General features: G+C 37.4%; 3 protein-coding genes across 3 annotated transcripts; 2 read left to right on the top strand and 1 right to left on the bottom strand.

Annotated features, from left to right (window-relative positions):
* The first annotated feature begins 7,285 nt into the window (after nucleotides 1–7,285).
* On the top strand, nucleotides 7,286–25,319 carry Gycbeta100B (guanylate cyclase soluble subunit beta-1-like). Its single transcript, XM_034980546.2, has 15 exons — nucleotides 7,286–7,423; nucleotides 9,992–10,035; nucleotides 10,124–10,197; nucleotides 10,801–10,901; nucleotides 11,562–11,680; nucleotides 12,278–12,433; nucleotides 13,039–13,192; nucleotides 13,785–13,939; nucleotides 15,130–15,261; nucleotides 15,374–15,456; nucleotides 21,153–21,323; nucleotides 22,062–22,299; nucleotides 22,501–22,638; nucleotides 23,172–23,329; nucleotides 24,067–25,319. Exons 2-15 carry the CDS (start codon nucleotides 10,033–10,035, stop codon nucleotides 24,185–24,187), a joined length of 1,803 nt encoding a protein of 600 aa, XP_034836437.1. The 5' UTR covers nucleotides 7,286–7,423; nucleotides 9,992–10,032; the 3' UTR covers nucleotides 24,188–25,319.
* A 3,876-nt stretch (nucleotides 25,320–29,195) lies between these two features.
* LOC117992833 (glutaredoxin domain-containing cysteine-rich protein CG31559-like) lies at nucleotides 29,196–139,689 on the top strand. The gene is made up of 5 exons (XM_034980543.2): nucleotides 29,196–29,426; nucleotides 74,052–75,752; nucleotides 111,827–112,060; nucleotides 132,834–132,899; nucleotides 136,529–139,689. The coding sequence occupies exons 2-5, from the start codon at nucleotides 74,232–74,234 to the stop codon at nucleotides 136,703–136,705; spliced, it is 1,998 nt and encodes a 665-aa protein (XP_034836434.1). The 5' UTR covers nucleotides 29,196–29,426; nucleotides 74,052–74,231; the 3' UTR covers nucleotides 136,706–139,689.
* On the bottom strand, nucleotides 57,716–62,730 carry LOC117992700 (uncharacterized). The gene is made up of 2 exons (XM_034980409.2): nucleotides 58,588–62,730; nucleotides 57,716–58,553 (listed from the first exon to the last, which is right to left on the bottom strand). The coding sequence occupies exon 1, from the start codon at nucleotides 62,485–62,487 to the stop codon at nucleotides 59,089–59,091; it is 3,399 nt and encodes a 1,132-aa protein (XP_034836300.2). The 5' UTR covers nucleotides 62,488–62,730; the 3' UTR covers nucleotides 57,716–58,553; nucleotides 58,588–59,088.
* Nucleotides 139,690–144,179: the final 4,490 nt, after the last annotated feature.

Raw genomic sequence — 144,179 nt, 5'->3', positions numbered from 1 at the left:
GAAGAAAACAATGAGTGACTTGAAAAGCTTATTCTATTTTCATAACGAAAAACAGACTAAGACAGGTATTTTAATTAGCATTACGCTTTTGCTTAATTGCTTAGGAAAGCTGACCTCTTTCTATTCATCTTCTAATGAACACGAGTGCTGTGGAGAGACCATGTAGAGACTTTTCAGAGTGCATTTCTATTGAAGCGGACTTTAATCAAACGCAACGTAAAGTGTTTTCCAACAGTATAATCACTGTGTCTTTTTAAACAGTTTCTATAGGCGTTACGTACACAGATATTCACATCGTGTCGACGGATTAGTGACTCTTTACAAGTGCCACTGAGAATGCTCTGCGCTGTAATTAGAACGCAGTTTGTGGGAACGCTGTGTCATAAATGAAAATTGTTGGTACTTTTGCACTAATGAAGAGTTTGAGTTTTCACCGTAAAGGTATGATTCCGAACCACGCTGCACGTAGCAGCGCTGCCGCAACAGTGCTGTCACCAGCTGTCACAGTCCTGCTGCTGCTGCAGCGCTGCTGCGTGCAGCGTGGTTCGGAATCATACCTTTAGTTCTCAAAATGGGTGAAGCCGCGGGCGGTTGCTAGAATTGCAGTACAGCGTATCCAATCCAATCCATCAGCCTGTTTGCGTCCACTGCTGGACATAGGCCTTTCTAAGAGCGCGCCAAATTGGCGCTGCTCATTAGATGTAGTGCCCATACTGACCACGCTGGGCAGGCGGGTTGGTCAGCGCAGGGCTGTAGGCTATTTCGCACCAGTGACGCTGCTGCCCGTCTCTGGTCTGTATTATTTAAAGCAAGCCATATGGAATGGCTATCCCGCCATTCTTCGGTCGTCATATCCTCGTCCGCTGATTCGCAGGGGGCACCACGTGCAGTGAGGTTGACATTTGGGGTGCTAAGATGTTAGCGCACCCCCTTACCGCCCTAGTACAGCGTATAACGTGATCATAACATTAGATCACTAATCCAAGTATAATTTCCAGTTACTGCTTCACTCTAAATAAAAAACTGGCCAAGTGCGAGTAAGACTCGCGCACCGAGGGTTACTTAGTATAATCGTACTTTTTTGATATTTTGCACGATAAATCAAAAACTATATGCACAAAAATAAATAAAAATCTGTTTTAGAATGTAAAGGTAAATGTATGGTATGGTACCCTACATGGTATATTAATCTTACTATGAAAATTACTAATTATTTGTTCATGAAGCCATTTTAATTTTTTTTGTGATGTGATCAAAACTTCACGGTTTTCGGATTTTTCCCCTTACGTGTGCTATGAGACCTACCTACCTGCCCAATTTCATGTTTAATATTGTAGGTCAACGGGAAGTAACTTATAGGTTGCTTGATAGACAGACAGACAACAAAATGAGTAAGTAGGCTTTTTCTAAGGTCTAGCCCCATTATTATGGTATGTATGAATGGTAGATAGATAAATTGCGTACTACGGAGCTACAATTTAGCGGTCCTTGAATGAAACAACTGTGACTTTACTTAGCCATAGTCGGATAAAATGAAGCGTGCTATATAGGTGGTAAAATGAAATTTAATGCCATCATAAACCCGATTGGGTGATAATAATTATTTTATGGACTCTATGGACATGATGCTATGAATATGTAGTGTCGCAATACGTTGAAAATAATGGCGTAATAAACGTTTATTGACTTCTCGGCCCATTGATTGATTTTATTTGATGCGGAAGCGTTGATAGCTTAGTGGTTTAGATGTTGGCCTTCTATTCAGGAGATCCCGTTCGATCCTTCTAACTTTAAGGAGTTATGTGCATTTTATAATAAATTAAAATCATCGTGAGGAAACGTGCATGCCTGAGAGTTCTTCTATAATATACAATGTTCCTAAAGCTTAATTTGCTATAATCCGCTGAAACAAGTCGAATCTCTATGGTGCAACATGCAGCATGCTACGTGCACCGCCCGCCCTCCCAATGCTAACCATGCAGGAAAAACCAGCCACCAGGCAAGCAATATGCACCACCGCCACGCAGCACCACACAAATCCTTAAAAAAACTCGACGCACGTTTCGGCCTGACACCAGAGCACCCTCAGGAGATGTAGACCTTAATTTCAATTTCAATTTTGTTATGTCGATGTCAATTGATGATTAAGTAAACAACAATTAACTGTCATCATCATCATCATCAACCCATCGCCGGCTCACTACAGAGCACGGGTCTCCTCTCAGACTGAGAAGGGTTTTGGCCATAGTCTACCACGCTGGCCATGTGCGGATTGGTAGACTTCACACACCTTTGAGAACATTATGGAGAACTCTCAGGAGTCAGGCATGCAGGTTTCCTCACGATGTTTTCCTTCACCGGTAAAGCAATTAACTGTACCTACGTATAAAAGCCGAATGAACAAGAAAAATTGTGTAAGATTTTTCCCTAGTACTTAATTTCCTCACATTTCCAAAGGAAAAATACATCTTTGTAAAGACAGCACTTTGAAAAAACAACAAAATGGAAGGTGGGGAAAATACAAACCGCTCCTGAGAGCTTTTCATAAAAATTATGGCAATTTAAAAAACTAAGCAAGCTTTTGTATCAATCTGGTACAAAGGGGTTGGAAATGTTCTTTTATTTTGAAAGACAAGAGGCTTTTATGGTAGGTATTTAAATACTTGACACGTCTTGTAATTTAACAGACATTTACAGTAGCCGGCAGGAAATATTTTACATCGACATTTAGAAAGAGAGTTCGGCTTCGTAGAGCGGTGTCTTTGTCACTCATACCTATGTGACGTTTTGTCGGTCTCAACGACAGACACGATGCTCTACGAAACCGCTTTCTCTTTCTAAAGATTGATGCATCCTGCATCAGATTTCTATTTTTTTCGGCCAAACTTTTTTACGATTCAGATATGCGTAGGGATAATAATATTATAGTACAGATATAGGTTCGTGATTTCCTTGTAAAGTTTTTCGTTAACCTCGTTTATCAAAGACCTAAATTTAGAGTCAAGAATCTATTCGACTGTTTCTAAGCTAGCTTTAACTTTAGCAGTAGTCTAGAACTCACAAAATGTTCTAACTTGAGGAGTTTGTACAAGTAACAGTGTATCGAAGTACTCAACTCAAGCAAGCAACTACAAGCAGCTCTTACAGTTTCCACGTGAAATTAGTCACAAACATCGGAAAAGTTTATGCACTTGACAATCTTGAAGAGGAATTAGTTGCAATGATGGGAAAAAGAGTTTCCCTTGGAGTTATCTTTAATTGAAAATATTGTTGCAAGTATTTGATAAAGTTTATAGATATAATAGAAATGTTATTGAAGGGGGCTTGTTTGCCATTATTGAAATATTTTGTATACTTTCAGTTTTGATATAGAATTATAACAAGTTATATTCATTGTGATTTGCAATTATCAGAAAAAATAATACGTCCTGTACATCCTTCTGTAAGATGTTATGAGGTTACTTATTGTAAGATTTGGAATAATTGTTGCATATTTCAGAAACTCTGAATTGAAAATAATACTAAGAAACATGGAAACGTTTTCTATTTCTTACGTCGTAATTAAATTTTAAGCACCAAATCGTAAAATCCTTGTTTCTGCTATTGAAACTGATCGATCTTTAGAATTTTAGTCAATGCAAATATTCCCCTGAACACTCTTTTATTTTGAAAACTATCCACCATAAATTGTACCAAGTAAGTAAGTGCACCATTGTAGGGTACTATTGCTAGTTTTAATTGTAGTTTTAATTATTAGTTGTAAGAATTATTGTACTTTTAGCTTATTGAGTAATTAATTTAATTATTATAGATTTATGCAAGGAATGTCTTAGTTTATGTTTTACTATTTAGAAGTTTTAGAATAAGCATGTTGAGTTAGCCTGTAAGTGAGTATACATTGATAGTCCTAAGTTTATATAAGTCGTCATAATTAGTTTTCTTTGTTTACCGTTGGCTACCTATTAAATGAAATAAAATAAAATAAAATTGCAGTACAGTTTAAAGGAACGTAAGGAGTTTCCAAGGACAATAAAAACTAGTACTTAGCCATCCTTGGAACCATCGATTGACACTGCATGCTTTAGCCGCAGCCTCGAAGAAATTTCATTAAGCTGCATTCCACATAGCATGCAATATTTTTCCTTCCCACTCCACAAGTTTCTAATACCATAAACTTTAAACTATTTACGTTAAAGATAGACGGCCTCACTAATACACAATACCCCGATTATCATCTCAACCTGTCGCGGACTATATAGCATTCACATTGCTCGGGGACATGCGAAAAAGCAATTTGCGGTCCAGGTACCATGCCTAATATATTAATTTCCGTCATGAAAATGAGATTTTTTGAGGAAATTAATACTGTAGGTATCTTCGATTTTTCGCGTTTATTGACTGTTCCGGAATTCCTATACTATAAGTAAGTACAAAAAGATATTATGATGTTTTATTTGTAACTAGCTGATGCCCGCGACTTCGTCCGCGTGGAATTAGGTTTTTAAAGATCCCGTGGGAACTTGGCATTTTTTTTAATTTTTCTCTCCGTAAGAACCATCCTCGTACTTCAAGGAATATTATAAAAAAAGAATTAGCGAAATCGGTTCAGCTGTTCTCGAGATTTGCGATCAGCAACACATTCAACGATTCATTTTTATATATAGAAAGATGCATTGCGTACTTTTAGAAAATACAGGGTTTTAAATTTTTTTCGCGTTGTTTTGTGGTATCTTGTCAGTAATCAGTTTATTCACCTGTCTTTGTTTATGCTAGCGTTCTAATAACAACCTGTATAATGTGGACTACCTGCGATAAATGTAGGTAAATATTGTGACTGTTAACGAGGCCTTTTGATGGGTTATTTGAACTGGCCCAGTTTTCCGGCGACTCTGTTAAGTTTACGTTGCCGCCAAAACACTATACCCCGGCTTTAATTACTTCGTTTTATGGGGATACTAAGTAAATAATTGAATAATAAATCTTTTTTGTGGAAAACAATGAAATTGAGACTGTAATTAATCACTCCCTAATCTTATACCTACTGTATGTATGGGTAGGTATATTATACAGATGAGAAGGATTGTGGATAAAAGAAAAATATTATTGATAATATTGAAATTGGTTATACTGGTTTACTAATGATTAACAAAAAAACGTATAACAAATGATCATTTCACCAAAAAAGTTTCAAAAACTAATCAAATCACAAACGTCGTATTCCGCAAACATAATTTTATTAAAAAATTGACAAAAATATAGGGAAACGCCCCGCACACCCGCACGCCACCCGCGCTCGACCGGACCGGGTTAGCGCGGGGGCTGTGCGGGTGTGCGAGGCGTTTCCTCTCCAATTGCCATGTCGACCTGTCGCGGGCTATAGGTACAAGTTATAACTCGCCCACTCCTTCAAATGGCACAACCCAACTTTTTACGCTCCATACTTTTCACACAATGTAGAAATTTTATGACGTCATAAACCCCTAATGGTGTTGCCCCGACATTATTTGTAGAGGGTTCCCTGGTAGGCGGCCACTAAAAATGTTACTATATTTGTTAGGAAGGTATTTTTCTGATTTAATTTTTGCTAACAAAATTTATCAACCTACCAGTTCAAAGGTCAAACCCCAGCCGTTGCATTATTGCCACTATTAGATATACCTACTCCTAGCACAAGCTTTACGCTTTATTAGATTGGAAAGGGGAATTTTACTCATGATTAGCATAGCATGGGTTTTGTAAAAAAAACCGGTGAAGTGCGAAAGGGTATCTTGTACCCAGTGGCGTGCACAGGGTTTGAAGCCAGGGTATGCATTAGTTAAGTAGGAACCTGTTTACTGGCATGTCATAATGAAAAATATGCATTGAGCTAAACAACTGGGGTAAGCAGTGCATTTATGCCTCTATGACCTGCACGCCACTGCTTGTACCATCGTACAAGATATGAGAACCCTAAAAAAAAATTGTATGGAAAATTTCTCAGCTCATTGAGTAGAGTATATGAAATAGTTATCGCGACTTCGTCCGCGTGGACTACACCAAATCCCTATTTTACCCATTTAGAGGTTAAATTTTCAAAAATCGCTTTCGCATTTATTATTATAATATAATTATTATAGTGATAATTTATTGCATAGGTATCACTTCTTGTAACACTCTCTACCATCCTTGACTGAAAAACCGTTTATCACAACTTATAATAATATTAATTTATGGGCGGAAACTTTTCTCTAGAAAAGTGTCAGGAAGGAAGTTCACTTCATGAATTTTAATGAAGCTCCATACTTCATCTTCGCAAAGTATTCATCCTTAATGGATCGGCCGCACCTACAAGCTGTCTCTTGCTAACTTTAATGGACTTTGCGATGTTCAGAAAAATACATTTAAGGAGTTAGTCTTCTATCCATACCTCCATATCCATATTCCATACCTATTCCATACTAATATTATAGGTAAATGCGAAAGTGTGTCTGTCTCTCTGTCTGTCTGCTAGCTTTTCACGGCCCATCCGTTTAATTGTGAAAGGTATAGAATTGCTTGCATCCCGAGGAAGGACATAGGCTACTTTTAATCCCGAAAACTCAAAGAGTTCCCACGGGATTTTAAAAAACCTATTTATTTATTACTTACTGCTTTATTCCCGCGACTTCGTCCGCGTGGACTACACAAATTTCAAACCCCTATTTTACCCCCTTAGGGTTGAATTTTCAAAAATCCTTTCTTAGCGGATGCCAACGTCATAATAGCTATCTGCATGCCAAACAGCCCGATCCGTCTAGTAGGTTGTTTGAGCTGTGCGTTGATCAGTCAGTCACTTTAATTAAGGCGCAGTACAGGAAAGTTTTCTTAATTTCCTGTTTATTAACTTACCTTATCATCGATAAATAAATTAAATTTTGTTCCTAAATATTTACTTTAATAATTAATTAACTTGAGTCTTTATTACTATTACCTACTTAGTTCCAAGTATTTCTCAGAAATTTTCATAAGGTGGCACTGAAAAGTGAAACAACCTACTAGCGACATCTAGTGTGAGATAGCGCATAGCTATGGTTAAGGAAAACTCTGTTAGATGTCAGTACGTCTTTGAAGAAAATATTGAGTGAAAAACATCGACGTTTTTTGAAAAAATACGAAAAGTATTGTCTTATATGCTATTTATGCTTAATCTTAAGATTTAATTGTGTGGTATAGTTAAAAATTATTTTATAAGAAAGATTTTGTATGTGAGAATTTTGTGATTATAATCTGTGGTTACTCAGGATTGGTACGGCAGTTTGCGCCAAACTGCTGGTGCGTGCAGTTACGTATAGAGAACGTAATTCACGGCCTGAGTAAAAACAAACACAACGTAACCATAAATATATGGCTTCAGTGCTGAAAATTGTGAAAATTTCAAAACCAGTTCATTTAAAGTGAAAAAAAAGGTAAGACATATATTTTTTTTATTTTATACACTTGTTTTTTGGAGTTTCAGCAAACTTTATAGTCATGTAAAAAGAAAACTGTAGATATTTATTGTTTTTATGATTTAAATTTAGTTTGAATGTGTTTAAAATCCAGGACCTATTCTATTAATTTAATTAGGTAAGTAAGTAGGTAACTTAGTTGTCAGATACCATTATAAAAAATATACGTAGGGTACCTATTTATTTTTTGCTAATTTATCCAATTTATCTTTGTTATAATTGTTTATCTATAATTAATTTTAATTAAATATATTTATCAATTTCTAATAAAACTAGATATTTTTATCTGCGCCTTTTGAAATTTTCACGCGCAAAATGCATATAACGCCATCTATCGTCAAATAGGTTGTAGAATCTTCGCTTCTACATACATGAAAACCTTGGTAGTGCCTAGTGCGAAGTGCGAACCACGAACCAGCCATGCTGCCTTCCAAGCCAGTACAACCTTATTTTTACATACTAGTATTTCCATATTTGCAAAGATGGCTCAAATTGGAAATCATAAGTGGAAAACTAGCAAAAATAAATTGTCTGCCCTATGGAAAATAAACAAGGGTTTAAGTAGCTATCTAAATTTTCTTAATCCCAATCCATACTTAATATTACAATTAATGCGAAATTGTATCTGTCTGTCTGTCTTCTAGCTTTCACGGCCCATCCGTTGAACGGATTTCGACGAAGTTTGGTACAAAGTACCTGGTTTCGACATAACTTGCATCCCAGAAACGGGGTTCACTAATGAATGACAAAAAACGTATGACAAATTATCAGTTCACCAAAAACTTTTGAAAAACTAATCAAATCACAAACGTCGTATACCGCAAACATATCATTTTACAAAAGATCATTTGTCAAATATTCTATTCACAAATGTTTAACTTTCCAAATTTTTAAAAATTTATTATTTCACCAAATAATTTGTTTTTCAAATTCGCGATTTTACAAAATAATAGATGATAAATTTATTATTTGATAAAATAACTAATTAACAAAAAACATACAAAAAGTCTGTTTTGCATACATATGCAAACCCCTATGCAACGCATCAATAATATCATGGGGCTCCTTTTTTCTGGGTGCGAAAAAAAGAAATAACCCACGAAGGGGATGGCGGGGTCTCAGACCCCGCCATCCTCTTCTAACCTAACCGTTCCGAGTTGGAGTGGCCCAAGTCCCGAGTTCGCTTCGCTTGCTCTTGATGGTGGGAGCGGGGGTGGATGAGAGAGACCCCCCACCATAGTGGTGGTCTCTTTTCGTCGACCGGGGCCCGTCGACGGAGCCCCGCTTCGCGGGGCTCCTTTTTTTCTGGGTGGTAAAAAAAGAAATAACCTACGAAGGGGATGGCGGGGTCTTACAGACCCCGCCATCCCCTTCTAACCTAACCGTTCCGAGTCGGAGTGCCCCAAGTCCCGAGCTCGCTTCGCTCGCTCTTGATGGTGGGAGCGGGGGGGAGGAAAGAGACCCCCCACCATAGTGGTGGTCTCTTCTCGGCGACCGGGGCCCGTTGACGGAGCCCCGCTTCGCGGGGCTCCTTTTTTCTGGGTGGTAAAAAAAGAAATAACCCACGAAGGGGATGGCGGGGTCTTACAGACCCCGCCATCCCCTTCTAACCTAACCGTTCCAAGTCGGAGTGCCCCAAGTCCCGAGCTCGCTTCGCTCGCTCTTGATGGTGGGAGCGGGGGGGAGGAAAGAGACCCCCCACCATAGTGGTGGTCTCTTCTCGGCGACCGGGGCCCGTCGACGGAGCCCCGCTGCGCGGGGCTCCTTTTTTCTGGGTGGTAAAAAAAAAATAACCCACGAAGGGGATGGCGGGGTCTGTAAGACCCCGCCATCCCCAAGTCCCGAGCTCGCTTCGCTCGCTCTTGATGGTGGGAGCGGGGGGGATGAGAGAGACCCCCCCACCATAGTGGTGGTCTCTTCTCGTCGACCGGGGCCCATCGACGGAGCGGAGGAGGGGCTCCGTTTTTCTGGGTTGAAAGAGACCCCCCATTATAGTAAGCGGTCTCTTCCGTCGGCCCGGTCGACATAATATAAAAGATTTGAGTGAATTCTTAAAGTATTTATCAAACAGTTCATTTTATCAAAAAAAAAGTGCGATATGTTGTTTTACTAATTAACACGATTAAAGAAATCAATTGTTTCTCAAATGATATTTTATGAAATAACAATTTGTCTGGTAATTTGTTTTATCAAATGAATTATTTGTAGAAACATAAGTTTTATAACGATCATAAAACGATTCATAATTTTGCCAAAATTTGTTTGGGAAATGAAACTTTGTCATTTGTTTTTTGTCAATTGATCGGTCACCCAGAAACGGATATAAGTAGGCTATATTTATCATCCTGGAAAATCAAAGAGTTCCTGTGGGATTTTTAGAAACTTAATATGCTTTCACAAATTATTCACAAATTATACCTATCACTAGCTATTACCCATTACCCGCGTCTTTCTCCGCGGGTAATGGGTAATAGCTAGTCCCAAAAAGATCAATATTACAATAATAATATTCAGTTCTTTTTTGCAGATTTGAGGGAACTGTAATCGAACAATAATTTCTTAAAAAATGGTAAGCTATAAATTACGATTTTATTGACTGTAGGTATTTTGTGAACGATGTCGAAGAAGTATAATAAAAATTAAATAATTTATTACAGTACGGATTTGTGAACTACGCATTGGAATTGCTGGTGACGAAAACCTATGGCGAAGAAATATGGGAAAGAATCAAGTAAGTCGAAACAGTAATCATAATACTGATGACAGGTCCTTATTTAGGTTCTACCTAACTAGCAAAACGAGTTAGACTTTATATATCCAACTGCCTGTTTAGTGTTTAGTCATTTAGTCATTTATTATTCTTGCATTCCAATATTGATAAATTATTAATATATATTATTACAATATAGAAGCCCCGTTGGGGCACAGCAATTTTAGTTTACGTCAACATACGTAGGCCTTTTCGCACGCCACATAACTTCGACCGTCCGTTGTGCCAGATCCTTATTTCCACGCACATGCAAACTGTGGAACCAACTCCCATCGGTGGTGTTCCCACTAGATTACAACATGGGTTTATTCAAGGGGCGGACTATATTTTTTTTGGTATCCCGGAAAATCAAAGAGATCCCGCGGGATTTTGAAAAACGTAAATCCACGTGGACGAAGTTGCGGGCATCAGCTAGTCCAAAATGAACCACCTATGACCTATCCTACTACGCTCTGTCATGAACCAGGCTTAAGAAGTTAATTTTACCTAATAACTACTATACTACTATACTTAGGTACAATAGATGTTGGTGCCTACTAAAAAAATCGAATTACCTGATTTCAGGAAAAAGGCAGAAGTGGCTATGGAGGGATCTTTCCTTGTACGACAGATATACGAGGATGAGATTACGTACAATCTCATAACTGCTGCTGTTGAAATTTTGGGTGCGTATCTACGTAATTGTAGCTATATCGTTTCACTTGAGACTTGAGACGGCTTATGAGAAAGGGTGCGGGTTGCGGGATAATATGAATAATGAGAATGAAAGAATTCAACATTGCTGGCCCAACCCCCCCCCCCTCGCAGCCTGCACCCTAACTCACAATCCGTCTCAGTCCAGTCTCAGTCCAGCTCATCTTTTTTAATAAAAACACAAAAATGTATATTATATGCATGTCCGTTATAGACTTTGAAACCAACTAATTGATGTGCCAAACCGTTTTCATTAGAGAGGCAATAATGCGAAGATGGTTTATTTTTATTTTTAGCGTAGTATCACACTTCGGGTATCCGACAGTAATAAAATGTGAGGCAATCTCGTAATTTGAGATACTTAACTAAGTAGATATTTTTAGTTGGCATATAAAACTGATCAATTCATACTAATATTATAAATGCGAAAGTGTGTCTGTCTGTCTGTCTGTCTGTCTGTCTGCTAGCTTTTCACGGCTCAACCGTCAATAGAGGTAGCTTGCAACCCGGGGAAGGACATTGGCTACTTTTTATCCCGGAAAATTTAAGAGTTCCCACAGGATTTACAAAAACCTAAATCCACGCGTACGAAGTCGCGAGCATCAGCTAGTTCATAATAATCCATCTTACAGAGAAACCTGCAGACGCTATTTTGGAACTCTTCGGCATGACTTTCTTTGAATTTTGTCAAGACTCCGGATATGATAAGATTCTTCAAGTTCTAGGCGCTACGCCACGTGATTTCTTACAGGTAGAGTTTTATTATTCATATTTAACTATACGTTATCTTAAGTTATTTGCTACTCCATCTGTTTCTTATTTCATCATCATCTCAACCCATTGACACACAAGTCTTCTCTCATCTCTCAGAATGTAAAGTTTACACTTTGCACCTAATTGACCAAGTGAGGATTGGTAGACTTCACACCTTCAAGACAACGCTCTACAAAGTAGAAATGTCATTTTAAAGACCGATGTACATTATTATCTGTCGCGTACTGTTCGTAATTTGCTCTTCTCTACATAGTATAAAATAAAGTCGCTTCCCGCTGTCTGTATGTATGAACGCGTAGATCTTTTAAACTACGCAACGGATTTTAATGCGGTTTTCACCAATAGATAGAGTGATTCAAGAGGAAGGTTTATAGCTATAGTTCTCAAAAAATAAGAGATCCCATGTTAATTAGATCGGAAAAAATCCTCTCATTTGAGAGTTTCCGAGGCAAATACACCTGAATGACACCACATTAGTATCTACATTGCACCCATGCGAAACTGCCGCGGGTCGCTAGTAGGTAGATATAACATTATGATTGTAAAATCAGCTCAGCTCATATAAATCCTACAGAACTTGGATGGTCTGCATGACCATCTCGGCACTCTTTACCCTGGTATGCGTGCTCCATCGTTCCGTTGTACCGAAAGACCTGAAGATGGGGCGTTGGTCCTGCACTACTATTCTGACAGGCCTGGCTTGGAGCATATTGTCATCGGGATTGTAAAGGTATACTTCACAGTATTTTCAATTAATTATAGAAATAAGTATAAAGAACCCCAACAAAAAGCAAAAGAGCCACGGATTCCTGGCCAACTAAATCTTCCTCGTCTGTTCGGCAGTTTTGGACGTCATAAAGTGAAATTTTCTCTAAGTAATGATGAATGGGGAAGGGGGGGGAGGGTATCAGGGTCTTAATTCTTTCCTGACAAGAGAGTTTATTGGGTAATTTTCAATTTGACAGTGAGATAGAATATATATTTTTTGTTTTAATACAGGAAAAAACTTTAAGCGAAAGGGATACGAGCTCCACCATAGCAAAACATCATGGTTTAAAGCATCTTTTAAATGGTAAAAGTGGAGAGAGCTGACTGAACTCCTTATCCATACTAATATTCTAAATGCGAAAGTGGGTCTGTCTGTCTGTCTATATATCGAGAACCTTTTCATGGCACCCGTTCTGAAATCAATTTCTGGCTACGGCCATGGACGTGCGAGGCATCCTCCCGCCTCATACCCCGTTTGCCATCTCGACTTGTCACGTACCATACCTACTTATCGAATCCATCAGTTACAATCTCGCTTCCGGATTTAAAAAACTTAATGTATTTCAGACGGTGACCAGCAAGCTGCACAAGACGGAGGTTCAGGTAGATATTTTGAAGACAAAGGAGGAATGTGATCATGTCCAGTTCCTTATCACGGAGACATCCAACCCTGGACGGGTATCTGTACCAGAGATTGCAGAGATCGAAACTTTGTCACTTGGTAAGATTTACCAAATACCTCTTATCTCCAGCACCGCTCCACTACCGCAGGAACCTACTCAGTTATGCGTTATGTTATGACGACGCTGCGGTCAACCCAACCAGCCAGCCAACTGGAAGGAAGGTATGTAAAAAACGCCAGCCGAGAGTCGACCGGAATACCCACTAAAACCCAAAAAAACCCACCTGCGCGTCGCCTGGCGCCTGGCAATCAACTATCAACCCAGCCAGAGACGTCCCCCCACCTTCCTTCCTAAGCGCACCAACTAGCCCCCCCACCCCTCCGTGGACCCAACGGGCGCTTCACTTCACTTCATTCACTGTGCCCTCTGCTAGTCAGCGGAGAAGAAACCTCCCCCCAGCCAGGTCATAGCCAACAATATACCCGAAGAGAATTAGCCATGTTACCGGGGTATACCGGTCCGAAGACTGCTCTTCCCCTCGGACGTATGGCAGGCACACTAAGAGGTTAGCTAGTTCCAAGTAGGAGATCGACGTCTTAACCACTAGATTATTACAGCCCTAATGTTTGATTTGTGAAATTACTGAAAATTATTTTTAGAATTTTCATCATTGGTTGTTGCACTTTTCAGAACCAAAGGTCAGTCCGTCGACATTCTGCCGAGTGTTCCCATTCCACCTGATGTTCGATCGCGAGCTGAACATCGTGCAAGCCGGGCGCACCGTGTCCCGTCTGCTTCCCAGAGTTACACGACCTGGGTGCAAGATCACTGATGTATTGGAGACGGTAAGTTGTTTTTTAGGGTTCCGTACCTCAAAAGGAACAACGGAACCCTTATAGGATCACTTTGTTGTCTGTCTGTCAAGAAACCTACAGGGTACTTCCCGTTGACCTAGAATCATGAAATTTGGCAGATAGATAGGTCTTATAGCTGACATTCGGGGAAAAATATGAAAACCGTGAATTTGTGGTTACATCACACAAAAAAAATTTAATTGTGGTCATAAACTAATAATTAGTATTTTCCATTTTCGAAGTAAGATAACTATATCAAGTGGGGTATCATATGAAAGGGCTTCACCTGTGCATTATAAAACAATTTTTTATTTATTTTTATCCACCATAGTTTTTGAATTATCGTGCAAAATGTCGAAAAAATACGACTGTAGTACGGAACCCTCGTTGCGCGAGCCTGACTCGCACTTGGCCGGTTTTTTTAAATACAATTAGTGTGGGCGCTGGCGGGTCACCTGATGTTAAGGGATTACCGCCGCCCATGAACATTTGCAGAACCAGAGGAACTGCTGATGCGTTGCCGGCCTTTCAGGAATATGTTGATCTGACATAAATCACATTTTAACTGTCTTAAGACTGAGAGAGAGTGAGTTTGTTGTGGGCTCTTCTCAGACCTGAGCGCGTACTTTTCTTTTCTACATTTCTACACGGCATTTTACCGGAGCTAAATCGCTTGGCAGCACGGCTTCGTCGGTAGGGTGGTAACTAGCCACGGCCGAAGCCTGCCACCAGACCAGACCAGAGAAATTATAAAATTCCAAACCCCTGCCGGGAATCGGACCCGGGAACTCCCACTAATAAGACCACAGCGTTAACTACTGCGCCAGGGAGATTGTCGAAGTTTAATGAATCCAAGGATAATATGGAGTCAAAAAAAAAATTTAATATATAGACTAGCGCTTGGCTGCAATCAGACCTGCTGGCAAGTGATTATGCAGCCTAAGATGGAGCGTGCTTGCCTGGAAGATGCCTATTCACTCTTGTATTTATCTTGTTTAGAAAATTGAGGGGGAGGTTGAATTAAAGTTTTCCTTTCCGTAAAAACCACCCTCGTACTTCATGGAATATTATAAAAAAAGAATTAGCGAAATCGGTTCAGCGGTTCTCGAGATTTGCGATGAGCAACACATTTAGTGATTCATTTTTATATTGTAAAAAAAAGATTACCTTACTATTTTCAGGTCCGTCCACATTTAGAGATGACGTTTGCGAACGTTCTGGCGCATATCAATACTGTGTATGTGCTAAAGACTAAATCAGAGGAGATGACTGTTACGGATCCTCATGAAGAAATCGCTTCATTGCGTTTAAAGGTAATAGCGTATAAGTTGATGGATGAGGAAAACCTAAATTCACGCGGAGCATCATCTAGTAGCTCTGTATTATTAAGAAATGCAAATTTATATCATTCATTGTTTTTCTCAGGGTCAAATGCTTTACATACCAGATACAGACGTGGTGGTGTTCCAATGCTACCCCAGTGTTACTAATCTTGATGATTTGACTCGGTAAGTACCTACATAGCTTCTATTGCAAGAAAACTTCAAGACTTTTTCATGATTTAGGAATTCGTGTTTTGGTGATTCTCAAAAAGCCGTTTTATAGAATTAACTAGCTTTGACGGCTTGTCTGTGTACTGCGAATTCCTCACTAAGTTAAGTTAGATGTAAACACAAAGGCAGCTCTGATGAATGTATGAATTTTTCTGCGCGCTACAGCGCGGCGTAGCGGGCTTGCATACTGTATAATTTATAATACTTTAGTATAAATAATATGACAATAAAATAGCCTGCATCAAGTGTATAGAAAATATAAATATAATTTAATAATCACAAATCACAAGATGACTTTTTCTAACTAAGACTAATGACACGGACCTCTTGTATCAAGATTGACACAGACTATGTATACTCATAACATCTCCCTTTTTCATTTTGTTTTGTTTTTTAAAACATTAACTTAACTTATGAAGACATTAGGACCAACACAATGTGTGACAATTTTATAAAAATTTACATACTGACATTTGACATAACATTTTAACTTATAGACTGACAGTGGTACAACTATAGTTTGAAAACTTAAAATCTACTTTCACAAATTATCCTTAATCATAGCAATCTTGAAATCTAACTGGGGGTTTGACCTGTCTACCACTTATTGTTGTCTTTATTCCCTTATCTTTACTTTCTTTACAATCTTCCATTCTCATTTCCTTCTTTGGACTGACATGTTTATTACTGACTGGACTTTCTACTTTGTTTTCATGAATTGTATCCTTAGTTGGACTTGAAGAATGCGAAGATAGCAAGTGCTGGCGATTTCTTCTGTATGTAGACCCATCTGGAGCTTCAACTATAAATGATCTAGGTTGATCACATTCCTTGACAATTTTTCCCGGTTGCCATTTTGACTCTGGTGACTTTTTAAACATAATTTTATCTCCTTTGTTGACATTAGGCAATTTTTTTGACTTTTTATCATAATAAAACTTTTGTTTATAATTATTCTGTTGTTTTATTTTCTTATATATCCTATGACTCATTACTTTAGGTTCAAGGTGTTTTACAACAGTAGGTATAAGTGTTCTGAGACGACGGGACATCAGTAACTCAGATGGAGATGGTAGGTTGTTTCTAGGTGTAGTTCTGTATTGCAATAATGCAAGATATGGATCATCACCTGACTCTGCACATTTAGTAAGTATGCGTTTTACAATTTTTACTCCAGACTCCACTAATCCATTAGAACGAGGCAGGTATGGACTAGATGTGGTATGAGTTATATTCCATGACTCTAAGAACTGTTTGAATTCTTGGGAATTATAAGGCGGACCGTTATCCGTGTTCGCAAATACAGGAATTCCGTGGCGACTGAATATAGGTTTCAGCGCATTTATCAGAGCTTTGGCTCCCGTTGAACTGACATTAGCAATTTCAATATAATTTGAATAATAATCTTCAACGACAAGTATAGTTTGATTTTTGAATTTTAAATAATCCATGCCCACTTTTTCCCAAGGAAAAGAACAAATTTTATGTGACATAAGAGGTTCAGGTGGATTAGCATTCCTGTGTGATAGACATATTTCACAATTTTCCACACACTGTTGTATATCATGTGACATTAAGGGCCAATATACAACTCCTCTGGCAAAATTCTTTGATTTTTCGATGCCTTGATGACCACTGTGTATTATTCTCAAAATTTCTGACCTTAATTTTGTAGGTATTATAAGACTGTTACCTTTTAATAATAAATTACCGACAGCATGGACTTCATGACGACAATTCCAATAAGGTAGGACTAGTTTATTGACTTCTGACTTTCTATCAGGCCATCCTTTCTGATAGTATTTTTTCAGTAGCTGCAAACATTCATCACTTTCCGTAGCCTTGACAAGCCACTGAAGACGTTCTTCTGAAATAGGTAAGTTTTTTACTAGCATATTGACATGCACCATGACATCTTCATCCAACTCATCTTCACTACACTCAGGTAAAGCTGCACGTGATAAAGAATCGGCAATATACATTTTAGTGCCAGGTTTGTATTCAACCTTTAGGTCGTAGGACTGTAATCTCAGCATTAACCTCTGCAGACGTGTTGGGACTTCAGCTAAAGGCTTTTTAAATAAAGTAATTAATGGACGATGATCTGTTTCTACTGTGACTATTTTACCATATAGATATTGATGAAATCGACTACATCCAAAGACAATGGCATATAGTTCTTTTTCAATTTGTGCCATGTTTTTCTGACTTGACGTTAATGTTTTAGAAGCATAACAAATTGGATGATTATCTTGAAGCAAGACTGCACCGACTGCTGACTGACTTGAATCGACTGACAAGACTACTGACTTTTTGACATTATAGTGTGATAAGACTGGCGCTTGACAAATAATATTTTTTAGACGTGTAAATGTAGCTTCATGACTCTCATTCCATGACCATTCGCTTGACTTTTTTAATAACAGACGTAGAGGTTCAGTTTCCTCTGCCAAATTCTTAATAAATCCTCCCAGATAATTTAAAATTCCTAGAAATCTTTGTAGATCCTTGAGACAGACAGGCGACGGCATATCTTTGATAGCCCTGACTTTATCTGGGTCGGGGGACACTCCATTTTTTGAAAATATATGTCCTAAATATTTGACTTGTGTATGACCAAATTTACACTTACTTTTATTAAACTTTAGGTTGACTTCTTGAGCTTTTTTAAACACTCTTTGTAGATTTTCATCATGTTCTTGACGATCCTTGCCATAGACTAAAATATCATCAGCATACACCATGACTCCAGGTAGTACACCAAATGTTTCTGTCATAATTCTATGAAATATTTCAGGGGCACAGTTGATACCAAAAGGTAATCTCTTAAACCTGTACCGGCCAAATGGGGTGTTGAACGTACACAACATTGAACTTTCTAAATCAAGACAGATAACCCAAAATCCACTGCTAGCATCCAGCGTAGAAAAATATGATGCTCCATGTAGCTTGGATCGCACAATATCAATAGTAGGTATTGGATAATGTGATCTACATATCGCTTCGTTCAAATTTCTTGGGTCAAGACAGACTCTAAGTTGACCATTTTTCTTTTCGACTAAAATAAGTGAACTCACCCATGACGTTGGCTCGGTAACCTTGGTGATGACATCCAGACTTTCCATATGGTCCAATTCCTTCTTCAGTCTATCATGTAATGAGAATGGAACTTTCCGTGGTGGATCAATTTTGGGACGGACATCTTTATTGACAGTAATGTGACACTCACCAGGTAGACAGCCCAATCCATCGAATACAGATTTATACTTAGACAAAAGACTCTGTAAATCATTATTATTATTAATATAATATGACTGTAAATGTGACTGAACATGACAATTATTTTTATAATGTGACTGTGACTGACAATTATTATTGTTAACTTGACAATTATGAGACTCGGACAGAGTTTGACTATCACTTGTGACTGGATTTGACTCATAGTTCTGACATATACTTTGACAATGACTTGTGACTGTGTTTGACTCATAATTCTGACATACACTTTGACAATCATCTGACTTGGCTATATTAAAGACTCTTTTAATAAGACCTAACTCTGTACATGTAGTTTTACCAATGACAGTTGGAGACGACACATTTGCTATAATAAAATTAATTGTTTTTGACTGAGATTGACTATTTATATAATAGGTACATTCAAGCTTTTGTTGACCTAATATTGGAATACTATTTCCACAATAAGACGTTACTTTGGCATGACAAGGTGACAAATTCTCAATGACATTTAATGACTGAAACAAATTATATGACATGACATTAGCATCACTTCCTGTATCTAAAATACACTGTACATTTATGTTATTAATTAAAAAATTAACACTCCAATCTGCATTTGTAGATAGACTTGAATTTAAATGCCCGACAAATAAACAGTTTGACTCATTACCTTCATATGTATCATTATCCTCTTGTTGTACATATTTCACTTGTTTAGACTTACAAAATGCTGCATAATGACCTAAAAATGAACACTTTTTGCACCTTGCATTGCGCGCTGGACATTTAAATCGATGAACTTGTCCACACCGAGTACATATATTCCTATTTTGAGACTGTGATCTATTTCTTGACTGAGCCATTGTTCTTGACTGCGACCTTGCCCTTGACTGTGACATAGACTGACTGAGTGACTGACGTTGGAAGAACACATTAGTAGATTCCTTGAATTCGGCTGCATGAGACTTTGCTGACACTATAGTTTTTGACAGATTCCTTGCCCGTTCTAGGGTCAAATCCTCTTCGAGTAAAAGTTTTTCCCGAACATGTTGATAATTTTCATGCATGTTAGTGATATAAATATCCTTTATCATTCTTTCTTGTAAACTCTCGAATTCGCAGGACTTACTTTTGTTTATTAAACGTGTTAAGAAGTCTTCCAGACTTTCACCTACATTTTGTTTTGTTGTAAAAAACTTGTAGCATTCATAGGTTATGTTTCTTTTCGGCACAAAATATTCTTCAAATTTCTTTATTAGTTGACTGTACGTAATTTCTTCTATGTCTAGACTGAAAGTGTTGAATATTTCCAGGCATTCACTGCCTATAAAATGTAAAAATACTGCGACTTTTCTTGTATCAGATTCCTCGGAAAGGCCACTTGCCTTTAAAAATATGCCAAATGCTTGTTGCCACTTCTTCCAATTAACTGCACAATTGCCCTCCAGGCTCATAGGCTTAACGTTTCCGACTATATTGAGCCTTTTTGATGTGACTTCGGTGACATTTGTTTGTCCTTCGTGCTGTCTCTCAACTTTTGTGTCCGGCATGGTTTTTTCCACGACACTTCTGACACCATGTATAATTTATAATACTTTAGTATAAATAATATGACAATAAAATAGCCTGCATCAAGTGTATAGAAAATATAAATATAATTTAATAATCACAAATCACAAGATGACTTTTTCTAACTAAGACTAATGACACGGACCTCTTGTATCAAGATTGACACAGACTATGTATACTCATAACACATACGTCAGCCTAAAAGTATAGTCGGTGACAGGTCTAGATGGGAATCGGTGAGGGAACGCCCTGCACACCCGTACAGCTCCAGCTCTAACTCAGTGCGGGCGAGCGTGGGTGACGTGCGGGTGTGCGGGGCGTCCCCCGTCTTTATATCTCGATTGCCATCTCAACCTGCCGCGGACTATACCTATGTTTTGGTAATAAAAAACCGGCCAAGGGCGAGTCAGACTCGCGCACCGAGGGTTCCGTACTACAGTCGAATTTTTCCGTCATTTTACACGATAATTCAAAAACTATGTATGATGCATAAAAATAATAAAAATCTGTTTTAGAATGCACAGGTGAAGACCTTTCATATGATACCCCACTATCAAGTGGGGTATCATAGTTATCTTAGTTCGAAAATTGAAAATACTAATTATTAGTTCATGACTTCAATTTAATTTTTTTTGTGCGATGTGTGTATTCAGGTTTTCAGATTTTTCCCCGAATGTCAGCTATAAGACCTACCTACCTGCTAAATTTCATGATTCTAGGTCAACGGGAAGTACCCTGTAGGTTTCTTGGCAGACAGACAGACAGACAACAAAGTGATCCTATAAGGGTTCCGTTTTTCCTTTTGAGGTACGGAACCCTAAAAATGGCTGATTCTTCTACAGACGTGGACTATGCATCTCGGACATTCCACTCCACGATGCTACAAGGGACCTGGTGTTAATGTCTGAACAGTTCGAAGCTGATTACAAGTTGACTCAAAATCTGGAGGTTCTTACTGACAAGCTCCAGCAGACCTTCCGAGAGTTGGAAGCTGAGAAACAGAAAACCGATAGGTGAGTGAGTTGCTTACTTCCTCATCATGATCAACCCATCGCCAGCTCACTACTGAGCACGGGTCTCCTCTCACAATAAGAAATTTGAGCTTTGGCCATACCTACCTACTTAGTGAACCAAATTTCCATTTCCATTTCCCCAATTTCCACCATGCTAGCCACTACTAACTACTCACTACTGAGCGCAGAACCCTCTCAGAATGAGATGGGTTGGGCCAAAGTTACCACACAGGCCAAGTGCGGATTGGCAGACTTCACACACCTCTGAAAACATCATGGAGAACTCTCAGGCATGCAGGTTTCCTCACGATGTTTTCATTCACTTGAAAAATTTTCAGGTCTTGGAAAATGGCTTTTCAAAGGCATCCTTCCTTCTTTTTCATCATCATCATCATCATGGCATCATTTTCCTTCTTTCCACGCACGTGCAAACTGTGGAACCAACTCCCATCGGCGGTGTTCCCACTAGATTATAACATGGGGTTATTCAAGGGGCGGACCAACAAATTCCTAAAAGGCCGGCAACGCATCGGCGGCTCCTCTGGTGCTGCAAATGTTCATGAGCGGCGGTAATCACTTAACATCAGGTGACCCGCCTGCTCGTTTGCTCGCTATATCTATTTAAAAAAAAAAATTAAAAATGTTACAACAAAAGTTAAAGTTAGCCTTATCTAATTACCTGCTGTTCAAATCATGCCCGCGTGGAATGGAATCGTTCTATTTCTTATGTATTTTCAGATTGCTATACTCAGTGCTACCAATAAGCGTGGCTACCGAGCTTCGTCATCGCCGCCCCGTTCCCGCGCGTCGGTATGACCCTGTTACCTTGCTGTTCAGTGGGATTGTGGGCTTTGCCAACTACTGCGCCAGGAACATCGATCACAAAGGCGCCATGAAGATTGTCAAGATGCTCAACGATCTATATACGGCATTTGACGTCCTTACTGATCCGAAGCGGAACCCTGACGTCTACAAGGTGAGTTGACTTTCATATGCCTACTGAACGGATCGGGCTGAAATTTGGCATGCAGATAGTTATTATGACGTACGTAGGCATCCGCTAAGAAAGGATTTATAAGGATAGGGTGAAATAGGGGTTTGAAATTTGTGTAGTTCACGCGGACGAAGTCGCGAGCATAAGCTAGTAAGTAAGATTTCTAATTAAAATGTATTTCAGGTCGAAACAGTTGGTGACAAATACATGGCGGTATCTGGTCTGCCAGAATACAAAGTGGCGCACGCTAAACACATTTCACTGCTTGCTCTTGAAATGATGGATCTCTCTCGTACAGTCACTGTAGATGACGAACCAGTGGTACGTACTAAATTTTTTGAAGTTTCTCTCAAAACATTTATTAGATCGACATAAATTTTCTCATGCTGAAATCGCTGATATAGAACTATCGATTATTTTTTTGTAAAATCTGCGTGATATCTCTATCTATTGATTAGGATAAGCTACATTACTTTTTAATGGCATTTCGACCTCAAATTAAACATGTAGGGTGATTGTCTAAAACCTGCATCAATCATTATTACAATCTCAAATGTTCTGATTGGCTGAATTTGTGCGATTCTTGTTGCAACAATGCATTGTGGCCAATAGTGAGCGAGCATTAACCAATCAGAGATGATTGCGATCGTGACATTGTAGCTGTCAAACAACCGCGGTAGGGCCACTGGGTACCTTAAAGTCAAGAGTGAATAGGTGCAAGGCAAGTGGGCTCCATATTAGGCTGCATCATTACTTTCCAGCAGGTCTGATTGCAGCCAAGTGCTAGTCTATAAATTAAAAAAAAACTTTTAATTACGAATATGATTTTTTAATTTATTCATTTGTTTCTTCAGGGTATAACAATTGGTATCCACTCTGGAGAAGTGGTAACTGGTGTGATTGGTCACCGAATGCCACGTTATTGTCTCTTTGGTAACACAGTGAACCTGACAAGTCGGTGCGAGACTACTGGTGTCCCAGGGACTATCAATGTCAGCGAGGATACTTACAGGTAATTAATATAATTATCTGTGGATCCAACTCCCTTAGGCGTTGTTCTTACTATAGTCGGCGCATTTTAAACAGAAAGATAACTCGACGACTCAGTTTAAAATGCGTCGTAGATTTCAATAGATATAGGATTATTCAAAGGGCGGATCAACAAATAACTGAAAGGGCGGCAACGCATTTCTTCTGGCACAGCAAATGTTCATGGGCAGAGGTAATCACTTAACATCAGGTGGCCCGCTATGTTTTTATTAAAAATCGTCGTAGAGGCTGCTCAGATCTGATCTTTGGGCTATATTGACTAAACAAAAATCAATAGCGGAACCTATACCACTTATTAACTCTTGGATACAAGTTTTTCTTAGAAACCAAGGAACGTAATAAAACATTAGAAGCAATAAGTTTATTTTAACTGTTTGGTGGTATTAGAATATACAAACCTATTAATTCTTCTGTTTCGACTTTTACCTTAGATACTTTGACTGTGATTTTTTTACAGTAGGTTTAGTACAGTTAGAGTTTTTGCCAATTTTCCACGTGGAAACTTGGCAAAAATTCAAACATAAATATATAAAAAACAGTGCAAAACAGTAATTCTATCAGCTCCCTGTTGCTTAACATTTTTATTACTTGGAGAAAAAGATCTACACTTCCTTATTTATAAAGATCAGATTTCTAGTTTTATGAACATGCAGATGCACTAACCACCTAGCTCTTATCTCGTTAAATCAATTTTTTCAGTTACCTGATGCGTGAAGACAACCACGACGAGCAATTTGAGCTCACCTACCGCGGCCATGTCTCTATGAAGGGAAAGGCTGAGCCGATGCAGACGTGGTTCCTGACAAGGAAGAACGCTTAAAGCATAGATCATTATATTGCACTGTAGGATAAAGTATCGAAACTATCACAGTCTGTTTATACCAAATACCAAACCACATACCAAATATAAAGATAAATAATATACCAAATATACTAGCGCATTATATCCATTTGAATCAAAATATGAACTAGAAGATATAATCTCTATGTATTCATTAAGCTTTATAATAAGCTTCAGACAATCTAAATAATATTAGGCTGCTTCCAAGATTTCACTATTTTTAAAAGCATCTATCTTAAAAATTAAGAGAGTGTAATGTTTTAACTGTCACCTTATTTATGCTTATGATATGAACAGCTTAAACATAAACAGCCTTACAAATAAACCCATTATAAAATGTTATACTAAGAATATACATAGAATAAGCGAAATGTCAACAAATAAACTCTGAATAGTCTAAACCTACCATAACGTCGGCGTATCTCTTCATACTAACACTATATGTGTTTCAGTATTCAGTAAATGATTTAGTAAATCATTGATTTTTTACATTTAGAGCGGTTACGCACTGCATCCGATCCGAATCCGTGAAAATACGTTCCGAAATAGTCATAGTAGGTACTATTCTATATTTTATATGGTAGCTTACGCACTAGATGCAACTTCTGTCATCCGATTTCTCTCCGTCATACTTAAGGATACCTAGGAATTATGATGACACTAAGTAGCTTGGATTTGGATCAGAGGTCGGATTAGTGCGTAAGCAATATCCGAATTCGGTCCGAGTTTTCATATCCGTGTTTTCACAGATTCGGATCGGATGAGTGCGTAACCGCTCTCAGAGGTTCTAAATATCGTAAATTAATTATTTAAAGCTATCCAATAATTATTATTATAGCAAATAAGCCTATTTCTTGAAGGCCTATTTTTAAAAAGGCCTAATCAGGACTAATCTCATAATTTATTAATGTTAGTAAGTAAGAATTTGGATTTTATCACTGTTTATTGCTGTTATTATTTTTCTAGTCATTTTACATTTTATTCAATTATCATATCTGGTATAAATAAAATATTATTATAACCGTTATCATTATAATATTCTAATTTGTCTCTAGTCAAACTGAGATTATTATCAAATATCAATGGAAATAAAATATTATTAAATGTCGTATTTATTTTTGTTTTCTTTATTTATTCTTCTGCTAGCTATACCACTATAGTAACCACAAATTCAGGGATTTCAGATTCTTCCCCTTATGTCTGCTATAAGACCTGCCTACCTGCCCATTATTTTAGGTCAACGGGCAGTAAGTACCCTGTAGGTTTCTTGAAAGACACGACAGACCGACAACGAAGTGATCCTAGAAGGGTTCCTTTTTTTAATTTTGAGGTACGGAACCATAAAGGCTGTTATTTTACCAATTGACAAAAAATTACAGAAATTGATACGCGTATTTTTCAAATTAAATGGAAATTCAGAAGATGGGATCAATAAATCCTGACAGAAAAATTATTTCCATGTACCTGTTACTCATAAAGAGAAAGGCATTTTAGATAAATCTCGTATCGTTCCAATCTTGATTTTGGCGGTTTCTTGGAACGGTTTGTATCAACTTAACCGGATGGCCGAGGTCGTCCGTCGACATTCCTTGCTGCTTATTTTTTAACCGACTTCAAAAAAAGGAGGAGGTTCTCAATTCGTCGGAATCTTTTTTTTAGGCGTTAGTATGTCCAACGGCCTTTCGAGGTTTTATGCGTGATTTTTAAAAGATTAAGGTGTTTATAGTTTTATGAAATTAAAACACTTTTAATGGAATGAAGGTAGAGGGCTACTACGGAAGTTGTGATTATGATATTGCGATAGTTATTACATCGTCGTCATTATCATCATCAACCCATCGCCGGCCGGTCAAAAGTGATTTCGACCGGCCGGGAATTGAGTACGAGACTCCTCTTAGAATGACAATGGTTTGGTCATAGTCTATCACGCTGACTAAGCGTGGATTGACAGACTTCACACAGCTTTGAGAAATGCAATGCATGCACAGGCATGCATGTTTCTCTTCACCGTTAAAGCGAGTGTTATTTAATTTCTTAAAACGCACATAGCTTTGAAAAATTAGAGGTGCGTGCCCGGGATCGAACTCCGGACCTCCCAAATATGAGGCGAACGTCATAACCACTAGGCTAGCACGGCTAACGAAAGATAATTAATAGGATTTTATTATTTTAAAAAATATTGCTTTAATAAAATACTTAATACTTACACAAAATCAATATGTACTTAGATTTTTAAAGCCCAGTAATGCATAATTCGACTCTGTTATGCAGAAAGGATCCAACCCACATAACAGTTTTGGGTATCAACTCAAAGTTCAAACTAAAGTTAGACATCAAAACTGGCTTTACGTTGATTGGATTCTTTATGCGTAACAAGGTCGAAATATAATAATTAAGTTTATTTCCCTTCATAAATTAATACCATGTGATTTTAATTTTTTTAATTATATCGTAATATACCTTAAAGCTAATCAGAACGTAAATTTTAACGGCAAGTTATATTAAAAATATACGAAAACTATTTCATAGTTAAAATAAACATGACACAGATAAATACATGGACAGAGAATAGAATAAGGTACAGTTATGCAAACCATAGACGCACTGCACAAATAAGTGTTCAGTTACTTAAGTATTTGAGACCTACTCATTAACTGGTTTCGAAGCTATTCTAAAATTAGGTGATTCGATCATCATGAGGTTGTATAAAGGACATACCTGCATTCCTTCGATGGGAATGTTATGTATTATATATTATGTAATATATTATTTTGTAGTATGAAATACGATAGAAAAACGACCTTCATTCCTCTTATAACCAGAAGAAAGGTAATTTTTATGAATATAACATAAACCAAGTACCAACATGCCATGCCGGTCCCAACTCGATGTGTTTTAAAATCTATGGTAAAATTTCTGATCAAATTAAAACAATACCTAGGGAGTAATATTGTATTTACTAATTCATTTAAAATATTTCTGATAAAGAAAGTCTAGTCAGTCACTATAGAGAAGAACATCATAATATATTTTATCCTGGTCGCTTTTAATTTGCAGTTAGTGAACCTAGAATCATGAAATTTATTGGATAAAGTCCCACGCGAAGGGATATTTACTTAAAAATATGTTATAATAAACATTATTATTTTATATATTTATTTATGTGAAGATAGTGATATTTCTACAATGACGAAGAAATAATTTAGAAATTGATATTTATTAATAAATTGAAATCAGTTCAAACAATACATTAAATCGAAGTAAATCTTAAATCATATTATAAAAATTATTTAATATCAAATCAATATCTTTACCAAGATGAAATACTAAAGAACCATCAAACCTGTAACGAATCAAGATCTACTCGTTCGACCACTTTTTTTTTATTAACAGTAATTCGGACTGCGCGGTCAAAGTTTGCGTCGCCTCTCTTGTGTAATTTTTTCACCTTCAACATTCATTGCTATTTTAATAACTACCATTACAGATCCTTTACTAAGTAACGGTTCAATGTATTGTGAATAAAATTCTCTATCTTCAGATTTTAAATTTTAGTGTCTAATTGGTAAATGGCTGTTTAGGCTACATGACATCATCATGCATTTGGAATCGTCCACACTTATCTCATTATAATTTGCATGATGCTTTGCGGATTTTTTTATTGTTGTTAATTTCAAAGAATATTCGCGGCTGTTTTAACTTAACAACAAAAAATTCAAATTCAATATCGCTTGTGGTTTGTGTTACTTACCTACTTATAGGTTTTTCTTTTATTAAAGTATTCTCCGATCCATTCCAGAATTTCACACTCAGTATTTTTGATTTAGCTTTTTAATTTTTACAAAGCCTTTGGTACTGATTCTGAGCACAACTATATTTTAGAGCATTCGCATCCTCTTCTTACTAATATAACATGAAAAGGACAGACATAGTTTGACAGTTTTAAGTTTAATTTAGAGCCGTCAAATCTCGTGACTTTAGCTGCCAGTCGCGAGCGTATCGGTTAAATTTGTAGCGTGCACTAAAATTTAGAGTCTTTAAATGTAAAATTCATGTTCTGGCCCTTTTTAGCAATATTAAAAAGAAAAGGATTCAGATACTCTAAATTTAGTTGAGCGAAATTTATTTTTTATTTTCTTTATTTATGACCGCAGTCCTTGAATGTAGTTTTTGAAGATTGGTCTACAATAAATCTGATCTTTTAATTCTCAAATTCTCAAAGACATCTCTAAATGTGAAGCAATCCGAACCTACAAAAGATGGTGACTCTAAAACTTCGGTAGGAACGGTGAGCGATCAGAAGTGTTGTTCCAAATGCTATGAGGAGGATAAAGTAGGTATGTATGGGTAACTGTCCACGACAGGACGGTAAAAAAAAAATGGTAAGTCCATTAATTAAGATTTCGGTAGATTTTTATTTGATTGTAAGTATGTTGTTCGTTTTGTTCTGCTCAGATGATGATGAGATTCAGTAGGCTGTACCAAGAGTCGTGGCTCTATGATCTAAATTGTGAAATGAATATTTAATTCCACTTTACAGTAGATTAAGTAATCACATCATTATCAAAGTAAATTTATGCCATTATTCATATCTCTCGTCATGTACTGATTAACTAATGCATTCTTAAAATGTAGCTATCTCTTATTTCAATAAGCTTAGGCTGGATTGCAAAATTTAATCTTAAGGCCTTTCGGGTATGGGTTCCTATCTATCGTTGAAAAAAATATAACAGAACATGTTTATCGCAAAAAAGTCAACTCGTGCGCATATGAAGGCGACCCAGGTGTCACTTATTTTGCATGATTGAATGGCTCAAGGAACAATTTTATGCTCTGTATAATTGCGTGTTGTCACGATGCACGAAGGTCGATAATTGGCTGTCACTTCATAGAGTCACTTGTCGATTTGAATGGAGAAGGCACACCGTTTCAACTTAATCGTCACTTAAGAAACTACCTCAACCAAACCAGTCAGTTTGTGTCCGTCACCTGTGCATGACGCACGCGCAGCGCTCCGATTGGCGGATTCGAAATTTCATTACGTTAAAAACAAGCCGAGGCGGCCAATTGCGTTCGATTTCTTATTCGCGACTTTTACATTACATATACAGAGTGTCCCGTTAGTGTTGTGTATGTGACATTGAAAACTGTTTATGACAGTTGATTGTGGTTTGAATATTCCATCAGGAGGTTGGATGTTTTCTTTTTATGTTATATGGTAAGCCATTTTTAATTAACTATTAAAAATAAAAATTACCTCATCAATGGTCTTTATAAAAGCTACTACGATTGAGAATTCATAAAACGCAATTTAGTACACAAGAATAATCACGGAATACCATCATCGATATTTTAATTTATGTACGCTTAAGATTCATTGACTCACGATAATGAACGCAAGGTAGGTAGATCCGGTTACTGACATTTGCGAAAAAATAATTTTAGAATACAGACGTATTATTTAACATAATGAGGAAAATGTTAATAAAGATATTAACTTAATCGGCGTGATCTTTAAAATTCATAATTAAGTGATCACATAAAAGAATGCAAACGTATAAATTACTTGGATGCCAAGAGAATCTTTGCATTTCTAAGTAGGCTTACTTTAGTAGCACAAACATTTTAACATAAACTCCGCATGTTCTACTTCCAGCTATTTTCACTACCTGCCAACGAGATACGCTCTGTTAGACACCAAAGATTCAATTTCATTATGGGAAATCATTATTCAATCATAACAAACAAGCCTATGCCAGATCAAGTGTGAAGGAATCTATTAAGATCGTATCTACGATTAATAGATTAATAAATTCATCGTTTCAAATTTCTTTTATATTCTACTTTTTTGTTAACACGCTTTAAAAATTTATCGTTCCCCGCAGCATCATTAAATTAATCTTCATAGAAAGTGATGCTTGGATTTAGACTGATTTTAATATCTGTTATAAAGCCATTTAGTAGTGAAAGTTTAGAACCTCTTAATTTTAGATAGTAGGCAAATTTGAAAATATGCTTACGATCCATAAAATCGTAGATTAGACTATTTTCTCTGACTTTTGTTGCACCAATACTTGAAGAAGAAATAATTAAAAAGTCATTAGCGTAATATTCTAAAGATGAAATAGAAACGGTACCTACTAACTATTATAAAAGAAATTGGAAAATTTTAGAATATACATCCTTTCTATTTCTGTAAATACAATATAGCTAACCGAAAAGTGCATATGGATTAGGTGTTTTAAAAATACCGTAGGAACTCTTTAATTTTGTGAGAAAAAAGCCTATGTCGTTCCCCGGGATTTAAGCTAACTGTGTACCAAATTTCATCAGAATCGGTTAAACTGTTGGGCCGTGAAAAGCTAGCAGACAGACAGACACACTTTCGCATTTATAATATTAGTATGGGTATACCTATGCTCGAATGTTTTTAAATATACTTACAAGACTAGTAGCTTGTATGTGACAAGTAGCAATTATCACGTTTTGTTGTGACATTATCACATATTCTATACATTGACACCAATACACATGGTCATTTTACTTGTAAGCAATTGTGATTCCGTAAAAACACGTAGCAGGTACGTATAACTATAAATACCTGCATACTCTGTACCAATCACAACTATTGCTAAACAAAGGAAATTGCCATGTCCATAGGCGTGATATAAGAATAACATAAAAATATGATACGGCTGAGAAAAATACGAATCAACCTGTATTTTATTTGGCAATTCAATAAGATTGCCTGATTGACAACTATTTGGTTCGAATTTCCAGAATTTTCTTTCATTTTGAACCATTTTTATACAGTGCGGCGTATATAAACAATCCAACGTCATCATCATCATCATCATGATCAACCCATCGCCAGCTCACTACAGAGCACGGGTCTCCTCTCAGAGTGAGAAGCGTTTTGGCCATAGCCTACCACGCTGGCCATGTGCGGATTGGTAGACTTCACACACCTTTGAGAACATTATGGAGAATTCTCAGGCATGCAGGTTTCCTCACGATGTTTTCCTTCACCGTTAAAGCAAGTGATATTTAATTACTTAAAACGCACATAACTCCGAAAAGTTGGAGGTGCGTACCCGGGATCGAACCCCCGACCTCCGATTAGAAGGTGGACGTCCTAGCCGCTAGGCTATCACAGCTAATCCAACATATTGGCACATATTGGTTTCAAATAAAGCTATAGTTTCAAAAGGCGCTAATCTATAGATCTCTCAGGCACGCACCAAAAGACAAAAACACCAATAGATTAGTTACTTAGTTATGAAATCAAAAGAGATAAGGAGCTCAGATAAGCCAAGATGCTTTCCTAACGAGTGGGGAATTGCATAATTTCTGAGAAGTTACTTCGGGATTTTCCTACATTATGATGACAGATCTTTCACCAAAATAGCTATTTAAATGGGAATGCCGATATTTGGCCCAGAAGTGCCCCCAGCATATTCTTATTGTGAAAAATATATAATATTTGTTCAAATTTTTTAATTTTTTAATACTTATGTATGATACATGTAAATACATGTATGATACATGTATGATACATGTAAATACATGTATGATACATGTAAAACCATTTTTCAAGTGGAAAAACCTTACCATACGATGCGTTTGTACAATTTGGAAATCGATCCTTTGGAAAATCCATACTAATATTATAAATGCAAAAGTGTGTCTGTCATTCTGTTCGTCTGTCTGTCTGTCTGTCTGCTAGCTTTTCACGGCTCATCCGTTAAACCGATTTTGACGAAATTTGGTACAGATATAGCTTACATCCCGGGGAAGGATATAGGCTACTTTTTATCTCGGAAAATCAAAGAGTTCCCGCGGGATTTTTAAAAAACCTTAATCCACGCGAACGAAGTTGTGGGCATCATCTAGTAAAGAATAATTTGTAACATTGAAACTCTCCCTTATTATATTATATACTGTTGATTCCATATAGTTTCATGTGTGATCACCTAAAGGCCAAATTTACTATGGCCACCTGGCATTCCCCTTTGACCTTCTTAGTACATCATCAACTAACAAGGTAACTAAATGATTAAACCTATCTGATCTAGATTGGTTATCATATTGTCAAGTAGTTTGTGGCCAAAACTAATTAATTTGAACATATTTATTAGCCAACTAACTTATGCTCTTGACTTCGTCCGCGTGGACTATACAAATTTCAAACCCATTATTTCACCCCCTTAGGGGTTGAGTTTTCAAAAACCCTTTATTAGCGGATGCCTACGTACTAATAGCTAACTGCATGCCTCAGCCCAGTCCATGCAGTAGTTTGAGTTGTGCGTTGGTAAATCAGTCAAATAGTCAGCCAGCCAGTCAATCAGTCAGTCAGTCACCTTTTCCTTTTATTATATTTAGATAATGTATGAAAATCTATGTTCGTATGCATGAGGTCATTCATACTGAGCTCTCACACTGAGGTGCGCGTGCATACTCGAGTGGAAAGTGTTAGCCGCAATTTGAATAAACTTATGAATAATATTATTTTTTTGGAAACCAAAACCAACTTCTACGTCAACTTATCAGTGCATTTATTCAGCCCGCCGTGACGGTCTGTTGGATAGGTTTCATCTCAAAATTGCTGAAAGGTATTAGGTTTTAGAATACTTTCTCTTAATATTATATTCTTCTAATATGTTCCTATATTCATATTAAGACCTAAAGGCACCCGCGTGCAGTCCGGGCAGGCCAGCTACTTTAGATACTAATACTGAGTTGTTCGTAACAAATTCTAAAATTTAATTGGGGATTGAACTTATTTAATCACAAGAATTATATGAATTCTCGTGAATAAATTAGTTAATCACCATTTAATTTTTTTAATTTGTTACGATCAACTCAACGTTAGTAGGTTATTAAAATTACTTTTTACTTATTAAAATACACTTTTACTTTAATGTTTTTCCTTTCTTTTAATTTGGTATTGCTTAAATAATATTTCTTATCTTTTAACTTTTTATTGACAGTTAGGTACCTACTGAAAATACTTTTTATTTATTTTTGTTGTTGTGGAGTTTCATCTTCCTTTTCCAAAGATGTTCATTCAGGTCTTGAGCCTTATTTTATAAGATAAATGATAAAAATAAAATTATTTTTTAAATCTGTTTGTCCATTTTCATAGTTAGAGTCATACTTAGTTATATTGGTGACTGAACGTGATCAGAGGCACCGAGATTGCGTGGCAAATCCTATTTTAGTCTTTGTTTACCTACTCACTGCCGTACTCAGAGTCGCTTAATCGTTACTTAAGTTTACTTAAAACGAGGCAGAGCTATATCTCTCACATAAATCTGTCTCGTTTTAACTCAATCTTAAGTAACAATTAGCGACTCTGGGTACGGCAGTTAGTCTAGTTTGTAGTAGTCGATAAATTAATAGAAACGTAGATGAAGAATGAAAAACAACTTTTAAAATGAATCCATAACCTTTTCTTCAGATTCGACATAACTAATTATGGAGTAGGTAATAAGTATCAACCGTTAAAAAAAACTTTTATATTAAAGTGTAAGTAACTTCTCTATTTTAGAAGTCGGCTAAAAATAATATAAACTTTAGATGATAACATCTAAATTAATTTTATGAATGTGTGTTCCACATTTGCTTGCTTTCAGTTAGCAATTTCATTTTATTATACAAGTTATACCTAGTAGTGAAATTTTATACTATCACGGTAAACTTTTTTGCTGGTTTAGCGAAAGTGTTTTACGTTTATTTCGGAGTTCAGACTTCTTCGAAATCTTATGCAACTGTTGATTTGATACAAATGTTTTATTATTCGTGCATTATTATAAAAGTATCTCATATTATGATTCATTATTAAAATGTTTTCATTTTTAAAATGCTGACTTTGTTGTGGGCTCTTCTCAGACCTGGGCGCGTTTGGAACCCTCGTAACTTTAGTCTTAAGTTCGCGTAAAAATTATCACCACTATATCATCTTACAAATGCAACAACCGACTATCAAAAGTGTAATTTTTTACCTATTTTGAATAAACCATTAATTGATTTGATTTGAAAAGCTTTTTATTGCTTTAACATAGACGTTAAACAAAGGTGCAGAGGTAATTGCGATCATCATACTGCTTCATAATGAAAATCACTTTTAAATCTATCTTCTTCTTCTAAATATATAAAAGGAAAAGGTGACTGACTGACTGACTGATCTATCAACGCACATCTGAAACTACTGGATGGATTGGGCTGAAATTTAGCATACAGCGCTATTATGACGTAGACGCCCGCTAAGAAAGGATTTTTGAAAATTCAGCCTGTAAGGGGGTAAAATAGGGGTTTGAAATTAGTGAGTTCTATGCGAATGAAGTCGCGGGGATAAGCTAAAAGTGATTTTGATTGTCAAACAGTATGATGATCGCAATTAGGTAGGTACCTCTGCACATTTTTCATGCATCAATTAAAAGATTTAATTGATAAAAATTCACTGAAGAATACCATCATCATCGTCACCCCATCGCCGGCTCACTACTGAGCGCGAGTTTCCTCTCAGAATGAGTTTAGCTATAGTCCACCACACTGACCAAGTACCTGCGGACTGACAGACTTGTCACACCATTGAGATATCTCTAACTCTCAGGCATGCAGGTTTCCTCACGATATTTTTCTTCACCATTAATGTACGTGATAAATTTTTAATGCTCACCTACCCTCCGAAAAAGTGAGAGCTGCCTGAACCCCTGATCTCCCAAATAAGAGGACAATGACTTAACTACCTACTAGGTTATCATTGCAAGAATATTAAAAAATCAGCCAATTATTATAACTGCGATCAACGCTATGTGATAATCACTTAGCGTTGATCGCAGTTCGGCGCTAGGAGTCGCTAATCGTTACTTAAGATTGAGTTAAAACGAGACAGATTTATGTGAGAGATATAGCTCTGTCTCGTTTTAACTAAACTTAAGTAACGATTAAGCTACTTCTTCTTCTCTTAATATATGGCTTTTTTCAGTGCTATGTCAGCACAATGCACTTTGCCAGTCTCAAGTAGCTTGAAGGAGACAGAGGAGATTGGCCGGTAAAAATGTGCAGTTAAAATCTTAAACTGTTTACTGTAATAGAAGGGTTAATTTATTGTTAGTGACATAATATAACTATTACATAAAATATTACAACTGGAATCACAGAGACAGCTACGCTACTCTGAGTGCGGAAGAATGACAACTTTCATGCTATGAGAGCAGTTTCCTCCAACCGACCGCAAACCTAAATTTATTCCGACATTCCTCATTTGATAGAATAACTTATTACCATCGATGAACTTATTACGCGCTAGATACAGGTGGTTAGGTAGGTCTTAGCATATTACTACATTCCCTACTAATATTGTCAATATGAAAGCGTGTGTGGGTTTTTCCTTCAATCAAGCTGCAACGAAGGAACGGATTGATATACCTAATTTTTTGATTTTTTTTGGTAGTTCAATTCCTGGAGAGTGATATTGGTATTTTTTTTCCGGAACCAAAAGCTTTTCGTGAGATTTTTAAAAAACCTAAATCCCCGCGGACCAAGTCGTTGGTATAGACGCTAGATTTAGCTATGCCATAGCTTATCACTACCGCAAACCTACATTTATACCGACATTCCTGGTTTGATAGAATAACTTATTGCGTGCTAGATACAGGTGGTTAGTTAGGTATAGGTCTTAGTATATTACTACAATCCCTACCTACTGATATTGCAAATACAAAAGTTTGTTTGTGGGTTTGTTGGTTTGTCCTCCAATCACGCTGCAACGAAGCAATGGATCGGCGTAAGTTTTTGCATGGATATAAATTAAAGACCTGGAGAAGGACATAAGCTGTTTTTACCCGGAAAACGGGATTTTGAAAACCTAAATCCACGAGGACGAAGTCGCTGGCATCAGCTAGTCACTATCCATATTATAAATGCGAAAGTGTGCTTGTTTGTTGGTGTGTTCTTCAATCACGCCGCAATGGAGCAACAGAGTTCTTGCATGGATATACTTAAATACCTGGAGAGTGACATATGCTACTTTTTGCAAGGAGGCAAACGAGTTTCCATGGGATAATTAAATCCATACCTTAGTAGGTGTCTGTGTGTCTGTCTGTATGCTAGCTTTTCACGGCCCAACAGTTTAACCGATTTTAATGAAATTTGGTAAAGAGTTAGCGTACATCACGGGGAAGGACATAGGCTACTTTTTATCCCGGAAAATCAAAGAGTTCCCATGAGATTTTTAACAACCTAAAACCACGTGGACGAAGTCGCGGGCATCCTCTAGTACCTAAATCACCGCGGACGAAGTCGTGAACATCAGCTAGTAATTTATAAAGTAGGCTACTGTCTCACCTCGTTTTGAAATACTAGTTATTACCCATAGCTTAGCTTAACTGGAATATTGACAAGATGCTATTAAGTGTAAGACGACACGTTATAATACAGGATGTTCCTATTTTCACCCAATAGAAGTTCAGAACGGTTAATTTTGAACTAATTTTTGAAAACATATAACTCAAAATATGGACCATTAATTCCCTCTTAAGTTAAATTATTACTTTTCCCTGAATTTTCTCTCCCCCAGTCGAGTTTTTTGTTATTCTTATGTTTATTCTATTTGTGAAAACTTGTCATTAGCTTTAATCTTCTTCTGTTTTTACCTATTCATTTTTTCATATTAGCTGTAAGTTTTCCTGTTAAATAAAATAAAATAAATTAAAATAAAATAAAATAAATAAATTTCTCAGAGATGAAAACTTACTTTTATAGCTCAAATACGTAGGATTCTTTTAGTGGATACAAACATAATATTTACATGAATATGAGCATCCTAACGATTATTTTATACTAGATGATGCCCGCGACTTCGTCCGCGTGGATTTAGGGTTTTTAAAATCCTTTGGGAACTCTTTAATTTGCCGGGATAAAAGTAGCCTTTGTCCTTCCCCGGGATGTAAGCTAACTCTGTACCAAATTTCATCGAAATCGGTTAAACTGATGGGCCGTGAAAAGCTAGCAGACAGACAGACAGACACACTTTCGCATTTATAATATTAGTATGGAAGTATGGATTAGGATTGATTTCCTATAAAGAAATCTACTCATGCGTGGTTTAATTCCGGAAAAAAGAAACTACTTATTATACTTAACAACATAAAATTTTCATAGTGTAAAAACACCCATAATTTTAAATTCCTCACCAATGAATTATTGGTTTAAAAGCTATAGCCGTCTCGCTTCAGTCGTTACGTGTAAGGTTTCGATGGGAACCCGAGGCAAAACAAAAGAAAGAAAAGAAAATAAAAAAGAAAGAAAGGATACGCGTCACCGCCCTTACTTGTTCCTGACCGATGCGATGGGTTAATGTACTCAACGATAACTTTGGATATGGCATTTACGAATTAATTTGTTTTTATTATATTTTTTTCATACAAATAAAAAATATTAATGACAAATAATGTGACGTATTTAACTTAAGGTCATTGACCTATACTAATACATATGTATAGTACGCGACCCACACAATTTTAACACAATATTTTGAATTCTACACATTGAAAATTTAAAGAAGAATGGGGCTTTGATTATGTGCTAATATTGTAAGGTGTAATCAACAGTTAACTAGAGCCTGAGATAATACAGCTCGACCCAAATATCATGTAAGCGAAGCCTAGGTCAAAGCTAGCACGTAGATAAACAGACTTACATGCACATGCAGCAGATAATTTTAATGCACAAGCAATGTACCATTTGCATACCGCTAAATGCGGGACGCATCGTGTAATCAAGATGTCAGATAGAGATAATACCAGGCAAGCTGCATGTCAACAACCTGTTTGAATATGATTATAGAATTAATAGTCCAGTGCGCTCTTTACCAGAGCGAACTAGTGGAGAAAGAACTCGCCATATATGCTCTATAAATGTCAACTGTCATGCCAAAAGTACGGTTTACCCGTGCGTGCGGTTTACCTAGAATTAGGATGTATAAGAATTATTACTTCCTACAACTACAGGGTTTACTTTGCAAATATGGCTAGACATTTCTCAAAATTTACGGGTTACTCCTTATAATATTTTATAGGCTTCCTAGACTAGTTGCAAATTATATCTATAGGTAAATCCACTTACAATATTCTGGTATTTCGAAACATAAATATTGTTTATTGATTTTTTCGTTAATTTATCGTCATAGCTATTTATTTTACCAATAAAGTAAGTTTTTTTTAATTTAAATTCAAAAATTCTTCGTCGATGAAGGAAGCCTGAGCTAGGGAGTTGTATTCATTATTATTTATATTAATCGATTTTTCGAAAAGAATTTAATTTTGAAATAAATACTTTTAAACAATGTAATCTTGTATCAAAATTTTGTAAAACTATAACTTTTTCTAAATTAAAATATATAATATTAAATTGCATAATACATAATTATAATTGATTATGTATTTTGGTAGAGCGCACCAGGTATGCAATTATCATATCCATCTTGGGCGGCAAATTTATGCATCGATGGAGGTTCAAAGTTATGACTTTGGAACCTGTTTCTGGCTCCAGGGTCCAACGGAATCAAGGACAACCATTTATTTCAACATTCCTCGAAGTTATTTGCCAATTTCAATCTGGTTTTACTGTACATGTTTAACATATTATTGAATATTTAACATAATATTATTGAATATTTTATATATTTTAAAGTGAGAATCAGTGTCATAGGCAGTTAAAAGGTTAAATCGGCTATCAAAATAACTTCAATAAAATAATTTGTTTTAAATGGTTTTTCTGTTCGAAAACTGTTTATTATATTATATTTTCTTGTATATTGTAAATTTTTTTACGCAAACTAATGAAATAGCTTTTATTGGAAAGTATTAGGTAGGTAAAGCTTTTTTATAAAACTAAACATTTTTTTACCTATATCCATCCAAAAAATCACGTCAATCCGTTGCTCCTTTGCGACGCTATAACTAACAAACTCACTTTCGCATAATTACAATAATTTGGATAGATGAGTTTGAGTAATGATGATTTTCAGTTACTATCCATATTTGGTGACGTTAGCAGTATATTTTATAAGAAACTAAAATAAAAAAAATAAAAATCAAAATCTATTTATTTGTTGAAATAGGTATGCATGTAAGGTGTTGGATACAATTTTTATGTCACAATATTTCATGCCTATGTGGTGTACAAAAGATTAAGATTGAAGAGAAAGATTGTGTGGGTATTCTTTGCTCTTTAGGGAAGGCCTAAGTCCAGCAGTGGACGTCCAGGCTGATGATGATGATGATGATGATGGATGATTTGAGATTTATGACAGAATAATTATTTCGAGTTATTGTGTTATAGCAAGCAAAAGGGTTAGCTCACTATTTTTCCATTAAATAGCGCAAACAATAGGAAGAGAACACCATAGAAAATTTCACTCGCTCCGGTCGATTGAGCGTGCGATTGTCGAAATTTTTCGATTCAACCACACCTTTACCACCAACAATTGTATGTGTTTCCCAAACCATTGCGTGTACACGTCGTTTTGTAATAAAAGAACGTATTGTTGCTTTTAATACACAATATTTAGTAAAAGCAGAACAGTTTTAATTGAATTCATGCTTGGAATTTTCTGCTCTTAAAGCTCGAACAATTTTTAATCCATACTAATACTCGTTTAATTATAAATTTGAAATCGTTTAATTATAAATTTGAAAGTATGTCTGTCTATCTGTCTGTTACTTTTTCAACGCTCCACTGCCGAACTGATCTTGACAAAGTCTGGCACAGCTTAGTGAAGAAAGGACGGATAGGTACCTTTTTTTTATCCCAGAAAATCATGAAGTTCCCACGGAATTTTAAAAACCTATTAGAACTCATTTTAGGTATATCAACTTATTGATTACCTATTTAAAAAAATCTGCATAGATGTCAGGCATAAGCTAGGTTAATGTAACCATTCATTTTACGAATTTTTTTTGTAACAACAACATAAAAATAACATAATATTATTTAAAATGTCAAAAAAATTGTATGATTTTGTAGTAAAATTTTTTATTTGAAGCTAACATTAAAGCTATTTTTACTATAAAATACTAATATTAGTCATATGACTAATTCTACACTGAATACCTACGTTATTATGCAGAGTATAACATAAAATGTCGAATATAAGTATATGGTCGAAAAAAACCTTCAAAAACACCATACCTGTTAGACCACTTTATTACAGCATATTGTATAAAAGCTGGACTGTGGTCCCAACAGGTTCCCAGGTTGTTGACCTTAGGCATCCTGGACTTTCTTTTGCCTCCGTAACTTTAAATTAAGGTTCCGATAATAAAAACTGGTCATGTAACGACCCACCGTGAAAACGCAAACTATTGGATGTGGTATTACTATATTTTGTAGTGAGATTTTTAAAGTTTGATTAGCAAGTACCTACCCATAATGTTATCTAATGATATTACATCTTATATTTTTGAAAATGTATTCATAATTTGATTATCTTTATCATTCTAGCTTGATGATATTACTTTTAATGCAAATGATTGAACTCAAAAATGACGAGATTTTATCGACATAAATGGAATATAGGCATATTATTATTTGAATTGATTTAGACCGTATATCGATTGTTTAGTTCCTATTATATTTATTGTATACCTACCTACTTGTCCAAGCTGATTTCAAGCTTATTATTATGTTAATCATGTCCGCGTGGAATGGTGCCAGGAATGCTGTATTTCGCCGCTGAATCGGTAATCGCTAAATCTTCCGAAATGGCTTTATTAGAGCATAACCTCTGATTACGAAACCTGTCGTACGGCATTATCGGCCAAATTTTACGGACAAATTATCCTATAAATCGTTTATCGGTCTAAAGTTTTAAAGGTTGCAAATAATTAGAAACCTATTTTTTATTTGACTCATCAACGCCCAGTCCAAAGCCTTGGATCTAGAAAGTGGTTTGATAAAAAAACTCACCTTTAAAATGTTGATAAGGAATAACGTCAGATTTTTTGATATTCTAATGGAATAGAGAATAGAGAGGATTAATATTTTCGTCGTGGGTGGTCGCTAGTTTGTAATATACCAGTTCTGATCTATAGTATATTAGTTGGAGAACTATCAGCCGCACTCAGTGTCGCTTAATCGTTACTTAAGGCATTAATTAGTATGGATAAGGGCGCCTTAAGTAACGATTAAGCGACTCTGAGTGCGGCTGTAAGTCACAGATACCCCGAATTCATCATCTTCCTAATTTAAACTTAATAATTTTAAATAATTTTAAATACATATCTTACTTTATTTGATTTGATTTTAAACTTACTTACTTGTAAAACACTCATCATTTTTGATACGCCACATCTATCTTTTATTCTTATACTTCAAAGTCAAGATGAAGTAAGGACAACGTATTCTTGAAATTGCCTAAGAATTATTAAAATGTAATCTTCAGTTTTTTTCTGACCATAATCACATTTTTACCCACGGTCTGCCTTCGTCATTATAAATCACTAGCTTACGCTCGCGACGTCGCCCGCGTGGACTGCACAAATTTCAAACTACTATTTCACCCCCTTAGGGGTTGATTTTCAAAAATCCTTTCGTAGCGGATGCCTACGTCATAATAGCTATCTGCATACCAAATTTCAGCCCGATCCGTCCAGTAGTTTGAGTTGTGCGTTGATAGATCAGTCAGTCAGTCAGTCAGTCACCTTTTCCTTTTATATATTTAGATTAAATAATATAAATACCGATCGGTATCTGGTCTTTTAAATAAAATGAAATAAAAAAACTGTTTTGTCTACAAATGATCTTAAAAATAATAGACATTTTCATTGAATGCCAAAACAAAACATTTTATTACGGCGGTATTTTATTATGACATCCGAATTATCAGCCAAACAATAAATCTATTTCTTCTTTATCTGGCAATTTACTAACATAACACTTGGTAGTTATTACGTGGTACGATACGTTCACAATATTCTTGATGACTACCTATATAAAGTTAAGCTGTGGACACATTGCTGGTAATATATTGTTATATATTAAGGCCTACAGGCTACAATAAAATAAGGCTAATCTATTGTAAGTCGTTGACTTTTTTTAGATCCGTGCTAATAGTATAGTGGTACTGATTCTGAGCGCAACAAAATTTTAGAGTATTCGCATTCTCTTCTTACTAATGTAATAGGAAAAAGACCGGCACAAATTAACAGTTTTAAATTTAATTTAGAGCTGTCAAACTTCGTGACTATAGCTGCCAGTCACTAGCCTATTTGTAGCGCACACTAAAATTTTGAGTCTAAAAATGTAAAATTCATGTTTCGTTCTTTCTTAGCAATATTAAAAAGCAAAAGATGCAGGTACCAACTCTAAATTTAGTTGTTGGGCCGTGAAAAGCTAACAGACAGACAGATAGACACATTTTCCTATTTATACTTAATACTAGCTGATGTCCGCGACTTCGTACGCAATGGATTTAGGTTTTTCGGGATATTCTCGTGGGAACTCTTTGATTTTCCGGGATAAAAAGTAGCCTATGTCCCTTTCCAGGTCTTTTTTTTTTTTTTTTTAATAGATATAGCGAGCAAGCGAGCAGGCGGGTCACCTGATGTTAAGTGATTACCGCCGCCCATGAACATTTGCAGCACCAGAGGAGCCGCCGATGCGTTGCCGGCCTTTTAGGAATTTGTTGGTCCGCCCCTTGAATAACCCCATGTTATAATCTAGTGGGAACACCGCCGATGGGAGTTGGTTCCACAGTTTGCACGTGCGTGGAAAGAAGGATCTGGCGCAGCGGACGGTCGAAGTGCACCAGACACCCAAATGGTGAGGGTGAAATTCCTAAACTATACCCATAAGTCTTAAACTATACCCATGCAAAAAATCACGTCATCTGTTGCTCCGTTGCGACGTGATTGAGGGAAAAACCAAAAAACAAACACACTTTCACATTTATAACAGGGGTAGTGATTAATATGGAGTGTCGATATGGAAGTCTGCCAGCTACAAAATCGCAAATGAGTCCTTATCCTAAGCAGCACAGTTACGCACTGGCGAGCTAAAAATTCTCTATTATTATTCGTTTCTTTAGTGAAAGTGGCCCGTATGTCATTTTTAAAACTTTGTTTACGTACGTGTACGAAACAAATCGCTTGTCACCACAATCGCCTTATGAATATTAATTGAGGAGGGTTTTTCTTTGGATTCTTGTTCGCCGCAACGCTGCAATGTATCCGTTGCAACTTGGCGTATTGAGATGCTTAGTGGTAGTCAGTAAAAAATATACCTACCCAAGTATGAGTAATGAGGAAATGGTTGCTATTCACATCTGGATTAGTTTTTTATTTACTTGTAAACAAAGAGGTAGGTACCTACCTAAGAATAAACTGGTTTATGGTAATTTATCGTCTATAAGTAGCTATTATTAATGTAAGTATATGATGATGATGATAAGGATGGTTGAGTCCTTTTGTTCTCTCACGGAACATAGGTCTACAGCAGTACTTTTCCATGTTCCAACCATGGCAGCAGCCACAGAAACAAGGTATTTGGCTGCTGCCTTGGTTTTACGAGAATCTCCCTACTCTATGAACCTTCCCCAAGTGTTGGTTAGTCCTCTTTTGACCGACAGGGGTTAGTAAGGGATGATTTTTCAAGTTATTTTTGATATTTTGATTGATATTTTTTATATAAAGAAAAAATACGTAGGTAGGGTATGTACCTATTTCAGGATTTTTGAAAATTCTACCCCCACGCCAATTCTAAATCCACTTCTAAATTCCACCCAAGCGAAGCCGGGGCGGGTCAGCTAGTCACATCATAATATAGTGAGTCATATCCGTTGTCTAACAAGTAACAAGAAATAGACAAATATTTGAGCAGGATTCGAATTTCCGTTGTCTATCTAAAACAGATAAAATTTTGTATTGCTAAAATGCTTATTGTAATTTGTATCATTTTGAGGTGCTTTTTATGTTCCGGTCACTTTCATTATATGTTACTTCCTTTAAAGAACGAGTTTATTATAAGCACCTTCTATCTAATCTTGCAAAATCTTAGCTTTAGTTAGAAGAACATCGCTTTATATGAAACTCGTCTTGATTTTTATCAGCCACTGAAAATCATTCTGCTATTACCACCAGCGCCATTCGGAGGCTCCGTTTCTAATATAGTGACGAAAACTTAGCTAGGTTAGGTAAATTAGCTAGATCAGCCTCGCGAGGTACAATTTTTTTATTATAAGCACCTACTATCTAAATTTGCAAAATCTTAGCTTTAGTTAGAAGAACATGAAACTCATCTTGATTTTTATCAGCCACTGAAAATCATTCTGCTATTACCACCAGCGCAATTCGGAGGCTCCATTTCTAATATAGTGACGAAAACTTACCTAGACATCAGTGGCAATGCGACAGAACATTTGCTGTCTTTCTTCTTCTCCTTCTTATTTTGTTTTGTGGCTATTGCTGTCTCTCTGTAGCCGCTGTTACGTGTGACGTTTGACAGCACTTATCGCGAGATTTACGCCGGTCGCAAGCCGGTCGCGAGATACGTAGATAATCATAACCACCCCGCGCGGGTGTGGTGGCGCTCATTAGGGAAGGCTTATGCCAATAGCTTACACCCACAGGCTGATGGTGAAGATGATAAGGATGACTAGATGTACATCAACCAACGTGATGCTGCCACGCTTTATGTGGACCCTGCTATAGATTTCGTCTGGCTTATAAAATATGTCGCCAAGGAAACAATAAGATCGTATCGTGACAAAGAAGCATTCATTTTCACAGACTCAGTCGGCTAACGGCAGGTCGTTCACACCTTTTCGCAAACAATATTGGCACATAATGAAATTGGGACTTTTTTCTGCGTAACTGTAAGAAGATCGCTAATAAAACGGTCATACTCATCCAGCAGCCCAAGCATAGTCAGTGTGGCAACGTTTAACTACACGGCAAACGCCTCGAACACCCGTACAGCCCCTGCGTTAAGCCGGTGCGGGCGAGAGCGGGTGACGTGCGGTTGCGCGGGGCGTCCCACCGCCTCATACCCCGATTGTCATCTCGACCTGTCGCGTATATAGTATACTATGTGGATGATGCCCGCAAGTTCATCTACGTGGATTTACTTGTGGGAACTCTTTGATATTCCGTGGTAAAAAGTAGCCTATGTCCATCTCTGACATGCAAGGTTGGTACTTACCAAATTTTGTCGAATATTCTGTTGGTAACAGATAGGCAGACACACATTCGCATTTATTATTATTAGTATTTAAGTATTGGTTAAAGCTTCTTTTTTGTATTATTTTATGGGTTTTAAAGACTTAGTAAGTATTCTTCTACTCGTCTATGCTTTTATTTTTTAACCTTGGGTTTTTCATGTGAGCCTATAACTTATGCATACAATGTTTTTTTTTTCAATTGTTATTCAGTCATGCAGTATAATATTATCATACCTACAATAGAAATATTCCATCAGATTGACTGTCAGAATAATTCCGGCATTCATATAACACGGTTCATTGGTCTCAAGTGTGGACTTGTGGTATGTCTAAAAGAATTTTTAGGGTTCCGTACCCGAAGAGTGCCAACGGGACCCTATTACAAGCCTCCGCTTTCCGTCCGTCTGTTTGTCTGTCTGTGATTTCGTGAACCGTAACAGGTAGAGAGTTAAAATTTTCACTAAACGTGTATTTCTTTTACCACAACTGCAAATGTGCTATGTACTGTTAGAGTGTGAGTTCTATCGTAAGTCGTAACGCACCGATCAGCGATGTGGGCACACACACAAGAAGATAAATTAGGTACAGATAACTCCCCCACCCGTGGTTTCCCCGCACAAACAATAGTGGGGCGCGTCTTCGTGGATTGAACTATCTATATCCTCCTGTTTTGAAATTCCAACATTTTTTTAAACTAAATGGCTGTTGAATTTGTTAGTACCTAATGTTGTTTAAATAGTTCACAGAACTACAACAATAATACTTTTGTATTTGTATTTGAATAATACCAATCGCAAGCAATATAGTTTTTTGCTGACTCGTACATGATAACATGAATATATCCGCAAATCGGTTAAGTTTGATCCGTCGCTACTCACGACTCAAGAAGGCCACCGATACTAAAATATCAATAATCGTGCATATGCTTATAATAAAAAAACCTATTAAATACCTATTAATAGGTATATCGAACACTGTGTCCTTTTTAATACACATAATACGTCGGTCGGCCTTAAAGTAAGTTAAGTTCCACTTCCTTAGTTTAATTAATGAAATATACAATAATGTCTTTTTAGGGTTCCGTATCCCGTATTCTGTAGGGATCACTTTTTTGACTGTCTGTCTGTCTGTCTGTCAAGAAACCTATAGGGTAGGTTCTTCCCATCCCATGACCTAGATCGAAACTCGGCATCAGGATTGGAGGACGAAGGCTTAATTAAGTACTAACTCATTTTGAGAAATTGCACCTAAATACTTCTGGCAAGAATAGAATAAATTTTTTGAAATATTTTTCTGGATTTTCCGAATAAAACTGCCTAGCATTTGACCCCATCAAACATGAAAGCTATAGGCTCTCTGAAAATTTCGTCAAGATGGTTAATGTTAAGTGAAAAATTAGACAAAAATTTTTGCTTTTTATAATATTATCATGTATTAGGATCTATATGCAACTAGCTGATGCCTACGACTTCGTCCGTGTGGATTAAGGTTTTTAAAAATCCCTGGGGAACTCTTTAATTATCCAGGATAAAAATGATTCTCCAGGATCAGATGTTTAACTATATCCATGTAAAAAAATCACGCCAATTCGTTGCTCCATTGCGACGTGATTGAAGGACAAACCAACAATAATAAACAAACAAACAACCACACTTTCGCATTTATAATGGGTAGGACAATATGGTTAGTGATGCACAACAGACGGAAACGTTTAAGTGCGGAAACCAGCCCACAGTGAAGATAGAATATGGGTAGTGACAGATATACCGGTCATCTAGGGTTGCCAGGTCGCCAAACCTAATAGCCGGACAGACCAGCCAGTTTGGCCGGACATTTGGGTAGAAAGGCCGGACACCCTACATTATTGAGGATTTTGTGTCTTAGTATTAATAGGTACGACAAAAAAAATGTATGTAAAATCAAGCTTTTTATTATTATTGTCATAAATCTTGTTGTCAGGCGGCACTGCCGCCTAGCTACGGGAGCGACCGTCAGTCGACTCGCCTGCGCTCGGCCACGCTCGTTTGCGAAATGTAAAAAGCCTGACAAAATTCGGACAAGCCGGACACCGTTTATTTTGGCCGGACACGCCAATCAAAAAGCCTACCTATGTCCGGCTTTATCCGGACGCCTGGCAACCCTACGGTCATCTATCACGCTTTCAACATGATTATAAGTTTGAATCCAATACTGCAACAGTATTTACCAATCATAACTGCCTGCCTGACTGACTGACGGTAACTCACAATTCCATTGAGCAATACGTAACACTAATGAGGCATAATTACGAACTATGTCATTAATGGCTCCCCGAATTGAAGTCGATGTTGTATAACGATTTCTTTATCGAATATTCGGTCGGATTTTCAAGAGAAAGCTAAGGTACTTGTAATATGCGGTTCATTGGGACATGGCACGCAAGGTTTAGGTATGGCGGTCCATAGGAAAATTTTATAACTCTTTCCTATATTAATGTACCTATTCCAAGCTCTGCTGGCGTATGATTATAAATACTTGTTGTACGATGAAAGAAAATGTCATGTGATAAGGAAATCTGCATGCCTTTACATTTCATCTGCTACCTCAGTTAAAAGGATTGGTCTCTACTTCGCTCCGACCTCATCGGAGACCAATCTCTAATTTAAGCGCTACCCTAAGGTTGCCTGGAAGAGATCACGCTAGTGATAAGGCCACTATGCTATGGTGTGCAATCTTTACTAATATACTGATAAAATAATATGATAAAGTGGTAAAGTTTGTAAGTTTGTTTATAGGAAGTAATCTCTGGAATTGCTGAACCGATTTTGAAAATTCTTTTACCAGTAGAAAGGTACCTGAGTGACATAGGCAATATTTTACATTCAAAAAAATTAGAGATCCCTACAAAATTGTATTAAGCTAGCAAAGAATATTTTACTTTTTACTCGACTGCCCAAAAAACGGAGGGTAGGTACGTAATGTTTTCAGGATTATGTAGGTACTAGTTTCAAGATTATATACATAGCTACATGTCTGTACCTACGTACTTATATGAGTTGTTTTATTACACTCAAACTTCTAAATTCCTGAACAAGTATGGATGTTTAGGGTATGGTTAGAATCCTTACATCATCCCGAGTGACACTGGCTATAATTTTTTTGAAAAAACTCAATATGACGGCTGTATCGATTTTCAAACGTGAAAAAAATGTTTCAATTATTTTGACTTAATAAACACCAGACCGAATGCTTTGCAAACAAAAGTTTTCGAATTTTTCGAAAGCTTTTTAAATTATTGTCACTTTTACTTTTCTTTGAGTTCTGCCTTCACCCGTGGTTCCCTATTGTGGAAACGAACCTTAGACAAAACATTACTATATCAAAATTCCAAACCATTAAATCCCAACATCGATGATTCAAACCTTATTGTCAGGATCCCGTGTTTTTGTTGCATACGTACAACCACCACAAAAGATGTGATAGTTCTCTAAAATAGACAGGCAATTCTGATATCTCTATCTAACGTGATACTGACTTTATTGGCTTAAAAGTTTTTCATAAAGTGAATTTATGTTGTGCTGTGGTATTCATAACAATGTCCTGGAAAGTATGGATGGGCTCAGGTAGCATTTCCGCTCGATTACTCACTGCTTTGAATACACCTTTTAAGCAATGGAAGCGCTTTTTATTATTTACTAGCTGATGCCCGCGACTTCGTCCGCGTGGAATTAGGTTTTTTAAAATCCCCATGGGAACACTTTCATTTTCCGGGATAAAAAGTAGCCTATGTCACTTTCCAGGTCTTTATCTATACCCGTGAAAAAAATCACGTCAATCGGTTGCACCGCTGCGACGTGACTGAAGGACAAACTAACAAACCAATAAACCAACAAACAAACACACTTTGGCATTTATACTAAATATTAAAGGTACTGATTGTTTTCATACAAACTTCTATCCCTATCTATGTTTATCGGCATCATAAATCCTATCGATTATTTCTAAACAGTGAAAAAGGAGATCGCCCGTGAACGAGCCCTCTTTTGTGGCGTCGGCGTCGTGTCAAAACTTAATTTTTTTTTTTTAAATGTGTTATTTTTTTACGATTATGTTTTATAACGACTTTTTTTCACTCTATTACTGAAAATATCCACAATTACAGTCAGAATCGTAAACATCCATTTATTTTGAAAAAGTATTAATTAAATATAACCTCAATATCAGCAATATAAAACAAGATTTCTTTATAACCACGGTGAATAAATAGAAATCGTTTGCAGAATATAAAGAGTTAATTATTTGTCTACAAAATAAAATTAAAACCATGGTGACATAACAATTATATTAGGGGGGGGCCCAAAGCTCCTAAGCAAATGGGCAATCTCTTTTGTTCGCTTGACCATATCTTGTCATTTATATCGATGCCTTTGAGTGAAATTTGATAACTTCAATCGGTAGATACTTACTTTTTACCATGTCGCATTCATGATGAACACATAACTACTCCTTTGCTTTGCGCAATCGGGTAATTATAAATAATAATCAAGAATCAAGCAAAAACTAGACTAAAGCCGCAAATCGGTCAGAGTTGATGAAAGCAATACGTGATGCCATTTTTAATGACGACTGCTAGCGACTTGTCAATGGACGCACGTTTACTTTCAAGTTCCAAGCCAAGGTGCTTTATAATAACACAGTTTGATAAAAAATCAGTAGGGAAATAATCTAAAACACACTAAAAATATTTAGCTTAATTTTATGCAAACCCTAAACACGCTAAGTAAGAAGACGATTAGCCAATGCTATATAGCTTTTCTCGGTTTACCTACCTACATGAAGAAATCCTACTAATATTATAAATGTGAAAGTGTGGATGTTTGGATGTTTGTTACTTAATCACGCAAAAACGGCTGAAGTGATTTGGATGAAATTTGGAATGGAGATAGATTATACCCTGGATTAACACATAGGCTACTTTTATCCTAAAGGGACTCCTTTCAATAATATATTTGAATTATAATATTATATTTTTTTAAGGTTTTAGTTTTAGTTTTGTAAATTAATGTGTTTCTGCAAAATAAAGAAATTGAATTGAATTGAATATTATACAAAAAGCGTAAGCTTAACCCTAACTTAGCTTAACTGTGGTGCCCGTACCGTCTTCGTCCGTATCGTTTATCGTTGCTTTACCCAAGTGCATAAGTGCATAATATTATCAACTGTATTATATTTGCTAAACTGTGTTCTTTACTTGTGCGTGTATTCTTTGTCTGTATGTGAATGGTGGATCATGATGGTTCTATTTTTAAATGTTCAAACGAGGACTGCATTCGATTGATATTATACCTGTTTGAGCTTTAGAGCTAAATTGTTGAGTTTGATTTTATTTATGAGATTTTCGGAGAGAGAAAGGTTCGAGAATAGGTACTCATTTTTTCAATTTTCATGGCAGCCATTTTGAATTTTTATTCTTTGTTGTTGTTATAGCGGCAACAGAAATAGGTAAGTACACATTCTGTGAAAATGTCAATTCTCTATCTCAATTAATATGTCTCGTGTATCTGGCTGAGATACAGCCCGTTGACAGACAGACGCACGAACGGATGGCCAGCGGAGGCCAGGAGCCAGGAGTAATGTTCTCAAAGGTGTGTGTCTACCATCCGGTATTGGCAAGCATGGGCCGGTGATGTGTTGAAATGGTGATAACAAAGCTTATGTAAAGCTTCATATGCACTATTGTCGTACGGTATCCCTCCTATCACAACCTTGAGGCTTAGTTGGCGACACAGACCACCACCTATAGACGCCTAATAGCCGGACACCTCCGATCGCCAAGCTTTGGCAATAACATTTTACGATTTTGTGTTCATGCAAAACCTTGTATATGCGTACTTTTGAGGTTTTAATTCTCTGTGGTTGGTGGAGAAAGGAGAATGTAAGACATGATTGACATGGCTAATATTCTGTTTTAAAAAATAGGTATTGCCGTTAATATGCACAAACATAGAGAATGGACTTATTTTTAGTCTCAATAAGTAGCTTATTATTCAGTTATTAATACAGAAAACAAAAAAAATCCTCTATTTCTCCGCAGCAAAGCAACTAAAAAAAACCTGATATGCCAGAACCCGTAAGCGTAAACTAGTAAACAGCAAGCTTATTAATTTTCTTAAAACTGGTCGAAAGCCTTGTTAATAGCCTTCACAGTGTAAACTTGTTCTGTCGCTTGTCTCATACATATTTGTAGCGCTAAAAATATATGTTTTATGCGCAGATGTCTGTTAACGCGTCGGTAACATCGGTGTATAGTTGTATATACCTGTTACCTATCATCATCATCATCATCAACCGATAGACATAGTCTCTTGCAGGGACTTCCACACGCCACGGTCTTTCGCCGCATCAATCGCTAGATTGAAGCGGCGTAAGGCCGTGGAAGACGGTCCGTCCATCTGCGTCTTCCGGTGCGAGGTCGCCATTCCAGCACCTTGGGACCTCATCGTCTATCGGTTTTGCGAATTATGTGCCCTTGCCCTGTTCAAATATCTCGAAGACTATCGATATCCGCCCATACATGTGTAGGACAAATTTGTTGCATTTTAGCTCCCCTATCTTTTCTTGCAAGGAATACGTCGAGTTACTAGTAACCCTTTAGATCACAACCTAAGATCTAACTAGAAAAACTGTTCACAATAATGATTTTAAATATTCCGTCTATTTTAATCTTAATGGATTAAATATAGGTTAAAAAATTCAAATAGTATATTTGAATTTATATATCTAATACACTAGTTTGTAAGTAGGTAAAGAACATCTTAAAACAGATAATATTTAAGGTAACGTCACAGAATATATAACAGTTCTACGTACCTACACGCAGTGGTGTGCAATAGAGGCATAAATGCACTGCTTACCCCAGTTGTAATGGCTCAATGCATATTTTTCATTATGACCTGCCAGTAAATAGGCTCCTACCTAACTAATGCTTACCCTGGCTTCAAACACTGTGCACGCCACTGCCTACACGTAAATTGTTATAGAACCTCATAGAACCCATAAGCATAGTGTACATGTACACTACACATGCAGAACTAAATGATTAAACGAAAGCGACATACGGACAAATTGATTGCCAATCACCGTTAATAGGAGATTCGATTCAATAAGTAGTCACGACTTTATAAGTTACGATCGTTTTTGGTTCAACTGCTTGAATCTTATGCTTGTAGAAATAAGTACTAAATTCCAATGGAAAGATGAACTTGGGTTTAATGTATCATTGTAAGCAAACTTGTAAGTCGTTTAACGTACATGTAATTAAATTTGATCGACAAACTACATATGTAGCTCTTCTATTGATATTTCATTACTTTTCAAAACATTTTGAAACCAAAGAAAAAGAATAGTCTTGGTTAGATAAAAATTTCATCCGTTCAGTTCTTAGTTTTTTTATATTCCCATAATGTCATTAACTTTATTTAAGTTTCTACTCTAAATTTTCATAATCGCTAATCGATTAGATTAAGAATCTGACTAAGCATCATTCACGAGAATCATAGATTCCAAATGACTTGTGGAGATCTCCTCTAGATAACCGTATCTAGAGGGAATCTCCACAAGTCTCCAATCGCCAAGCTTAGGGCGGTTTCAGACTAGCGTATTATACGCGCGTATAAGCTCGTTTTTGGAAGCGCGTGTAGGCGCGTATAGGCGCGCCTTTTGGCACACGCTCAACTCGTACGAGCGTTGACGCGCTTCTAAGCTCGTAAAAGCGCGAGCCGCGAGAGACACCTCCCCGCAACACCACCGGTTTCGAGCGAACACGTCGAAATATGCCCGTATACGCGCGTCCGGTTTTTTGAAGCGCGTAATGTAGCGCGCGTGTAATTGCGTAATGTAGCGCGCGTGTAAGCGCGTAATGTAGCGCGCGTGTAAGCGCGTATGCTGAAACGACCGTATACGCGCAGAAAAATACGCTAGTCTTAAACCGCCCTTAGGCGGTTGCTTAGCATAACAGTCGGCCCACGCCCGTTCGGTACCCTCATTCCGCACATTGTCTTGATTACGTGACTTTTGAGTCCACCAATCACAACAAAGCATTCTCCCCTGTCCCCCGCCAACATTTTACGATTTTGTTTTCATGCAAAACCTTGTGTTTATGCGTACTCTTGAGGTTGAATTATCTGTGTCGTAGACGATCATAATCTTTCTCTCACCTGTAGAGGTGAATAAACTATCATCCATAACTATCATTTACTATATTGTTACATAACCAATGCGAGAAGTCATCAGAAGAAATACATTAGCCTATTAATGTTTCATAATCGCCTTTATAATAATTTGATACATCTTTACGTCTACCGCAGACGGCCGATAGTTCGTGAAACAGCAAAAATATAATTTCAAAGGGCATTTCATGTGGCTAATTCTTTTGTACACAATTTCTAAACTAAACTAAAATGACATATTATCTAGATTTCATTATTGCTTCCTTAGACAGCAATAGAACTTATTGAAAAGCCAACGTAGACGAAATTATGCGTTAGGTCGGCGTTTTGGACAACGCTTCTCACCGTCTAAAATTTTAAATTTTTTGATAAAAATCGGTCTCAGAACATTAGTTTAGTCGTCTACGTTAGATCTCACGTACAGTGGAAAAACACATCAAAAAATATACTGAGTAGATAGATAGTTAAGAATAATAATTCTTTCGAACAGATTGTTTATATATGACTAAGCTATACAATAAGTTATTTTCTTTAATGCGTATTTTTGTTTTCCAAGATAAGTTACTTACCTATTGACTGCGATCTTAGGTATATCTGGTACAGTGACTGGTAAATAGCTTGAATAAATGTGTACAGTACCCGACAGAAAGTAATAAGAATAAGAAGAATAAGAATAAGAATAATTTATTTTGAATTTTGAATTTAGAATTTAGAATTTAGACACAAGAAACAAGTTTCCTACCCTCTGCACTAGGAAAACCCTGTATTGCAGAAGGCAGTTACAAGTTTTTTTTAAACTAAGGACTTAATATATTATATCTAATATTATACTAAAATTATAGGTAAGAGAACGAGTTTCCTACCCTCTGCACTAGGAAAAAACCTGTGTTGCAGAAAGGCAGAGTTTCCTAAAAACTAACCTAATATTAGTAGGTACACCTACTGTAAATATTAGAAGGATATTTAAATCCAGTGGTGAAAAATAAACTGTACCTAATGTTATTTAAATAAGTCTATTTTCACAATAGCATGCACTAAACTTATTTAAATCTATTCAAATTAGCTGCTACGATATTTTATAACTCATCATAAAAAATTTAATGATCAGATTATGTAAAATTCTGCACTAACTTAGAAGACACGGAATGTCATCCGTGTGAACTGGCCTTTATTCTAAATGATATAATAATGCCATTTATACACATCGCGTGTCAAAGGATAAGTAGGTATGTCCTTGACGTGCTTCTGAGATTCGTAATCAATGACCTTCTTGAAAGACTTATCATCATCATCATCATCAATCAATAAACGTCCACTGCTGGACATAGGTCTCTTGTAGGGACTTCCACACGCCACAGTCTTGCGCCGCCTGAATCCAGCGGCTCCCTGCTTTAAAGACTTGGAAAGTACGAAATTAGGAATGGTTATATAAATAATACATAATATTTAATAATTATATAATATAATTAGTGTAATGTTAAGTACCTATACCTAAACTACTTTAATAATAACTTATGCCCGCGACTTCGTCCGCGTGGACGCGATCCTAAGTCAACGGGAAATATTTCTTGACAGACACGACGGACAGACGGACAGACAGACAACGAAATGATCCTATTTAAGTATTATATATAAGTTATTCCTTTTTTCATCTTGAGGTACGGAACCCTAAAAATTGAATTCAACCTATTTTTTGGGTTCCGTATTTATATTTATATATTTTCTAAATCGAGCAAACGACTTTTCATCTAGGTCCATTCATACGACTTTGTTTCTCTACTCCATATAAATAAAAGCAGCTATAATAGAAACTTGTAAACACCCTATATATAGAAACTAGTACAGGCAGCCGGTCTGTCTATCCGTCCGAAGCGATAATATGTTAAGGTCGATGCACATATTAGTAAAGTTGTCAAGTAATAGGTATTTTAAAACAAGCACCTACCATGATGAAGCCTAGTGGTTAGGACGTCCACCTTCTAATCGGAGCTCGGGGGTTCGATCCCGGGCACGCACCTCTAACTTTTCAAAGTTATGTGCGTTTTTATTAATTAAATATCACTTGCTTTAACGGTGAAGGAAAACATCGTGAGGAAACCTGCATGCCTGAGAGTTCTCCATATTGTTCTCAAAGGTGTGTGAAGTCTACCAATCCGCATATGGTCAGCGTGGTAGACTATGGCCAAAACCCTTCTCACTCTGAGAGGAGACCCGTGCTCTGTAGTGAGCCGGTGATGGGTTGATCGTGATGATGATGACCTACCCTGACTTCGTACGGGTAGAACAAATAATCCATTTATTACATTTTTGACTAGCCAATGCAGGTAACTTCGTCTACTACGCTGGCCAAGTGCGGTTTGGCAGACTTCACACACCTTTGAGAACATTATGGAGAACTCTCAGGCAAGCAGGTTTCCTTACGATGTTTTAGTTCAACGTTAAAGCAAGTGATATTTAATTACTTAAAAAGCACATATAACTCCGAATAGTAAGAAGTGCGTGCCCGGGATCGAACCCCCGACTTCCGATTAGGCAGCGGACTTCCTAACCTTAACAATAACATTAATAAGAAGATTGTATAAGTTCGCGACAGGTCGACATGGTAGTCGGGGTGGAGACGTCCCGCACACCCCCACAGCTCCCGCGCTAACCCGGTGCGGGATAGCGCGGGTGACGTGCGGGTGTGCGGGGTCTCGCCCGCCTCATACCGCGATTGCCATCTCGACCTGTCGCATACAGTAGTACGTTACCTGTAAAAAAATAAATCATACTGTATTTATAGGCACTAGATCAAGTCGTCTGTAGATACATAATTATGCGTTAGCGCATCTTTGGCCTTGACTCCATGACTTTTGACGCACCAAAATGTCGGGTTGGTGCACAATTGGAAAGGCCACGCTGATTATCATCTCATCATAATAATCATATGGCTTGTGATCTTGGACTACATGCGACCACTGTAATTGGACACCTGTAGGGCGATTGTTTAAAACCTGCATCAATCATTATTACAATCTCAATTGTTCTGATTGGCTGAATTTGTGCGATTCTTGTTGCAACAATGCATTGTGGCCAATAGTGAGTGTTCCGTATGGTTAGATAGGAACTAGTAAAAAAATCTAGAGGTGCTCAACTCAATTTGAGCTTTACGCACTGCCAGTTCAGACTGAACTACAGGAGTAATCGCTACTTAAGGTTTTAAAAGGATAGTAGTTTTCACGGGTTTACACACGAGACTAATCTCGAATCAAACATCATTCTTAAGAACACAATACGTATTTATTATAAAAAAAAATAAAAATCAGTCACACGTATGACAACTGACAAAACACTGTCCGTTAGACAAATGAACATAAGACACAATTATATTATATAAATAAGTGACACAACTTATTATATCAATTTATAAATGACAACATTATGAATAAATTACACAAAAACACAATAGTATTACTAAATGGCAGGGTAATACAGTTTTAAAATTATAAACAAAGTATAGGTACACGAGTTATCTTAATAATTATATACAACACACATACGTTAGAAATGATCACTTACTATTAAGTTATCATATAAGCAAGTTCGTATAATTTTCATAACTGAATAGTTGTAAGCTTTCAGATTATGAATACGGACATTAATACAACCTAAAGTAGTTGGATCTCATAGGACACGATCGTACAATTAAACTTTAGACCTAATAGTCGTAAGTTATTAAGTCATATAAAAAACCTACCTGGTTTAACAAAGACTAAATAGTAAACATCGGTTATGTACGACACGATTATCGTTCACTCGAATGTTAACACTCAGTTTAAACGACGACTGAACGAAAAAGGTTGGGAACCGACGCTTATTATTCACTCGAAATGGTAACAGGCTTGATATAAATGTTGACCGACAGTCGATACATAAAAAAACATAGAACACTGTTCCACCGCATCAGCCGGTCTGAATACGGAATCTTAGAGCCTATACTGCTAACACAAGGCCTGTGCCGCAGCCTTCTTACAACGTTTCACTTTTAATTTAATTAACTCGACTGTCGCTACACCTTTATAAACACACTGCCTGTGGAATAAAGTATGATTAGTTTATCAACTAAAAACCAATACACATAATGGTTAGTACATAAGGGTTAGCACATAAAGATTAGTACGTAAGCATTAGTTACACAATACTAAACATTAGCTAGAACAAATGCAAATAAAGGTTAGTACATAAAGGTTAACACATAATGGTTAATACATAATGGTTAATACATAAGCCATCACATTAAAGTTATATAGATATGTAGTACTTCTCACTACATGACTTCAAAATGGCCGACGGAAAAGTTCAATTCAAAATGGCCGCCGGAAAAGTTCATTTAAAATGGCCGTCGGAAAAATTTACTTGTAACTCACTAAGAGACACTGAACTTATTAACACTTGGGGGGCTATATGGTTTTTTTTAAAAACCTTTTGGTCGTAGCGGATACCTGAAGCACTCCACCCGTCGCTGTTGCGAACCCCTCACCACTGTTATCCTTAAGATAAGTGGCAGGTTCAACTCTCGACGTCGTTGCTGCTGTCCACCGTGTTCCGCCCGCTGTGGCCGAGGACCTTCCACGATGACCCTTAGGCCAGATGGTTGGTTGGCTGCTTGTGGTTGCATGGGCATGCGCCGTGCACCTGCACGCTGCTGCACTGTAGCTGACCGTGGGTGGTAAGGATCACGGCTCAGCTGTGAGATGGTTGCTATTGGAGGGCTATTACGGTGAGGAAAGATGCTGTAGATGTCAGCTGTTGCTTGCTATGCTACAACAAGAACAGGTACCGGCTGACTCGGTTCACTCACCCTTCGCAGTAGTTCAGCTGATCACAGCTGGGGTTTGATGACCTGGCTACCAGCTGACCATGTAAGGTCAATGACCTGGGCTACCAGCTGACCATTTAGGGTCAATGACCTGGGCTACCAGCTGACCGCAGCTGGTGTCACTTGCCTCGGTTTTGAAGAGAGGCCACTGACCAGCCTAAGCTGATCTTTACCTAGCTACTTAGCTATTTAGAAGAGGTACTTTCCCTATCACTGCCCTATTCTAGCACTTTCACTTGTATTACACTGAGACCGAAAACTTGAGAACGAATAATGCGTAAAAATCACGCCTTAATATTTACATATTTTGCCTTAGTAAGTACCTCCTCTAATGAGCCAATAAATTGTACTAACCAATTATGCATAGATTATGCGACGTTGTCGCTTTATTTCGACTCGCCCTTGGCACATTCCATGCATTTTCCGACACGAGGCATGCCTTCTCTTTCTGACAATTACTTACTTTCTCTCTCTACCGAGATACTGTCTCAGATTCGGCTGATCTCGTGTCGGTCCGTTGCTATGGTTACCGAGCGTCTCCCGCGCAGTTTAGCTTGTCCGTAACATCCTCCCCCCGGCGCAGGCTCCCTCCCTACGTGGGAGCCGCAGCCCCTTCTATAATTGGGAGGACAGCTAACTTACGTGTTGGCCTACGAAACACACCTCCTGATGTTCTTATGTCTGCACATCGGACTTCGCCGTCGGGCCCGGGGTACACCTGCTCTATTATCCCTCTAGGCCACACGTTGCGCGGCAACTTGTCGTCTACAACGACGACGAGGTCTCCTTGCTGGAGTTGTCGTAAGCTTTGAGCGGCACTGCCGCGCGGGACTAACGTTGGTAAATACTCACGTATCCAACGCCTCCAGAACTCGTCTGCTAGCGCCTGAGCTGCTCGCCAAGTCCTCTTGTCTGCTTGCTGACATGGGCCCACTACGGGTAACCCTGATGACGATCCAATGAGGAAATGGTTCGGAGTCAATGCCTCTGGGTCTTTATGACTTACCGACACATGTGTTAGGGGACGAGCATTCACTGAATACTCGGCTTCCACCAGCAGAGTCTGCAGTGTCTCCTCCTTTGGAGACTTCTCGTTCAAGGTGGCACTTAGGGCTGTTTTCACCGAGCGCACCAGTCTCTCCCATGCTCCTCCTTGGTTTGGGGTACCTGGTGTTATAAATTTCCATGATATCATCTTACCTAGGCAGAACTCCCTGAGTGGCTCTGCCCACTCCTCGACAGCGGCTCTCAACTCGACGTCAGCCCCTTTAAAGTTCGTCGCGTTATCTGAAAATATAATGGAAGGCCAACCTCGCCTCCCTCCCATGCGGCGTAGGGCCTGGATTGCAGAATCCGTGGACAGGCTGTACACCAACTCCAGATGTACTGCTCGAGTTGTTAGACATGTGAAAAGAGCGCACCACCTTTTTTCGTGGCGCCTGCCGATCGTGATGCTCATTGGCCCGAAGTAGTCTACCCCTACGTTCTGAAATGGTCGGCTAAACGGCGCCAATCTTGCTGCTGGCAGGTCACCAAACGTTGGTACTTGAGGAGCGGCTTTTCTTACTCTGCATTGTTGACAACTGTGGGCGACTGCTCGTACGGAAGGTCGTAGCTGTAAGATCCAATAACGTTGCCTTAGATCGTTCACGACTCTTTCATTGCCTGCGTGGCCTGCAGCCTCGTGTTCCTTTTGGATCAGCATTCGTGTGAGCTGATGCCGTCCGTCTAAAATGATCGGCTGCTTTTGATCTTGTGTTACCGGTGCGGCGTTAATCCGCCCGCGCAACCTTAGCAGTCGATCTGACCCATACTCTGGGTCCAGTTTATATAGGCGGCTGGAACGGGGTATCTTCTCCCCCCGTTTCAGCAGCTGTATCTCAGAGGCGAAGCTGTCTACTTGGGCTCTTTCCAGCCATAGCTTTTCCGCCATTTGAAGATCACGTACCTCTAGTTGTTTGCTCATCTTTCTCCATTTTGCTGCAATGTAGATTACTCGTGCCGTAGCTCCTATCAGCACGTTCCATTTGCTAATCCGGTTAATATCCGGCATAGCGTCCCAATGTAGCGGTCTTGACTGGCTTACATGATACACGAGGACTTCCTCCTCGGGCTCCCTCTGCTCAGGGGTTGGTTCTTTCGGCCACTCGGATGATGGCTGCTGTAGAAACTGCGGTCCCTCCAGCCATTCCGATCTGGGCCCCGCTGCGTACTCTGAACGCGTCGCGTCGTCCGCTGGGTTGCTTTTCGTTGGCACCCAACGCCATTGTTCTGGTTTAGTCAGTTCGGCTATCTCTCCTAGCCGATGTGCTACAAATGGTGTATAACGTTTAGCATTGGTTCTCACCCATATGAGGACTGTTCTGGAATCCGACCAGAATGTGGTACTGGCTGCCTCCCAGCGATGTCCACTTTTCACTGCCTCTGCAAGTCGTGCACCGATAACAGCTGCTTGTAATTCCATCCGGGGAATACTCATACCTCTTAGTGGTGCTACCTTGGCTTTTGCCGATGCCAGCCGTACGATCACGGCGTCCTCTGGTCCTTCTATCTGCCAATATGCCACGGCTGCATATGCCAGCTCGCTGGCATCGCAGAATATGTGAAGATGTCGCTTCTGGCCCTCCTTGTGCTTATCGTAGCATCGTGGCAACCGCAGCTGTTCAATGTTGTGTAGACCTTGCATCCATGTGACGAACTCACCTGCTTGTTCCTTTGGGATAGGCTCGTCCCATCCGATGTCCAGACGCCAGAGTGACTGTAGCATAATCTTTGCTACTATAGTATACGGACTCAAGAACCCGAGCGGGTCGTAGATTGACATGACCGCGCTTAGCGTTTCCCGTTTCGAAGGAGCTCTTACTGTTTCCTTAACCTCCTTCGGCACTCTTGGCATCCTTGTGTTAAAACCCAGTTCATCCTGCTGGGCATCCCAGACAAGCCCTAACGTTCGCTCCTCGCTTTCTTTTCCTATCATTAGTTGAGTATGCGCTCGCGATCGCAACTCAACCGGAAAGCTATTTAATATACCTTGTTCATTGGAGCTCCAATCTCGCAGAATGAAGCTGGCTTGTTGGTGCACGTAGTCCACCTCCTGCACCGCTTTTATGGCTTCCTCCTTACTCGGGAAGCTATCTACGAAGTCGTCCATGTAATGACTTGTAGTTATGGCGGCGAATGCTGCAGGATGTGTCTCTCTGAACTCCTCAGCGTTCAGGTTGCGGACACTGTGTGCTAAAAATGGGGAACATGTAGCCCCGAATATTAAAGATGTCATCTTATACCTTTTCGGCGGCTCACTTCTATTGTTACCCCTCCATAAAAACATCTGAGATGGCTGATCTTCAGACCTCACCTTGATCTGTAAGAACATCTCTTGAATGTCTGCCGTTACTGCTACAGGCTCTTCCCGGAATCTGTACAATATTCCTGGCAGGGACTGTAGGAGGTCCGGTCCTTCCAGTAACATGTCATTCAAGCTTACTCCCTGGCTGCATGCGGCGGCGTCAAACACTAACCTGAGTTTTCCTGGTTTGTTAGGGTTTCTAACTCCAAAGTGAGGTAGAAACCAGGCGTTACACTCTTCTTCTTCGGTGCCGCTACATTCCGTCGCATATCCCTTCTGCAGCAGGTTTCCCACTTGTTCCATGTAGCCTTCTCCGAACGCTGCATCGCGGTCCATTTTCTTTTCAATGCCTTTCAAGCGCTTAAAGGCATTGAAAAAGCTGGGTGGCATCCTTACCTTGTTTGATCGCCACGTTAGTCCAACTTCGAATCTTGGTCCATTTCGTCGGGCTGTAACCTTAAACAACTCGACGGCCCGTTCGTTTTCCGGCTTTTCCTTCTTGGCCAAGCTCACTCCCAACGCATCTAAGTCGAAGTGGCTTTTCACTAAGCCATGAAGCGCTTCATCCTCGCTGTTCTGACTACGGTGATGAAGATGATGAACCGCCTCTCTCGGTTCATCCTTTGCACCCGGGTTGGGTCCCATAATTACCCACCCGAGGCTCGTGAGGCAAGCTTTAGGTGCCTCTCTACTTCCTTCACGTAATGTCCTTGTGACAATTAAGTGCCCGTTATCGGCACCAATCAAGATCCTTGGAACGGCCCCGTAATAACACACATCGCTTACCTTTAAGCCTTTCAGATGCGGATATCCCAGAACACACGCTGGAACTGCCTGGCTCTGCAGTTCAAGCTTTGGGACCGTCCGTGCGGTTATCTCATCAAACTGCGACCCAGATCTTGATTTTATCAATAGTCCCACTGTTTGGCTGCTGATTTCATCACTTACCGCATTGATCCCATGGAGTTTGAGCTTTCTCGTCGGCCCTTCTGCACCTACGACGGCCGCCACTTTCCCGTCTACCAAGGTTATGGTTGATCCCTCATCCAATAGAGCATACGTATCCAACGTTCCCTTGGGACCTCTAATGGTGACGGGGCATATCTTCAGTAGCACCGTGCTTTGACTTGCCATTGTGTTCATCACTGAAGCTGTGGCGGCTCCCCCGACGGCCCTTGTATTTTTGTGCAGAAGGTGGTGATGGGGTTGTTGACACCCATTAACCCCACACCTACTGGCCTTGCATCCCTCGCGACGGTGGTTAGCTCGTAGGCACTGAAAGCATACCTGCGCTTCCCTTGCAAACTTCCATCGATCACCTATGTCCTTAGTTATAAGTCGGGGACAAGTCGGTAAGTGGTGCTCCCCTCCACATGCGACACACGACGGCTTAGCGGGATGCTGCTTAGCCGTGGCCTTGGCAGCGAAGTATACCCTCTTTGTCGCGGATGCGCCTCTTCCTCGCGATGTATACCTCGCTCCCCTACTAAACGTCTCCGATGAGTGACTATTCGTGTTGAAGTTATAAGCTAAATGCTTCATTCTTTGTTCGGCGTCCAATTCAATGAACCTGGTCAGCACTAAGATCTCTGGTTCACCTATACCGCCGTACTCATGCGCATATGGTGCAAACCTGCTTCTGGTAATCTCGTCTAGCTTGTTGAGAACCTCCACTACCAGTTGGGGGTTAAACAGATGTTCCCGCCGAATATCCGCCTCCCGGAGTGCAGCTATTATGTTCGTCAGCGCAATGGAGAAGTCCTCCAACTCCATGGCTGTTGTTGGTGCTTTAAGTTTGCGAATTTTTACCACTGCCTGTCTGGCGATCGCGTCGGGTCTGCCAAAAGTCGAATCTAACGACCTCATAATGCGCTCAGGATCTGGATCTCTAGAATTCAACAAACTTGATACAGCATCCCGAGCCTTACCTTGTAAGCTGTTTCTTAATCTCGTAACGTTTTCTATTGCTGAGAACTTGAAGTGTTCGGTGCTATGCATCATCGCGATTTTGAAGCCATTCCATTCGTTTGCTTCACCAGAGAACTTGGGTAATTCCGTCAACTCACGGAGTAGCGGCCTTCTGTTCGCTACCTTGTTTATTGAAGCAGCTAACCGATCAATATCGGTCTTCGGCTGCTCCTCGGCCGGTGCCGGGTGTGGGGAACACGTGGGCAGGATCCTTGGCTGATCCCACTCCACTTTCCTGTCCGGTTTTGTCCTAACCGGCAGGTGCACTGCTGTACGCGTCTCGTGTCGCCGAGAAACCTCAACGTTGGCAGGCGATGCCACTGCTCCCACTTCAGGCGGTGCTCCTTGACGCTGCTCTGTTTGATTTAGCCATTCTTGTACGCGCCTTAGCACCGGTGCTGTCGGCGCCGCCTCCGTGTTGGGCCCGTCCCCAGCAGCGTCTTCTCCATTGAATGTAGATACACGACGAGCCAGTCGTTTACGTAATAATTCTATTTCGTACCTTTTTTCAATCTCCAATCGTCCTTCTTCAAAAGCCCAATCGGCTTCCTGTTTACTCATTGCAGTTGCCTCAGACTGCAGTGATGCCGGCGGCGTTGAAAGGGGGGGTTGCCTTATCCCTTCCCGAAGTGGTTCCAAGTTTTCGGTCTCAGTAATACGTACCCCTTCCTTCGTAGCTCGCTGACATGGTTTCTTCATCACGGCGGTCTGTTCTGGAGCTGGCAACCTGCTAACGGAAGGTAAATCTAATCTTTGCTTACCCAGTCCTGTAGGTGCCGTAGTCTGTCCACCCTCAGTGGACGGCTCATCTTCTGGCCTCGTTCTTTGCTCCATAGTTCCAGAAATGGTTGGTGCGTCCTCAGTACGCATCTCATCCATTTCGTTCTCCCCCTTCCCCCCTTCTCTTCTCCGGCTTGACCGCGCGTGACGACCATTCTATCCTGAAAATAAACACGTGAAACAAAACTATCCTTTTTGTGTCCAGAGATCCGGTTCGAAGGACCATATGATGTTCCGTATGGTTAGATAGGAACTAGTAAAAAAATCTAGAGGTGCTCAACTCAATTTGAGCTTTACGCACTGCCAGTTCAGACTGAACTACAGGAGTAATCGCTACTTAAGGTTTTAAAAGGATAGTAGTTTTCACGGGTTTACACACGAGACTAATCTCGAATCAAACATCATTCTTAAGAACACAATACGTATTTATTATAAAAAAAAATAAAAATCAGTCACACGTATGACAACTGACAAAACACTGTCCGTTAGACAAATGAACATAAGACACAATTATATTATATAAATAAGTGACACAACTTATTATATCAATTTATAAATGACAACATTATGAATAAATTACACAAAAACACAATAGTATTACTAAATGGCAGGGTAATACAGTTTTAAAATTATAAACAAAGTATAGGTACACGAGTTATCTTAATAATTATATACAACACACATACGTTAGAAATGATCACTTACTATTAAGTTATCATATAAGCAAGTTCGTATAATTTTCATAACTGAATAGTTGTAAGCTTTCAGATTATGAATACGGACATTAATACAACCTAAAGTAGTTGGATCTCATAGGACACGATCGTACAATTAAACTTTAGACCTAATAGTCGTAAGTTATTAAGTCATATAAAAAACCTACCTGGTTTAACAAAGACTAAATAGTAAACATCGGTTATGTACGACACGATTATCGTTCACTCGAATGTTAACACTCAGTTTAAACGACGACTGAACGAAAAAGGTTGGGAACCGACGCTTATTATTCACTCGAAATGGTAACAGGCTTGATATAAATGTTGACCGACAGTCGATACATAAAAAAACATAGAACACTGTTCCACCGCATCAGCCGGTCTGAATACGGAATCTTAGAGCCTATACTGCTAACACAAGGCCTGTGCCGCAGCCTTCTTTACAACGTTTCACTTTTAATTTAATTAACTCGACTGTCGCTACACCTTTATAAACACACTGCCTGTGGAATAAAGTATGATTAGTTTATCAACTAAAAACCAATACACATAATGGTTAGTACATAAGGGTTAGCACATAAAGATTAGTACGTAAGCATTAGTTACACAATACTAAACATTAGCTAGAACAAATGCAAATAAAGGTTAGTACATAAAGGTTAACACATAATGGTTAATACATAATGGTTAATACATAAGCCATCACATTAAAGTTATATAGATATGTAGTACTTCTCACTACATGACTTCAAAATGGCCGACGGAAAAGTTCAATTCAAAATGGCCGCCGGAAAAGTTCATTTAAAATGGCCGTCGGAAAAATTTACTTGTAACTCACTAAGAGACACTGAACTTATTAACACTTGGGGGGCTATATGGTTTTTTTTAAAAACCTTTTGGTCGTAGCGGATACCTGAAGCACTCCACCCGTCGCTGTTGCGAACCCCTCACCACTGTTATCCTTAAGATAAGTGGCAGGTTCAACTCTCGACGTCGTTGCTGCTGTCCACCGTGTTCCGCCCGCTGTGGCCGAGGACCTTCCACGATGACCCTTAGGCCAGATGGTTGGTTGGCTGCTTGTGGTTGCATGGGCATGCGCCGTGCACCTGCACGCTGCTGCACTGTAGCTGACCGTGGGTGGTAAGGATCACGGCTCAGCTGTGAGATGGTTGCTATTGGAGGGCTATTACGGTGAGGAAAGATGCTGTAGATGTCAGCTGTTGCTTGCTATGCTACAACAAGAACAGGTACCGGCTGACTCGGTTCACTCACCCTTCGCAGTAGTTCACCTGATCACAGCTGGGGTTTGATGACCTGGCTACCAGCTGACCATGTAAGGTCAATGACCTGGGCTACCAGCTGACCATTTAGGGTCAATGACCTGGGCTACCAGCTGACCGCAGCTGGTGTCACTTGCCTCGGTTTTGAAGAGAGGCCACTGACCAGCCTAAGCTGATCTTTACCTAGCTACTTAGCTATTTAGAAGAGGTACTTTCCCTATCACTGCCCTATTCTAGCACTTTCACTTGTATTACACTGAGACCGAAAACTTGAGAACGAATAATGCGTAAAAATCACGCCTTAATATTTACATATTTTGCCTTAGTAAGTACCTCCTCTAATGAGCCAATAAATTGTACTAACCAATTATGCATAGATTATGCGACGTTGTCGCTTTATTTCGACTCGCCCTTGGCACATTCCATGCATTTTCCGACACGAGGCATGCCTTCTCTTTCTGACAATTACTTACTTTCTCTCTCTACCGAGATACTGTCTCAGATTCGGCTGATCTCGTGTCGGTCCGTTGCTATGGTTACCGAGCGTCTCCCGCGCAGTTTAGCTTGTCCGTAACAGTGAGCGAGCATTAACCAATCAGAGATGATTGCGATCGTGACATTGTAGCTGTCAAACAACCGCGGTAGGGCCACGGTTTTAGTATCGCACTTCATGCTACAATGTTTGTTTTACCTACTCTATTTTTAGGGTTTCGTACCTCAAAAGGAAAACGAAACCATTATAGGATCATTTTGTTGTCTGTCTGTCTGTTAGTCTGTCAAGAAACCTACAGAGTACTGCCCGTTGACCAAGAATCATGAAATTTGGCAGGTAGATAGGTCTTATAACTGACATTCGGCGAAAAATCTGAAAACCGTAAAGTCGCTATCTCACACAAAAAAAATTTAATTGTGGTCATGAACTAATAATTATTAGTTCATGACCGACAGAATGACAGATGGCAATTTTGTTATAACATTAATCAGCTCTAATGAAACAATTCGTATTTCACGGACGCTTGGTTGAATGTGAACAAAAAACGTGTTAGTTTTGCATTAGATCAGTGTTTATTTCTGGTCATTATAACATTATATCTGACCTCTACAATCGGAATTCGTGCCTTTAGTGGCTTTACATTAACAGGTATTACATATTTTATTATATTGAAATGCGTATTATTGCGTATTATAATTTTACCCGTGCCTAATAAGTACCATCATGTTTTTTTGTCTATAAAGGGTTTTTAATTTTCCACAACCTAAAGTCCACTATAATATTACCCTTCCCTAGTAGTAGCCTACCCGGGGGCTATTTCTGTACCAAATTTTGTCAAATTTCGTTAAAAGTTGGGCCATGAAATCTAGCAGACAGACAAGCAGACACACTTTCGCATTTATAATATAAGTATGATTTATCAATGTAACGCAACAAATCAAACAAAATATTTAGGTTATCTCACACATTATCTCATCTGACATGACCTACATTTCTCCCAGATAAGGATAATCCAGTGAAAATTTCTTATCAAACTGCACATTCTCAACAAACATACTATCGTGAATCTGAATATATAAAAGGAAAAGGTGACTGACAGACTGACTGACTGACTGACTGATTGACTGACTGACTGATCTATCAACGCACAGCTCAAACTACTGGACGGATCGGGCAGAAATTTGGCATGCAGGTAGTCATTATGATGTAGGCATCCGCTAAGAAAGGATGTTTGAAAATTCAACCCCTAAGGGGGTAAAATAGGGGTTTGAAATTTGTGTAGTCCACGCGGACGAAGTCGCGAGCATAAGCTAGTCGATGATAAACTGTTTATTACAGTACTATTATAATAGTGCCTACCGTAGTCTAAATTTTTTTAAGGTGTGTGTTATTACTAACAATTATGATCTCAATGGTCGAAATAATTGATTTTTATTTAAATACTAGCTGATGCCCGCGACTTCGTCCGCGTGGATTTACGTTTTTCAAAATCCCGCGAGAACTCTTTGATTTTCCGGGATAAAAAGTAGCCTATGTCCTAATCCAGGGTATAATGTATCTCCATTCCAAATTTCAGCCAAATCCGTCCAGTAGTTTTTGCGTGAAGGAGTAACAAACATACACACACACACACACATACAAACTTTCGCCTTTATAATATTAGTGTGATATATGTATAAAATGAAAAGGTGACTGACTTATTGACTGATCTATCAACGCATAGCTCAAACTACTGGACGGATCGGGCTGGGCATGCAGATAGCTATTATGACGTAAACATCCACTAAGAAAGGATTTTTGAAAATTCAACCCCTGAGGGGGTAAATTAGGCCTATGAAATTTGTGTAGTCGCGAGCATAAGCTAGTAGGTATCAAAATCTGAATACATATTGAGTGTACATAAAATTACCGCAAAATTAGAAATTCATCAGAGTTGGTACACTGACACACGTTTTTAAGGTTCCGTACACGAAGGGTGCATACGGGACCCTATTACTAAGCCTCAGCTGCCCGTCCGTCCGTCCGTCTATATATCAATTTTCACAGAATGTGTATTTCTATTGCCGCTAAACAAACAGACGGACGGTCAGAGTTCAGACGGAAGGACTGACGAACGGACAGTGGGAGGCGTAGTAATAATAGGGTAGCATTGGCACTCTTCGGGTACCGAATCCCAGAAACTACAGTGACATTTTTCTACTAACTCTATAATATAAAAATGAATCACTGTGTTCACAAATGTGTTGCTGATCGCAAATCTCGAGAACCGCTGAACCGATTTCGCTAATTCTTTTTTTATAATATTCTTTGAAGTACGAGGATGAGAGAGAATTCTTACGGAGAGAAAAATTAATTCAACCTCCCCCTCAATTTTCTATACTCCACCCGAGCGAAGCCGGAGCGTGTCAGCTAGTACATAATATAATTAAACAGTGGGGCCGATTCTCTTGTACACAATCTCTAAACTAAACTAAATTAACAGGTCTAAATCTAGTGCTATCCTTTTCCACAAGCAACATTATGCGAGGGATAGCAATAGATTTAGACATGTCATTTTAGTTTAGTTTAGAGATTGTGTACAAGAGAATCGGCTCCAGTAATAACCTTAAACAGCTTTAACTGACCTTAAAATTCTTAACAGCATTCCTTTAGCTATGCATGATAATTATAGACTATTAGTTGCTAATGCAACGGATCGATTAGGATGATTGTTGCATTATTTTTCATCCGTCCATATCCACACTAATATTATAACTACAAAAGTGTGTCTGTCTGTCTGTCTGCTAGCTTTTCACGGCTCAACCGTTCAACCGATTTTGACGAAATTTAGTACAGAGATAGCTTGCATACATAGGCTTCTTTTTATCCTGGAAAATTGAAGTTTCCACATGATTTTTAAAAACCTAACTCCACGCGGAAGAAGTCGCGGGCATCATCTAGTGATTCATAAATAACCACTGGATGCAGTAAAGAAAAAATATATAACAGTCTTAATACTTGTACGACCCCCTACCGCAATGGTAAGCGCTGTTGTCTTATTAGTGGGAGGTCCCGGGATTCCTGGTAGGGGTTTGGAATTTCATAATTTATAAATTTCTGGTCTGGTCTGGTAGAAGGCTTCGGCCGTGGCTAATTACCACCCTACCGGCAAAATCGTGCCACCAAATTCCGGTACGATGCCGACTGCCGTGTAGAAACCAAAGGGATGTGGGTTTAATAAAAACTGCCATACCTCTTCCATGTTGGCCCGCTTCCATCTTAGACTGCATCGTCACTTACCACCAGGTGAGATTGCAGTCAAGAGCTAACTTGTATCTGAATAAATAAATAAAAATTGTGCCTTTGATAAAATTTCTTAAACGTCAAAATACCTATAAAGTTGATTTTTTTTTAAATATTTTCTTCATAATATAGTAAAATCACGTCATGCGTTGCCAATCTAACATATCTCCCAAAGCCACCATGATCCAAACTTCTTAGTCGCTGATCGATCACAATACGCAGAGACACCAGCTTTTATAAAATAACGAAGGTCTGGCCTTCCCGGGCTCTCTCTCTAAAGAACTGAGTGTCGTGAGGTTTGATCGTTAAATTAATCACTGAATAATGTGCATTCGCAATTGAGTCATGGGCATATATATTGTAGGTACATGTATGTTACTATAATGAATGAATGAATGAATGAATGAATGAATGAATTTAATAATTACTAATAGTTAATAGTCAATAATTTATAAGTTACTGGAAAGGAAACAATTCATTGTCATTTTGCATGTGCGGCGGTGAATTTCTCTAAGAAATTGTTTTTATTATTTTACTGAACATCAACAGTGTGGTCTGGTGGTGAGGGGTGTGTGGTGGGTGCTGTGGTAGCCTAGTGGTTAGGACGTCCGCCTTCCAATCGGAGGTCGGGGGTTCGATCCCGGGCACGCACCTCTAACTTTTCGGAGTTATGTGCGTTTTTAAGTAATTAAAAATTATCACTTGCTTTAACGGTGAAGGAAAACATCGTGAGGAAACCTGCATGCTTAAGAGTTCTCCATAATATTCTCAAAGGTGTGTGAAGTCTACCAATCCGCACTAAGCCAGCGTGGTAGACTATGGCCAAGACCTTTCTCACTCTGAAAGGAGACCCGTGCTCTGTAGTGAGCCGGCGATGGGTTGATCATGATGATGATGATGACTGAACATCAGTGTCAGTCGTTATTCTTCTATCGCACGAATTCCGGTCTTGTTATACATGCACAATATGCATATAATAAGCTCAGTTCATTTGTTTTCATGTATGACGTCAAGAGAACATAAATTCCGTCTAGACCTCATATCTAGACTTCTTACGGTGGTGACGCACTCATCCGATCTGAGTCCGTGAAAATACGTTCCTTTTTGTCCATACGTTTCTTACATGCTTTAAAATGAATTTTGACCCACTGTGCACTGCAATAAAGTAAAGCCAGCAGAAAATTTTCCCTTTAGCTTTCAGTATCGTACTACAATAATTTTCTAAAACTAACGATTCTCTCACAATTCAGATGATTTATGAGTAGCTAGTTTGACACTTGACATAAGACACTTACTTAGAAATCGCATTGGGCTCTTCAGTGTTGCAACCAAGTCGCTTCGACCTCTAACGGCCAGTGAAAGTGCAATTGTCAACATGACCCTATCCAATGTGTTAACAAAACTAACATACCTATAGGTGCGGGAAAATTAACTCTATTGTTAGGGTTGTGTGCGTATTATTGAGATTAATCTCTAATATGATGTAATTCTAAGTGTAATAATATTAATTAAGAGCTGAATGTGTCTGTATAACTTATGTTAGTAAATAATATAATATTAATGTCATCAGTAAAACCTCTTTGAAATAGATCACAAACAATTGTGAAAATAATATGAAAAAACTATAATGTCAAAATATCGTATTGTAGGTAAGTTCGATTCGGGGTTCGCATTTTAAAAGAAAAGGAATATGGCGGAATATAGATTGGAGAGTGAACGTTTGAGAAAGGGATAATTGATATTAATATTATTTTGGTGATAAGTGAAGTCAGATTGTACAATAGAATGATAAAGAAATAAACATGTTGCAAATATTGATGAAGTTGTTTGAACTTTTGGCCGTTGCCAACACTATTATACCCAATAAAAACCAAAATGGCTTCACAAATAATTTGAAATCCTTAATATTATCGACTCAGTGAATATAGTTTGTTAAAAACCCCGTGGGAACTCTTTGATTTTTCCCATAGAAAAATTACGTCGATCCGTTGCTCCGTTGCGACACGATTGACTTACAAGCCAATAAAACAACAAACCAACAGACAAACATACTTTCGCATCTTTAGTATGGGTGATCCTTAATCTTAACTCATTCTCAATCTAATAATGTTACATATTTTTAATAAATTTGATTTAAATTAATTTACTTAAAGATTAATTAGAAGTATTTTCATAGCAAGTATTAAAAACTTCAATCAACGCAATCTATTACATAATTTGTCGAAAATTACTATACGTCCGTAAAAATGCGTCGCAGTACCATCATGTACACAAGTTCCAATAAATAATCTTCTATACTTATAACTGTAACTGAATGATTACTGTAGATTAAAATATACATTTTGAAAATTTTTATCGGAGGAAACATTATTATCGATATAGCCCTCTAACAATTTTTTTTAATTTTTATCTGCCTGTCTGTATGTATGTACGCGCATCACACTAAAACTACTGAACGGATTTAAATTAAATTTGGTACACGAAAACACGGTCGTAGGGCGTTTAAATAAATTATTTCAGATTATCTAAATATATAAATTGCAAATGTGACTGACTGACTGACTGACTGATTAATCCTATAGGTCAACGAATTAATACAAATGGCTAATAGCAATACATTGTTTTGTAAAGCATCTTCTAAAATATAAAAGGAAAAGGTGACTGACTGACTGATCTATCAACCCACAGCTTAAACTACTGGATGGATCGGGCTGAAATTTGGCATGCAGATAGCTATTATGACGTCGGCATCCGCTAAAAAATGATTTTTGAAATTCAACACTAAGGGGGTGAAATATGGGTTTGAAATTTGTGTAGTCCACGCGGACGAAGTCGCGAGCATAAGCTAGTTATCAATATGATTGAATTTCTGCACGCAACGATACTACAGCTACAAATTTTGTAATTCAGTTTGGGCGTATCGTTACGATTTATTGCATATTTCGGCTGATCGGTAATTAATGGTAGCTTAAGGCGAATCTTCACAGTTTGTTGTTGCGTAACATACGCACCTGTGTAAGGTTAAAGAAATATTACGTGCTGTTTTAGCAGCATTTCTCGTGAGAATTTTATTAGTGATTACTTGTAACGTTTGGTAATCGTTGGTATGTTCGTATTTTCGCTATCATTGCCCTTTCTTTATTATGGCTTCAATGCGCTAGTAAATTCCAAATGATTTAATTTTTAATAACGGTCCAAATGCGATGCCTCGAATATCTTTATCATCATCAGCCTGTGGACGTCCACTGTTGGACATAGGCCTTCCCTTAAGAGCGCCACCACACCCAGTCCTCAGCCTTCCCCAGCCAGCCACTTCCCGCCAGCCTCTTTATATCGTCGGTCCATCGTGCTGGAGGGCGTCCTACACTAAGTACGCTTGCTTAGACGCGGTCTCCACTAAAGGACTTTCCGGCTCCAACGGCCATCGCCTCTACGACAGGCATGACCTGCCCACTGCCACTTTAGCTTGCTAATAGTATGGGCTATGTCAGTGACCTTGGTTCTCCTGCGGATCTCTTCATTTCGGATCGTATCCCTCAAGGAAACTCCTAACATAGCCCTCTCCATAGATCGATGAGCGACTTTGAATTTGTGGACAAGGCCGTTTGTCAGTGTCTATCGTATATCTTGGTAGTATATTTATACGAATATCTTGGTAGTATATTTTAACAAAAAATATTTTCTTTGCAGGTAAATAAATAGCGCACGAGAGAAACGGAGCGGGCGTGCGGATTATTGACCTACTCGCCAGACACCGCCCACCGGAACCATTATGCCTTATACATCCACAACAATCTAAACCGATAGACCTGACTCGAATAACAACCGGAAGAACCGTTATTTAATTATGCCAATTTATTAACCTGCAACATGATGGAGGAGGTGACGACTCGCCCGAATGTCGAGTACATCCCCCCTCTCACGCCCAAGGCGAAGCAGAGGACTGGATCGACTACTTTTACGCAGATAACTAGCGATGATGCTAGCCTCCGAGTGAATGGATTCGCCGATAGCCGGTCAGACATGGACTCTCTAAGTTCGATGCACTCTCTTGTCCTTAATACTAAGACTCCAACAACAACGGTATTCGTAGCGGCGACCCAGCCAGAGCGATCCGCGAACACGCCTAGCGCAGACGCACTCCCGACAAACGGTCCACACGTGGTGACGATCAGAATCAACACGGAGACCGACAAACCAAAGGCTCCGAAAATCTCAAGCGTTCACCTCAAAAGCGACGTCGACTTCGATACTTTCAAACTGACAGAACCGACCAAGAAAAGCAGTTTAGTCAGAATAAATGTCGACGAAACCGACAGCCGGCCGAAAATTGTAGACAATGAAGACTTATCTAAAACGGATAAGCCTCCGTACATTTACTGTAACTCGTACGTGAACACAATATCGAGTATGGTAATGTCGAGCGGCCAGTGCTCTCCGAGCGACACTTTAGATTCAGGGACGTGTAGCGACCTCGATGGCACGCCGCCGCCTCTCCCAAAAAAGAAGACGTCGAAATCCAGCTCCGCGAAGAAAGCCGTCTCCGTCACGGTAATTAGCTCGACACGGAATCAAAGCGAGGTCGATTTCGAAGATAACGACTCGAACATATCGTGTGACTCGCTAAATAGTAGCGAGTTAAATGGAAGCGTGCACGCCGACGAAAGTCACAGCGACGACGCGAGCAAAAAAGAAAAGAAACAGTCTTCCGAGGCGACGCTGCAAGCGTTAGCCAAAGCGAACAATAAAGACGGTAGCTTTCTACCTCAAGGTCTGCTGCGAGACATTCGAGATCGCTCAGCGAAACTAAACACGATCGAAACCGAGAGTGAGTTGCAGATCGAGCCGACTGAGGAAGTGAGCCCGAGTATCAATGAAAATGCTTTATCGAAAGAAAGCGCACAGCTAACATCGTTCCGTTTAGTTTCCCAGCTCAATAGTGAGGTAAAGAAAAATAGTGCGGAATGTTTGAAGAGCAGTGTGGAACCTATGAAGAATAATGTAGAATCCTATAGCAGCGGTTCGGTGTCTCTACCGGGAACTCTGAACAAAACGCCTCTGATCAGTGAGAGTACTTACGAGGATCGAAAGCAATTGGACAAAATGAAAGAAGAACAGCTGTATTACAGCAGCCACTATTTCGACACGGACAAATTTTACGATTTCCATTTGAACGAAAAACAGTTTGATGATGTGCCAGTGAAAAGTGTAAGTGAAACCAAAAGTGTGTGTAATGACCTCTCGGAAATGGAATACTTCGCCGGTATCAAAGATTATAAAAACGAGGAGTTGCCGTCTACGATAAAAAGTTCAAAAGGGACGATTCGCGGTGTAAAAAACCGCGTTCGAGCCGGCATTGCGACATTCCTGCAAATACAAAGCACGACAAAGGTATTTATGAAGTTTTGTTTCATTTCCATAGTTTAATGCAAGAATAATAATTAATTTAGGGAGAGCAGTAATGGCCTAGTGGTTAAGACGTCGGCCTTCTATTCGGGAGTTCGGGGGTTTGATCCCGGGAATGCACTTTAACTTTTCGGAGTTATATGTGCGTGTTAAGAAATTAAATATCACTTATTTTAACGGTGAAGGAAAACATCATTCATCATCATCATCATCATGATCAACCCATCGCCGGCTCACTACAGAGCACGGGTCTCCTCTCAGAGTGAGAAGGGTTTTGGCCATAGTCTACTACGCTGGCCATGTGCGGATTGGTAGACCACCATTACTAATTGATTAATATTCAAATGAGAACCAAACTACGTTTGTAGCTTTAGTTTTAAGTTTACGTAATATTTATCACCACTATATCTTAGAAATCCAACATCAGACCATCAAAAAGAGTAATTTATTACCTATTTTGAATAAATCATTTGACTTTGACTTTGACTTTATGGAGAGCACTGGGGAGAGCGCCAGGGAAACTTATAGCTCTGAAGATCGCAACATCGTATTATCGCAATTACCCCTGATTCACTGAGTCTATTGACTAAAATACAGTTGCTGCAACAATATGTTTATTATCACAATCTTCGAACGAAGCGATTCATATAAATATGATAGAACTTTACAGGAAAGTACATTTGATCATCAATTAATTCAGCCAATCACAACAATCGAAGTTATCGCAATCATAACTTCAGTGTTAGTCTACCAGCCTACTGATTCACTAACTCAGTGTCCAACCACCGGTGCTATCCGATGATAGCTACCAAACTCATATGACATTTATTTTAAATCCATTGAAGGTTTTCTACGAAAAATCATTTTGATATTACTCAGTGAAGCGTCAATGTAGAACCAACTGATGTCAAATGAGTACTGAGTTAGCGAATCACCCTGCCTGTCACACACTCAATATTCTTAGGTTTATAATATATTTACCATACAATTTTCTTATTGCTCAAATATTTGCAATACCTAGAAACATCGAAATCATTAATTTCAAGAACATTTTCACAGACGTTGAAAGCCAAGATTACACCACAAAAGCATGACGAGTCGTCCGTTCAAATCTCTTTCAAGTTGTGGAGCAAGTAACGATTTCTGGTTAACTATCAAAAGATTACGAATCTGAAAGCGAGCGCCAGCTGTCTCACAGCTCATTCACTTTGTCGCACATTAGAGACCAGCTGCACGCACCGCAAAAACTAGTTACGACTATACTTATAGCAAAAACTCGCTGCCTGCGCGGCATTAAAACTTATTTTGTTGTTTGCTTCACAACAAAATAAGTTTTATTGCCCCGCGGGCAACAACATTTTGCGGCGACTATAATGTGAAGCGTTTTATAATATCCTAAATACGAGTCGAGTTTATGACGATCTCTCTGATGCAGTGGTAAGCACTGTAGTTCTATAAATGGGAGGTCCCGGGTTCAATTCTACGCAGGGACAATATGGGAATTTATTTTCACATTGGAAGCCACAACAAGCTGCACGCACTGCAAAAACGACACATGACCAATGTAACGAACTTTATAGTAACCTATCTTTATTCCGTGACTTGACGTATGCATTTAGACTTTCAAAGATCGCGTCGGAATTTCTCAAAATCCTGTCTATTATAGGGAGAACTTACATGCAAAAATCTCATATCATATTCCTGTCCCAGAATCTCATATTTCTAGACCCAGTTGTTTGAACTGTATATTGATATGTTGTCAGTAAAGATAAACACAAAAGGGTTACGGCAGCCTCACGAAGCTTTGATAGGCAAGGAAGCTTGGCAGCCTGTTTAAACTGTAAACTACGTGCCATCTAAGTGGTCCTATGGCCTATCGGCTACGCTAAAGCACAACCAATGTTTCCTGAGGCCACTGTTTAGTGGTGACTCAGTTAATAATGTTTGCAGCAGGAGTTGACCGACTCAGACAAAAAAGTGCCGATAACGTAAAAAGCAGCTTGACCTGAAAAATGCATTTCGTGCGGTTCATGCAGCCATGCTTCTAGTGTGCGAACAGCTTTAACTCACGTACTGATTTTAGAGGTCACAGTCAAGCGTTTGAAAGCGTTGCACGTAGCATAGTGTTTATTACTTTTTAATGATTTTCTGGTGCAGTAACATTGTAGACAGTACTACAATAGTTTTTGTACAAACTAAGAGCTTATAGTGACCCAATTTTGGACAAAAGACTTAAAGTTCGGCACATTCGGCGGCTAAGAGCACATTTTTATACCCAAAAATAAGGTCAGTCTCTTCATGATTTTAATTTCAAATCCTTTACTATCTAAAATATCCATTACTCTGATTGCATAGAAACTAGAGGTTGGTTTCAAATCTGCACTTAATTTCTGCCAAATCTTACAAACAAGTGTGATGAATATTGTTTTACAATTAAAATAAAACTAGCTTATGCTCGCAAGTTCGTCCGCATGCACTACACTAATTTCAAACCCCTATTTCACACCCTTAGGGGTTGAATTTTCAAAATTTATTTCTTAGCGAATGCCTATCTCATAATATTCAGCCCGCTTATCGAGTAGGTACCTAGTTTGAGCTGTGCGTTGACAGATCAGTCAGTCAGTCACCTTTTCCTTTTATATAATATGTAGATTTAGATAAAATGCTGGTCTGTAAATTTATGTTTAAAAAATACAGTTTATTTCAATTCTGGTTTTGGCGTGGTCATGACGTTGAACTTGGGTTCGACGTCATGACCATATGTATCTATAAGAGAAGCATAGTAGTTGTAAGCTTAACAGTTCTCTCTGTATTTGGAGATTGGAGATTTTTACCCAAAAGGTCGATCTTGTATCCATTAGATAAGATACAGCTCTATAAAACTAACGCAAAACGGAAACTTTCTTGACATGAAGTTATTCCGATTTACCTGGCGAAACATGTTCAATACGCGGCAGAAAGTAATGTACATCGGTCTTTAGAATGACATTTCGGCTTTGTAGAGTGATGTCTCTGTCACTCATACCTATATGACGTTTTGTCGGTCTCAACGCGCTCTACAAATCTGCTATCTCCTTCTAAAGGTCGATGTACATTACTTTATGCCGCGTACTGTAACAGACTCCTTGAACAGTTAAACCACAGTTTAACCTTGAATACTGTTGTTCCCAGTTTGGCAACTAAGCTGTAAGCCGTCATGGTTTATCCAAAACAATAGTACAAACAATAATGACAAGAATACAACAGCTAAATTACATTTATAATTATGAACGGGTGATCTGGTTATTACCAAAGGCGGCAGAACAAAGGCCGATTGTCATTGTAAGGGCTGATACAAACGAACGATTATATCACTATTATTGCCCATATTATAAGACCCATTACAGTACGCGGCAGAAAATATTGTACATCTACCTTTAGAATGAGCTTTCGGCTTTGTATAGCGTTGTCGCTGACACCCATACGTGACGTTTTGTCGGTCTCTATGACAGAGACAATGCTCTACAAAACAGCTATCTCTTTCTAAATGTAAAATGTCAATGGTGGCAAGAGCCCTCTTGATCGTATCGTTAAGAGAGCCAAATTAAAGTAAAATTGTCGACTTGAAAAAGTTCATACATCTGCAGTCTGCGCGCAACGTCAAACTTTAGCGTTTAAACGTTAGTTGAACAGAAATCGCAGAGGCACTATCGCATTTTTAATTTTTAGCATGGATACTAGGTAAATTAATTGCAAAACTACAGGTATCTAGAAATGAATAAATGGCTTTCTTTATATTATACAATCTGGCTTGACTGCAATCAGACCTGCTGCGCGATTGCGGGATAATGACAGCTACAATGTACGATCGCAATCATCTCTGATTGGTTAACGCTCGCTAACTATTGGCTACAACGCCTTGTTGCAACAAGAATCGCACAAATTCAGCCAATCAGAACAATTGAGATTGTAATAATGATTGATGCAGGTTTTAGACAATCGCCCCTCGTGGCAAGTGATGATGCCTATTCACTTTTGACTTGAAGGTACCCATATTATAATTGGAGGGGAGAACTGATGCTGAAAGGGTGTTCCTAATCTTAGCGGTTCGAATTAGAAATGATGAATGAATGATGAATTGATAGCTTGTTTTGAATTTATGCGTAACATATTGCAGATTTGCATTACGTAGTTTTACGCACAGAAAATCTAGTATGTAAAATCTAGTAACAAGTAATGTCAGTATGGGTAACAGACTTATAAATAATTTACTGATTACTGATAATAACGTACAATAAAATAGATAGCTTGGCATTACATACACCACGTAACGTACTTACGTCGGTTTGTTTGAGTAGCGTTACTAATAACCGTTACTAATTTATGCAAATGTACGAAAATGAAGTACAATATAGGTGTGTTACGCTTGGTGTATACTTATTATTCAGATTATTATCACTGTTGTCCAAGTCAAATGCTAATTCAGCCTTGTCTTTGAGATGTCGTCGATAGCTCTACGGTTTAGTGGCAAGACTTGTAGGGGGAAAGGAAATCCTCAAAAAAACATAAATAAAATAAGATAAAATGAAAAGAGCATTTATTGCAATTTTAAGATATTGTACAATTTTTTCTTAAATCTAAATAATTAAATTCCTACATCAAAAATATTTACAGTACCTATTTAATGGTTATTATTCACACATAATGTTTTTATTTTATTATATTTTACATTTTGCGTGTCAATCGACATAAGCCTCCTCTAAATTATTCCAAATGGTTCTATTTCTGGCTAACCTTGTTCACAATCACCAACCAAGTTTCTTACGTCATCCTCCCATCTTTTAAATTGTCTCCCCCTTCTTCGCTTTTTGTTTGTTCAACAAAACATACTTTAAAGACAGTGACTTAGATAATATTGTCACAGAACACTTAATAGTATAGGTACTCAAAGCTTACTCCGCAAAGAAGTTTACTTAAATAAATAGCAGCTCTTGTTACGACGCAATAAATTGCAATTAAGCTCGCACATCACTGTTAAAGTTTAACAAATGCCTCTCTTTTTATCACGCAAACTCTTTTCTATGATATCTTTCTCTCTTATAATATCGAAGAGGATCGAAGCGCGGGCTTGAAAAGAATTGGTTCAATGAAGCAAACAGTACTTTTTCAAAATCCCCTTTTTTGGCGGTAAATCAAAAACTACTTTTTAAGTTTAGCCACTTGTTATTAAAAGGACAGCACGTCGCTTATAGAGTTTTCGAGTAGAGCTAAGTGTAGATACTAGTTCTAAATAGCCATTCGACCTGGGTCTCCGAGCGTAACGACAGCAAGACCTTCCTATTGATACGACGCAATCATTTTAATCACAAGTTCCTAGACAGACTAGTCAGTACTACCCTTATTATATATGCGAAAGTGTGTTTGTTTTTTGGTTTATTGGTTTGTTGGTTTGTTGGTTTTTCCTTCAATCACGTCGCAACGGTGCAACGGATTGACTTGATTTTTTGCATGGGTATAGATACAGACCTGGAGAGTGACATAGGCATAGTACTTTTTATCCTGGAAAATCAAAGAGTTCCCACGGGATTTTTAAAAAATCTTATTCGTGGCGGGCATCAGCTAGTACAAAATATAACAACTCTTTATGCAAAAATAATTAAGTAATTAATTAATTAACAGGTGATTAATTAATCGAGGAAATCAATTTTCTTTGCACAACATTTTTCCAACACACTTGATACTTGACATCCTCTGATCTCGAAAGCTTATAATCACTCTAATGATAGACCACATCGAAGGAAGCCTGATTTTTCTCTTTTTCAAGTGCAGTTAAAGAGCAATTAAAGTAAAAGTGCCACTTCCTTAACGAAGGTCCCACGGCGCGTGTCGGAAGAGATATCCAATGATTCAATAGAGGTTGTACATGAGAAAGTTAATATAAAAAATGTTTGTCTTAGAAACCGTAGGGTATAATAGATTGCTCTATTTATGGGTATTGGATTGTGTCAATAATCGATTTGAATGGAGCAAAAAGTCAATGACAATGCTTTTTTTTTGTTTATTTTGCTTGGGTTGGTTTACCGGCAAAGTCATCTGTATTCCAGAGTATTCTTAAATGGAGTATTGTGTAAGTTTCTTGTTCCTAAAGACGAATTTGTATGTAGAACCTTTTACTCTCCTCAATCGTTCACTCTTGACAGAATGGTCGTGGCTATGAATTCTTCACTGGCTGCTCGTGCGATCTCCATCCAGCGACTTCTGTTGATGGCATTATGTGCACACACGGAAACAGGCGTGTTTGCTGCGGAGTGGATAAAGTCCGTCCACCTAGTTGGAGAACGCCCACGTGGACGTGTGCCCTCCGCTCGACCTTGTACCACGAGGTTTTCGATGGTCCACTCCTCCTTGTGATGTGCCCAAAGAACTTGAGGATTCGCCTTTTCTAGTCTAGAATTATTTTTAGACTACCCGCGACTTCGTTTGCGTGGATTTAGGTTTTTCAAAAGTCCCGTGGGAGCTCTCTGATATTCGTATACGTTGATGGTAATATGGCAGGAACCAAGTACCAACAACAGCTGTACAAACTCCATCGAATGAAGGATAATCCGCATAGATAACGTACGTTCTGTGTAAGAAGACTAAACGTATAATGATTAATAAATTAATTTATTAATCGGATTTCGATGTATCGATAATAATCAAGTACCGAGATACCAATATCAAGGTTGATGAGTATCGAGAAATCGTCTCTCCGTGAAACGTCGTTAGCGCAACCAAGCGCGCTCTCGCAGTTTCTACTACTTTTAAAGTATCTACACACTAAGCCAACATCGTTCCCAATTTATTTCTTAGTGACAAAGTTGCATGGAAGCAATCCGCTTAGCATTTAATGCCCACAATATAGTTCAACAACTTACATATGGTTATAGTATGCGACAGTTCGAGATAGCAATCGGGGTGGGAACGCTCCGCTCACTCGCGAAGCCCCCGAGCTAACCCGGTACGGCCCAACGCGGTTGACGTGCGGTAAAGGGCGTCCCTCCACCTTATACCCCGATTGCCATCTAGACCTGTCGCGGACTATATATTAGTCACTACCCATCACTATATACTATAGTTAAATACCTGGAGAGTGACATAGGCTACTTTTTATCCCGGAAAATCAATAAGTTCCCATTGGATTTTTAAAAACCTAAATCCACGCGTTTGAAATCGCGGGCATCAGCTAGTCTATATCTATATATTATATATAAAAGGAAAAGGTGACTGACTGACTGATCTATCAACGCACAGCTCAAACTACTGGACGGATCGCGTTGAAATTCGGCATGCAGATAGCTATTATGACGTAGGCATCCGCTAAGAAAGGATTTTTCAAAAGTCAACCCCTACAGGGGTAAAATAGGGGTTTGAAGTTTGTATGAAAGTCTGTCAGTTTTGAAGTGTCAATAAAGAAGTTTTGTAGTTAATATTTTTGCAATTAGCAGTATGACATATTTTATTAAGCTCATTTATGTTAAAATAAATAATAATAATCTGTGTAAAGCCAGAAGAAGAACAAAAAAAAATCTACCAATATTTTGAGGTTTCAGGATGCTGAAATGGCTATCCAATTCCGGAAAACACCGCGTTGGATTCGAAGTCAGCTAAGTGTGTATGAGGCTTTATGACTTAATCTGTAACAAATGACTAGCTTTTTGCTTGCGACTTCGCTTATTATTGGCAATTTGTTATGTTTAGAGTTGATTGATGATGTTACATCTATTCTCTAAAAGTAGTAGGGGATTCGCCGGTTCTGGCCCACCTCCTGGGCCCCCTCCCAACCTCGGCCCCCTCCGCCGGTCGGTCAACTTCGAAATCTAAAAAAAAAAAAAAAAAAAAAAAAAAAAAAGGTTTTGGGGTGCGCTGAATCGTTTGCGCTCACTCCCGTGTTCGTATCTCTAACCGTTTAAAAGTTAGCTTTTCGTCAAAATTAATCCCTAGTTCGTTATCTACTTGCTAATGACCTACTAATCACCCTCTATTGTTCGCATGCTCACTGCTTCATTTCATGGGGATTACAAAGGAAAGTCTTATCTCTCATAAGTACTGTTTATTGGCCTCCAAATATTGATTTAAATAATTCTAACAAAAACATATCATTCTCTAGTGTATTTTTATTTAAAAAATCTAAAAAATCTGAACTTGTATAGTAGCCCGTAAACATGAAATACAAATACATTATACAATATTCGCCGCAAACTGCTGTATAATCATTTTTAATCCTCCTTGTATTGAAAAACTTTGAACTTGTATAGTAAGTAACCAGCACCAATCAACCTGACTGGACATGGGCCTTCCCAAGAGTACACCACCACACACGATCCTCTGCCTTCCTCATCCACCCACTTCCCGCTACCTTCACGCTGAGCGACTTTGAATTGCTAATGACCTACTAATCACCGGTCTATTGTACGCATGCATGGGGATTTCAAAGGAAACTTCTTATATGTCATAACTACTGTTTATTATTCTTCAATATCTACCACAAAAACAAATCATTCGGTACAATATTTTTATTGAATAAATCTAAACAATCTGAACTTGTATTGTAAGTAACCAGTACCAATCAACCTATTTAGCGTTCACAGCTGGACATAGGCCTTCCCAAGAGCGCGCCAACATACACGTTCCTCTGCCTTCCTCATCCATCTACTTCCCACAGCTTAACATATTATTTTGATGACATTTCGTACAGACTTAGCTTACATCCTGGGATAGGACGCTACTTTTTATCTCGGAAAATCAACGAGTTCTCATGGTATTTTTAAAAACCTAAATCCATGCGGATGAAGTCGCGGGCGTCATCTACTCAGAAATATATTCGTATTACACTAACGATTGCTTTTCTGCATATCGGGCATAACATTTTATCCAATGATAAAGCACATTTAGTACACGTTATAGCATGACCACATGGTCTATAACACATGCCTACTTCTTCTACAAGACAAATTTTACAGCAAAGTTTAAATGTTTCTTCAGCATTTTCTACACATAATATGTTTCTGCCTGCAAATTTAGAACTTATTGTATTGTTATTTACAAATTGTTCAGAGTCTTTTGATGTACCACAAACATCTTTGGCAATAGTTTGTATGTATGTTTCACCCATCACAAGTAAAACATAGGGGCAGGACGGAAACCAACGAGCGTGCTCCGACCATGGAAGATCTTCGATGTCCCAATCTTTGAGTCCACCATCACAAAAGTAACAAATCACTCGATCACTTTTTCCTGTATAAAAAAAAACCAGCGTCTGCCATTTCTTGAGGTTTTGATTTAAACCTTGAGGCCAGGCATCAAAACTTCGCAATCTTGCGATTTTAGTTGCATAACTAGGATATTTGGGATATAGAAACTCCATTTCGATCTACGAACAATGGATTTCGATGTTAATAAAATATATTATAACAGATTTTTAGTAAGGTTTGCAAGCTTATTACACATTATTATTTATTGAAAATTAATTCTTTAATAACGATTTTACACACATTTACTGCTATTTAAGTATATTTCGATTTTTAACATTTTTAACATTTTATATCTACCTATAAAAAAAAACATATTTAAGGTGATGGTGGATAACTTAAAATAAAACAAAAAATATCTTTTAGCATTGTTTTATTACAAACCTTAATGAAAATGTAGATACAAGTTTGGCTTAATCTATTTACTAGATTTTCTTAACTGCTAGTATATATAATATGATAATTTTTAAAGTTGAATGAGTTTCTTTGTAAGAGTTCCTTACATTCATTTTAGCCATTTTTTTGATTTAATCATTCTTTAGTTTTAATAATTTATCAAAGCTACTAAACCGAACAGAGTGTTTTTGGTCATAATATTATTCATTTCTAATAAGGGGTCCATTTTTTCCCAATCAATTTTTTTCTTTATTTTTTTAATGTGTTTATCACCACTACCCTTTGGAGTCTTTAAAGTTCCTTCGTTAGATGTAAAATTCCCTTCGAGCGATTTCATCTGCAGTTGATGAATAAAATCAGACCTTTTAGAATTTCCGATGTAAGTCAAAGGTATTTTAATTGCATGTAATGTCTTAGCAAACTTTTCCCAACCTATTGGATCACTTTTTTTTTAGAGGTCTCAATGTATCATTAATTAGATCAACAATATTACTGCCGGGAATTTTTTCATTGTTTATTAACACTGTACCATCAGCATGATCCCAATAAATTGCATTTTTACTCAAAGAAATCGAGTTTAATAACAACTCACCTTTTTTCAAATATGATTTTGGTATCAGACTTAAAATTTGAGTTGTTGTGTAACGTGGTTGATTATTTTCTTTTTCTGTAACATCATCTGTCGGTGTTTTGAATGACATTAAGTTTTCATTTTCTGTGTCTTTATTTTTGTAACTCTTATTTTCATTAATACTGTCAGTAATAATTGGTAACAAGATAGGTTGACGTTCTTCCTCGGTGAAATGTAGATATCTTTGTAGAATTGTAAATATAAAATACATTTTTTACGATCTTCAATATTACTATTTAAAATCTTTTGCATTTCTACATCTAATCGGGACATGGGATTTTCAACATTGGTTTGCTGTTTGAGTCTTTCTATAAAACTAGGCTCAACAAGCAACTTTTTTTGGCATTTTCCATATTAAACTAATCCACTCAAAATAAACTCCAAAATGAAAGGTAAAAATGCTCCTACTTTTTGTATCAATATATTTTTCTTTAGTTTTTTTTTTCCCTTGTGATACAAAGTGCGAAGTATACTTTTAATTTTTTTAACTTTTTCTTTTGTACATTCACAAATGCAATTTATCTCTTCTTCTCCACACGATTTTAATAATGCTTTTTGACATTTAGGTTTAAGTATATGCAATGCGAGTAACAACTTTTTATGTGTCTTCAGACTTCAGTGCATTATTTGTAAATAATAGGAATTTGACGATTCTTTAAACTTTTACTATTCTTTGTTGAAATATTATATTCTACACAAAATTCATCACAGGTAAATATTTTTGATTTAATTGGACACATCATTTGCATCTTGTTTAAGATCAATCATTAAATATCCATGTGCTTCTTTTGTTGCATCCTTATAGCCATCCTCAATGAATTTAAATTATCTGGTGACACTTGTCTTGATAAGTATCGTATTTGGTTTTATGATATCACGAGGATTTTTAAAATAAATAATGTAGCTTTAATTCAAAGATATAATATCTATTTAATCTTTTCCATGTTGAAAAAAAAATTTAAAGTTTTATCTCTAAATATTTTTATGTGTTTAATTATTTTTTTAAATAAGTTTTCGACTTTTATTTTAATCATTGAATTGAATTAAATTTTATTTTATTGAAATAATCCTTGCGATGTTCGTTCTAACAATATAATGTGTTTGGAGAAATTTAAATTTATATGATTTAAACTTTGTTTTCACGTTCCATAAAATTCTATGAAGAAATAAAAGTTCTGTAAACAAGTTAAAATTTAATTCAATTCAATGATTAAAATAAAAGTCGAAAACTTATTTAAAAAAATAATTAAACACAAAAAATATTTAGAGATAAAACTTTAAATTTTTTTTTCAACATGGAAAAGATTAAATAGATATTATATCTTTGAATTAAAGCTACATTATTTATTTTAAAAATCCTCGTGATATCATAAAACCAAATACGATACTTATCAAGACAAGTGTCACCAGATAATTTAAAATTCATTGAGGATGGCTATAAGGATGCAACAAAAGAAGCACATGGATATTTAATGATTGATCTTAAACAAGATGCAAATGATGTGTCCAATTAAATCAAAAATATTTACCTGTGATGAATTTGTGTAGAATATAATATTTCAACAAAGAATAGTAAAAGTTTAAAGAATCGTCAAATTCCTATTATTTACAAATAATGCACTGAAGTCTGAAGACACATAAAAGTTGTTACTCGCATTGCATATACTTAAACCTAAATGTCAAAAAGCATTATTAAAATCGTGTGGAGAAGAAGAGATAAATTGCATTTGTGAATGTACAAAAGAAAAAGTTAAAAAAATTTAAAAGTATACTTCGCACTTTGTATCACAAGGGAAAAAAAAAACTAAAGAAAAATATATTGATACAAAAAGTAGGAGCATTTTTACCTTTCATTTTGGAGTTTATTTTGAGTGGATTAGTTTAATATGGAAAATGCCAAAAAAAGTTGCTTGTTGAGCCTAGTTTTATAGAAAGACTCAAACAGCAAACCAATGTTGAAAATCCCATGTCCCGATTAGATGTAGAAATGCAAAAGATTTTAAATAGTAATATTGAAGATCGTAAAAAATGTATTTTATATTTACAAATTCTACAAAGATATCTACATTTCACCGAGGAAGAACGTCAACCTATCTTGTTACCAATTATTACTGACAGTATTAATGAAAATAAGAGTTACAAAAATAAAGACACAGAAAATGAAAACTTAATGTCATTCAAAACACCGACAGATGATGTTACAGAAAAAGAAAATAATCAACCACGTTACACAACAACTCAAATTTTAAGTCTGATACCAAAATCATATTTGAAAAAAGGTGAGTTGTTATTAAACTCGATTTCTTTGAGTAAAAATGCAATTTATTGGGATCATGCTGATGGTACAGTGTTAATAAACAATGAAAAAATTCCCGGCAGTAATATTGTTGATCTAATTAATGATACATTGAGACCTCTAAAAAAAAGTGATCCAATAGGTTGGGAAAAGTTTGCTAAGACATTACATGCAATTAAAATACCTTTGACTTACATCGGAAATTCTAAAAGGTCTGATTTTATTCATCAACTGCAGATGAAATCGCTCGAAGGGAATTTTACATCTAACGAAGGAACTTTAAAGACTCCAAAGGGTAGTGGTGATAAACACATTAAAAAAATAAAGAAAAAAATTGATTGGGAAAAATGGACCCCTTATTAGAAATGAATAATATTATGACCAAAAACACTCTGTTCGGTTTAGTAGCTTTGATAAATTATTAAAACTAAAGAATGATTAAATCAAAAAAATGGCTAAAATGAATGTAAGGAACTCTTACAAAGAAACTCATTCAACTTTAAAAATTATCATATTATATATACTAGCAGTTAAGAAAATCTAGTAAATAGATTAAGCCAAAACTTGTATCTACATTTTCATTAAGGTTTGTAATAAAACAATGCTAAAAGATATTTTTTGTTTTATTTTAAGTTATCCACCATCACCTTAAATATGTTTTTTTTTATAGGTAGATATAAAATGTTAAAAATGTTAAAAATCGAAATATACTTAAATAGCAGTAAATGTGTGTAAAATCGTTATTAAAGAATTAATTTTCAATAAATAATAATGTGTAATAAGCTTGCAAACCTTACTAAAAATCTGTTATAATATATTTTATTAACATCGAAATCCATTGTTCGTAGATCGAAATGGAGTTTCTATATCCCAAATATCCTAGTTATGCAACTAAAATCGCAAGATTGCGAAGTTTTGATGCCTGGCCTCAAGGTTTAAATCAAAAACCTCAAGAAATGGCAGACGCTGGTTTTTTTTATACAGGAAAAAGTGATCGAGTGATTTGTTACTTTTGTGATGGTGGACTCAAAGATTGGGACATCGAAGATCTTCCATGGTCGGAGCACGCTCGTTGGTTTCCGTCCTGCCCCTATGTTTTACTTGTGATGGGTGAAACATACATACAAACTATTGCCAAAGATGTTTGTGGTACATCAAAAGACTCTGAACAATTTGTAAATAACAATACAATAAGTTCTAAATTTGCAGGCAGAAACATATTATGTGTAGAAAATGCTGAAGAAACATTTAAACTTTGCTGTAAAATTTGTCTTGTAGAAGAAGTAGGCATGTGTTATAGACCATGTGGTCATGCTATAAACGTGTACTAAATGTGCTTTATCATTGGATAAAATGTTATGCCCGATATGCAGAAAAGCAATCGTTAGTGTAATACGAATATATTTCTGAGTAGATGACGCCCGCGACTTCATCCGCATGGATTTAGGTTTTTAAAAATACCATGAGAACTCGTTGATTTTCCGAGATAAAAAGTAGCGTCCTATCCCAGGATGTAAGCTAAGTCTGTACGAAATGTCATCAAAATAATATGTTAAGCTGTGGGAAGTAGATGGATGAGGAAGGCAGAGGAACGTGTATGTTGGCGCGCTCTTGGGAAGGCCTATGTCCAGCTGTGAACGCTAAATAGGTTGATTGGTACTGGTTACTTACAATACAAGTTCAGATTGTTTAGATTTATTCAATAAAAATATTGTACCGAATGATTTGTTTTGTGGTAGATATTGAAGAATAATAAACAGTAGTTATGACATATAAGAAGTTTCCTTTGAAATCCCCATGCATGCGTACAATAGACCGGTGATTAGTAGGTCATTAGCAATTCAAAGTCGCTCAGCGTGAAGGTAGCGGGAAGTGGGTGGATGAGGAAGGCAGAGGATCGTGTGTGGTGGTGTACTCTTGGGAAGGCCCATGTCCAGTCAGGTTGATTGGTGCTGGTTACTTACTATACAAGTTCAAAGTTTTTCAATACAAGGAGGATTAAAAATGATTATACAGCAGTTTGCGGCGAATATTGTATAATGTATTTGTATTTCATGTTTACGGGCTACTATACAAGTTCAGATTTTTTAGATTTTTTAAATAAAAATACACTAGAGAATGATATGTTTTTGTTAGAATTATTTAAATCAATATTTGGAGGCCAATAAACAGTACTTATGAGAGATAAGACTTTCCTTTGTAATCCCCATGAAATGAAGCAGTGAGCATGCGAACAATAGAGGGTGATTAGTAGGTCATTAGCAAGTAGATAACGAACTAGGGATTAATTTTGACGAAAAGCTAACTTTTAAACGGTTAGAGATACGAACACGGGAGTGAGCGCAAACGATTCAGCGCACCCCAAAACCTTTTTTTTTTTTTTTTTTTTTTTTTTTTTAGATTTCGAAGTTGACCGACCGGCGGAGGGGGCCGAGGTTGGGAGGGGGCCCAGGAGGTGGGCCAGAACCGGCGAATCCCCTACTACTTCTAAAGCACCGTTATTATAGTTTGTTTGTCGAAATACGTACTTACTCGTAGGTACTTACTATTGTCTTATTTTGTTTGTCGCAAATCAATGGTTTAAGTTAAGCTCTCTATCGTAAACATTAATCTAATGTTATATCTATGATACAAAAATGAATCGCTAAATGTGTTGCTCATCGCAAATCTCGAGAACTGCTGAACCGATTTCGCTAATATTTTTTTATAATATTCCTTGAAGTACGAGGATAGTTCTTACGGAGAGAAAAATTTAATTCAACCTCCCCCTCAATTTGCTAAACACCACCCCAGCGAAGCCGGGGCGGATCAACTAGAATATGAAAACTATGCTTTAGTTTGTTTCCTGCAGTTTCTTCAGTAGATTTTGGAACGAACATTATTAAACATTTTTTTAATCATTCGAGAGCAACGATCTCTATATTATACTTATTAGGAGTGTTTTAAACATTAAATTATGTAGGTAAGTTATTGAGTATGTATTTAAATAATAAACATTCCAATGTGGCCACCATGGAATTTAAAAATATTAAAAAGTATATCTCGCACTTGACCAGTTTATCGAACATTATTAAACATTTTTTTAATCATTCGAGAGCAACGATCTCTATATTATACTTATTAGGAGTGTTTTAAACATTAAATTATGTAGGTAAGTTATTGAGTATGTATTTAAATAATAAACATTCCAATGTGGCCACCATGGAATTTAAAAATATTAAAAAGTATATCTCGCACTTGACCAGTTTATCTTATTATTAATCTTTATAGTTTAGTTTGACAAAGTTAGGAGTCGGCAGTAGCCAAATATGTAATAACAGTAGCCGACAATATTGTACTCATACCTATGTGACGTTTTGTCTCAACCATTGATGTGGTCTCAACGACAGAGACAACGCTCTACGAAACCGTTATCTCTTTCTAAAGGTACCTACTATATTTCGGATTTCCTAGGCACCTACTTATAACATGAATGAAGATAGTAACAATTAGGAGCTACTTATAAAATATCTTCCATAAGATAAATACGAACTTTAAATATAAAAACTTTAAACGTAGCTTTCCGCACGCCAGCCTTGGTACAAAATGCTCGATGTCAAATACCTAACCTGGCATTCACTCCATAACAATAATAATAAAATACAATAACAAGTACATTACAGTTTAATTGCGCTGATTGCCGTTCAAAATTATATCGATTTTAGTGCTTTAGTGGTTATAACAACTAAGACAATTTATTAATTGAGTATCATTTATTCTCTTCTTTTATATACTTCTAGGCAAAATATGATACTTATTTATGATGATAATTATATATAGATGATGCCACCGATTTTGATCGGCATAATAAATTGCACGAGGCAAAGCCGGGCTGAGTGATCTAGTAGGTATTATTTAAAAAAAAGCACGTCTAAAACTGTTTGTTATTATAATACATAGGTAGGTTAACTAGGTACAGTCAATTTCACAACTTTTTGACATATCAATTCCGGTAAATTTCGTGTACACACACGAAGGCAATTTTTGATTGAACACGTACTAATTAGCTTCTAAAGTCAGAATTAAATAAACAGTTAGTACACGAATGTGCACTTAATATTACTTAAAAATTACGAAGCAATATGTTACAGATTTTAATCGGTCAAGGCGCCAATTTGCGCATGATTGCAAAAATTATTCCGCCTCCAATGTACAACATAAAAATACGAGTATGGTAGGCTTAGAATATAAAACTAGGTAGGTATATTTACAACTAGCTTATGCTCGCGACTTATCGTCCGCGTGGACTACATACATTTTAAACCCCCATTTAACCCCCTCTTTTGAAAAATCCTTTCTTAGTGGACTATACCTACTCTTTAAGAAGAACACTACCTCCAAATTTCATGTCTCTAGCTAGGACCAGCGGTTTAGGCTGTGCGTTGATATACCTATAAATCAGTCAGTCAGTCAGTCAGGACTTTGAATTTTATATTTAGAGATTACCTACTTTAGAGGATTAATAAAAAATTAGTAAAAAGTTAATAAGCAGAGCCTCAATAAGGTTTCAAATTCCACTTGATCCAATGATTTTGTGCCTTTCCTGCATGTTTAGTAGCGGTAGGGCGGACGGTGCATATTGCATGCAGCACGTTGAACCACACTTAAACTAGTTTGGCAAGTTATTTGGCGAATTTAGCTTGTTGTTCCTTGTAGAATAATAGTCATTAAAAAGTCTTGTTTAATATTTTGCATTAAAAAGTAGAAATACCCGACACATCACCACTTTCTATCAAAAATGCTTAGCATAAAATTTTAAAAATCTTTAAAACGTTGTAAGTGCGTATTCATAAGGTAAATAAAATTGTTATATCACTTTAAAAAGCTAAATTCCACTTTCTACTCAAACACAGACTTAATTATACTTAATGTTTTAGACATTAGCTCAGAAGATAGAATTAAAATTAATGACCCACGCAAGCTTGTTAGGCATTGCTACCGGAACATATAAAAGTGCTTCCGATATAAATTTTATTTTAATAGAAGCATTAAGGCGAGTCACCGAGTCTAAGCGGAAAAAACTGGTTTGCTAGATCAAATGTTTTAGGTATTTACTATTAAATAATGGCCTTGCTAAAAATATACAATATACCTAAAGACATTGTCTAAAGAATGTGCTACTTTGATACACAATACGAAGTACTTCACTCAATCAAATAAAATCTTGAAATAAGCCGAAATTAAAATCTAAAACGAATTATTTAATACTAAAATTTCTGACTTGGCAAATAATTTTTATATGGAAATATTCGTCTTTAAGTACTACAGAGAACCTGCTAAATTTTGGTTTTCAACAGGACTTCTATGATTTATTAAATTCAAATTTAACGTTTGAAACACAGAATTTGAACGTTGCCAAGCGGTTTAATTACAAGCCGCGCTGCCCGCCTCGGTGACTCGCCTTAAACTGTCATATTTACACTTTCATTCACGGAATTGACGACCTCCCTGGCGCAGTGGTGAGCGCTTATAAGTGCGAGGTTTCCGGATTCCGGAAGGAGCAATTTGGAAGCTTAATTTCTAAATTGTCTCTGGTCATGCAGACCACTGCATGTCTGGTGGGAGGCTCCTGCCACGGCTAGTTACCACCCTACTGGCAAAGCCGTGCCGCCAAGCGATCTAGCGTTCCGGTACGATGCCGTGTAGGAATCAATAAAGGGTAAGGGGTTTTAGGACCACTAGTTTCGAATTCATCCGAGGTCCTTTTTCACAGGGACTCATCTCGCGACGCGATGTGGTTACTTGAGACTGCGTACTGTGCTGATAGTTTAAACGTTTGAATGAAAGGGAAAATAATAAAGATCTATAAAGCGCAGGGCACAAAAATAATGAACTACTTAGTGTTACTTAGGTCACTTTTGTTACTCTTACAGATATGTACTAATAATTATGTCCTTCTTCGTTTCACGTAACATAGGATAGAAACAGTTTAAGAGGCTTTGATAATAACGCGCGGTGAATGAAGCTTCAAGAAAAATTAAATAGGTATTTTTATAAAACTCTGTCCACATTACATGATATTTGCGGAACTTCAAAATCGGCCTTGATATTTACGCGCACTTTCGTTCCCCGAACAAAAAATGTCAATTTGCATAACACGTACCTACACGAAACACGTCTTGGCTAGGCTGTCTGTACGTTTTCTCTCGCTACCTACGAATTTACTCATGATGACACTGGAATTGACATAAATGGGTTTATGAATAAAACTTGTAGTACTTTATCTTTATTACTTACTGGCTGATGTCCGCGAAATCGTATACGCGTGGATCTACGTTTTTAAAATCCCGTGGGAACTCTTTGATTTTCCGGGATAAAGTACGCGGCAGAAAATACCTATTGTACATCGACCTTGAGAATGACATTTCGGCTTTGTAGAGCGTTGTCTCTGTTAGTCATACTTACATGACGTTTTGTCGGTCTCAACGACAGAGACAAATGCTCTGCAAATCCGTTATCTCCTTCTAAAGGTCGATGTACATTATTTTCTGAAGTGTACTGTAATAGCTGTAATTTATCCACGTGGAATTAGGTTACAGTTATTCTCCTGGGAACCTGTTGCGGTTTACTTACGTGAAATTTCTTGTCTCTCCGTACGATCAACATTAGACAGCATTATCACTTTCTTCAAGACGGCACACTAGTCACTACTAGTCAAGCATAAAACTAGTCATTTTGAAAAAATAGCTGTCACTTCTGCTGCAAAAACTAAAACTCATCTGCGGATTTATAATGAATATGAACACTACAGTATTAAGTTCTTAGCAGTATGTTATCTGAAGTTACTTAAAAAATGTGTTTTTCACACATCATAAATTACAGAAAGCAAATAGCGTGACTATCCTACAGTGATTCTACACCTGTTCGTAATTCGAGAATGGCATTATGTAAGGTGGCAATGATTTGTGAATTAAAGTGGGACAGTCGCCTAGAGGTAAAACAAGAGCCACAAAACTGATCAAGCCTGAAAACTAGCACGCAATACATTTTTTAATACTTAAAATATACTCTTTAACAGATTTTGTAGAGTCGACTCCTCGTACGATGATGATACATGACAATTATCTAGCTACTGCCACGAAAAATCGTAAAATACGAAAACAGTAAATGTTTTACAGCGAGCGAGATATTATTGTATTCTCAAACCAGAACAGACTCACCGAAAGCAAGACTTATGGTCACATTGGACATCATTTTCACCACACAGACACCGGAACAAATATGTGTATATTAGCATGATATGTAGGGGAAAAACGTTGTAAAGTAATGGATTTAATTGATACGGAATTTAGACAATTGCTTTGAATATAGAATTTGTAAATACAAAGTTTTTATTCACTGTAATTTGTAAGTATACTAAAGTTGGTGTAGATCTAATGAACGAATGCGAACAAATGCCTTAATTAAAGGTTCTGTTCGCATTCTAATTTCAAATAATCACGAAAAATAATTTGACTTAATTTTCTGTTTTTTATATTAATGTCAGACATTTAGATGTTTTTAAATAAGAATGTGATTACTTGATATTTCTATATTTATAAAATATATGTAACACCTTACATATTACATTTTGTTCAATATTTTAAATGAATTTAAAAACTGTTGTAAAAATGACTTAGAGATAGATAACTCGCTATTCGTGACGTTAAAGTGTTTTATTTTAACATTAATACATAAAATGGAAATTATTGTATAAATATTTATTTATTTAGCAACTTAACAATTTTCTTTTAACGGTATGTTATTTAATCTATGCGAACAAAAAAGTGCGCTTTGAGATACCTATTATATACCAACGATTTATTTCTTTTTTAAAGGAATTTAAAATCGGTGACCCATATGTTAGTCAGATTGTAACATTCTACAGAAAAACATACACGTGTACATCATACCTACACTAATTGATAATTTAAAATATGTAGTTAAGATATCTAAAGGATTAAAAATTTGGAATATTTTCATAATCAAACACTTACATAGGTACACAAGAGTTCAAAATACGAATATTTCAGCTTGTATAGACTATGCATTGCAACAGAACCAATAATAATTAAGTTACTTATTTTCAGTTATGACAATTGTCAAAAAATGCCATACAATTTTTAAAAATATATAACAATATTGCTAAGTAGCCTATCGACGGATATTACAGACAGGATTAATTATTTATTATATTTTATAATTTTCATAGTGCGTAGGAATTTTCTAAATAATATTATTAATTTTTATTATTTACTAGATGATGCCAGCGACTTCGTCCGCGTGGATTTAGGTTTTCAAAAATCCCGTGGGAACTCTTTGATTTCCCGGGATAAAAAGTAGCCTATGTCCTTCCCCGGGATGCAAGCTATCTCTGTACCAAATTTTATCAAAATCGATTGAACGGATGGGCCGTGAAAGGCTAGCAGACAGACACACTTTCGCATTTATAATATTAGTATGGATGAATTTCGGCCGGAAGTGAATTCAAGTAAACTGAAGTGAAACAATATTGTTTGCATTATTTCATCGTATCTGAACTAGGCATTTGAGCGTACTCGTAACGTATCATCACTTTTTTGTAGCAATCGGAAGAATTATCGTCATTCGCCACGCTTCCTATCATCGATTGTTTCATTGATCATCTGATTGACATTATTACATACTAGGCCGGCTTATAACTCGATTAACTTTCACCGACGCAATGGTTTCTTTTGGTATTGTGACATTAAACAGGAAAACTGACTGGTTACACGTTAACCTATAATTTGTCTAATCAATTGTCTACCGTTAACCTATTAATTAGCAATTAGTAGGCTTGATTTATTAATCTCTTGTGATTAACTTTTGATCAATTGAGGTTAATCATCTCTTTGTTTTATTTTGTTTTCTTTTTATACCTAACTGGCTTATGCTCGCGACTTCGTCCACGTGGACTACGCAAATTTCAAACCCCTGTTTTACCCCCTTAGGGGTTGAATTTTCAAAAATCCTTTCTTACCGGAAGTCTACGTCAAGCTCCTACCTAGCTATAATAAATATAGTAAATAATAATACGTATATTTTTGGTCATCACAGTTTTTCTTCTGTCACTGTCTTGTTGAAAGAGCCTTTCTACCAATCACATTTCATAGCAACTTAAACTAAACTGTAAACTTATGCTTATAAGTGTACTTTTACAATAACCGCTCTAATAGGTCACTGGCACGCACTGGAACGTCACTCCCATGGCGACAATCTAACGCTTTTTTACCACTTCTATACTTATTCTAATTTCTGTGCTATTACCTTATCTATTCAGATTTCTGTGGATCTAACCATAAGAACCAACCTAGATGGGAAGTGTAGATTGAAACTAACGGTAGCATGATAGGGTTTCTATCGGTTACCCAGCAAACAGAGTCAGGGTTAGCTCCTACGGGTTGGCTCTTTTAATTTTTACATAGACATCATTTGACGGTTTTCTTAAGTAGCAATTATTCTTATACAATACTAATTTAGGCGTTTAAACTACCGTGAGTGATTTCCATTCTAAATAATATCTGTCCCGGCTGTACTCACGCGTTTAGTCGACGTTAGCCCGACTAGTTTCGAACCCATCCGGGGTCCGCCCCGCACCCCGCGCAAACCGCGGCGCGTGCGCGAACGGACTCCCTTGAAAAAGGACCCCGGATGGGTTTGAAACTAGTCGGGCTAACGTCGACTAGACGCGTGAGTACAGCCGGGACAGATATTATTTTGAATGCTAATTTAACTTAACAGAAAAATGATAATATACCTATTTATGTCTCTGCAATCATCAGAACCTAAGCAAATTAAATAGATAACACGACCATAATATCTAAATATATAAAAGGAAACGCTGACTGACTGACTGATCTATCAACGCACAGCTCAAACTACTGGACGGATCGGGCTGAAATTTGGCATGCAGCTAAAAATAATCCGCTAAGAAAGGATTTTTGAAAATTCAACCCCTAAAGGACTGCAATAGGTTTTAGAAATTTGTGTAGTTCACGCGGATGAAGTCGCGAGCATAAGCTAGTTAGGTATAAAACTAGTCTAGTTTTCATTGTTAATTTTTTCAGTGCTTTGATCTAATTAATCTATATCTTATCTATCTTCATTGATTTAATTTAGTTCCATAAAATTTTCGTGTTATCAACCCTAAAAAGTGTCTACGTTTGGTTTGTAAGTCACATACCAAACCACAGTATCGATTTTGGATTTAGATTTCGTTACACCACAACTACACTTGATTGTATATTGATACAGATGGTAAATATCCTAAATTCAACCTACTGATAGTTTAGCCCACAAAACTTTTGTTGCTAGTTGCACCATAGAAAGTTACCATTATAGTTAAACTACTATTAATAAGTTAAACTTATACACCAAAAAACTGGCCAAGTGCAAGTCCCTAAAAAAGAAGCTAAGTGGGTTGTAACTTACAGAACTTACCTACATCATTAAGCCGCGGATACACCTGTAAGTTTTACTTACGTAAGTAGCTTACATGATTAACTTACGACAAATTTACTAATGTGAACACTTTTATAAGAACATTTATATAAGTATATAATGCGTAAATTTTTATTATGAAAAATTTACTAATGTAAATTATGTACTTACAAGAGAGTTTACATTAGTAAATTTGTCGTTAGGTTATGTAATCGCAGCCTGATGATTATAAGTTAAGTAGGTATTACACGTCAAGTTTTGGTATTTGGGACTTAGGTACTTTAGTTTGTTACTCGTTTACGTCACAATATCTGAAGTGATCCTTTCTTTCACTTTTAAAACAAGTGCTTACTAAATTGCTTAAAACGCACCTAAGAAACTCCGTAAAGTTAGTAGTGCGTTGCCGGGATCGAACCCGGAACCACTAACTAGGCTTTCATAGCTTCAAATAATATACGTAACGACAATTCAACAGGATTTAATAAATCGAGTAAACACTAGAAATTCGGTGGTTGTAGATGTAGGGCCTATAGTAGGTACGCGATAAATCGAAATGGCAATCGGGGTGTGGACGCCCAGAACACCCGCTCAGCCCCCTGATAACCTAGTGCGGGATAGCGCAGGTGAAGTGCGGGTGTGCGGGGCGTCCCCCCGCCTCATACCCCGATTGCCATCTTGACCTGTCGCGGACTGTAGGTTCCTACATATTTAGGTACTTATACTTACTTACATCAGCTTCTACTTTAAACAATTTACCACAAAGAAAACAGTGTCAACACAACAATGGCTGTGGTTTTGTGAAAGCTTACCTAAAATTGGGTAGGTATATTTACCTCACTAGAAATTTCACTAACAACACTGAATGTACCTTTGTACTATTCAATTACTAGTCGTAGAGGCCTATTTCACTGTGTATCGTCATTTCAACCCATCGCCAGCACACGTTTAAGCACGGGTCTCCCTTAGGGTCAGAGTGAGACGAGCCTAGGCAGTAGGCTATAGTCACCTCCTATAGTCAAACGCTGGCCAAGATTATTGAATAATGTCAGAAAAAAACTGGCCAAGTGCGAGTTTGGCTCGCGCAACGAGGGTTCCGTAAGACAGTCGTATTTTTTCGACATTTTGCACTATAATTCAAAAACTATGATGCATTAAAATAAATAAAAATGGAAGATTCTACAAGGCCTTAACTAGACCAGATGTAGATTCCACAGCCTCAGTATCCTGGTTGCAGTTCGGTGACCTATTTGGGGAAACCGAAGGTTTTATCTGTGCAATTATGGACGAAGTTATCAAGACTAATAACTACCGGAAACATATTATAATGAAAGATGGTACTGTTGACATTTGTCGAGCGTGCCATCTTCCTGGGGAATCCCTCAGACATATTATATCCGGTTGTTATTATCTTGCTAACGGCGAATACTTGCACAGGCATAATCAAGTAGCCAGGATAATCCATCAACAACTTGCTCTTCAGTATGGCCTTGTAGATACTGAGGTGCCGTACTATAGGTATGACCCAATGTCAGTTCTTGAAAATAGCAGTGCCCTGCTCTACTGGGATCTGGGACTGATGGGTTTGTTGTTTCTGTTACTTTATATTCTGTTGTTTATTTTATTTTATTTTATTTTTTGTTGTTCCTGTTATTTGATTTACTGTTACTTTAATTTTTTTTGTTGATTCTGTTATTTTATTGTTTGTTGTTTTTTTTTAAATATGATAAAAATGAGAAGAATAAATAAATAATAATAATAGGGAAAATAAAAAATTGTTTTAGAATGCACAGGTGAAGCCTTTTCATATACCCCACTTGTTATGTTTATCTCACTTTGAAAATTGAAAATACTAATTATTAGTTCATGACAACAATTCATTTATTTTGTGTGATGTAACCACAAATTCACTTTTTTCAGATTTTTCCCCGAACGTCTGCTACAAGACCTAACGGGAAGTACCCTGTAGGTTTCTTGACAGGCCGACAGATAGACAGACAACAAAGTGATCCTATAAATAAGGTTTCCGTTTTTCTTTTGAGGTACGGAACCCTAAAATCGTCCCATCTGAGAGCTTCCGTGGCGTGTGCTACGTAAATAACTATGTGCTTAAAGTTAAATGAAAACAATGTATAGTGAAATAGAAGTCGGGGCAGGTCTTGTAGTTTAGTATACAAAAACTTAACAGTAGGAATTACATATAAAAATAAACGCATAATTTTTATGACATAAAAATATCAAGTTATTCAAAAACATCTTCCTATGTTCAGCTATATCAATTATCTCGCACCAGGTTATCAAAGCTTAAAAGGAAGTGGTCACATTAATCGAAGATCTGAATATTCAGCAAGGACAAGAAATGTATTGCAATACATTAACTTGAAGGCAATATCACAGAGTAAGGATATGACATAACAAACAGAGGTTCGACCATAGATTATCTACTATATACTAGAGATAGATGTGCGACTCTAGATTTCTTTTTCAAAGTTACGCGTGTGCTCACATCTAGAGGGCACTAAAAGCGCACTAGGCGTGCGAGAGCGCGAAAATTTAAATGCTATTTAAATGTACTTTACTAGAATATTTTATATTTTTGAACATGTTTTAAAAAAACATCAATAATTCCATTAACGTTTGTTTAAAACATGTTTAAAAATATATATTACAAGACTGACTCTTTAAGATACTAAATTATAAAACACTATAGAAATAAAAAGGTTTTAAGGTTTTGTAAAATATTTTATTTTCATAAATTCGTAACTAGGTACATAAAATACATACCCAAATTCAAGACCCACGAGATTGTGAAATAGGTAACGCTCAAATCCAAAATTTTTGGTTATTTACTTTTCACAACTTTCATATTACTACCACAACTGGTGTATTTCAACGATCTTCAAACTGGTGATTGCAAATTTGATAATTCGTAACTATATATTATTTCATTATCAGTCTTGCTTTCTAAATGTTGTCCTACTATCTCTTTTCATTGTTTAAATGGTTTCAAAGAGAGGAGTAGCCAGGTTTTGGAAAGCCATGCAAACATCTGAAAAAGTAATAACATAAAATATGCATTAGTTACTTATTGTACTTAATTAGTTGATAGCTGATACCTATAATATAAAAATAAGTTAGTCAATAAAGTTCAAAACAAATGTTGTAAGTACACTTAATTACAAAACAAAAAATTTACAGAATTAGTAGTTAATAATCCATAGCAATATGATAAATGCAAAAGTGTGTCAACCTGTCTGTATGCTAGCTTTTTACAGTAAATTTGTGTAACCGTTTATGATGAAAGTTAGTACAGAGATAACTTGCATCCAGGTAAGGACATAGGCTTCTTTTGTCACGGAAAACTCAAACAGTTCCCATGGGATTCCCAAAAACCCTAAATCCACGTAGACAAAGTGGTGGTCATCATCTGTTTGGTACAGAGATAGCTTGCATCAGACGGTTGTAACTTGTAGGCCACATTTATCCCGGAAAATTGGACTTCTCACGGGATTTCTAAAATAGTTTTTTCGAGCGGACGAAATCGCAGGAACTATATACCTAGTATCATGATAAAATACCTAATGTGCTAATGGTGCCTTAATGGTGCATAGAGTTTGACTCATTGAAGTAATTTTGAGTTAGATTACGAGTAAGCTGATTTTATACTTACCGAATTAGTCACATCCAGACACACATCGAGATCTCCGTGGCATTTTTCTGCACAAATATATTCACAGAAAAATCATTTCACAAAGCAAAAACAAGTCCGTAATCCGTAGCCGTGGTCAATCGTTCAGGCATGAATCGAGTCACTAAATCAATCCTTAGAATATAGTTATCGAGGTGGTGAAAGGAAATACAGACTACAGAGTCCTGTTATTAAAGCAGGGTCAGATAAATTTAACAGAAATATAAATATTTACTACAGCACACGAAAACATGAAAACTAGGTTATAATTTATTAATGTCATTAAAATTACACCAATGTGCCCGCCATCTATTGACGTCTTTTGTAAACTGTTCTCTATTTGTTTAGCCGTGCTCGCGCTTAGATGGCACCACAAGCGATTTTCAATTTGCGATTTTTTAATGTTCTAGAGTTGCACCCCTATGGGTTCGACGAACTAAAAGAAGTCGTCATAGTCTATTTTTCCCAGAGACTAAAATGACAGCTAGAAATGTCAAACTTAAAAATAATGTAATTGTGTAATTAGGAGATCATGAGTTAGCACTAATCACATATTATTTAAAAGACTTAAAGAATAATTAGTAAAAAATAATTCCAAAACTCATAAATTGAGAATGAGCTCATACTTATTTCTTTTGTCTTCGAATTATTTTCGAAACATTTTGTTGTCTCGTACACATCTGACAAGTATACCTAACGGTAAAATATCGGCAACTACCTATCGATTGCACCATATCACTATTAAAGAGCCGTAAAAAACAGGCAACGAAACGTCAATAATTCTGTTTCCGGGAGAAATAAAACCGGCCAAGTGCGAGTCAGGCTCGCGCAATGAGGGTTCCGTACTACAGTCGTATTTTTTCGACATTTTGCACATTAATTCAAAAACTATGATGCATAAAAATAAATAAAAATCTGTTTTAGAATGTACTGTCATGTGTCACTCACTTCGAAAGTTGAAAATACTACACTAGATTATAACATGGGGTTATTCAAGGGGCGGACCAACAAATTCCTAAAAGGCCGGCAACGCATCGGCGGCTCCTCTGGTGCTGCAAATGTTCATGGGCGGCGGTAATCACTTAACATCAGGTGACCCGCCTGCTCGCTTGCTCGCTATATCTATTAAAAAAAAAAAAAAAAATACTAATTATTAGCTCATGATCACAATTTAATTTTTTTTGTGTGATCTAACCCTAAATTCACGGTTTTCAGATTTTTCCCCAAATGTCAGCTACAAGATCTACCTACCTGCCAAATTTCATGATTCTAGGTCAACGGGAAGTACCCTGTAGGTTTCTTGACAGATAGACGGACAGACAGACAGACAACAAAGTGATCCTATAAGGGTTCCGTTTTTCCTTTTGAGGTACGGAACCCTAAAAATAGACTAAAGATAGAGCAATCGTAGTCAGGGCCCATGCCCCATGTTGAAACGTCGGTCGTGGTCGTTTACCATGCGATCAAAGGCGTCGGACTACTGTGTCTCTCTTTATACTGTGGCTGTGGTAATAACACCTTGTAATGCTATATTGCTTAACGGTAATGCATTTTGTAATTAGCGGGGGTAATTTCCAATAATATGCTTATGGCACAGCTGTATACCTCTTAATTATTGTCAGTGGAATTTTAATTCGTTTAGTGTCGTAAAGTATATTTTTTTCATATAGTCTTGGGCTCGTCCTGAATACAAAAGGAATTCGTTTTATTTCGTGCATTACATGGCTAGTATTTGGGATAAATTTTAATATTTCTGTAATCTTGAGTTTTTTTTTTAATTCGAGTTTTAAGATTTTATGTAAAAATCACTACCCATACTATCACTAGCCATATTAACACTACGTGTGTTTGTTTGTTGGTTTATTGGTTTGTTGGTTTGTCCTTCACGTGACGTCGTGATTTTTTGCATGGGTATAGTTTTACATTTAGAGTACATTTGAATCAGTTTTGATCTTACTTACACAGTCAGTTGACGATGTGTAGGTAAGCTCTATACTACAATAAAATATATCAATCGAATACGAATTGCAGATTCGACAGATAGCTGCAAGGTGGTTATAAGCCAATAAATTGCCGCTAAGTAATGGTCATAACGACAAACAATGATCTAAGGCCAGTCTTCCCACGCTTTCTGCCCGCCTTCCTTCGTTAGCATTCGTTATTGACGAGTAGACGTGATTATAATATCGATAAAATGGATAAACATTTGCGTTTATTGATTCTTATAGTGAGTGTTTATTGTGGACTGGTTGTGAGTTTTAAAGCTACAGCCCATCCTGCGCATCTTCTATTTATATAAAACTAGCTGATGCCCGCGACTTCATGCGCGTCCTGCAAAAATATGGTCACTCCAAGCGTGCGGCTGCGAGCGAGTGGGACGGCTGGCGTCGAACGTGCGCGCTCCCGCTCGTGCGGCCCGGATCAGTTGATGCATGCGGTCATTCAACTAGGTGTTCAAACTTGCAGGATTTTAAAGTATTTTTGGTCAAAATATAACCCGTAATAAAAATAATTGCTATCGATTCTGTTACTAATTCTGAACAAACTACTTTCAGTTATTGCGTATACTAAAACTAACGTTGTATATAGTATCGCCATCGCCAATCGTCGAAGTCCAACTTGGAATGCTTTAGTGGCATGTTGCTTTATACCTAGACTACGCATAAACCTCATCCAAGATGTGCCTTCTATGTAGCTTTTTTCTTCACAATATAACATGACATGTAACTTGGACTAGAATGCGAGCTAGTTATGTAAGTCACCTTGGCCGCCTACAGTGCGATGGGGCTATTCAATGATAACATTCCGTAGATGGAATGGTCACCGTTAAGTAATCCGCCAGCGGGCTCGTTAATTATCTCAGTCGTTTGCCACCACAGAGAATTCAACCTCAAGAGTACGCATATACACCTACAAGGTTTTGCATGAAATCAAAATTGTAAAATGTTGGCGGGGGACAGGGGAGAGTGTTTTGTTGTGATTAGTGAACTCAAAAGTCACGTATTAAGACATTGTGCGGAATGAGGGTACCGAACGGGAGCTAAGCAACTGCCTAAGTTTGATGATCAGGGGCGTCCGGCTATTAGGCGTCTATAGGTGGTGGTCTGTGTTTGCCACATAGCTCTCTACATTTGTACCAACACCAGACCTACACTCACTTATATCATACACATTGAATTATTATGTACATCATACAAAAGTTAATTTTAATTTAGGCACAACTATTATTCTGCAGTGCATTCCATTAGGTATAGATAATATCTCACTCGTGAGTGAAGCCGTGTGAGGTATTATATATTATTCTACACTTGAGTTTTTAGGTTTCCGTACCCGAAGGCTGCCAACGGGACCCTCCGCTGTCCGTCCGTCCGTCTGTCTGTCAGCGGGCTGTATCTCGTGAACCGTAATAGGTAGAGTTGAAATTTTCACAGAATGTGTATGAAAAAAACCTGCCAAGTGCGTGTCAGGCTCGCGCAATGACGGTTCCGCATTCAGTCGTATTTTTTCGACATTTTGCAGGATAATTCAAAAACTATAATACATAAAAATAAATAAAAATCTGTTTTAGAATGCACAGGTGAAGACCTTTCATATGATACCCCACTTGATATAGTTATCTTACTTAGAAAATTGAAAATACTAATTATTAGTTCATGACCACAATTTAATTTTTTTTGTTTAATTCACGGTTTTCAGATTTTTCCCCAAATGTCAGCTAGATCTACCTACCTGCCAAATTTCATGATTCTAGGTCAACGGGAAGTACCCTGTAGGTTTCTTGACAGACCGACAGACAGACAGACAGACAGACGGACAACAAAGTGATCCTATAAGGGTTCCGTTTTTCGTTTTGAGGTACGGAACCCTAAAAAAGAGTGTTATTTCTTCTAGTTACAATGGTACGGCACCCTTCATATGCGAGTCCGACTCGCACTTGCCCAATTTTTTTTGAAGATATCAATATTGAAGATGATGGGGAAAAACGGAAGCTTAAAGTGGTATTCCATATCACAGAAATCGCCAACCATACGGAAACTTAGCATCATCATCATCATCACCCTCATCATTATCATCAACCGATAGACGCCCATTGCTGGTCGCTTGTAGGGACTTCCACGCGCCACGATGTTGCGCCTCGTGAATCCAGCGGCTCCCTGCGGAAACTTACCTACAATTTATTTCTACAATAATTACAAATAGTTAAGCTACGTTAACACCGCTTTAATGCATTTGTTATTACAAGGAACTGATTCAATTAATAGCTAGGGATATTTATTTCTTTATTAAACACATTGTTGGTGTTCAATCGTCGTCTGGTCACGACGCGGGTCGACCTTGTAAGGCGAGCAAGGCGCCCCGACCGGTTCTATACAGCCTGAATCGATACACAGACAGTACAAAACTCACTGTACTTATAATCCGTACAAAATGATTCCTCATGCGCCATTTTAACTCTAAGAGTCAACTGTCATGTCAAAAGTACGGGTTCACCTTTAAAATAAGGACTAAATTCGCACTTTTGACATGAAATTTAACACAAAGTTAAAATGGCGCGTGAGGAGTTAAATTTTACGCGTTATAAGTATCTATACTATACATTATATAACATTGTTTGAAATTGACATACCTGTGCCTGTGTGACTGAGCTGTGCGTTGATAGGTAAGTCACTTAGTCAGTCAGTTTTTTTATTTATTTATTTTCCATATAAATATAGATATATGTATAGATTCTTACGATAGCTTTTACATACATAGATTACTATAAAAAGGTTACCAATCAATAAAATTCCAAATTCAAAATACAAATGATTCATTCAAAATAGGTAATTAATAAACTAAACTACTCTCTTAAATTACTCTCTTAAATTACTGGATTTGTAAGATGTGGTGATAATTATTACGCAAACTTAAAACTAAAGCTACGAATATTTGAATGAATATCATGCAATTTGTAATGTCTTATTAAAATGTTGTTATGTCTACGACTTCTGTGAAACACTACGATTAATCTTCTACCGATACAGTGTAATTTGTGAATAACAAAGCGGTGTTCAAGTGTGGATTTAAATAACTGTACCTTTGAGTACCGTGCAAGCGATTTGCGAGACTCTTTTCAACTTACGACACGATATAATAAATTAACTTTTTCCTAAAAGTTATAAATTCCACTCGTCTCTTTTTCTTTGCCAATATGGCTGTCTTCGAATTGAACCTTACGACGCGCCTCAACTGTAACGCTACGTGACAGATATCTGTCACGTTGAATAGAATTAAATTGAGATAAGTTCATATGAACTTAATTCTATCATTTTCCATCGCTTCCTGTTAATCCATTGCCTAAATCTTAATATCATCTAGATTACAGATTCAGACAGATCTCAGACAGACGGATTTTGGCTAAAGGAGATGGTTATGAAATCTGATTTGCACCAATTTAATATTTTAAATTTAATGATGAAGTTGGCAATGTTTTTAAGGAGCTTAGCCGAGCTAAAATTAATAACATTCCCATTTCTTCCTAACCTTTAATGCCAGGAATAGGGCTCGTGACAATAGAACTGGTGGAATTCGAATCTTTTGGATTTCAGTCCGCCCCCTGCCCGTTGAGTTGTTGAGGCGAAGGAAAATAGGTTGACTTGAACATACGACACGATATCGTATTCATCTTCATCACATAATATAAATGTCACATTCCCTAATGACATAGTCAACTCCGAAGTCGTACCTACATTGATTAGGAATAACTGGACTAGGCACGTTTTACGGTTAAGTGGTACCAGTCATAGGTAATCAACCACACAGGTAGGTAAGGAGTGGCGACTGTACTTTAAATGACCGTAAATGTACACATACCCAGATAAATATCATGTATGTTACATAACGTATGAAACTAAGAATATTCCAGAGTTTACGGAAACGGCAATTTACATAATTTCATATTTTTTAATGATATCTGTGTACCTAGTAGGTTTACTACGCTCTATACGGTAAATAATTTAAAAAAAGATAATTATTTTAAATATTATTGTTTGAGTATGCAGTATTCTGCAATAGACCAAAGTATACGTTGGTCAAATCAAATAGGAAATTACACAAATGTGTACACTGCAGTACGCAAGAGGTGCGAATTTGCGGTCTAGCTTTGACGACAAATGCGTTTTAGCCAACTGACCCACTAACAAGATTGCCGTAACCGCAAGTAGGTATGTAAGAGAAATATTTACTTTTATATAACAGGTATAGGTTTTGCATTTCACGAAGACGAGTCAGAGTGTTTTTTTTTGTGTGTGTTGTTTCGGATTGACTATGCTGCGTGGCCGCTGCAGCGTCACCGGGAAGGGTGGCGAGCGCGAAGCTCCGTCTAGGGGTGAGCCCTAGGGCTCGAAGAAATAATTTGAGAGGTCGGGGGGCAACGTCCTCCTAAGGGCGCCACCTGTGAGGCTCGGACCACAGCTTATGATGACGTTAGGATGGGTGGATTTGCTGGACTATTAGTTAGTCCGTACGCCCCCGAGGCCGCAGCATAAGTCCACGTCCGGATGACGTCGGAAATCGGGGACCTCGTCTTCGTCGGTGAGTGGAGGACCCTCCAGTCATACCATCTGTTTTGTAGGACGACTGTTTTTCCGAGTGTACTATCCAATTATCTCAATGTTCAAAAAAATACTTACTGTTATTCAGACAATTTCAACACCCCACCAAATCGACAAGTTAAGCACCTGCGCAGTACAATAGCTACCTCTATCCAGAATTTTCACAGAGCAAATCTTGGGCGTCTTGTCTAATGGAATCTAATCACAAAAATCCAGCCTGTTATTAATCAGAAAAAAAATCCCTTGGCGTTTGTACAATCATTATCAAAACTTTGACGTTTCTACAATCATTATTAATCAGACGCATGGATGGATGTACGAAATATATAGGAATTCTACTTCCTAATTCCATGATCAGACGATAAATTGGCACTCTCTGCGGCTTCATAGAGCCTAGAAAAATAGTCATGTGGAATCTCCTAGGAAATATGCTGAATAAAATAAACGCCATCTAGAATAGGAATTGAAACACCGATGAAGGTGTGCCGTGCCCACACCTTGGTAGCGCCAGGTTTATGAAAATATGGCATGCAAAGTACTCCTTATCTGTGCCATAGTCATACCTTACTAAATCGCAACATTTTGTATAGATGGCGCTACAATATTCAGTGAGCAGTTCTTATTACGCGACTGCTCAAAAAAGAAGTGAATGTTTACAGGGCTCGTGTGTGTATGGGAGTTTATTTATTCCTGCACCATTACTTTAAAATGCCTGAACAGATTTGGATCTAAGGGGTATCGTCAGAGTGAACTAGAGTGAGGGAACTCTTGGTTTGAGCCTGAATCGACGATATGTCAAATATTAGGCTATGGGTTAGGTACGTCAGTGGCGTAACAATAGGTTAACAAGCCAGGCAAAATGCCACGGGTCCATGGATCCAGTGGCTCCACAGCCCTCGAGGGCTGGCGGCCGAAAGAAAAATTCGTGCTCGTTTTTTAAATTGCAAATATGAATTTCGGGGTGTGTCAAATTTCATATTTCCATAGGCATATGTCCATAGTCCTCTCAGGATTAATAAACAAAAACACTGGCCAAGTGCGAGCCAGACTCGCGCAACGCCCTCGTTGCGCGAACCCTTTCCGTACTACAGTCGTATTTTTTCGACATTTTGCACGATAATTCAAAAACCATTGATGCATAAAAAATAAAAATAAATAAAAATCTGTTTTAGAATGCACAGGTAAAGCCCTTTCATATGATAACATACTTGATATAGTTATCTTACTTTGAAAATTGAAAATACTAATTTTTAAGTTCATGACTACAATTTTTTTTTTGTGATCTAACCACAAATAATTCACGGTTTTCAGATTTTTCCCCTAATGTCTGCTATAAGACCTGTATCCTGTAGGTTTCTTGACAGACAGACAGACAGACGTCCGTTTTTCCTTTTGAGGTACGGAACGCTAAAAACTATGTCACTTAAGTGCGTGCCACGCGTGATTACGATTTGATTTTCAAGAGAATAAAGCCTTAGGATGATATTACAACTTAGCAGTCTTACATACAATTAGCCGCGTGCGGTTAGCCTCTAATATCGTCTTACATCTTGCTTAATGGCCAATAAACCTGCAAATTGACATAGTTTCATAGTCCGGTACCCGTAGTACAAGATTTTACGTCTCACCAAACCAAACCAAATTCGAGAGTCGAAATACTTCCGCGTTACAGTAAACTGGATCTTAAATTCCTTGTTTTAAAGCTCAAGTTTGTCTACACTTCTACAGCCAGCGCTCCAAGCGGAAACATTGCGAAATTAAAATCAGTGGTATTGAATATTTGACTTCAATTCAAGGCTGTTTAGGTCCATTTTACTGTAACGCGTAAGTATTTCGACTCTCGAATTTGGTTTGGTTTGGTGAGACGTAAAATCTTGTACTACGGGTACTGAATGTGAAACGACTAGACGGCACGGAAATCTGTCCGTATTTGCATACTATATTTAATGGGGTACTTGTCTGTCTGTAACTGAAGGTTTCGAATGCAATAAAGGAATGAAACGGATGAATTATAATGTTAAATTTGAAAATTAATTGAATAAATATTATATTTGCGGTACTTAGGATATTAACTGACCTAAGATGAATAAATTAGTTATTTGTTTACGATAGATTTTATGCTTAGTAAACGTTGGTAAGAAGTGTGCTATGAACACCATCCTAATAAAATTATAATTTCTGTACCAAATATTTACCTTTTAGGGTTTATTCATTATATTCATTCTAAAGTTTCATCATTCGAAAATTTATGCGAGTGCATGCATATAGGTAGGTACGACAATTTTGCCGTATGTGCATGCATGCACATACATATGCAATATGCATTTTGACGTCGCACCTGTCACACTTTCCTAAAAACCTGCGTGTGAGTAAACAGACCTATGCCTAGCTAAACATCTGAAAAATTTCAGTTCCTGATATACCCACTTGCTTCTAATCGAATTGATTAGATGTATAGTCCGCGACAGGTCGAGATGGCAATCGGGGTATGAGGCAGGGGGATGCTCTGCAGTTTGCACACCCCACGCTCGCCCGCACTGGGTTAGTGCAGGGGCTTTGCGGGTGTCCGGGGCGTTCCCTCCCCGATTGGCATTTCGACCTATCGCGTACTATAGACTTGAGTCTATGAGTATGGCTGTGCTTATGGTCAATTTACATTCCATGGTCCATCTTTACCACAAAACCTTAACATAAATATTATTTCTTACAGAGTTACAAAGAAAAAGATGCGGGCAAGGTGGTCCTGTACACCACAACGATGGGAGTCGTACGGAGCACATACCAGAGGTGTCTCTTGGTGAAGAAGATCCTGAGGAACCTACTGGTGAAGTATGAGGAACGGGACGTCTTCATGAGCATGGAATACCAGGATGAGATCAGGGATAGGATGAAAAGTGATCAGATCTTGGTGCCGCAGCTGTTTATTGATGGACACCATATTGGGGTAAGTTTTTTCTCATCAGATTTGATTTATAGTCCGCGACAAGTTGAGATGGCAATCGGGGTATGAGGTGGGGGGGTGCCCCACACATCCGCACATCGTTAGCGCGGGAGCTGTGCGGGTGTCCGTGGTAGGGAATGGCATCTCGACCTGTCGCATACTATAGAATACTAATGCACGATTGTACAAAGATAACCTTCTGACTCCTCCGTAAATTCGTGTATTGGACTAGCTATTTGGTTTATAGACATAGACATTTAAGTCATTGATATAAACATTTTCTATCGGTCCCCAACTCTATCTACTTACAGCCCGTCCCCACTTGTCGGCTGTATTAAAAACCGGGCCCGACAGACGACAAGTGGGAACCGGCTCTTAGGGGGTCGAGATACATATTATGACTTTGACGTCGTGCGGTGATACGGTACGACACGACATCGTATCGTCGCCGTTTAACTGAACCAGCCGAGAGGCGCCGACCTAGCTCCCATGGCCTCACCAAATGCGAATCGCGGGGCGTTTTCCCGGGGCGTCTTCTTGACTCCCTACAAATATTTTATGTCTCTTCCTAGTCATGTTCACTCTCTCCCCTTGGGGGGCTGGACGTCACTAGCACAGCTGAGTTCCCCGGTGCTGCTCCATGGTGCCGGCCTGGCAATTGTACGCTCCGAGCTGCTTTGCCTCTTATGCCAATGGTACGCGAATTCCCGTAGCTAGCTACGGTCCTACGGTGCGGCGCCGTAGCACTTCATGACTTTACCACTATTACAATATTTGATTTTAAATGAATATAGATCAGTCTGAAATTCCTGTCAAAGAATTGACATTCCATTGACAATCAATTCCATTGACTTACTAACTATTGCGAAACAAGTAGTTATGCGTAAATTTCAGCTACTATGACATTTCCATTGAAATTCAGGAAATTGAAAATGAATTCCGAAACACTTCGCATCATAGTGTTGTAATTGTTACATTTTCCATGAACCCATCAAAAGCTTCCACGTGAACAACGGTGCGGTGCGGTAACATCTATTGAGTAACAAGCCTAAGGGAGGGCATCCAGTTCGTTACACCTTAAAATACCAGTGACCTTGTACGTGCGCAGTAGGCAACTTTTCGATCTGTTTGATGATTGAGACAAAACTTTGCCATTAAAAAAATATTGTCAGAAAAGTAAATACTGCACTAACTTGCTTAGTAGACAAATGTCTACTCAACAAAACTATTTCTTAGTAGGTACCCGTATGGTAGGTACCTATATGCGCTTAAAGTGAAAGCAAAACATTATAGTTAAGTAAATTATCATTTTAAAATAATTATAATAATGTGCTTCCGTCTCATATCAAAATGCTCTGCTATTCATTATCATCATGATCAAACCATCGCCGAATGAGAAGGGCTTAGGCTGTAGTCCGCCAAGCTGGCCAGATTGGCAGATTACACACACGTTTGAAAACAATATGGTGAACTCTCAGGCATGTCGGTTTCCTCATACCTAATGTTGTCCTGCACCTTTAGAGCAAGGGATTTTTAATTGTTAAAAACGCACGTAACTCTGAAAAGTTTAAGCTAAGAAAAAGGTGTGTGCCCGAGATCGAACCCCCGACCTCCCAAATTCATTGGCAGACGACTCTGCCATGCATCATTCTTATTTTTATCAAAATATGCGAGTATTCTGATGTTCTCTATTGTATTTTTGGGTAGTTTTGTCAAATTATGAAACTATGGTATACATCCTATCCCTGGTTATATGGCAACTCCCCCTTGAAAGATAGTCTGCTTTTCTTTTTGGATGATGTCAAATCAAACAAGTTTGACGCTCGCTAAGCGAAAATCGCATCTATTATAATAGCTTTAGGAGCTAATTTGGTGTGTGATTGATAATAATTTACAAAGTAATGTGCTTTGCACTGTATGTGACCTAATAATTTCCTAATGATGTAGACATGCTCAAAACTGATTTGCTAGTCCCAAACACACGTGTAACTGTAATTTTCATTCAATATTCAAATGTCGATTGCTTTGAAAAGGGGCTTGGACTGTAGTAATAAAATCATGTGATTTTGTATAGCGGTAGTTTATGGGGCTAGAATTCATTATTAAAGAGAATATTTAAAAAAAAATAGAATTTTCGTTATTTTCAACATAATTAATTATTAACGTCACGCCGCGCCGTACGGAAGGCGATTAATGACGTCACAGGGCGTAAATGACAAATATTTTTAAGTTTTTTAACATAATAAATATTTTCCCGCAGAAATTACCTACTCTTATTTTTATGTTAAAAATTGGATTATTTGCAATATTTGTCGTTTATGGATTGTAACGTCATTAATCACCTTCCGTACAGCGTGCAGCGTGACGTTCATGTTAAATTAAAAGTAAATAAAAAACGTGTTAATTTTTTACAAAAATTCTAGCCCCGTAAGCTACCGCTATAATACAAAACATCACATCCTTTTACTACCACAGTCCAAGACCGTAAATAATTTATTTGAATAATATTATTACCAAAATATCTAAATATCTGTTCCCTATCTTTAAAAATTCAGAATCGGGTCATTAGTTCAGGAGATAGCTCCCTACATCCAAACTAACAAACTTCACCTCTTTATAAATTTTAGCGTGAATAGCATTATATTAATAATCGAAATCAAATAAATGTTCGCAATAAAATAAATAGTCGGAATATTTCTGCAAATTCTCGTGTAATATATCACTTGTTCACTCCGTTGAGAACGTAAAAATATATTGCAAGGAAGTTTGCAGTCACCTTTAGAGAAATTGTACATGGTAAATTCACTTACCCAGAGTGCTGTCGGCTGTGCATTGGGAAATGGGAACTACAATTTTGTTATAACTTTCCTTGGAAGATGGATAACACTAATAAATAACTGTAACGGCGATTGCGCACTGCACTTCCGTCATCCGAGTTATATCCGTCATCCGTGACAATACCAGCGATTATCTACGACATAATATGTCATAAGCTCCCATACAAAACAAAAAGGAACGTATTTTCACGGATTCGGAATGGATGAGCGTAACCGCCATAAGTCATTTTGTATCTTTGCATAATAAAAAATTTCAGAAATCTTACACAAGTGAAGCCGGGGCAGGTCAGCTAGTAGCACAGAAACCTACCTACTGAGTATTTCTCATAACAACAGGTAACACTAATGAAATTCCTCTGAACATGGGTACTTCCATTTTATAAAGAACCTATAGTGAGAGTAGAAGAAAGATAATAACCCGCGACTTCGCATAGATTTAGGCTTTTAAAAACCTCGTGGGAACTGTTTGATTTTTCGGGATAAAAAGTAGCCTATGACCACCCCCTGCTCGATTGCGGTAGAACGACAGCTACAATGTCACGATCGCAATCATCTCTGATTAGTTATTGCTCGCTCATTATTGGCTACAATGCATTGTTTCAACAAGAATCGCACAAATTCAACCAATCACAACTAATGTTATTGACCCGCGGGATGTACCTAAGCTAACTGTACCTACCAAGTGTCATCAAAATCGGTTAAACTTGGGCCGTGAAAAGCTAGCAGACAGCCAGAGAGACGCATTTATAATATTAGTATGGATGTATTAACGGATAAGCGCAACATATTTTGTAACAATATTTCAGAATTGTAGGACAAAGGAGTGTTTAAAGTCTAGACGCAAAGACAACTTTATTTTTCTTATTCTCAAACTTTTATAACCTTAGTACCAGCATGTACCACTTGCAATGGTCAGATCATGTGCATTGGATTATTGTCCTTATGGCTGTTGAAATTAAGTTCGAAATAGATTTACTGTTTCAAAACCTACTTGGCATTTAAAATGCCTTTTACATTCGTCGGTTTTAATCTCAATTGTTACCGGTCTATTTTAAAAAGTTCGATAAAAATTCAAGTTACCTACTCATATTCTGAATTGTTCTTTTCACGAACCCTTCAACTAGGTATAGCGCGACAGGTCGAGATGGCAATCGGGGTATGAGCGAGTGGACGCCCCGGACACCCGCACGTCAGCCACGCTATCCCGCACCGGGTTAGCGTAGGCGCTGTGCGGGTGTGCGGGGCGTCCCCTCCCCAATTGCCATCTCGACCTGTCACGTACTTATACAGTGTGAACCAGAACGTTATTTAAAAACTTAGCGTTATTGTTATACTACCTAAACACAATCCAATACCAATAACCATTTGCCTTGTTTTGTAGTTTTAGTGATTTAGTATAGCGTGCAAAACTCGGGTCATTGCCCGCCTACGACGCGGCATTGGCTCCGAGTGGCCTACTTACGCAACATCCGTTGACCTCTAGCGTTAGTCAGATGTTTTATTTGCAATGTATCGTAAACTTTTACAAAATATTGGATTAAAAAAACGCGTTTTTTTTTGTTTCATGGGTAGATACTTATCACTTGTTTTCGTTTTTCCCGCGATTAGGTTACACCCTTGGCCGGTTTCTTTTCCTTTTCTTGGCCACAGTTTTTCATGTAGATAGCTTTTGATGCCATTGCTTAGCCTTAACAAAACAATACATAAAATAAATGAGAAAATAAAAGTGTTATCAATAAAATAACCTATAACAGGTAGGAACGTGTGTCCGATACGAAATTGAAGGGCAATAAATAAATAATGGGCTAAACAATTAAGACTCCTGTTATTTTATACCGACTGGCGACCAAGGTATTGTCTTGTCGAGCAATAAGCTAGGGCTACCGACCATTCGTGCCTTACTCTTGCCAAATTTTATGTATGGAGTAGAGACATGGACTATCAAAGAGACAGGCAAAGAATAGATGCGTTCGAAATGTGGTGCTGAAGGCGGATGCTACGGATTCCGTGGACTGCCAAGCGCACAAACGTGTCTATCCTTTCGCAACTCGGAATCACTGCTCGACTCTCCTCCATATGTTACCAACGATTGTTCTCATATTTCTGCCACATCATACGGCGGGGGGACGACATCTTAGAAAAGCTAATAGTGACAGGCAACACTGAGGACAAAAGAGCGAGAGGCTGCTCACCAATAGTGGTTCGACCAGCGAAAGGAGTCCAGCAGGTGTGGATTTTATATCATGGTTAAAATGGCCACCAACAGAAGCCAGTGGAAACAGATAGGTAATCCATTCGAGGGTAGTTTGTGAGGACCACTATCTTCAGCAATGAAGGAACGACCGGAGAGAGAGAGATCGACCATTAGTTTTCATATGGCTTCTTTAATTCTATTTTAAGCATGGTGGAGTTTACTTTCAGATTTCGGAGGGCATGAGACACTATAAAACCTAGTCTAAAAATTCAAATTTTAAAATGTATACTCCTATCCTACCTGTATTGTAGTTAATTATTTTACGCTTTTATGTATAGTATGTAGGGTTTCATTTGAGCCCTTTTGCTATAAAGAAAATATTATAGTGAAAATTAAATAAATATTACTAGCTGATGCCCACGACTTCGTCCGCGTGGAATTAGGTTTTTTTAAAATCCTGTTGAAACTTTTTGATTTCCCGGGATAAAAAGTAGCCTATGTCACTCGCCAAGTCTTTATCTATACCCATACAAAAATTACGTCAATCCGTTGCACCGTTGCGACGTGATTGAAGGAAGAACCAACTAACTAACAAACAAACAAACTTTCGCATTTATAATAAGGGTACTGATGTACAACCCTACTCCAATACTTTGCGGTAAGGCACCCGGCTAACATTCCACGGATACATAACGCTTCTTAGCAATTTATGGGACGGCTAAGCTAGGCTTTGTACAGATATCCTTTGACAATATTTACGATCTAAGCTTTCGTCAAATAGCTTTACCTGTTTCATCAATATGCTGTCTACTGCTAGACGACAGACGACACCTGCTATACATCAGTCAGATTGTGAAAGCATAATACAACAAAATTAAAGTTTTACACTCTATCATCGAATGTATAAAATCTTTTTGTTTTTTAGGATTCCGTACCTCAAAAGGAAAAAAAGGAACCGTTATAGGATCACGTCTGTCAAGAAAGCCTATGCCTAGCCTAGCCTATGACTCATAGACTTATTCCAAAATACTTTTGTGAAACGGATATGACTCTATACCTTTACCCTATTCAAAGCGTATTGTCAATCCTTCTACTCGAGCGGTCTGTGGGTCAGATACTTCAAAAAAGCGCTGAACTCACTGAGAGTACAATACAATAATGCATTCAGAATGCTGCTGGGGCTGCCGAGGGGCTGTAGCGCTAGTGGAATGTTCACGGAGGCCAGGACTGATGGCTTTCATGCCATCATCCGTAAAAAGATGGCCTCCCTCCTACAGCGTCTTCGTAGCAGTTCCAACAGCATTCTGGGTGCAATTAAAGATAGGATAGGCTGCCCAATAATTAAGCATTGGGTGGCTGTGGCCACCGGGCGCCTAGAGCTGCCACGTGAGGCCACTTTATTTAATCACTAAGCACTAACATTACTAACATAACTATAAGGAAATATTGTTACTAACACACTAACTTTAGTAAATATATAGTTGTAAAATTAAATATGGACTAAAACTGGTCTGAAATAAAAGATTATTAATTTATTTATTTATTTATACTATGAGCAAAGAGATCGCCCAGGATAATATATCCGTACCTACCTCTATCGTTAAGGTTAAGCAATATACCTACCTACTATGTTAAAAATTGAAAGAACCCTGTCTTTGGCAATCCAAAGTACTTAGATCAAGGATTATTATCATTATTATCAATCCTTAATAAGCCAAAGTGGCTTTTTTGTGTTTAAATTTAACTTTGACGATACGCTTACCTACTTACGCCTGATGTCCAACTGACCTTTGTGGAAACAGGATTATACAATAAAACAAGCTCCAGACGTTGTAAAAGATAATCTAAAGTAGATTCCAGATTGTTCTAGAAAGCGCAGTAAACACTGCATCAGTGCGAACCTCGCCTAAGCTTTTACTACTAATCGATAACCCCACCTGTTGATCCGAGCACGCGTCTACCCACACAGTGGCGACGGCGACTCACTAACACAATCAAAATAGTATGTAACGTTATTTAGAATAGACTATAGTACTGGACTGTAGACGGGCGATAGAAATACGGTATTTGACTATGTCAAAAACAAATTATTTCTCAGTGATTATTAAATAGAGCGTCTACCAAATACGTAAATTCCACATCCTTTGTTAGATTTATGTGTGACAACCATTTTAAATTACCAATAAACTAAAAAAGCACGTCAAATAATTGTGACGTCCATGCCGGCATTTCATAGAATTTCGCATTTTGACGTTTGATATAAAGTTACTGATTTGACTAGTTGCCAAATACCGGATTGCAGTTAGCTTCGTTATAAGTTCCACAATTTGCTATTGCGCTGGAACCATGTCTCATTAACATCGAAATGACGGCATTTTCAGCCGAAATAAAAATATACCATCAGTACTTTTTATCCTTGAAAATCAAAAAGTTCCCACGGGATTTTCAAACACCGAAATCCACGCGGACAAAGTCGCGGGCATCCTCTAGTAATATTATAAGTAGCTAATTCTGTTATAAGTCGTCTCTAAAGCACAGAATATATAATAGTACTAACGTATCTAAAGTCTAAACTAAAGTGCGGATTGGCAGACTTCACACACCTTTGAGAACATTATGGAGAACTCTCAGGCATGCAGGTTTCCTAACGATGTTTTCCTTCACCGTTAAAGCATTATGCATTAAGCAAAGTGATATTTAATTGCTTAAAATAGGTACACATAACTCCGAAAAGTTAGAGGTGCGTGCCCGGGGTCGAACCCCCAATCTCTGGAAAAGAAGGCGGACGCTTAACTATACGTGTGTAGTATAGTATATCTGTAGGTAGATAGTATACATTTTCAATTCATAGACATTGCCTTCCTGTAACGGAAGTTTAGCTTTAATTAGGAACTGTCAACTTTTTGCAATGAAAGCTCTAGAGAAACCATTTAAATGCACATCTGTCTAATGAAGAAAGGAAAAGATATAAGATAAGCTATGAATCCTAAACAGTTGAATTTAAACCGTATGACTCTTGTAATAAGTGCTATCTTAGTGCAATATCATATTTGCTTTGCAGTAGTAAGTTAATGCAATATGAAAGTTATTATAGACGTCATCAAACGTGGATCGCATCTCAAAGTGAAAAGAGCAAAAACCGATCGCCATTTCCTACTTGAAGCTTTTTTGTATCATACGACAACGACACGATTATTTTTAGCAAGCTTTTTTGTATCATACGCCAACGACACGATTATTTTTAGCAAGCTTTTTTGAGTAGATTTCTGCAGAATTTTTTGTCGGCATATTGTATCTATAATTATTCATGTAAATCTTTGTGAATCCTTGTAACCATTTTATTGTTTTCTCTATTGTTTATATTATTATTATTTATAACAATTTTATTTCAAAAATGTACTGCTTATGCCCAGCTTTGCCTTTTTAGGGTTCCGTACCTCAAAAGGAAAAAAGGAAGCCATATAAGATCACTTTGTTGTCTGCCTGTATGTCGTAGGTCGTCTGCAGGTAGGTAGGTAGGTCTTACAGCACACATAAGGAGAAAAATCCGAAAACCGTAAATTTGTGGTTATATCACAAAAAAATATGTATTCATGAACAAATAATTAGTATTTTCAACTTTCAAAGTAAGATTGATATCATTATGAAAGGGCTTTACTTGTACATTCAAAAGCAGATTTTTATTTATTTTTATGAATAATAGTTTTTAATTTATCAGGCAAAATGTCAAAAAAAATACGACTGTTATAGGGAACCCTCGGTAGGCGAGTCTAAACTCTAAAGCGCATTTAGCCGGTTTTTCTGTAAGTTTCTCAAATTTTTTGTTCACTTCGTTGTTATTTTGTTTCATCTCTTCCGAAATTTAATTATTTCTAAACGTAACTGGTACCTTTAATTAAATTTTAAATTGTATCGTCGTGACGACATTGTGTCTTATATTAATTTGTCTTGTAGTGTAAAGCCCAATTTTAAATCTGAGCACGCTTCATCAAGACACTTGGTGGATTGAATACGAATAACGAGCGATGTAATGTCTATAATTTCAAAGAGGAATCTTGTATCATACTTGTAATTGACAACAGTAAAAATGTTATATAATCTTCTTTCTTTAAAGTCATTGAAATAATTAGCCAGTTTTATACTAATTATTTGTTCATTGGTACATTTTAATTTTTTGTGTAATGTAACCACAAATCCACGGTTTTCAGAATTTTTTTTTTTTTTATTATTTTTTTATTCTATTTTTTTATTATTCTAGGTCAACGGGAAGTACCCTATAAGTTTTCTGGACAGACACGACGATCAGACGGACAACAAAGTGATCCTATATGGGTTCCTTTTTTCCTTTTGAGGCACGGAACCCTAAAAATTAAATAATATGAAACACTCAGAAGTGAAATGCGCAGTTTTTAATTAGAACTACATTACTAAGTTAATTCAAGTAAACAAGTTATATAAGTAGGTACCTACTACCTATTACTTAACTCTAACAATACTGAGGTGCTAAAACCGTCCAACCTCTATTATATCAGGCAGTAATTAACGCGAAGGTGTTTATTTGTATGTTGTTAGACAGCTTCACGGCCTTAGTGGGTCCTATTATAAAGCTAGCCACTGACGATACGTCCATTTGGAATGCTTCCAAATGTAATCCATTTGGAAGCATTCCAAATTGACGTACTCCATATTAAAGGCACATTGACTTAAAGGTACTTCCATTTGGACGTACGCTCCGTCACTTCGAACTTCGTCTGTCTGTCTGTATGTCTGCTAGCTTTTCATCGCATCCCATCAGACCAGACCAGAAATTTAGAAATTATAAAATGCCAAACCCCTGCGGTCTTATTGGTGGGAGGTCGTCGGTATGCTATAATAGGACCCGCTAAGGCCGTGAAGCTGTCCCGTATTATCAAAGAGAAACCGAAATCCACGCGGATGAAGTCGCCAGCATCATCTATTGTCCATAATATTATAAACTAATATTCATTAAGGTCTAATTGCATGACAGGCGGTTAAAGTTAGTTAAGTTGCCGTTAAACTTTGATCGTCAATATATTATACAAAATTGGGATGTAGATACAAGTCGGGGTACAACTTTGGACCAAAATTTTGCCTTAAACTTAATCATGGAGATATTGAATGACTTATATTACCTACTTTTGTTTTAATTGATGGTAAATGGTAATGTAACTTTGACAACGCCTGTCATGCAACTGGACCTTAGGTAGGTAGTTGGGTACATATTATTTTCTTAAAAATATTTCTTAGTATCGGAAATTTATCACATTAGTAGTAGTAAATCAATCTTAATTCAATTAATATATCACTTACCCCAATTATGACTGAGTTCGTTCCATGGTAAACAACAAGATATAAGACGCCCCACGTGCCTAGATAGGTCGACGCCTTGACCATCAAAACCCGTGCATTATCCATAAGTATTCACCATACAAACCTCAAGAACTCTTAGTAGCTACAAGCGAAAAACATTCTTATTTACTTGAAATAAAGTCCGTTTCGACTTGCGACTTTTTAACACTACGATATGTTAGAGTGCCTCTACAAATGTTCTGCCAGCGCATTCTATTTGGCCTCTTTTGATTTCGTTCGATCAATCCTGGGGTATTACTGTTCACATAAATAATCCAACTCACGTCTGGCACAGAACGTGCCTTCAAGCCTCAATTGTATATTTTTGTATCAGAAAATTTTTTACAAAAAAAATAAAAACCGACTTCGTTACATAAACACTAAAAATTGAAAAATAATTTAATTTATTACCGAATATATTATGTATACAAGAGTTAATATAGTTCCATAATAATACTTTTTGGTGCCGGTGCCAATTAGCTTTAGCTGCGCGAATCGTCTAGACTTCATATTTTTATGGGACTCCACAATGGCACCTCATTGGCACCGACCCCAAAAAATATTATTATGGAACTATATTAACTCTTGTATACATAATATATTCGGTAATAAATTAAATTATTTTTCAATTTTTAGTGTTTATGTAACGAAGTCGGTTTTTATTTTTTTTGTAAAAAATTTTTATTTCACAATTTTTAGTGGCCCCATGGAATTATGCTATGCCTGGTTAAAAATCTACTGTTTACTAAGCTATTACACTGATCGCGAGCAATTTACTCTTATCCGTTGAGGAGTTCCAGTATCTATCTTCGAAGATGTTCATCAGATCTTCACCAAATTGAAATGGGACCAACTTTGAAGTATACCCTTTCAAACAAAAAAAGAATTTTCAAAATCGGTCCAGGCGTTTTTGAGTAATCGGGGAACATACATAAAAAATAAAAAAAAAAAAAAAAAAAAAAAAAAAAAAAAAGATTCCGACGAATTGAGAACCTCCTCCTTTTTTTGAAGTCGGTTAAAAATAGATCTAGAGTTTACGTTAAATGTCAATAAGTATAAAAAACTGGTCAAAATGCGTGTCAAGTTATACTTATGGTAGGGCTAGAAATTTTGGCGATCACTATTTCTTCAATGGTAGTTTTTTTCGACATACAGCAGTTATAGATTATTTTTGAAATGGTTATGACACAGACTGACAGACGGTTTGGACGGACCTATAAGGGTTCTTTTCTTACTATGGGATCCTAAAAATGAGTAATGTTCTTAGAGAATCATTTTAATTTGACATTAGATAAACTAACACCAATTCCAGTCTAAAATATACTCAACAAACGCTCAAAACTTGATCCTGTCTAAAATAGTTGATTTTTTGTATAGCGGTAGCTTATGGGGCTAGATCTCTTATTAAAGAGAATATTTTATTAAAATCATGATTTTTATTAATTTTTAAAATAATTGATTATATGTCACACTACATACACTTCAAGACAGAACAATAAGTATAACCTTTTTAATTTTATTCTTTTCACCAGAGCACCAGTGAATATTTTATCTTGTAAATCAAAAGCTAGACTTTATTCATACTAATATTATAAATGCGAAAGTGTCTCTATCTGTCTGTCTTTCTGTCTGTCTGTCTGTCTGTTAGCTTTCACTATTTCACGTTCCAACAGTTTAACCGATTTTGATGAAATTTCGTACAGAGTTAGCTTACATTATACTTTTGATCCCGGAAAATAGAGTTAATAAAGAGTTCCCACAGTATTTTTAAAAAACCTAAATCCACGCGGATGAAGTCGCGGGCATCATTTAGTTTTCTATATAAATAAAATTAGAAACTTATCGATTTATTTTAACAAACAATGCCTAGAAATCAGCATCACAGCAGGTAGGTACTTTAATGTACTTTAATGTACACTTCAATAGCTGTTCTGTTTCAACAAAAAAAAAACGGCTCAATTTATTATTGCACGCAAAACAATCTTCTCTTACAAAATCTCCGCAAATTAAAAACCATTGAGCAGCACCTAAGTACGCACGAAAATATATTTACCAAAATTCGGCACGCCTAAAAATTCCCAGCAAATGTTTGGAAATTAGGAGACAAATACATTCACCATTCTAAAAAGATCCTTCATGCTCATCACAGGTGTTGTGTCATCAAAGGTCATTTATAATTGGTAATTTGTTATGACTATGTTGACTACATCACGATATTACCATCGTTACTTTAACTTACCGATTATTCAATCATGTGCTTTATTGCTCCGTAATAAGAATGTTGCTATGATTTTTTTTTCGTTGATAATAACTTGGTATTCGTATTAATGATGTCATACCTTTTGTATGGGAACGGAATTTTACCTGTTAAGTTTGAAAGGTGTGTCTCAAAATTTCGCGGTTAATGTCACAGTTTAGCAATCATAACATCTTTAGATCTAATTTATATGGTGTAATATGCAGCAAGCGATATGCACCGCCCACCTTCCTACTGCTAAATATACAGGAAAAGCCAACCACCAAGCAATACGCACCACCACCACGCAGCACCACACAAATCCCAAAACACACTCGACGCACGTTTCGCCCTGACACCGGAGCATCCTCAGTAAATGAAGACATTACAATCCACAATTGCACAATCTTGCAATTTTAGCATTTAGACTATCGTGAGTTATACTTATCCATTATGTATGATATATCTCACCCGGCTTTACTCACGTGTTTAGTCGACGTTAGCCCGACTAGTTCCGAACCCATCCAGGGTCCTTTTTCAAAGGGAGTTCGCGCACGCGTCGCTGTTAAGACTGCCTGCGGCGCGTACTCGAACTGACTCCCTTTTATATATTTTATAAAATCTTGCAATTGTGGATTGTTACTTGCTCAACAAACATTTTTGTTGGCCAACTGTATATTTGCTACTTTGTGGTTAATAATAATAAAATGTTGGCAATTTTTTGAGCAAGCAGTGTACCTACACATTTGGGGTATTTAACTTTTCGAGGCTTGTTTCAGTGTATGCTTAGCAAACTACAAAATAGTGCAAATACACCTTAACATAATAACCTGGCCGTTCTTGTGTTTGTTTTTAGCCCAGTTTTGCATGTTTAATGGACTCTGACATTATGGTACTGTTTGCGTACAGCCTACTCAATCAGAGCTGTTGAGTATTCGTCTGAACTGAAAGGCCTTAACATGGTCTTTGAAAAAAATTTGGCATGCAGATAGCTATTATGACGTAGGCATCCATCCGCTAAGAAAGGATTTTTGAAAATTCAACCCGTAAGAGGGTGAAATAGGGGTTTGAAATTTTGTGTATTACACGCGGACGAAGTCGCGAGCATAAGCTACTCCATTAATATTGAACCAGTATTAGAATTGTTATCTATCACTAGTTCAAGTTTGGTTGGAAATCGCGCTTATTTTTACCTTAAACGCGTACCACAAATCGATAAAACTTAATGGTACCTAGCTAGGTACCTAATTATAATGTAACATGCTTTTAAAATTTAAATCTGAAGTTCAAACAACTCTAGTTATATACTTATTAATCTTGACCTACACAATAAAAGTTAGGTATTCCAGTTACTCTTGTATCAAACGATTTTGTTCCCATTAGCAAAGTTTAATTAGTTAATTCCGTCAAAGGTTAGGGTTAATCCGATGTCGGTAACTCCGACCGCGAAAGAGCCGTAGGTATCTAAATATATATTATAAGGAAAAGGTGACTGACTGACTGACTGACTGATCTATCAACGCACAGCTCAAACTACTGGACGGATCGGGCTGAAATTTGGCATGCAGATAGCTATTATGACGTAGGCATCAGATAAGAAAGGATTTTTGAAAATTCAATCCCTAAGGGGGTGAGATAGGGGTTTGAAATTCGTGTAGTCCACGCGGAAGAAGTCGCGAGCATAAACTAGTAATATAATAATTTAACAGCTAGAAATAGTATTATCATTTCCGTAATCACCGTTATTAATAGAAAAAAAGCACATAATAAACCATAGCCGAGTTGTTAAGATCATCTTCATCATCATCCGATAGACGTCCACTGCTGGAGATAGGTCTCTTGTAGGGTCTTGCGCCGCCTGAATCCAGCGGCTCCCTGCGACTCGTCTGATGTCGTCCGTCCACCTAGTGGGGCTCTTCCAACGCTGCGTCTTCCGGTGCTAGGTCGCCATCCCAACACCTTGGAACCCCAACGTCTATCGGTTTTAAACGAACTATGTGTAGGTAGGTACCTACTGCCCATTGCCACTTCAGCTTCGCTACCCTTTGAGCTATGTCGGTTCCTCTAACCGACATAGGTGGTCTACGGTGGTTAAGATGCCGTCTTGAAATTATACATGATATGTAACATTTATATACATTACTTCTTGTACGAATTGTTCAAGAAGTATAACTTTTTATTTTTCATGGCAGCCATTTAAAACAAATTATTATTTTGTTGTTATAGCGGCAAGAAAAATTACACATTTTGTGAAAATTGCAACTCGATATCTATTACTGTTCACGAGATACAGCTCGCTGACAGACAGACGGACAGACGGTCAGCGGAGGCTTAGTGATAGTAGTAGGGTCCCGTTGGCACCCTTCGGGTGCGGAACCCTATAAACATGCAGGCTGTAGAACTTCGCAAGAATTCATGAGCCTTCTACATAGGTATCAGTTAACAATTCAATTAAACCTCCCGTTTCTACGAAAACTGTAACAAGACTAATACGTAGTACGAAGATTATTACAAACCTTATGAGTTTTCCCAGTCATGGAAAATTCGACTTAATTCCACTAGAATAAAGACAAATTTTGTTTAAGTACCAGCTTATTATAGAGACGTACCTTTCCAAAGGTATTTTCTGTACAGAAAAGAGTGCATTTTACATCATTATAGCATGTTTACGACATTTTTCTTGAGTACCTACTACCTAGCACAACTATAACTCTTCAATCTAAATATATAAATGCTAAAATGCTGTGATAGCCTAGTGGTTAGGACGTCCGCCTTCTAATCGGAGGTCGGGAGTTTCTTCTAATTGGGGCACGCACCTCTAACATTTCGGAGTTATGTGCGTTTTACTTTTAAGTAATTAAATATCACTTGCTTTAACGGTAAAGGAAAACATCGTGAGGAAACCTGCATGTCTGAGAGATCTCCATAATGTTCTCAAAGGTGTGTGAAGTCTACCAATCCGCACATGGGCAGCGTGGTAGACTATGGCGAAACCCTTCTCACTCTGAGAGGAGACCCGTGCTCTGTAGTGAGCCAGCGACGGGTTGATCATGGTGAAATATATAAAAATAAATAAACTATTTACGTGCTTTCTTTTTCTTTGCAAAGAATTTGCTTAAGTGGTTACATACTTGCATTCTTTGCTAAAGAGTAGAGTCGTTCCTTTAAGCTATAACAGAATTCCAAACATAAGTTCTATCGTGCAAAACGCAGCACAAAAACATAGTGACGAATTTCTACGTATCATACCTCAAACAATAGACCTGGCGACATGTGAGAAAGTTGCGGGATTTTTTCCCTTACAAATATAAAGAGAGAGCCAGCGCGTGCCAGACATTCGTTATTTTATCAAGCTGAATGTTTATCTGCCTGTTGTCCTCATGGCAACTCCCTGCCAGACACCCTTAATGTTTAAAAAGTTTAAGAGTGTCTGGCAGGGGGTTGCCACGAACTAAGTGTCTGGCAATATGTGATGTGATTTCTAATACTATTCTGAAGAAAATATAAAAAACTAGCTGATGCCCGCGATTTCGTACGCGTGGATTTAGGTTTTTAAAAATCCTGTGGGAACTCTTAAATTTTCCGGGATAAAAATTAGCCTATGTCATTCCCCGGGTTGCAAGCTACCTCTGTACCAAATTTCGTCAAATCGGTTAAACGGTTAAGCCGTGAAAAGCTAGCAGACAGACAGACAGACAGACAGACACACTTTCGCATTTATCATATTAGTATGGATTAGACTTTATACTTTGACGTATGATTTTTTTACACCTTATTATTACTTGTTATCTTTCTGAAGCCACCATGATCCAAACAAACGTTCCTCCCAGTGTTGGGGACAGCACGCAGAGAAACTTTCAGATGTTATAAAATAACGAAGGTCTGGCACGGACTGGCTCTTAGTCCAATACGGGTACCTTCATTATCGCCTGAGCGTCGGCATTAAGATAATTGCGCATTGTTAAATTGTATCAGAGGCATTTAAAATAACAGTGGTTCTGTAATGGCGGACTATGGGGTTAGTATGAGATTTTTACCTCTAGCCAACGTTGATAGTATTCGTGCATCAAAACACTTTATTGACGTCAAAGTAAAATAAACCAGGATAGCTACCACCGTAGTTTAACGATTACAGTTGTGTCGATTTTCTGATTGGCCAATGCTCTGCCACTATTGGCTGAAATGCATTGCTGCATCAAGAATCTTAATGTGAATTCATCCAACCACACCAATTGAAATAGTAACGATGCAGCTCTTCCGTAATCTCTTTGTTTAAATGAAAGATATCTTCATACATCAACACTATAGCTCTTCAAGCAGGAACCTTGCGAACTATATGTATATTGATGGTATTGCATGCATTGCTTTAAATCATGAATCCTTATTAGTATATATAGTCTATTTTACTTTTAGATTATTGCGTTTTGACGCTCGAATTCTATCAACGTTGGCGAGATGTAAAATCTCATACTAACCCTACATTAATATTATTAAAATAATATGGAACCGTTGTCTTTTTTATAATCTGCCATTGTAATGTAACTTATAATCACTGTGACAAGATAGTGCATTTTATATACCAAGCAAGCTCAAGCACAGTCAGTGTGACAAAGTTTTCTCGCGGCTATTGCAAGGGTTTGTCGATGAAAAATATTAGCGAGATGTCTTGCATTGATTATGCTTGGGATGCTTCTCTTGTGTGCGATTATAAGAGTTCATTATTAAAGTACGGGGTACGGATTACTGTGATTTTATGGTATAAACTAGCTTATACTCGCGAATTCGTCCGCGTGGACTACATAAATTTCAACCCCCTTACGGGTTGAATTTTCAAAAATTATTTCTTAGCGGATACCTACGTGATAAAAACTATCTGCATTCCAAATTTTAACTTTAAACAAACAGAGTATTTTTTTAACCGACTTCCAAAAAGGAGTTGTGTTTTTCTATACAATATGTACACCGAAATCGCCAAGATTTCTGAACCGATTTGCGTAATTTTTTTCTAATCGATAGAGTAACTTTGCGACATTGTCCCATAAAAATTTGGATTCCAACTCCTCAATCCTGATGTTGCAAGACTAGACCAACAAAACTGACTGATGGGATTGAGAAACTGTCGGTTATAAATTGATATTAGACTTAGAGGTACCTACCAAATAAAAACTTTATCGTTGGACTCGAGAACCCAACTCCTCAACCCTAATGCTGTAAGGAATTACATTCCTAAATCGTGGTGATGAAAAGTTCCCACGGGATTTTTTAAAACCTGAATACACGCGGGCGAAGCCGCGGCACCAGCTAGTTAAAAATAAAAGTCTAGGTAGATACTCGACTATAATGTACTAAAAATAAACTATAATATTATCTCCAATAGAAGTATACTTATTGAGGAAAAAGTAGGAAATATTGATGCGATTGTAATAAATGGGGTCAAAACCCTTAGAAGGATAAACTTGACAATGATAATGAAATAGAGGATCCCATATCCCATCCTATAAACACATCTTACTCAAAGCTCAAGGGCAATCACAAGAGAAAGCGTTTATAGGTACCTAAATGCAAAAAATTATGCTAAAAACAAAGATAGTATAAATTTGCTCGAAAATTGGTAAGATAAATAGGTAGGTATATCAGTTCCTATAAGAGGAACTTCATGGGTATTTATGAGTTTAATTAAATTGTCATTGCCAATTAATTAATAGGACGAGGATCACCTTTTAATATTGGCAATAGCAATATAGTCAAACCATTGTTATCGTGGCATCGTACTGGTACGTTATATCTCTTGGTAGTATGCACGTCGTAGCAGTGGCGTGCACAGGGTTTGAAGCCAGGGTAGGCACTAGTTAAGTAGGAGCCTGTTCACTGGCCATAATGAAAAATATGCATATTGAGCTATTACAACTGGGGTAAGCAGTGCATTTATGCCTCTATGACCTGCACGCCACTGCGTCGTAGCCGGTAGAGTGTTGACGAATCACGGCTGAAGTCCATCAACAGGTTAGACAATTTAGAAAATACTAGCTTATGCTCGCGACTTCGTCCGCGTGGCCTACACAAATTTCAAACCCCTATTTGGGTGAAATAGGGGTTGAATTTTCAAAAATCCTTTCTTAGCGGATGCTTACGTCATAATAGCTATCTGCATGCCCAAATTTCAGCCCGATCCGTCCAGAAGTTTGAGCTGTGCGTTGATAGATCAGTCAGTCAGTCAGTCAGTCAGTCAGTCAGTCAGTCAGTCGGTCAGTCAGTCAGTCAGTCACCTTACCTTTTATATATTTAGATTAAGGGCCTGTTTCACAAGCTCCAGATAAACTTTATATTATTCATCCAAGATCTAATGAATAAATTTGACAGGTTTTTATATTGGGAATCTGTCGAAATGTCAAAGGAGGTGTCTCAAAAAACCCAGGCCCGGCGCCAAAGTAATATATCTTAAAATTTCCTTGGTTGAAAATTTCCCCTGTCGGAAATCGAACCCGGGACCTCCCACTAATAAGACCACTGCGCCAGTCCGTCGTTGTCGTTGTCGTCGTTGTTGTTGTGGCCGTCGTTGTGTTTATGCTGATATTGGTAAAAATTCGAAGTAGGTACGAACACAATTTTCCACTAAAGGTTATTATTGTACTAACTAACGGAGATAATTTAATTTAATTTATTATTTAATTTATTTAATTTGAATGGACATAATATAGCCCAATTAAACTAATTAAATTACTAATTATTATAAACATACAAAAAGAACATTGAATTAAGTTAAAATTACAATTAAAAATAAATTAAATAATATTTATTTTAAGGCGTTTTTCATTGAAAGTTCCCATTCCCAAACAAGGAACCCTTATAGTTTCGCCATGTCCGTCCGTCCTCGGTTAATCTCAGAGACTATTCAGTAGTATATTATAATCAATTTTGAAAGGAAAACTATCATGGCTAAGTTGTGACTACGGAACCCCACACTGCGCGTGGCCTGCCACGCACTTGGCCGGTTTTTAGATTTCTAATTTGCTTTGGCAACAAGTTGTTGGCCAGCCGCTTTATCTTCATCAATGTGATCCAAGTGTAAGCCACTCTACAGACACCTGCCCACGCACCTTATACTATAAAGCTCCATCGTTTTTAGGATTCCGTACCTCAAAAGGAAAAAGAAACCCTTATAAGAACACTTTATTGTCTGAATGTCGTATCTGTCAAGAAAAACCTGTAGGGTACTTCCCGCTGACCTAGAATCATGAAATTTGACAGGTATAGTACGTGACAGGTTGAAATGGCAATCGGGGAGGGAAACCCTGCACAACCCGCATAGCCCCTGCGTTAACCCGGTGCTAGCGAGCGCGGGTGACGTGCGTGTGTGCGGGGCGTTCCCCCGCCTCATACCCCGATTGTTATCTCGATCTGTCTATACCACAAAAAAAAATTGTTTACAAGGTACATCACAAATATAGATGGCGCTGTTGTCATTAACTTGCAGTGTTGCACATAAAAGTGTTAAAATATCTTGTACCATGATAAGGAACCCTTTGTGTGTGAGTCCGACTCGGACTTGACCGGTTTTTATCCTTACGTCACTCAGCCTCTCGCGTTTCGTATCGAATTGGGACTTTTATGATTATTATCGGAGCGCTAAAATTGAGAAGGGTTTTTGTATAACGTACGTGCCCTATTATAGGGTTAATGTTTTGTTATATATAGAACCTTACGTGATCATAATAATCGTGACTGATGTACTGGAAGAAATGTAAAGGCCAAAAAGCAACCGCCGAGTTTCTTGCTGATTCTTCTCGGTAGGAAAGGCATTCCCAACCAGTGGTCGCGATTCAAAAGCACTTGTCATAAAAAAGTTTCAGGCTGAACTTTGGCATGCAGATAGCTATTATGACGTAGATATCCACTGAGAAAGGATTTTTGAAAATTCAACCCTTAAAGGGGTAAGATATGGGTTTTACAGATTTATGTGAGAGATATAGCTCTGTCTCGTTTAACTCAATCTTAAGTAACGATTAAGCGACTCTGTGTACGGGTGTACGTTTGTGCAAAGGTTGATTAATTACTATTTTCTTTGCACTAACTCACGTGGTTGCAATTTCAATTTGAACCTGCGATATTTATTTAAAGAAAGTTATTTCCATTTTCCAGGACGCGGAAACCGTAGAGAAGCTGAATGAGAGCGGCGACCTCAGGAAAATGCTGAAACCGTACAAGGTACGTTATTTTTTTTTTCATTCAGGAAAATATTATATCTAGGAAAATTTTAAACCTGTGCGCAAATATTTTGCGTAACGTAAATAATGCCCTCCTGGCCGAATTTTAGTAGAGCGGTGATAGCCCAGTGGTTATGACGTCAGCCTCCTATCCGGGAGGTCTGCAGGTTCGATCCCGAGCCCCCTCTTCAAACTTTTCGTAATTATGTACATTTTCAGTAATTAATCCGAAAAGCATTAAAGCAAGTTTAACGGTGAAGGAAAACATCGTGAGGAAATCTGCATGCCTGACAGTTCTTTATAATGTTCTTAAAAGTATGTGAAGTCTGCCTATCCACACTTGGCCAGCGTGGTGGATTATGGGGTTTCCTACATCAGTCAGAAATTACTATTAGTATCCATCATTATCATCATGATCAACCCATCGCCGACTCACTGCAGAGCACAGGTTTCCTCTCAGAGTGAGAAGGGTTTGGCCATAGTCTACCACACTGGCCATGTGCGGATTGGTAGACTTCACACACCTTTTAGAACATTATGGAGAACTCTCAGGTTTGCAGGTTTTCTCACGATGTTTTCCTTTATCGCTAAAGCAAGTGATATTTAATTATTTAAAACGCACATAACTCTATACACATATAACATAGTCTACCACGCTGGCCATGTGCGCATTGGTAGACTTCACACACTTTGAGAACATTATGGAGAACTCTAAGGCATGCAGGTTTACTCACGATGTTTTTCTTCACCGTTAAAGCAAGTGATATTTAATTATTTAAAACGCACATAACTCCGAAAATTTAGAGATGCGTGCCCGGGATCGAACCCCCGACCTCTGTTTAGAAGGCAGACGTCCTAACCACTAGGCTATCACAGCTATTAGTGTTATGTATTACAAAAATCGGTGTTCAAAGTCAAAGTTTACTGTAAATCTATGTTCGACATTATTAGTAGGTAGGTACCACCATAGTTTAAACTGTACACAAACATCACTAATTGATACATAACAGATATTGATAGAAGATTATAGTTACGAACAAGAAATTAATTAATTGATAGACGATAGATCAAGGCAGACCCCTAATGGACTAAGAGCCAGCGCGTGCCAGACCTTCGTTATTTTATAAAAGTTGAAAGTTTATCTGCGTATTGTCCCCAACACAGAGAGGAACGATTAGCGATTATGAAATTTGAATCATTGTGGCTTTAGGACATAGCAGGTAAGTAATAAAGGTGTAAAAAATTAACATATTACGTCAAAGTATAAAGTCATTTTTTTTATATTTTCTTCTGAATGTAATCTCCCAAAGCCACCATGATCCAAACTTCACAGTGGCTGATCGTTCCTCCCTGTGTTGGGGACAATACGCAGAAAAACTTTCAGCTTTTATAAAATAACGAAGGTCTGGCACACGCTGGCTCTTAGACTATTAGTACACTTTAAGTAATTGTTTTGTGTTCAATCCATCACTGTACACTAAACTGTTGGTGTAAGGTCGGGCACGTTCATGCCTTGTAATGTTTGGACCTGTTACAGTCAAACTCTTATCCGGTCAAAACGACATTATCCTGCAAATAAGTAAAAAAAAATAATTAAAGTAATATTTTTTAATGTACTAAAAAGGGCTTAATTTTACTCATGTAAACGAACAAAATATAGAAGTTTTATGATATTGAAATATTTTTTTATATTTTTTATTCAAGATGGCTTGTATTACTTTAGTTACTATGGTCATAATCTGAGTTTGTCTTCTTCTCATAAATAAAATAAATTAAAAATAAGATATGCTACTAGGCAGTTCCAGTGCCTACCTTCCATCTCTATCATCTGACTCTTGTCACTGCATTAGTTAGTCGTTGAGACCGACAAAACGTCACATAGGTATAAGTGAAAGAGAGAACGCTCTACGAAGCCAAAATCTCTTTCTAAAGGTCGATGTACAATATTTCCTGCCGGCTACTGTACAAACATTCGGGTCGAATCCATAACGTCTTTTTTTGAAGTCGGTTTAAAAGACGCCACGCCTCAGCTCGGCCGGTGTGCGTTGCGCCTAAAACGAAGATTTATAGACCAATCCCGTGAACCCCTTGGTCGTATTCTACGCATATTCACGGAAGGTTTACGTGTTTTCAAATAGTGTAATAGTATGACTTTTCTCAGAACCAATTTCAATATCTTCCTTCTTTTTTTTTAATGAAAATATTACAATAAAACTGAAAGCTAGCCTTATTATAAAAATCATGCCCGCGTGGAATGGTGCCAAGAATACTAGCTGCATTTCCGCGCTGGACAGCCAGGCTGATCCGTTGCGCAAAAAATGAGCCAGCCCTTCTGTCACCAGATGAGGATTTTTTATTTGCACAAAATATAACATGCAAATTTAATAATAGGTAGGTAAGTACATAGAGCAACAAAATACATTAAAAAAACTAAAAATTAATAGATAGATATTATGATTACAGAAAAGTAGTTTAAAAACTTAAAAAAACTCAACTGCAGTTTGCACTGTATCTTTTTTAGCCAGCCACATTAAAACGCATAAAATCCGCCATTTTGATTTTTTAGGAATTGACCAGAACCAGCACCAGAAGAGCACCAGAACACTCGCACCACCAAGACAAATTTAATGACGTCTATAATTTATCCAAATCGGTTGAGACGTTGAGTAGTTACGAGCGAACATAAGAACAGCCATACATACGTACAGGTTAACCATATAACCCTCCTTGTGGGCTTTTCCGCAGTTGGGTAAAAACATATACCGTCCAAGGGTTATTAACCTTACTATTTGTACATTAGACTTGATAAATTTCTTTTTAACGCGTTTTTATTCTTCTTATTAAATTACACCAAGAAAAAAAGTAAAAGTTCTTAATTGATATGCACAAATGATATTTACTTATTTTACCTCGTTATTAACTTTCAACCCGCTTGTTTATTAACGTTTTTTTATGCGTATGTATACGAAAGGAAAGTGAAAATTTCAACGACGATAATATGCTGGCAATTAATCATTTTACGTACTTACATTTTAAGTTGATTAAAATGGAAAAGTGCATAAAATTAACTTGTTTACCAATAATAATTAGTTTTACACAGATTAGAGATTTCTTAAAAATGTGTTACAGATTAAAATGAAATATTATGTGATTAATTTTTTTCTTCTGAGTAGGTGTATAAAAGTTAATAATATTTGTCTGATGTTTCATTCTTATCTATGCATTCACGTATCGTTTTTCGAGAGAGTTGAAACTGTACACAGTTGTTGTTAGAACTTCAGGTACGTTCCTAATGTGTCATCATCATTATTAACCGATAGACGTCCACGGCTGGACATAGGTCTCTTTTCGAGACTTCCACACGGTCTTCGCCACCTGAATCCAGCGGCTCCCTGCGACTCGTTTAAGTATTGTCTGTACACCTACCTAGTAGCGGAGTCTTCCAAAGCTCCAGCTCCTTGGGACCCCTACAGCTATCGGTTTTTCAAACTATGTGCCCTGCCCATTACAACTTCATGTTCGCAGCCCACTGAGCCATATGGTTACTCTGGTTCTCTTCTTATTTCTAATTTTACTGTGTAAATTACATTAATTTGTAATAATGATTAACACGCACTTTTCTCATTTCAGAGTCCCGACGCCTGCCACACTTGTCAATTGTGTGGCGGTTTTCGTCTGCTGCCCTGTCGTATTTGCAACGGATCCAAGAAGAGTTTACACAGAAACCATTTCACCGCCGAATTCGTCGCCCTTAAATGCATGAATTGTGACGAAGTCGGACTCGTCAGATGTGAAGCGTGCTCTTGATTAAAAATAGACCGAAAATGTTTAATGACTTTTACACAAACCTGAAAATGTTTAACGACTTTTACACAACATGCTACTGAAACCAACACGACGCGTTAAATGTTATTGAAGTGAAAACTTCTTTAGGCACGTTGGGCAATTTTGGGATTAATGTTTAATAGTGCTCGGAGTGCCGATAGACGTAAAATCTCAACTAATGTTAGTGGTTTTAATTTACAAATTATGTAATTTTGATTTTAGATACTACAATTATTTTGGATATCCAAAAAAACCCACTTTTTTTAATTTTTCATAGTTTTTATTTTCACTTCGGTGGAAAGTCCCCACTGCCTGCGAGTTTTTAAAGTGAATACTTCCTTCAGCCGCGTTGAGCATTTTTTTGATTGGGTGTCTGATAAAATCGTAAACTTTCGATATTTGGTCGTAAAATACTTCTTTAGATATGCTAACTATCTAACTATTGTCAATTCGATCACGAGTGTTTACCAGTTTTTAAACATTCGACTTAGCACGATAAAATCGATTTTGATTTATAAACTGCGTTTAAAATAATAACTCGTGAACTGTGAACAACACTCAATTATTATTCTGGTCGGTGCTTCAAATAATATTTATAAGGGGTTTGAGATTCAGTAATTTACTCGTGCGAGTAAATATTGTTTTATTTTATTTTTCCCAAGTAAGGCTATTGTATTTTCTACTGGAATTAAAACTGATGAAATGCGATACAAGAGGAAGAAAAAGCGTTCATGAAATTTTCAATAAGGTTAATGGATAAGCGAAAAACGTTGTTAAAATATTTTTACATCCTTGTTATTTCATGTTTTACATGCTTCGTAAAAGTGCTTGAAACGATATTAGAATCTATTTTTGAAGAATTTTTGGATTGAGTATTTTTAGCTTGAAAATATTAAGATTTCCAGAAAAATACCCGTAAGGTGTTTTTTAGTTTCAAGGAACTTGTTGAAACAAACCATTAAAAATTTTGGAAAATTTATCAATTCTTCAACAAAATAAACATTTTATTTTATCCATTTCTTACTCATTACTCGAATTTTATTCGCAGACTTAGGGTCCATTCGTGATGAAAGAGATGAAAAAGTGCTAAAAATATTCTTTCTGTTAGAACCTTTCATGGCTCATTGGACTGGAACGTTATTTTAATATAATGATGAAAATAATAATATTACTTATTCAGCTGTACGAAATGCCTGAGACAAATCTTGATTGCACCATTTTCTTTCTAGAAAAAGCGGTTGGAAACTTAGTGTGTGAATTAATATGCCAACATTTATTTTGAAATACATTAGTTTTTTATAAGCATGCATTATGTACAATTTAGAAATGTGTGCTTATATTATATTAAGGTTTTAGTCTAGATATATTAATTTAGAATGCGAATCTTTTAATTTTAGAATTCGAATTGTATATAATGTTAAATGCTCAGACCTTAAAATAAGTTCTAATATGAGCCCAAAGTGCTCTTTGAATTCTGAAGTGCATGTATCTATACAGGAATAAAGTATGGAACAAAAAAATACTAGGTAGGTATGTATAATTTTAGACCTTTTTTTTCTTCAAAAACTTGGAAGTACGTGCCTGTTTAAAACGTTTTTTTTAATAACTCACTGATTGGTGATAGATAATATAGATACTATAGATACAAACCCAGAAGTTTTTTTATGGATAAAATGGCCTTCTGATTATGATATAATTGTATTTTTTGCTAAGACTTATCAAAAATAGTATGCCATAAATTAAATGCAATACTTTACGTTTATTAACGTTAAGAAATCATTAAGTAAGTTTTAATAATATAAAATTATTTTAATGTGAGAATGCCATCCACAACTTAAGGCTGCCTGCCTAGCACTCAAAGGAACAAACTTACGAAGTTACTTGCTAACTAATCTTATACTAAGCTTACAGTGTGAGAAGAAAACGTGTCTATAGGTGATGGAATCACCCACAAACTAGAGCGTTGCGAATAGCGGCAGCGGCGTGGCATGCTTCATTTAGCGCTGTCTCATTCTATGGGCGTATACGCTATCCGCGGAAAGAAGTTAGTATAGCGCTTTCTCTGTCACGTACGTAAGCCCATTCAATGATCGAGACTAAAATCTTAGTTAGTAGTTAGTCTTAGGATGTTAATCATTTTGAGTCATTTTAAATCACAAACATGTTTTCAAAAAACATTCGAAATTGTTTTCAAATAACATTCGAAATTTAATAACAAAATAATATATTGTAGTTTCGTTTGTGATTGGTTGGTGACACAAAATGGTTAGCTCCCACTGAGTTTGACAGACAATTGTCTGTGCTGAGATTTTTGCCTCTATCATTTGTATAAGGGCTCCGGGTCATGAAAGGCTTAGTTACCCAAAGTTAAAGAAGGCGGCTTTAAGTAGAGAAGCTCTTCGCAGGATGACCTCCAAACTTCGTTTCGAAGAAGGCACGCGATGATGATGATGATGATCATTTGTATGGGATTACGTAACAGAGAGAGTGCTATACTAACCTCTTTCCGCGAATAGGGTATAATACTTTTAAAAAAGGGTATTGAGTATAAAATGGTGTGACAGAGAGTAAATGCTATCTACCGATGGTGCTATTTCGTGTTTTGAGTAGAAATAAATAAAGCTCAATATTTTAGAATTCTATGAAATAAAATAAATGTTTTAAGCCTATTTTACATTTTAAAATAGTGTTTTACAATAATTATAATATTATTATTTTTACATAGTCGCGTAAAATAAAATGTGATACAAATTATAAAAGTGTAAACGTTTAATAATAAATAGGTAATGTGAATATTTAGGTTTAATTTGAACGAGGGATTACTTTTAAGAACTTAAAAACATTTTTGTTTAATTAAGTAATTAGTACATAATTACATTTACCTTTGTAACTTACATTTTTATGAAATTATTTGTACCTTATTATTTTGTAAATAATATGTTTCATGAAGTAACAATAATAATATTATAAAAATAAATTGAGTACTTTATTTTACAGTTCCTTCCTCATGGATTGAAGAAAGTTTAATAACACGTTTAGAACAACAGTCATATTCTTTGACAGTTTGCACGATAAATCAAAAACTATTAAAAATCTGTTTTAGAATGTACAGGTAAAGCCCTTTCATAATGATACCGCACTTTGTACAATCTTAATTTGAAAGTTTCAAATACTAATTATTTGTTCATGAACACATTTTAATTTTTTTTTTGCGATGTTACCATAAACTCACGGTTTTCGAATTTTTCTCCTTATGTGTGTGTGCTTTAAGGCCTTCCTACTTGCCAAATATGATTCTAGGTCAACGGGAAGTACCCTATAGGTTTCTTGTCAGACACGACAGACAAACAGACAGACAACGAAGTTATCTTATAATGGGTTCCTTATTTCCGTTTGAGGTACGGAACCCTAAAAAGCACCACAATAACAGTAAAAAACATAAAAGGTTAATGCAAAGCTGAATCTTAAAGGATTATCCATAAAAAGAGCGGAAAAGCAGGTAGGTACTTACCTCATAAAATGATTTTAGAAGTCAAATAAAAGGTATGTCTTGAGATGTCTTAAAATCTAAGGACTTGTATTATAAGGGAGAGAAAATATCTTCATATTATCAAATTCCATATCAAAACAATATTTTTTTAGGGTTCCGTGCCTCAAAACAAAAACGGAACCCTTATAGGATCACTTTGTTGCCCGTCTGTCTGTCTGTCTGTCAAGAAACCTACAGGATACTTCCCGTTGACCTAGAATCATGAAATTCGGCAGACATAAGGCAGAAAATCTGAAAACCATGAATTTGTGGTTACATCACACAAAAAAAATGGTGGTGAGGGTGAAATTGCTTACGGTGGCGCGCGGTGCGGTTGTAGAAAAAGGAGGGTGGAATGATGTCAAAAAGCTCTTCAGAGCGGATGTCTAAGTCCGACCCATCCAGCAGTGCGTTGATAGATCAGTCAGTCAGTCAGTCAATCAATCAGTCAGCTATTCATTTTATATATATACATAATATATAGATTAATTACTCAGGAATCTACTTACCAATTATTATTATTTTATTATTTACACAGGGAATGCCTAACGCGTCGGCTTGAGTACCGCTCCGCTAGGGAAAACGGAGGGGTTATGTGAAGTCACTAAAACCTGTGTTCGTCCCTCGACGAACTAGCTATTGATGCCCGCAAATTCGTCAGCGTGGACTGAGGTTTCTAAAATCCTGTGGGAACTCTTTGATTTTTCCGGGATACAAAGAAGCCTAGGCATATGTCTTTCTCCGGGATGCAAGTTTTTTTATTTACCAATTTACTTAACAAATTTCGACGAAACCGGTATGGCCCCTGAAAAGCTAGCAGACAGACAGACACACTTTCACATTTATGACATTAAATCTACCTATATAATATGTTATATAATAATATAATGATACAAATCAGTAAGAATAAGATGAAATTTATATAAGTTCCTAACGACTGCACCAAATTAGATGATTATTTTTTGTTGTGTTTTCAGCATTCATTTAAACTACCTTTTCAGTTCCCGCGGGAGGCGGAGGAAAAGTCACCTGCAACAGCTAATAAATAAGTTATATAATCAATCAACCCATCGCCGGCTCACTACAGAGCACGGGTTTGGCCATAGTCTACCACGCTGGCCATGTGGGGATTGGTAGACTTCACACACCTTTAAGAATATTATGGAGAACTTTCAGGCATGCAGGTTTCCTCACGATGTTTTCCTTCACCGTTAAAGCAAGTGATATTTAATTACTTAAAACGCACATAACTCCGAAAAGTTAGAGATCGAACCCCCGACCTCCGATTGGAAGGCGGACGTCCTAACCCTATCACAGCTTTTTATACAATTAATAGGTTTTGCCCATAAAGTTGTCTTTGTAAATTTACACAAAGCCGAACGTAAACAATAATGCTACACGTAAACGCCTGTTGCTATACGAGAAATCAATGTTGCGAACACATACAAACTTGCCTGTTGCATGCTATCCCGTATCCATACGATCCGTGTGTAAAGACGAGCACCCACACATACACACTTTAATGTTCGGGAAACGGAACTCCAGACATTGATTTAAAATATCATAGATACACACAAAACCGTATTCCCTTGGAAGAAACTTTCGTCCGATAGTGGACGTTGAAATGATGACGACAACGACGATCATAACTATGCAGAGCTACTGAAAATAAAATGGTTACCTTCTAAATAATTTTAAATTCATATCAAAAATTGCGGAACCGGCAGGATTCGAACCTGCGTCTTCTGGGTTCGCGCCCGACGCCTTAACCGCTAGGCCACGGTTCAAAAAGCTGCATTGTAATATGGTTTGAAAGTAGTTTCGATAACTGCAAAGTGTCGCTACTAGATGGCATTAACAGTCGTTTTAGTACTGAGTGAACATACATGCCTATCACAAATTTCGTCACTGGTCAAGGCGTTCGGGCGCGAACCCAGAAGACGCAGGGTCGAATCCTGCCGGTTCCGCAATTTTTGATATGACGTGTTTAAAATTATTTAGAAATTTCTTTGAAGTGTAAGTACAACACTATCATAAAAATTATAAAAATGGTTAACGCCCAATGAGATTCTTGTCTTTATCATTTGTATGGGATTGCGTAGCACAGAGAGCGCTATACTAACTTCTTTCCGCAGATAGAGTATAAAAACACCGGCTATTACACTACCCTGTTTTTCTTCCTACAATATTTACCGAAATAAATAAGTAAATTTAAAAACACCCCTCTGTTTGGGTCAGGGGTTAAAAGCGTGTCTTGGCTTCAGCATATCAATACCGCACGCACACTGACACATTTCAGGGTCTGGATCACGCACTCACGCAAAGGGATGGAAGCTGCAGCTAGGTCGCGAATGACGTCACGCGAGCAAGGTCAATATCACCTATCTATCCCTCTCCAACACACGAGAGTCTACTGTCCGTCCCTCTCTCACTGGCTCGCTGCTGTCTGGGCCGGGGCTGCAAGTTTACTGTAGTGTGCATTTTCACGTGTAGAGATGGCGCTATAATGTGGAGTATGGTGTATGAAAACTTCCTCGTAAAGTTTCGCATCTGGTGGAAAGGTTTTGTATGGATTTTGAATTGATACTCCTAAGAAGATAGGATAGGTAGAATACTGGTAAACAAAAATCGGCCAAGTGCGAGTCAGACTCGCGCAGAATTTCGTACTCGGGTTTTTTTTTCGACATTTCGCACGATAAATCCAAAAACTATTACCTATGCATAAAAATAAAGAAAACTCTGTTTTAGAATGTAAAAGTGATATGATACCCCACCTTTCATATGATACCCCACTTGATATAATAATCTTACTTTAAAAGTTGAAAATACTAATTATTTGTTCATGAACACATTTAAATTTATTTGTGATGTAACCACAAATTCACGATTTTCAGACTTTTCCCCTTATGTCTGCTATAAGACCTACCTACCTGCCAAATTTCATGATTCAAGGTCAACAGGAAGTACCCTGTTAGATTTCTTGACAGACACGACAGAGAGACAGACAAACAGACAACGAAGTGATCCTATAAGGGTTCCTTTTTTTCCTTTTGAGATAAGGAACCCTAAAAATAAGGAAAAAAGTTTAAATAGTGATTTACAAAGATAAGTACTTACTACTTACGCCCCTTTCACACGGTAGTCCAGTTTTTTGCAGGATCCCGTTTTCTGCAGGATCCCGTTTGATGGCGAATGTGTTTGTATGCTAGCGTTCACATGAGCATCCCGCATCCGGGATGCTCGCTAGCATCACCACACTTTCGCATTTATAATATTAGAATGGATTAATAATAAAACTAGAAAATGTAATATAATAAAACTGATACTAAAACAATAGTCAGATTTATATTATTAATAAAATATCCAAGCGTACCTACACTACAAAAACCTTTGTGAAAGTTTTCACGGTATAATAATAATTATTACGTTTTGTGTTCCAACATTTGGGTCGAGTTTCAGTTTTCAGTAGCCTGCGGTCCCCTGTTCTTGTTACCTTCAGTTAATGATTTTAATTTATTCAAAGTTACCAATTAAGTAGGGTATACCTGAGTATACCCTACTTAATTGGTAACTTTGAATTAAGTATTGAATTAATTGAATTAACCAATTAAGTAGGGTATACTCAGAGAATTCAACCTCAAGAGTACGCATGCATATACAAGGTTTTGTATGAAAACAAAATCGTTAAATGTTGGCGGGGGACAAGGGAGAATGCTTTGTTGTGATTAGTGGACTCAAAAGTCGCATAATTAAGACAGTGTGCGGAATGAGGGTACCGAACGGGCGTAGGCTGACTTTTATGCTAAGCGACTGCCTAAGCTTGGCGATCGGGGGTGTCTGGTTGATGGTCTGTGGGTATACTCAAAAACGAAGAAACGAAGGTGATAGTACCTACTGACGATTGTCGATTACTGGTATGATACCACA

Source organism: Maniola hyperantus, chromosome 22 (genome assembly GCF_902806685.2).
Source record: "Maniola hyperantus chromosome 22, iAphHyp1.2, whole genome shotgun sequence".
Classification (NCBI taxonomy): Eukaryota; Metazoa; Arthropoda; class Insecta; order Lepidoptera; family Nymphalidae; genus Maniola; species Maniola hyperantus.
This window is presented reverse-complemented; position numbering and strand designations above follow the sequence as displayed.

Coding starts and splice junctions, on each gene's coding strand:
- Gycbeta100B (XM_034980546.2), top strand. Junction 10,198..10,800: donor GAAATATGGGAAAGAATCAA/GTAAGTCGAAAC, acceptor ACCTGATTTCAG/GAAAAAGGCAGAAGTGGCTA. Junction 13,193..13,784: donor GATCGAAACTTTGTCACTTG/GTAAGATTTACC, acceptor TGCACTTTTCAG/AACCAAAGGTCAGTCCGTCG.
- LOC117992700 (XM_034980409.2), bottom strand. CDS start 62,487: ATGGGACCCAACCCGGGTGCAAAGGATGAACCGAGAGAGGCGGTTCAT.
- LOC117992833 (XM_034980543.2), top strand. CDS start 74,232: ATGATGGAGGAGGTGACGACTCGCCCGAATGTCGAGTACATCCCCCCT. Junction 75,753..111,826: donor AAATACAAAGCACGACAAAG/GTATTTATGAAG, acceptor TATTTCTTACAG/AGTTACAAAGAAAAAGATGC. Junction 132,900..136,528: donor AAATGCTGAAACCGTACAAG/GTACGTTATTTT, acceptor TTCTCATTTCAG/AGTCCCGACGCCTGCCACAC.